The sequence below is a fragment of the Notechis scutatus genome, chromosome 16, assembly GCF_049901735.1.
Source record: "Notechis scutatus isolate UNSWTSFEM ecotype Mainland chromosome 16, rNotScu1.2, whole genome shotgun sequence".
NCBI lineage: Eukaryota > Metazoa > Chordata > Lepidosauria > Squamata > Elapidae > Notechis > Notechis scutatus.
In genome coordinates this window covers 6,068,201-6,187,452 of record NC_142024.1, presented here as the reverse complement: position 1 = coordinate 6,187,452, position 119,252 = coordinate 6,068,201, and the positions used below count along the sequence as shown (strand labels likewise).

The 119,252-nt window shown below is 47.3% G+C and overlaps 6 protein-coding genes and 1 long non-coding RNA gene across 15 annotated transcripts; 4 read left to right on the top strand and 3 right to left on the bottom strand.

Annotated features, from left to right (window-relative positions):
• Positions 1–8,300: 8,300 nt before the first annotated feature.
• UBIAD1 (UbiA prenyltransferase domain containing 1) lies at positions 8,301–15,977 on the bottom strand. 6 transcript variants are annotated; one of them, XM_087944693.1, is made up of 5 exons: positions 15,080–15,196; positions 12,803–13,000; positions 12,109–12,234; positions 10,498–11,037; positions 8,301–9,115 (listed from the first exon to the last, which is right to left on the bottom strand). In XM_087944693.1, the coding sequence occupies exons 4-5, from the start codon at positions 10,994–10,996 to the stop codon at positions 8,628–8,630; spliced, it is 987 nt and encodes a 328-aa protein (XP_087800819.1). In that variant the 5' UTR covers positions 10,997–11,037; positions 12,109–12,234; positions 12,803–13,000; positions 15,080–15,196; the 3' UTR covers positions 8,301–8,627. The 6 variants fall into 6 exon arrangements, with proteins under 6 accessions (XP_087800819.1, XP_087800818.1, XP_087800820.1 ...); XM_087944692.1 differs by having other exon boundaries at positions 14,544–15,166; XM_087944694.1 differs by lacking the exon at positions 15,080–15,196 and adding an exon at positions 14,392–14,442.
• A 32-nt stretch (positions 15,978–16,009) lies between these two features.
• LOC113423137 (F-box only protein 44-like) lies at positions 16,010–22,705 on the top strand. Its single transcript, XM_026684403.2, has 6 exons — positions 16,010–16,175; positions 17,426–17,697; positions 19,012–19,192; positions 20,456–20,554; positions 21,310–21,442; positions 21,686–22,705. Exons 1-6 carry the CDS (start codon positions 16,102–16,104, stop codon positions 21,803–21,805), a joined length of 879 nt encoding a protein of 292 aa, XP_026540188.1. The 5' UTR covers positions 16,010–16,101; the 3' UTR covers positions 21,806–22,705.
• A 4,914-nt stretch (positions 22,706–27,619) lies between these two features.
• LOC113423135 (F-box only protein 44-like) lies at positions 27,620–32,612 on the top strand. 3 transcript variants are annotated; one of them, XM_087944752.1, is made up of 6 exons: positions 27,620–27,871; positions 28,298–28,600; positions 29,662–29,839; positions 30,345–30,440; positions 31,411–31,543; positions 31,667–32,612. In XM_087944752.1, the coding sequence occupies exons 2-6, from the start codon at positions 28,363–28,365 to the stop codon at positions 31,985–31,987; spliced, it is 966 nt and encodes a 321-aa protein (XP_087800878.1). In that variant the 5' UTR covers positions 27,620–27,871; positions 28,298–28,362; the 3' UTR covers positions 31,988–32,612. The 3 variants fall into 3 exon arrangements, with proteins under 3 accessions (XP_087800878.1, XP_026540186.1, XP_087800879.1); XM_026684401.2 differs by having other exon boundaries at positions 27,713–27,871; positions 28,345–28,600; XM_087944753.1 differs by having other exon boundaries at positions 27,781–27,871; positions 28,277–28,600.
• Positions 32,212–97,706, bottom strand: MTOR (mechanistic target of rapamycin kinase). Of its 2 annotated transcripts, XM_087944749.1 has the most exons (59): positions 97,605–97,706; positions 96,405–96,596; positions 95,162–95,270; positions 94,402–94,634; positions 93,959–94,159; positions 93,639–93,773; positions 92,457–92,732; positions 91,915–92,023; positions 90,700–90,886; positions 90,181–90,309; positions 88,904–89,148; positions 88,590–88,805; positions 87,475–87,680; positions 85,942–86,064; positions 85,175–85,264; positions 84,949–85,041; positions 84,018–84,152; positions 83,624–83,753; positions 82,560–82,810; positions 81,205–81,246; positions 80,454–80,540; positions 79,635–79,802; positions 78,248–78,360; positions 77,902–78,064; positions 77,092–77,184; positions 76,517–76,663; positions 75,006–75,148; positions 73,929–74,091; positions 72,098–72,243; positions 61,522–61,597; positions 60,493–60,632; positions 59,641–59,741; positions 58,818–58,933; positions 55,744–55,821; positions 55,208–55,315; positions 52,980–53,105; positions 52,679–52,810; positions 51,164–51,279; positions 49,799–49,916; positions 48,645–48,851; positions 48,433–48,533; positions 48,193–48,289; positions 47,732–47,830; positions 47,520–47,642; positions 45,403–45,585; positions 44,285–44,419; positions 43,998–44,172; positions 42,707–42,842; positions 42,103–42,250; positions 40,964–41,086; positions 40,633–40,715; positions 40,253–40,325; positions 39,432–39,506; positions 38,173–38,308; positions 36,877–36,942; positions 36,355–36,435; positions 35,342–35,422; positions 34,722–34,827; positions 32,212–33,048 (listed from the first exon to the last, which is right to left on the bottom strand). In XM_087944749.1, the coding sequence occupies exons 2-59, from the start codon at positions 96,522–96,524 to the stop codon at positions 33,033–33,035; spliced, it is 7,608 nt and encodes a 2,535-aa protein (XP_087800875.1). In that variant the 5' UTR covers positions 96,525–96,596; positions 97,605–97,706; the 3' UTR covers positions 32,212–33,032. The 2 variants fall into 2 exon arrangements, with proteins under 2 accessions (XP_087800875.1, XP_087800876.1); XM_087944750.1 differs by lacking the exon at positions 81,205–81,246.
• On the top strand, positions 65,646–70,955 carry ANGPTL7 (angiopoietin like 7). The gene is made up of 5 exons (XM_026684399.2): positions 65,646–66,238; positions 66,936–67,039; positions 67,428–67,622; positions 68,519–68,717; positions 70,291–70,955. Exons 1-5 carry the CDS (start codon positions 65,875–65,877, stop codon positions 70,458–70,460), a joined length of 1,032 nt encoding a protein of 343 aa, XP_026540184.1. The 5' UTR covers positions 65,646–65,874; the 3' UTR covers positions 70,461–70,955.
• An 872-nt stretch (positions 97,707–98,578) lies between the features above and the next one.
• EXOSC10 (exosome component 10) lies at positions 98,579–118,386 on the top strand. The gene is made up of 26 exons (XM_087944748.1): positions 98,579–99,152; positions 99,402–99,538; positions 100,489–100,612; positions 100,749–100,853; positions 102,038–102,206; positions 102,371–102,482; positions 103,141–103,216; positions 103,478–103,588; positions 104,891–105,034; positions 106,282–106,472; positions 107,894–108,050; positions 108,562–108,587; positions 108,644–108,766; positions 110,545–110,595; positions 110,723–110,834; positions 111,293–111,343; positions 112,192–112,270; positions 112,634–112,749; positions 113,558–113,650; positions 113,984–114,058; positions 114,215–114,299; positions 115,129–115,211; positions 115,887–116,052; positions 116,248–116,309; positions 117,262–117,338; positions 118,213–118,386. The coding sequence occupies exons 1-26, from the start codon at positions 99,036–99,038 to the stop codon at positions 118,241–118,243; spliced, it is 2,673 nt and encodes an 890-aa protein (XP_087800874.1). The 5' UTR covers positions 98,579–99,035; the 3' UTR covers positions 118,244–118,386.
• LOC113423149 (uncharacterized) lies at positions 103,465–105,007 on the bottom strand. Its single transcript, XR_003372342.2, has 2 exons — positions 104,873–105,007; positions 103,465–103,631 (listed from the first exon to the last, which is right to left on the bottom strand). It is a non-coding gene; the product is annotated as an uncharacterized LOC113423149 (long non-coding RNA).
• Positions 118,387–119,252: the final 866 nt, after the last annotated feature.

The following is a 119,252-nucleotide window of genomic DNA, read 5'->3' as shown; positions in this document are numbered from 1 at the left end:
AAAAAAAAAAACGGGGAAAGTAGCCTTATTTTTTATTTTTTTTACAGATGCTAATCCTCTCCCTCTATCCCAGACACACACCAACAGCTGTTTCATTTCATCCCTCTGCGAGATCGGGATGGAGGAGAGAATCTGCAAGAGGGAACCGTATCGGGCGGTGGTTGCCAGGGAAACAGATGCAGCCTGCTTGTTACTTGCGATGCTTTTCCTTGTTCCAACAAGATTTCCCAGTGCTTGACATGGTTAGGTTCCCGGGAGACTCGGGCCACGGACAGGGCAGCTACGTGAGGGCACAACAGATGGATCAGCAATGGAAACCTGGCTGGACCAAAACAAAACCAAAAAAAAAAAGGCCACCCTTAATTTTGCTTTCTTGTGCTTGCTTTTCGAACTGGTGACAGATGGGCTTAAAACTCCAAGTGGCGACTTGATTGCTGTTTCCCTCTCTGCTGTAATAACCCAGAGTTGGATGGAGCCTCGTGAATTTTTTAGCACGGCTCGGAGCTATGGATTTTTTCAAAAGTGGGGAGGCAGGGGGGGAAAAAACACAGGTGGGTATTTCATTCAATGGAATGGAATGGAATGGAATGGAATGGAATGGAATGGAATAGAATAGAATAGAATAGAATAGAATAAACCTTTATTGACATTGCATTCCACAAATACAATGAAATTTGAAAGCTACTCCAGCACAGTGCCCCAAACACCACATCACAATCATACGACAAGTATTTAATAATTAAAATAATAATAATAATTAAAAACCTAGTCTAAAACCTATCTAAAACATTTAGTAAGTTAAATAGTTAAAAATGCCACTACATACATAGGACTACCCCGTTTCTCCAACAATACGGCCTCCCCCAATAGGAAGTCCCAGCATGTTTTATAGGCATGAAATGAAATTAAGCCCCTCCCCCCCAAAAAATTAAGGCCTATATTAAAACATGCGAAATGGGGGGGAAATGGCGGGGGGCTTGCCGTTAGGAAGTACTTTTGTTGCACGCCCGGATATGGTGCTGCCTGTGTTGACCCCGATACGAAGTGCCCCACCAACGCCGAGGTCAACATCCAAGCCGTCGCTGCCCGCCCACCCGAAGATGCAAGGGGGGGGGGAATTAAGTCACCCCCGAAAAGACGGCCTAGCCATTTTTTCGGGGCTCAAAAAAAATAAATAAGACCCGGCCTTATTATATGAGAAACACGGTAGATCACAGATGCGCCGTTTGATTCAAGACAATTACTGCCTTGGAAAAGAAACTGTTTCTCAATCTATTAGTCCTCAGTTTAAGACACCTGTAACACCTATATTAAGAGAAAAACAACTTTCTGAAAAGCTGGGAAAGCAATTCATCCCTTAAGCAGGCCATTCGGGGCAGGGGGGAAATCAGGGGGTTAATTTAAAAAAAAAAAAATGATCTGAGGGCTTCCCTAAAAAAGCATGTTAGGAAGAGAAAAAAAGATGGTTCATTTCGGTTTTCATCCTCCTTTCATTCTGTTCTCAGCCTCCGAAGCTCCATTTCCCAGCAATGGATGGCACTGTTGCTTTGAACATTTTATTAGGTTGTAAGATAAGAGACAAAATACTAAAGTAAATAAGAAAGCAGTGGAGAGGAAAGAGAAGTGAGGAAGCAGCAACTGATGGACTGAAATGTCTGGGAGGGCCCAGGTAGTCCATGACTTACAACAGTTCGTTTAGTGACAATTCAAACGGCACCAGAAAAAAGTGACTTATGACTATTCTTCATACTTATGACCAGGGGTGGGATTCTACCTGGTTGGACCAGTTCTATAGAACCGGTTGTTATGATTCTGCCCAGTTCAGAGAACCGGAGAACTGCTTTTCTTAAAAAACAAATGGCAGTGCTAGTACAGAGAGAGGTTTTGCCAGCAAAACTACAGACAATTAAAAGAGACCACTAAGGACCACCACCTCCTCCTTCTCTTCCTCTTCCCCCTCTTCCTCCTCTTCTTCCTTCCCTTCCCCCTCTTCCTCCTCCTTCTCCTCCTCCTTCCTCCTCCTCTTCTTCCTTCCCTTCCCTCCTCTTCCTTCTCCTCCTCCTCTCTTCCTTCCTCTTCCTCTTCTTCCTCCTGCTCCTTTCCCCCTCTTCCTCCTCCTTCTCCTGCTGCTTCTCTTCCTCTTCCTCCTCTTCCTTCCCTTCCTCTGCTTCCTCCACCTCTTCCTTCTCCTCCTCCTCTTCCTCCTGCTCCTCCTTCTCTTCCTCCTCCTCCTCCTCCTCCTCCAGAAGTCCCCAAAGGATGGACATTTTCATCTCTGGATGTTCCTCTCCCCATCACCTTGCACAGGTGAGCGGCCAAGGTGTGGCCGAGGCCTTTTTGCTCACGGCATCACCATCATCCAACAGGGACGTTGCGGCAATGAAGATAACTCTAGAACCGGCCTGGTTACCTCCTGGAGCTGCCTGTCCTCCTCGTTCCTCCCATGGCCGACGGCCGGGCGGATGAGTTCTGCCAAGCACAACGGACAGACACCGCCGCTTCCCATTTCCAGGGCCCGCCCAATTGGCTTTTTAACGAGGGGAAGATAAAAGAGAACGAAATGAAACTAAAACTGAAATGAAGAGCTCGGAGACGTCGAGAACTGGGCTTCGAGCCAAATCGGCCCTTCCTGGAATTACCTCTGAACGCAACACCCCAACTTCCCCTCTTCTTCCCGAAATGACACAGGGCATCCTAATTATTACTGGAGTTTTCAAATTGCCTTAAAGACCTTTGGGTTTCATTGGATTTTATTAATTGCAGTGCTTTAAATTAGTTTAGACTATTCTGGCTCCAGGCTGTTTGTGTGTGTGTGTGTGTGTGTGTGTGTTTAAGTGAATGGCTTGATGTTATTACTCTTTCTCTTAGCACCTCGACATTCTTAACTGGGGTTCCCCCGGAGATTTAGAAATCTTTTGCAGCTACTCCTCGACTTACAACAGTTCATTTAGTGACCGAATCTTTTACAGGTAGTCCTCGACTTACGACAGTTCATTTAAAGACCGTTCGGCAGTGGGGGGGAAAAGAATTATGACTGTTTTTCACACTTACGGCCGTTGCCGCATCTCCAAGGTTCATGTGATCAGAATCTGACCGCTTGGCAACTGGCTTATAATTTGCGACGGTCGTTCCACTCCGGAGTCAGGTCATCGTCTGGTGTCGCCTTCTGACAAGCAAGTCAGAGAAAAGCCTGATTCACTTAACAGACGGGTTTCCTAACTTAAAACGACTGTGGGGATTCGCTTAACAACTGTGGCAAGGAAGGCTTGACTCAACCTTCCATGTCAAGGTATTGAGATTTAATAGCTGGTCCAGCTGCTGTAAGGCTGATGCAATGAGGATGAATCAGCGTGGTTATTGCCGCTTTAAGACTAAGGATGGGTCCACAGGGTTTTACCACTTTAAGAAGCTGTATATATAAATGAGACCATGAGAGGGCATATCTCTCTCTACTTGTGTTCTGTCTTCATTGTGGTTCTCCATGCAGAGTAAAGAAGATTGATTGCTTGCCAGGTATTTGCCTATCAGGTATATGTATGTATATGGCTGTCTTGTATATAATCCACTGTTAAATGATAAAGCCTCTGTGTGCTGTATTTTGCTCCTGGGTTGTCTCACAACAGTAGTCATGCTGCAAACACTGACATTCCATACTTCCAAGGTGGGTAAAATGAGGACCCAGATTGTTGGGGGGCAAGATGGCTGACTGTCAACTGCTGAGAGAAGGCTGTAAAAGCACTGGGAAGCAGTATATAAGTCTAAGTGCTAGTGTGTTATTGCTATGTAAGAGCCGTGGTGGTGCAGTGGTTAGAAAGGGGTATTGCAGGCAAACTCTACCCACTGCCAGCAGTTCGATCCTGACCGGCTCGAGGCTGACTCAGCTTTCCGTCCTTCCAAGTTGGGTAAAATGAAGACCCAGATTGTTGGGGACAAGAGGCTGACTCTGTAAACTGCTTAGAGAGGGGGCTGTGAAGCACCGTGAAGCGGTATATAAGTGTAAGGGCTGTTGCTATCGCTACTGATCCAGGATGCTCTTCATCTGGATGAAGAGAACACAGGCAGAAAAATTGACAAGGCCAACGATTGTGAAGGATTGTGAACCTCCTGCCTGAATCTCCTTTCAGATCTGGAATAATGTAAATGGTGATTAATACACAGAGCTCGCCATCACAAGACATGCGGACAGACAGCCTGCGGGCTTTCTTGCGTCAGAAGGCAGCTTCAAAAAGGAGCTCCTTTCTTATGATGAAGCATGAAAAGATCCTGTCCCAAAGGTGCTTTTTCAAAAGGACTTTGTTTTTCTTTGAAGACATTTCATTTCTCATCCAAAAAGCTTCTTCAGCTCTTTTTCAAGAGGCAGCTAGCTAGACTTTCTGGTATGTCTTTTGAAGACGTTTCACTTCTCATCCAAGAAGTTTGGCTTTTGGGGAGGCTGCAGCCCATTGCTGATATTTAAGTGATTTATCCACTAGAACTTCAAGATCCCTCTGGCAGTTACTGATATTGAGCCAAGTTTCACCAAATATGTACCTGTACATTTGGTTTTTCCTGCCTAACCTGTACCTATAATTCAGTTTTTCTTTCCTAATCCATATCTCTGATTCTGTTTTTCTTGTTTAATCCATACCTGTAATTCAGTTTTTCCTGCCTAATCCATACCTGCACATTTGGTTTTTCTTGCCTAATCCATACCTGTAATTTGGTTTTTCTTGCCTAATCCATGCCTGCACATTTGGTTTTTCTTGCCTAATCCATACCTGTAATTTAGTTTTTCTTGCCTAATCTGTACTTGCACATTTGAATTTCCTTGCCTTCCTCACCATTGACTTTCCTTTTGTGAAATAGGACCCAGTATTCAAGTTTGTCAATATCCACCTGGATCTTTTATAAAGATTTTAAAGAGTACTGGGCATAAAACTGAACCTTGGGGCTGGTGGGTCTGTAGTTTTTTGGATCTGGTTTTTTTTTTGGGGGGGATCTCCTTTTTTGAGAATGGGAACCACATCTGCTCTTTTCCAGTCCTCTGATAGGATCTTGATCCAGGATCTTGAAAGATATGGTTCAATGGTTCCAAGATGACATCTGCCAGCTCCTTTAGAACTCAAGAATGTAACCTGTTAGATCCCGGTGATGTGAACTAGAGCAGACAGGTATATTAAAACTACTCCGATTTGCTGGCTTTCTGTTCTGAGCCATATAGCTCTGCCAACTTTGTGGAGCCTTCTTGGAAAGAGGGCTCAAAGAGGTCATCTATGTCAAAATTGAACATCCCTCCCTCAACAGAGAAGGAGGGATATGACATCATCTATCTCCAGTCTACAACACAGCTCCTTTCAGCAGTTCCAAGGAGGCTCCGCACCCATTCGCACTACTGAGGTGACCTTGAGGACACAGATAAACCTCCAAGTGGCCTCAACGACCTTCTAAAAGGATGCCAATGACCAGCTGCCTGCAAGGAATGTAAATCCTTTAATTCCCCACCATCCAAGTCAGAGCTGAAGGAGCTTCTTGGGTGAGAAGTGAAACGTCTTCAAAAGAAAACCCAGAAAGTCCAGTTGCCTCTTGGAAAAAAAAAAAAAAAAAAAAGCACCTCTGGGACATCCAGGACATGCACAGACATGAAAAGATGCTTCATTCCAACGAAAGACTGCGGTCTAGTAAACAGCTACTATTTGGTAGTGCCCTACTTGGAGATGCTGCTCCGTGCGGCCTCAGGGCGTAGGTGATCATCTATACAATTTTGAATATTTTATATTCAACCTGTGTTTGCCGTCCTTATTAGCACGAGTGGCAAAATGCTGCCCTCCTCAGGATGCAGAAAATCAGAGCTGGGTTGTTTGAGAGGGGTGTGTGTGTGTGTGTGCTCTGCAGAAACAGGTAAAAGCCACTCGGGGTTGGAAAGATGGAAACTTAAAATTGGAGCAGGAGGTATCTGACAGTGGGATCAAAGCCAGCTCGTTCTTCATGTCCCGCGACTGGAAGCAAGCACCGATGCTTCAGATGTTCCTGGCACGGTCCTTGCTGCTCAGGGCCACGGTGAACACAAGTGGAAGACACACAAAAGCGTTGTTTCTCAAATCCAAGCAAGCAATGAAAAGGAAAGACAAGTTAATCAGGATTTGCCTTCTGATATATATATATATATATATATATATATATATATATATATATATATATATATATATATATATATATATATATATATATATGTGTGTGTGTGTGTGTGTGTGTGTGTGTGTAGGCTGCCCCAAATTTAAAACTGGAACAGCTGTGAAAGCCTGACTCACAGACGAACACAATACAGAAGCCTGATGATGGCAGATGAGATTCTGCCGAAACGTTGCTACAACTTTAAAAGCACAACTATAATGACGTGGGAAAATACCCGAACAAAGCTGAATACCACACATACATACATACATATTATTATTATTGAAAATGATGGAGGTGTCAATAAAAGCAAACAGCGCCGGAGCTGGAGTCCCAAATGTTCTTTTTTAAATCTTTGTGTGGCGTTAAGTCCTTCGGCCAGATAAGGCCCCAGAGATCCGGCGAAGCTTAGTGTTTGCCAAGCCAGCTTTATTCTTCTGCCAGCAACTCTGTGGGGCAGCCGAGCAGAAGCAGAGATATTTTGACATATCAAAACCAGCTGCGGCAAACAGAGTCTAAGAAGAACTCCAGGCAGCAGAGAGAGAAAAGCAGGGCACAAAACGAATCAAGAGCAAATTTACCCAAAGAGAATGTGAGCCTGAAAAACAGCTTTGTTTCTTTCTGTTTTTTATTTCCTTTCTTTTTTCTTTTTCTCTCCCTCCCCCTTTCTTCTTTCTATTTTCTTTCTTTCTTTTCCTTCCTTCCTTTTCTTTCTCACATCCTGCAACAGGACTGTATTTTTTTCCGCTGTCTGTAAAATATACGTTGGTGGCCAACGGGCAGCCGACAGTCTGAGGTCGGTGCCTGACAGTGACAACCCAACAAGCACCTAGTTCTCTTAAGATCTTCAGAATGCATACTCAATTCTCATAAAACTGCCTCGCCTTGCACACACACACACACCCGCACCCCTGAGTTGGAAAGGAAGACCTAGAGGCTGGGTGGTGAGGGCTTGGTGGGATGGAAAGCTGACTCGGAACCCCGAAATGGGAGGCAATCCTTGTGTGAAATCACAGGTGTGAGGGCGGGTGAACAAGCCCAGCATGAAGAGGGAAGCAGGGACACCCGGGGTAGCTTGAAAAACGCAGCAAACAAGGCTCCCGTTCCGGGTGCCCAGCTGGAAGCGTCAAAAGAATCCCCTTCAAATGCCGGTGTGCTTTTCATCCTGCAGGGTGCCAAGCCTCTGTATGGATTAATAGTATCCCAACATCCATCAGGGGAGCCATGGATTGCTCTCCCCTTATACTCTTGGAGAGGGACCATCCAAAACCATCGTAAACCAGCAGCACCTCTTCAATGCTCATCAAAACACCTGCGTGAACAGGATGGAGTCATCTCTGCTCGCTTCGGGAATAACCATGTTACATCTTATCTCCGGCCCGAAGCATTACGAAGCTCCATCCACGTAAGCACCGCTGTTCTCGTCGTAAGAGGCAAAGAGAAAGGCAAAGAAATCTGGTTTGATTTGGTGTCAATCCGGGGCCCGTCTCCCTCCCCACAAAAATTGTGATTCCTGTTGTTCAAAATTATCACGGCATGGGACATTTGGGCTCCTTCAGCTTCTCCTTCAGGCCCACTGGTGTTCTGAGCAAGGGAAAACTATGCTTGGCAGATCTTATCTGACTCTTCTCAAAGACTCTGCGGCCAGCAACTTTATGAAGGGTGGCAGAGGGAACATGCAAATCGATGCTGCAATCTAACATGGACAGCGATGTTCGGAGAAAATGGGAACGACTGCACTCCGTGGAGTGTTCTATTAGTAAGGTGAGGCATTGCTTATTCAAAGAAGATGGAGAACGTCGGCACTTGAACTCTAAAGGAGATCCGGTACCGGGTTCTGAGAGCAGCTGGGAAATGACCCAAAGTCATTTTTTCCTAGAATACCACAAGAAATCGCTTAGAGCTCCCTCCAATAGAAACTTTAAGACTGGAAAGTAGACGTTGGGGGAACAAAATGCATTAGATGCGGTGATTAACTTGCTTTAAGCGCTTTTGATTTTTTTTTTATTCCCTTGCCAGTGAGGTTTTCCCTTCCCCCCCCCCTATGAAAAAAATCTATTTTAAAAGGGATTTTTATTACGTGGCCCGGAGCGCAAACCTTTTGATGTATGAAATGCAGAGAAAGGAAGAAACAACGGCCAAAAGCAAACTCAAGAGGACCGAGAACTTTTTATAAAGATGATTTCTCCCTTCGCGAAAAGGAAACATTTCAGGAAATGTGACATTCACAGATCAGGAAAAAAAGAAAACCTTGTGTAGTTTGGTGAAGATTATAAATTATACACACGCATATATATATATATATATATATATATATATATATATATATATATATATATATATATATATATATATATACATACATATATACACACACACACACGTGTGTGTGTGTGTGTGTGTGTGTGTTTGTGTATTCTGTGAAAGCTTTTTGAGAAGAATTGTTTTCAGGAAACCTTCTGTTCCCGTATGTCTCCCTAGAGTTTGGGGAGGGAGCCAGGGGGAGCCAGAAGGATGCCGAAGACGTAAAAAAGTCCCAACAGAAGGTTGAGCTTGGCTGTCCTTTGCGGGATTTTGAGGAAACTTTGGCTCCGGAACTGCCGTTCCAGGGAAAACGCCATGGGCAGGGTGAGGAGAGGCAGAGCCATACTGACGGTGTAGCGGGTAGCCAGGACGCAGAAGATGAGGTAGGGCAGGAAGAGCAAGCTGTTGTAGAGGACGTAAGAGAGCGTGGGGCCGATGAGGATGGCCAGCGTGACAATGCCCGCCTGCCGGTCGGACTCCATGTCCCGGGTGTTGTTGCTGTGCAGGATGGCCTCCGTGCTGAGGGCCAAGGGCACGGCGTAGAGCAAGGGCGAGATGGACAGGTAGCCCACCTGGAGGGCGTAGGCGAACATCACAGCCAGGGGCCCAAAGGTGATTAGGATGACCACGTCACCCAGCGCAACGTACTTAAATCCGATGCCTGCAACAACGACAAGGAGGGGAAGTTAAATACCTCCAGCAGAGGAGATCTGGGCTTCTCCTGAGGCAGAAGGTTCCACGGACAAGGGCCGAGGACGCCACGGCCAACTCACCACGGGACAAGTCAATGGTGCATTCATCACTTCATTCGGTTTACTTTTATTAGTGGCAACCCACGTTTTCGTCCAAATTAACTCTTGTATTTCTGGATTGACTTTATTTTATCATTATTGGCCACGGTTCCCGTTGAAATTCATTTAACTTTCATTTGTTGAATTGTCCTGTGGCGAATTGTCTCATTCCATACTAACAAACAGCAGTTAAGAATCCCCTAATATTATATCAAAAACAGCTCTACAAGATTAGGGTCCTGGGATAACTAAGAACATGCTTGCTGGATCTGCTCCTGAGCCGACCCCCACCCCAAATCTTCCCTTCCCCGGGGCCTTTCCACGGAGGAAAATTCAATTCGCTGCCATAGAGGTGCCGTGGTGGCGCGGTGGTTAGAATGTAGTATTGCAGGCTGACTCTGCCTACTGCCAGCAGTTCGATGCTGACCGGTTCAAGATTGATTCAGCCTTCCATCCTTCCAAGGTCGGTAAAAGGAGGACCCAGATTGTTCGGGGAAACAGGCTGATTCTGTAAACCACTTAGAGAGATGGGTGTAAAGCACTGTGAAGTGGTATATAAGTCTAAGTGCTATTGGGCATGCTTTCCCTGCAGAAGATCCCAGATTAATGGCTCCTGCAGTTTAAAGATGAGCCTCTGTGGCACAGTGGTTAGAGTGCAGTACCGCAAGCTACTTCTGAAGCCAGCTGCCTACAATTTGGCAGTTCAAATCCCACCAGGCTCAAGGTTGATTCAGCCTTCCATCCTTGCGAGGTGGGTAAAAGGAGGACCCAGATTGTTGGGGGCCAGAGGCTGACTCTGTAAACCGCTTACGAAGGGCTATAACGCACTATAAAGCGGTATATAAGCTTTAGTGCTATTGCTATTAAAGCATTTCCAGGAAGAGGTGATGGGAAGGATCTCTCTGCTACTAGACTTGAGTGTAGAAGAACAGCCCTTAATGCTAAAGAGCTTCCTAGCAACTATTAAAGTCCTATCTGTATTCACAAAAACACAGAGAGAGCTCTGTGAAACACCAGCCTTCTAACCTGACTGTCATTTGTCCCTTTATTCATGGAAGCAGGATAAAATCAAGAGTAAGTCAATGTTGGTTCTTTTCCAACTTTGATTCGGACATACAGGCCATATAACTCAATTTCTGAGCCTGGTCTAAAATTTAAACTGGCAGCATTTAATGGGATGCAGATTCCCCGCCCCCCTTTCTCCTGTGTTCCACAGTGTGGAAGGGAGACCACACAGAAAAGCCCTGCTTACCTCCAGTATAGAGAAAAGAGCTGGAGAGCCCTCCGAAGTAAATCAAGGCCAGGTGTTCCAATTTGAGGGTGGAGAAACAATAGAGGCATGCTGCTGAAATGCAACCCAAAGTGTATAGGAAGACCCCAAATCGGACCACATCCTGAGGCTCCAAGATCTGATCCACCAGAGTCCGGTCATCGCTCTTCTTGTGGTCGATGCCCTTGGAAAAATCATAGTAGGTGTTCACGAGGTTGCCGGCTCCATGGACTGCCAGGACGGTGACGGCGCTGCCAACCAGAAGCCCCAGGTTGAGGGTGCCCTGGGAGCGGTAAGCCAGGGCACTCCCCAGGGCCACCGGGGTGAGAGAAGCACTGAAGCTCCAGGGACGCAGAGCCAGGACATAGGAGGTACATTTGTGTGGCCAGCTGTGGAATGGAGCTCTTTCGTCGGCTGTCTCGCTGTTCGGGAGGCTTTCGGTCCCAATGTTGATCTTCTCCGTCTCGTCTTCCATCTCCATGGCTGAGCACGCTCCTTTAAGGACAGGTGCTCACAGGTGACCTGAGGAAGGAAAGAAAGAAAAGTTTATGCAATGGCTAGTTTTTTTTAATGGTTTCCTCTTTCTTTTTCCTGGAAGATGCTTCCGGAGAGGAAAGAGACACTTAGTTGGCAAGGAAAAATTGGGCAAACCGGGTGAAAAAGAAAAGAGGAATGAGACTCTCCCCAGGTGAGGATTTGCTTTTCAAAGTCCAGGGACTGATCTGAAAGAGCTAAGAGGGGAAAAAAACCAAAGGGAGCAAGTGGAAAAAATTAAGACAACTAAACTATTTAAAAAAAATGTTCAATTTCTATGCCGCCCATCCCAGTCAATGACTCTAGACAGGCATAGAAATAGAGATAGCTAACTAAATACCCAATTTAGCTAAAGAATTGCTGTAATATGTCTGAAACTGCAAATCCACAATGCAACTGATAGTAAGCCCTTAGCTGCTAAATGACTGTGTTAAATGATCAGTTTGGCAAGAGAGACAGTGAGAGAAAGAGAGAAAGAGAGAGAGAAAGAAAGGGAAGGAGAGAAAGAAAAAGGAGGGGGGAAAGAGAGGGAGGGAGGGAAACAGAGAAAGAGAGAAAAGAGAAAGAAAGAGGGAGAGAAAAAGAGGGAGGGTGGGAGAGCGAGAGAGAAATGGAGAGAGAAAAGGAGAGAGAAAGAGAGAAGAGAGAGAGAGAAGATGGAGAGAGAAGAAAGAGAGGAGAAAGAGAGAAGAGAGAGAGAGGAGAGAGAGAGAGAGAGAGAAGAAGAAAGAAGAGAGAAGAGATAGAGAGAAAGAGAGAAGAAGAGAAGAGAAGAGAAGAGAGAAGGAAGGGGGAAGGGAAAAGAGAGAGGAGAGGGGGGAGAGAAAAGGAAGAGAGAGAGAGTAGGGGAGAAAGAGAGAGGAGAGGGGGGAGACAAAGAAGAGAGAAGGAAGAGAGAGAAGGGGAGAGAAAAAAGAGAGAATTGTTTTCCTTCATTGACCCTCAGGGGGAGAGAAGTAGCTGCCTTGTTCATCTAGAAGTCTGATTTCACCCCCTTTAAGAGATGACCCAAAATAGGCTCCCTTCATGAAGTCTCCCTCACGCTCATAAAGCTCTCACTTTGTTCGAGGCCAAGAAAGTCGACTCAAGGGCACCACAATCTCTTTCGCCCTGAGTGCCGCTCTCAAATGCCATGCCGGCAGCGCAAAGCTGCTGCAGGGCTCCTGCCTGCTCCAAGAATTCCAACTGGAGGGAAGAAAAAGAAAAAAGAAACGTGGATGGTTCTGAGCCCTCCTTTCCTGCGAGGAATTTCAAAGAAACTGAGGTCATCGTATCTTTTTTTAAAAATAGGAAGTGGTAGGACTCCAATTCCCAGCAGCCACTCAGCACACCTAATGGGGAGGGGTAATTCCATAGTAACACGAAAGCTATCAATTATTATTTTTTTTCCTGTTGAAACTCCAACGATGGATTCAACCAACTTGATTCCGTGCAAAGAATTTCCTGAGCAAAAATGCTTTTAATCAAAGATGGGGCCATATAAAAAGTACAACTTTCCTTTTTTAAAAAACAAAAACAAAAAACACAAAACAAAAACCTTCTACCTGCCAAATCGTTTGGTGCTGAGACAGGCAATCTGATCCTCCCTCTCTAATTGCTGGGGACAACTTCATCCCTCTGTCACCTCTGGCCGTGCTCCCTGGGAGGATGGGAGTTGAAGGATGGGACCGAAACACCGAAGGGCCACTACTGCAGTCTCCCAAACCAGAAGCACCGCTCCCAAATCCCCAACTGGAGCCCTAAGCAGCCTTACCTGGATGTGGTCCGATCTATTCTGCACAGATCAGGCGTTTTCTCCAGAATAGCAGAGGCGTGGGGGAAAAAACCCTCAGCAGGTTGAAGTTAGCAGCGCTGGGTTATGCAGACCAACAGGCTTTATATATCAAGAAGCCAGGCATTTTCCAAGTAGTACAACTGGATCACGTAATCAGGAGAGTTCTTAACTCGAAATCTGGGAGAAACACAGGGAGGCAGAACCGGATAGATTAGTGGCAAGACATGAAGGATCCAAGTGGATGGACTAATTCCCGGTGTCATCTGAGGCTGGCTGAGTTGGAGTTAAGGCACCCTCCCAGTAAGAAGTCAGATTGTGGTTTCCAACACACACACCCCAACCTCCACTGGCATGCTGTTGTTTTAATGGCTTTATTCTTTGGGCTAGTTAAATATAAATAAACCCCTTGCAAAGGCAAAATCTTTCAAAAAGTGGTGCAAAAAAAATAATAATCAACCATTAAAAAAAAAAAAAAACTACATACCAAACTGTGTGTTTATGCATGGAAGGGGCACCTCATGAAATAAAACCGCTAACTTTTAAGCATGTTTGATCTGTTTTAGTGCAAAACCCTGCACTTGGCATTTACTCTAGAGTTCTGCAGAGTAAATATTGAGTCAGTTGTACTTCCGGAACTGTCCGGTTTGGTACAGCAAAGACAGGTAGTCAACAACTGCTCATTTAGCGACCATTCAAAGTTACGTCATCAATGGAAATGGTGACTTTTAAGTGGTTTTCACACTTAACACCATCGCAACACCCTTATGGTCACGTGATCAAAATCCAGACGATCGGCAACTGGTTCATATTTATGACCGCTGCAGTGTCCAGGAGTAACATAATCCCCTTTTTGCGACCAATGGGGAACCCTGTTTCACTTAAAAACCGTGTTAACTAATTTACCAACTGCAGCGACTCACTTAACGACTGTGGCAAGCAAAGTCACAAAATGGGGCAAAACTCACTTAACAAACTTTCTCACTTAGCCACCTAAATTCTGGGCCTCAATCGTGGTCGGGAAGTCGAGGACTACAGGTAGTCCACGGCTTACCACACAGTTCATTTAGTGACCATTCAAAGTTACAACGGCACTGGGGGAAGTGACTTAGGACCATTTTTCACCATTACAACCATCGCAGCTTCGCCACGGTCTCATGTTCAAGATTCAAGTGCTTGGCAACTGACTCATAGTTATGACGGTTGCAATGTCCCAGAGTCACGCCATCCCCTTTTTTTGAGACCTTCTGACAAGCAAAGTCAATGGGGAAGCCAGATTCCCTTAACGACCATGACACTCGCTTAACAACTGCTTAACTCGCAACTGCTTAACTCGCTTAACAACTGCTTAACTCACTTAACAACTGCAAGGATTCACTTGAACTGTGGAAAAGAAAGGTTGTTAAAGCGGGGCAAAATTCACTGAATAAATGTTTCCCTCAGCAACTGAAAAATTGGGCTCAATTGTGGTCGTAAAACGAGGACTACCTGTAACAAGCCCCCCCCCCCCAGCATTTAAAACAGTTTTTGTCGCCCCTCTCCCCCCACCAGGGGCCTCGGTGGCGAATTACCAGGCCTCAGAAACCCGGAGGGACCCCAAGGCCCAAAAGGCGCGGCCTGGGCCCTGGAAGGCCTGCCCTGTTTCCCCCTCAGAGGCGTCCCAGGCCCGCAGTGGACCACGGGTCTCGGGGTCCGAGGCCGGGAGCGTCTCCTCAGGACTCACCAGGCGGGACGGGGCGGCGCTTTGCCCGGGAACCTTCTCCCTGCCGCCTCCGCCCCTGACCGGGGGAGGGAAGGAGGGAAGGAGGGAGGGCTGTGACGGGCCTCCCAAAGGCTCCAGGCCGGAATCCGGGCCCCGCAGCCCGTGGTTTCCGCCTCTCCTCAAGGGCAACCCGCTTGATTCCCTTCCCGAACTTCCCGGAATAATTTAAAAAAAAAAAGGAGGAGGCCCCCAAACGCCAGAGAAACAGCTTAGCACCGAATTAGGAAAAATAAAATGCATTTTCTGAAGGGAAGGGAGAGGGGACCATAAAGTACGGCGGCGTCTATTCTATGAAATACGGTAGCGTGGCTCAATAATTCACTACTGGAACAAAATGGGCGACAATCGTATTTCCTGGGCAGTCATTGACGCCTATGAAGGGATTTTTTTTAAAAAAGTGCACGCCTATTCTGGGTATTACGGTAGAGGGGCGCCTCCATGACCTTCACACCCGCGAGACGTTGGATTCTAAGGGGGGAAACTTTTCAGCAACGTACGTTAACCATAGAGATGGGGTCGCAGGCCGCTTAGACACTTGCACATGCGCTATCTCGCGTTGCCTTTCAAGAGGGAGGGAGGGGGACAGAACTCTTCCCTTACTATTGATATCGGAGAGCCCCGCCTTTTTTGTGGGCGGGGCCGGGAGTGGCAAAGGCGGGGCCAAGGTTCAAGCGCTTTTGCCGTTGCTTATTGGCTGAACGCCGTGGCTATCTGCTCGGTTCAAGGAAGCCGATTGGGCTGACTGGCTACGAAGGCGGGAGAAAAAAAGGCAACCCCAGCCTCAAAAGCAAAACAAGAACAAACTTTTTGTGCAATCGAGTGAAATCTTCACCTTTATACTGAATTATCCTGGGCTACTGAGCACGCCTCCGTTTCTAATTTTAAACTATGTCCACACACCTCCCTCCACACGCCAAAAACTAACCTTTCGTTGCAACCCTCTTGCTAAAACTCAAGATTTGCACCATCCAGAATTTTCAAAAATATCTCCCCACCCACCCCGCCTTGGATCAAGGGGTGACACCACCACCACCACCCCGATCCAAATACTTACATTGCCTTGAGGGGGAATCAAAGACCAGAAAACGTCCCTTTCCCTCCCGAAACGCGGAAATCCTGAGGTTTTGCGGCTCCCGGGCACTCTGCACGTGCTCAGAGGCTCGGCAAACCAAGCCTCCTTAGTAGCTTTGCAAAAAAAGAGGCGGCAATCGCCTCCACCCCCCTCCCCCAGTCCTGGTTGCTTTCTATGCGGAAAGACTGGGGCGGCAGGGGATGATGGGATCTGGAGTCCAATCTCTGGGGTGCACACACACACACACCCCGTCCAGGGTATGGGGCCCCGTTTCCACTGATTCTCCGCCGCGGAGCTCAGCCTGCCATGGGACCCGCCTTCCTGGCTGCTTGCCCCGCCCCTCCGCCGGCCACGCCCCTCCGCCGGCCACGCCCACCCTGACATCAGCTGGGCTTGCCTGGCATTAAGGCGAAGAGACCCATTTCCTTGACCGCCGCCGAGCGACCCATGTCCCCCCTGGTCACCGCCGCCTGCTGCTGCTGCCCCCGCCGCCGCCCGTCGCCGCCTTCTTCCCGGGCCAGGTAGGGACTAGCGGGCGGGGAGGGAGCAGCCCAGCCCGACAGGAAGGGAGGCCAAGCTGAGTCTCGCCGGCTTTTGCATCTCCGCCCACCACCCCAAAAGCCCGTAGGATGAGAGGCAGCCAAGCCAAATGCCCCTCCTTCCCGAAGACCCTGGCAAGAAAGAGCAAAAGGAGCAAGAGGGCCTCTGAGCATGTCCAGAGTTGGAGCAGAAGGAGAGCAAGAATGCCCCTCTGAGCATGTCCAGAGTTGGAGCAAAAGGAGCAAGAATGCCCCTCTGAGCATGTCCAGAGTTGGAGCAGAAGGAGCAAGAATGCCCCTCTGAGCATGTCCAGAGTTGGAGCAGGAGGAGCAAGAATGCCCTCTGAGCATGTCAGAGTGGAGAGAGGAGCAGAGTGCCTCTGAGCATGTCCAGAGTTGGAGCAAAGGAGCAAGAATGCCTCTGTTTTTAATTCATTTTTTTAAAAAAATTTGAATAGTGTATTGTCAGGGCACATCGTTTACAGAAAAGCAAAGAAAGAACAAAAAGGAATATTGACATATATACTAACAACAATAGTAATAGTGTAACAGGACAGTTTTAACTGGATTTCTCTTTATTTTAGCTTATTTGTAGTTCTGTTGGTTATACTGGCATATTTATAATTATAATCCATCTTTATATTTCATTCATACATAGCAATAATCTTCATTTCATTCCTACCTCTTATCTCTAACCACTGGTAACATCTATTCCATGTTAAGGAAACATTCTGTGTCTTCTTTGTCCTTTATTTTTAATGTCAATCTATCCACCTCTGCACAATCGAATATTTTTTCCGAATTACATCCTCATCTGATGGAGCGTCCTAATTTTCCCAGTATTGTGCAAATACGATCCTTGCTGCTGTCAGTACATGCAAAACTAGATCTATATCAGCCCTCCGCCATTTATACCCAACAAAACTATTTCTGGTTTCAGATCTATAGGTTGCTTGATCATCTTTTCCAATCGTGTGATGTATTTTCATCCAATATTTTCTTGCTTTCATACAAGTCCACTACATATTATGATAATAAGTACCTGGGTTCTGATTGCACTTCCAGCATGTCCAGCAAAAGGGGCAAGAGTTCACCTGAGCATGTCCAGAGTTGCACCAGGGAGCTTTAGGAACCAGGTGGCTTTTTTTTTTGCCCACTTCCTGCTTGCAACCGTTCTGTGTCCTTGGGATTTGAGGGCGCTAGTCCTCATGATGTTTGTCGAACCCTCTCAGCTCTCTCCAGAGGAAGGAACTGACCCTGCAGGACTTACCGGAGGACCTCTTCCTGGACGTGCTCTCTAGGGTTCCCAAGCAGGACCTGATCCACAACTGCCGGCTGGTCTGCAAACGGTGGCGTTACCTAGTAGACCTCCCCGTGGTCTGGAAGAGGAAATGCGAGCAACTGGGCTTCCGCCTGGAGCAGCTGGAAGGCAGCCTTCCCGACTGGAGGGCCTTCTTCTTCAGTTTGAGCGCCAGGAATCTCCTAAGGAACGTTTGCGGAAGAGGTTGGTCCTTGCTTTGAAAGGCTCTTCGGAGCCGGGTGGCGATTCCCGGAGCCTTGCCAAAAGACAGAGCCACCCCCACCCACCCCACAAAAAGATCCATGCGGTTAACTGACACACGCAGGAGCACGGCCCTTTAGGAACAGGGAATTTGCACGCACGGCTTTGTGTGCAAGAATGCCAGTGAGAACAGCCATAGCAATAGCCCTTAGACTTATATACCGCTTTACAGGGCTTTCCAGCCCTCTCTAAGCGGTTTACAGTGTCGGCCTCTTTGCCCCCAACAATCTGGGTCCTCGTTGGACCCACCTCGGAAGGACGGAAGGCTGAGTCAACCTGGAGCCTGGTGGGATTCGAACTGCCAAAGTCAGCAGAAGGAGCCTGCAGTACTGCACGCTAACCACAGCGCCAAGGGTTTCTCCCTCCCCGCCCCCTAAAAAAAGCTAGCTTTCAGCATGCAGGGAGTGCTTCAAGTCTAGCAAAGGAAGCCATGAGAGGGAAAGCAGAGACCCAGATGAGAACTGGCAAACCGGGTGGACCAATAGGGTTTCCTGCCTAAGCTGGGGTTGGAATAGAAGACCTCCAAGGTCCCTTCCAACTCTGTTATTCTGTTCTAATTCCAACACCCGGTCATTTCTTGTTAATTTGTCTTCTTCTTCTTCTTCTTCTTCTTCTTCTTCTTCTTCTTCTTCTTCTTCTTCTTCTTCTTCTTCTTCTTCTTCCTCTTCCTCTCCTCTTCCTCCTCTTCCTCTTCCTTTTCTTCTTTCTTCTTTCTCTTCCTCCTCCTCCTCCTCCTCCTCCTCTTCTTTCTTCTTTCTCCTCCTCCTCCTCTTCTTCTTCTTCTTCTTCTTCTTCTTCTTCTTCTTCTTCTTCTTCTTCTTCTTCTTCTTCCTCCTCCTCCTCCTCCTCCTCTCCTCCTCCTCCTCTTCTTCCCTCTTCTCTTCCTCTTCTTCTTCCTTCCTCTTCCTCCTCTTCCTCTTCATCATCCTCTTCCTCCTCCTCATCCTCCTCCTCTTCCTCTTCCTCCTCTTCCTCTCTCCTCCTTCCTCTTCCTCTTCCTCCTCCTCCTCCTCTTCTTCCTTCTTCTTCTCCTTCTCCTCCTTCTTCTCCTTCTTCTTCTTCTTCCTCTTCTTCTCCTTCTCCTCCTTCTCCTTCTTCCTCTCCTTCTTCCTCTTCCTTCTTCTCCTTCTCCTTCTTCATCTTCCTCCTCCTCCTCCATCATCTCTGTCTTCGTCTCTCCTCCTCCTCTCCTTTTTTTTTTTTTTTTCTTTATCTTCTTCTCCTTTTTCTCCTTCTTCTCCTCCTCCATTCCTGCAGCGGGGCTGAGATATTGGGAACTGCGTTCTGCGGACTGGATGGCAGACTGGATGCCCGAGGATATCCCCAGAGGGTTCAAGAGGCATTTCCCCAAGATATTTAGGAAAAAACGCAAATCTCCTCTTCCAGACACTGTTTGGACGTGCTTTGTCCCAACATGGCATCAAAATGGCGGCCTGAGGTATTTTAAATTTTGATAACAGGGTTACATCCGGGGCTTTGTCTTCCCAGGAATTGGGAAGGAGTGATGCCCCCCCACCAACCCCAGGTCCAACCAGGCCTGTGCAAAGAGTCTGAGATTGTACAGGTAGTCCTTGACTTACGACCGCAATTGAACTCAACATTTGTATTGCTAAGTGAGAAATTTGTTAAGTGACTAGTGCTCCATTTTGCGATTTTTCTTGCCATGTTGGTTCAGTGTATCTGTCAACTTGTAAAACATTTCTATGGTCTTTTTTTAGAGTTGCCAACAGAAAGAGCATGGGGGGGGGGGGGGGGTTTGAAAGAGCAGTGCGGCAGCTCGGAAATCAAAAGCGCATTCCATAGTTTTTCAAAGATAGTTTCTAGGTGACTGAAGTTTCTACTGAGCTAAATTCTAACTGGAGAGCGTGATTGATGATTCTTGACTATGGATGTGTCCCATTGGAGATAGGATACACCCAGGGGTGGAGGAAAATATTTCTATGGTCTTTATAGAGTTGCCAACAGAAAGGGAAGGGGAAAGGGATTTGAAAGAGCAGTGCGGCAGCTTGGAAATCAAAAGTGCATTCCATACATAGTTTTTCAAGATAGTAACTAGGTGACTGAAGTTTCTGCCGTGCAAAATTCTAACTGGAGAGCATGATTGATGACTCTGGGCTATGGATGTATCCCATTGGAGGATATGAATTAGGATACACCCAGGGGTGGGGTGGGAAACCAGGGTCAAGGGTGACCATGAATGGTGCGTCTCAGAGTCGGCTACACCCAGGCAGTGCCGGCATGTTCACTCCCAATAAATCCTTTTGAAGTTTTGGAAGTTTGGTTCAAGACTCATGATTTAAATGGGGGGAACTGCCAGAATCTTGACAGTATCGCTGCGGTTGTTAAAAATTAGCAACATCGTTGTTAAGTGAATCTGGCTTGGCTTGTCAGAAGGTCGCAAATGGAGGATCTTGCATGACTCCAGGACATTGCGACCATCATCGATGTGGGTCAGTGAAGCGTCCGAATGTAAATCGTGTGACCGTGGGGATTCCACAATGGTCGTTAAGTGTGAAAAATGGTCCCAGGTCACCTTTTTTCAGGGCTGTTGTGACTTCAAAACGGTCAGCTAGGTGAACTGTCATAAGTCGAGGGCCGTACAGCCTGCAGAAGGGGGATTTCGTTCAGGGGCTTCTGACTTCTGACCCTCTCTGGCTCCTCCACTGCCTTCTCCAGGCGAGGAATGTTACCTCTCTTTTAGGTTTTTTGTGAAGAAGGCACAACGGGTCACCTTGAAGGATAAAGGGATCCCAAACTGGGTAATGGATGAAATGAAGCCCCAAATCATGGTGAAGGATTGGTGAGTGCTGTAGAATGCAAAAAAAAAAGGGGGGGATGGGAGTGAATTGTATGATGATGAATGGGTTCTCTTTCTTCAAAGCGTCCCAAATATTCTCTTGAGAAGAAAACTCGGCTTCCCCAAATGTTGTATTTCACTTAAGAAGGGGGAGAACAATCAAGTTTCTAGTCCTTACTGCCTGCCAAATGTGCTTGGGGTTAGGGCTGGGTTCTTCATGCCCAGCTGTGGTGGGATTCAATTTTTTTTATTATTTTTATTACTTGGTGGGCGTGGCAGGGGAAGGATACTAGACCCACCTCCGATGCCCAGAACTCAAGAGAGCAAAGATAGCTGGTTAAAATGAGATCGACCGTTTTATCATTCTAGAACCGGGGTCTTCAACCTTGGCCACTTGAAGACTTGTGGACATGGCTGGCTGGGGAATTCTGGGAGTTGAAGTCTGCAATTCTTCAAGTGGCCAAGGTTGAAGACCCCTGATTTAGAGGATATAAGTTAAGCTGGAGGGAAAGGTGGTGGTTGTTTTTTCCTTCCAACATTAGGCTGTCCAAAGAGATGGTTTTTACTTTGCCTCCTACAATACCTTCTACATCAGGGGTCCCCAAATTTGCCAACTTGAAGACTTGTGGTCTACAAGTCTTCAAGTTGCCAAGTTTTGAGACCTCTGCTCTACGTTATTTCAGACCCAAAATGGCCTTTGGAAGCAGCCAGCTGATGCTTGCTGCTTTCTGTCCTCTTTTTCTCCTCTGGAAAAACAGGTATTTTAATGTGGACAATTCCCACTACCAGCTGACGGTGAAGCTGCTCTCTGCCGATTGCCAAGTCCTCCAAGATTACTGCAAGATGTTTGAAGTCCGAGAACGAGTGCCTACGGTGGAAGAATGGCGGGAGGTAAAACAAAACATTGGACATCCCTTTGTCCGAAACGGTGTAGAGTTGACTCTCCCGCTCAAGCAGGGGGTGGGGCTAGATGACCTACAAGGTCCCTTCCAACGCTGCCGTGTTCTAGGAATTAAAACAAACCCCTAGCAACCAAAGGTAGATTTTGCATTTTATAGCAATTTCCACCCCCAACCCCCTTCCTATTCCCTCCTTCTCCAGACCCAACTGTTCATGTGTTTTTCTCCTCTGTAGGTTTCGTACATCTTTGACAATTATCCGTCTGGAGTGCGCTATATCGATTTTGAGCACCGAGTGGGTTGGCGGTCCGCAGTGAAAGTAACCAACAGTAGCATCGCAGTTGATTTAGTATGATGAGGGGGGTGGCTTAGCCCAGGGCTCTTTATTTAGCACTTTTATGCTTTGATATTGTTTTAGAAGGGAGGGATTTTCTCTGTTTCTATGTATTTTCTGAAAGCTGTATGTTTACACTTGCACACCAACCATAAATGCTGCTGATCATTGCACGGGACAATGGCAATATTTTCAGATCTTGGGGAGGTGCGGGGAATAGCAAGGAGGACAGATTATGGAGGTAATTCCCATGTTTATTGTTAAAAGTTCAGGTGAGACAGCACAGAAGGCTCTTTTGCACGCATGTTCTGTGACCGAGACACGGACTTCACAAGCAATGTTGGGACAAGCGAGAACAAATATGAAGCCAGAACACATGCGGGCAACAGGGAAATTTGATTTTTTTTTTTAATGTGTTAAATGCCTCGATTGTGACTTGCTAATTATCGATATTCACTATAATTTGCTTTCTCCCACACTGTTTCTTTTAGGCAGTTTTGATCTGAAATATATTTAAACAGTAAGACCTCTGAAGTTCCAGGCCAAATTGTCAAAGGTTATTTTAGTTGTCTGAACACGAGTACAGGATGTAGTTAAACATGGTGTTTAAAAAAAGAAAGGTGGGGATAAACCATCTTTTCTTTGGAATCTGCTTGCTAGGAATGTCTGCTCAGGCTCCCTTCTAACTCTCAGTTTTCCATGGTCGAACACTCTTTGTAAATGTCTCGTATCTCTTGCTGTCATCGGATGCTTTTGAATTATTTTGTAAAATTAAAGTCACTTGGGATTTTTTTGTTAAACTGTGTTCCAGGATGCTTTGAAGTCCATAAAAATGGGTATAAAATTAAAGAAAGGAAAAAAAAAACCCTCCTTTTTCTAGGTGAAAAAATGGCAATATTTGGATAAATCAGGAACACTGTGAGACACCGTTTATTTCTGCGCCTTATCTGTCTGTGACTAAAACACACGAGTTGCACTTTGAGGCCTTTATCAAAAAGAGGAAACAGTTCAAAATTGACTCCACCATTGGCCGCAGAAGGAAGTAATTTAGATCCCTTTCTAGAAGAGAGATAATTTCTCATCAGGAGATCATGAACTTTAGCAGACTGTCTAATCTTCAGTACTCAACTTATTTAGTGACCGTTGAAAGTCACAACGGCACTGAAAAGAAAGACTTATGACCATTTTTCCTACTTACAACCAACCTTGTTAGCATCCCCAGGATTGCGAGATCAAAAGTCAACTGACTCACACTTATGACCGTTGCTGCGTCACAAGGTCATGTGATTTTCCCCCTTGGCAACCTCTTAGACGAGTGAAATCAATTGGGGAAGCCAGGTTCCCTAACTTAATAGCGGTGGTGATTCACTTATCAACGGTGGCAAGAAAGGTCGTAACATGGGGAAAAACTCACTTAGCAACAGAAATTTTGGGGCACAGTTGTGGTTGTAAGGTCGAGGACAACCTGTACTGTATGTGCGTCCTCTAAGGGCTGAAAGCCATGCAGCAGATAAGTTCTAAATTTTCATTCCTAGCAAGCAAGCTGTCTTTTCGAGGGAAGATAGCACTCTGCATACGTTTGAAAGAACACTAGCCTGCAAACCAAGTTTTAACGCTCAGGGAAAGTGGCTAATGCTTCTTAAAACTTGGAAGCAGAAGGTCTCTTCTTCCTCTTGGGGGCTGCTATTTAGAAGCTTGCTCCCTCGTTGCAGCTGTCCCTATGAAGTCTTTTATAAATTCATGGAAGAGCCACAAGCTGCCCGTATCAGAGTTCAAAATGCAAAATAAATCCAAAGTCCATCAAAGTGGCTTGTTTAGCTCTTGAGTTCTCCAGAGGGTGCCAACCTCCAGGAACCAAACAAACAGCTCCGTTGTTGGTCCAAGAGTTCACATGACATCAAACCACCTGCGTCATTCTATGCAAATGAATCAGGAATTCCCTCCTCCTCCTCCTCCTCCTCCTCCTCCTCCTCCTTGGCCAGACAGACTTCGGAGAACTGGCTTGAGGGCACCAACATCTCCAATGCTTTGTGTCTTTTTTTTTTTTTTTTTTTGCATCTTTCTACTTTTGCACAGGGAAGTGTCAGAAACGGGGGGCTTGTGGAGTTTTGGAAGAGATTTGCAATCAGAGAAGGAGCCGGCGTAAAGATGGCCAGGGTCTCCCTGAAAATTTGCAAAATTAGAGCTACTTGATCAGGAAGCACGGGTCCAAGAAGAAAAGATCTGCCTTGCCCACTGGTGGTTGCCTGAATGTTTACACTCCAGAATGGGAAGTCCTAGGCTAGCAATAAGCTGCCCCCAGCTCCCTGCTTCCTGGTTATGTGCTTTGGGATCTCTGTGGGCTGCGTTTTCCCCACTGGGGCATCAGCAACGGAATCTGGACCTCAAGGCAGAGACGTGAAAGCTAAGCCAGGTTTTCTCCACCGAGAACTCTTGATTTTGTTGTCAAACCTCCTTCCCCCAATCTTGTACCCTTCAGAGGTCCTGGATTCTGACACTCGTCCACCATACATGCCTTAGAACAGGGGTCCCCCACAACCCCAGCATCAGGCCATAGCATGCTGGAAACCAGGCCACACAAACTAAGTGAAGCCCCATCTGTGGGATGCAAGTTGCACACGAAACCATGCCTCCTCCGGTCCCTGGAAATCTCTCCACGGGAGGGATCGCCAACCTTTTGGACCTCAGGGAACCACCAAACTCATCATTTTAAATCCCACGGACCAGAGACCCTGGGAAAATCCCAAAAAAAGTCTGCAGGAAAATTCCCCACCCCGTTTTCCTACCAATCAATCATTCTTTATTGGGGATTGCAGGATACCGTCTTCAGCTCTGTTCTCAGGGGGGGGGGAGACTTTTGGCTTCATGCAAGGAAAGCAGCAGAAGCCGCAGAAGTCTTTCTTTCTCTCCCCCAAAGTCCGCCAGAAATGAGTCTTTGTGAGAGTAGTCACACCGGCGCAGCCTCTTGAAGCAGGATGCCTTGCAGGGTCCCAAAGACTCATTTCTGGCGGAGTTTGGGGGAGAGAAAGAAAAACTTCTGCTGCTTTCCTTGCATGCAGCCAAAAGCAGAAGAAGAAAGAAGCGGAAAGCAGCAGCCCGGTGGCCAGGCCAGGCACGTGGGGCAAGTGGGGCAAGTTCCCCCCCCCTCCACCCTTTCCCCCCTCCCCTCACTACCTCGTGTTTTTGCAATGCAAGCAACAAAAGCCTTGTGTTCCCGTGCAGCTGGATTGCTTTGGGGGGGGGGGGGTGATTTGGCGGGGACATTTCCCTGCGGACCACCAACATTTTCTTGCGGACCACCAGTGGTCCCCAGCCCACTGGTTGGAGACCACTGCTCCATGGAACCAGCCCCTGGTACCCAAAACGTTGTGGGGCGCTGCCTTAGAAGGCCCCTGGGATGGTGGAAAGCAGACTCAAAACGTTTTCTCAGCCAACCCCGCCACCATGAAGATAAACTCACTGTGGTAGCATCTCCTGGCTCCATCATTCTCCTTTCTATCCTTGCCGACAGATGCAGCAGCTTCCGGAGAGCCACGGTGACTCCCTTTGCTGGACTTCCAGAGCCGATCCGAAACCGTGGGGCGCTTTTCAGGCTGGGGAGATGCCTGGGGTGTGAAATTGCTGCCTGCTTGACTTTGAGTCATGGAAGAATTTTGTCCATGAAACGCCTAGGAAAGTGATAGGGAAACTCAATGTGGGGATGAGGTCCGGCCGGGGCAGCAGAAGAGAAATACTCTGGATATGTCCATCTGATTTTCCCAGGCTCAGATTAAAACCACAAGCTTTTTTTTCAGTCTTAACAGGTGGGTTTTTCCTTCTAGCTTTCCCGTACCTTCCACTTAAATCCTGGCCACCTACTTTTTCAACCATGGGAGTCTCTACGCAGCCCCTGGGAATGGATGCAGCCAAAAGCCGGCTAGGAAAAGTGGCGGTGCTGATGCAAGGGGTTATTGCTAGCATCAATTAAGGTGGATGGACCCTTTGGTGGCTCTTAAGATACCCCTTCCCATTAAACTAGACGTCGTACCCAATTCCAGCAAACATTCTTGGTGTGTTTCAGCCTCCAGGCCTCTAATCATCTTTGTTGCTCCGTCCTGCCCATTATGACTACAGATATAGATTAACAAGAGTTGGAAGGGACCTTGTAGGTCATCTAGTCCAACCCCCCCCCCCAAGCAGGAGACTCTACACCATCCCCAACAAATGGGAGTCTTGAAAGCCTCCAGTGATGAAGCTCCCACAACTTCCAAAGACAACTTCCGTTCCATGGGTTGATTGCTTTCCCTGTCAGAAAACCATTTCTTATTTCTAGGTTGAATCTCTTCTGGGGGTGAGCGGGAGGACTATGTGGCAGGCTGAAATTCAACTGGGGGAGCTTTTCCCACCACAGATCGCATCCCCCCACTCCCTCCGCTGCAGAAGTGGGATATCTCCCTCCTTGCTCTGGAAAGGAGGGGAGATCTCATCTATTATTGGTTATACCGTGCGGTTGGGCGTGTCTGTTTAAGGAGAGGGTGAAGCCATGCTGGGAACGATGGGGGCTGTAGTTGTCTGGGTCTGGAAAGCATCCAGGAAGTTTATAGATACCTGAAAAACAGTTAGGGAGCAGGGTGGAGGGCTGGCTGATTTCAACCCTTGGGGGGAAATTTTCTTCCTGAACTCCAGCCAAGTAAGACACACCCAGATTTTTTGGGGGGGGGAGGGGACCCCCCAAGGAAGGGGTGTCTTAAAGCCACCAAAAGAGTGTGGGGGGGGGCACTCCGCTTAATTTGTGACAACGGCGACTCCCTTGAATCAGCACTGCAAACCTTTCCCACCCTGCCTTCCCCTCCCCCCACATTGACTGGGGAGGGGGAGGGAGAAGCTGATGCCAGATGACCATACAGATGTGGAGAAAGGGCTACTGCATCCAGCTGCTCCCTCCACCCATGCTCCACAGCCACCCTTCTCTTTCCATGCCTATTTTCACAGCTGGTTAGGAGAAAGCTTGGGATGGGTTGGAGTGGGTTCGAACTATTTTCCCGGGCTCCCTTGCTTTGCCCCACTCTCATCCCGCTGCGTGGCTGCAAGAGGGGATCAAGAGGCAGGGAAGAAGGGAGCGTCCCTTGGCAACCTCCCTCCGTCTCTTTCTCCCTCTTTCTCTCCCTCTCCCTCTTTCTTTTGCCCTCTCTCCATCTCCCTCCCTCCCTCTCTTTCTCTCCCTTTCTCCCTCTCCTTCTCTCCCTCCTTCTCCCTCTTTCTTTCGCTTTCTCCCTCTCTCCATCTCCCTCCCTCCCTCTTTCTCTCCCTCTTTCTCTCCCTTTCTCCCTCTCCTTCTCTCCCTCCCTCCCCCTCTTCTTTCGCTCTTTCTCTCCCTTTCTCCCTCCTCTCTCTCCATCTCCTCCCTCCCTCTCCTTTCTCTCTCCCTCTTTCTCTCCCTCTCCTCTTTCTCCCTCCCTCTTTCTCTCCCTCTCCTTTCTTTCCCCTCTCTCCATCTCCCTCCCTCCCTCTTTCTCTCCCTTTCTCCCTCTCCTTCTCTCCCTCCCTCTCCCTCTTCTCGCTCTTTCTCTCCTTTCTCCCTCTTCTCTCCATCTTCCTCCCTCCCTCTCTCCTTTCTCTCTCCCTCCCTCCCTCTCCCTCTTTCTCCCTCTCTCTTTCTCTCTCCCTCCCTCCTCTCTCTCTCTTTCTTTCTCCCTCTCCTTCCCTCCCTCCTCTCTCTGACGCTTTCCACTTTTACGATCTGGCTCTGCTCCCAAGCTGAGACGTTAAACATCTGGAAGGATGCCCCGCTGGGAGCGAGCGGCGGTCACCGCCTAGTAAATTTCCACAGCATCCGGGAAGCTTTTGGACCAGGACGGGAGACGGGCATGCGTCACTTGAGCGAGCAGGAGCCTCGCCTGACAGGCTCGAGCCCCTACCACTCCACTCCACTCCCACCCACCGCCCCCACTGTGGTCCCACCCATCCAGCCTCTCACACAGCAAAGCAGAGCGGAGCCTTTCCTCTCCTCCGCATCTTTGCAAAGTTACACTTTAGTTGCGACACCCTGTTGCTGAGACGGGCCCGGAGGGGCACCACTTCCTTTCCTGCCTCTTCCTTGCGAGCCAGGTAAACCCCCACCCCAACCCCCACCAGATTCCCCCACCAGGCAAGCCAAGCGGGAGGGCCTTCTTAATCCAGAACTTGGATCTCCAAGAGTGAAGAGCTCAGGCTCCACCCCGGGGAGATAAATCCCTTTGAAGCTTTTCCTCCTTTGCAGACAAGAGCTCAGCTTTCAGGATCGGGCCCCTAGAAGAGATGGGAAGGGTCAACCTCTTCTCCAAAAAGTCCTGAAGAAACAATGGGTGGGAATTAGTTAAGGAGAGAAGAAATAAGGAGCTTTGGGGGAGGCTAAAGGAAAGGTGCGGGGAAGGATGGGAGGGGGAGAGAGACCAGATCAAGGGGACTGGTTGAAAGGGCCGAGAAGGAACCGCAAGAAACTTCTGTCTGGTTGGGATTGTTTATTACGTCTAGGTGTGGTTCTGCTCTCTCCAGGCCCAACTCAAGGGTTTCCTTGCCTCCCGCGTCCATCCCTCTCTTAGTCCTCCTTGGCAAAAAACATGGCAAGCATTCAAGATCTCCCCGACGACGTTTTGCTGGCGGTGTTACGCCTGCTCCCGATCAATGAGCTGATCTGGAATTGCCAGCTGGTTTGCTCGCGGTGGCGAGATATCATGCACAGCCCTTTCCTGTGGAAGCACAAGTACCAAGAGGAGGACGCCGACCTGAAGATGCCGAAGACCTTCTACATTTTTTGCCACTTGGAGAAGAACTTAATCAAGAACCCTTGTGGCGAAGGTGAGTTGTCCCCCCTGCAACTAGGGGCTTTTGCAACCACCCATGCTGGGGTCTCAGGTGTCTTGCGAAGACCAAGGGGATGACAGGTGCGCTCTAGCAAAAGGCCAAAGGCCACCCAGGTGGGCGAAAAGTCCGAGGAACTGTCTTTTCTTCTCCCCAAGGTGCTTTTTTCAAGAGGCCACTGGGCTTCCTTGTTTTTCTTTGAAGATTTATATTCCTTGCAGACAGCTGGTCATTTGCATCCTTTTTCAGAGGGTCGTTGAGACCACTTGGAGGTTGATCGGTGTCCTCAGGGTCACCCGAGTGGTGCAAATGGATGTGGAGCCTTCTTGGAGCTGCTGACTGTGTTGTAGACAGGAGAAAGAGGATGTTGTAATCCTCCCCGTCTCATGACCAGCTGTCTGCAAGGAGTATAAATCCTTCCCCACCATCATCCAGTCAGAGCTGAAGGAGCTTCTTGGATAAGAAGGGAAACGTCTTCAAAGAAAAACCAAGTCTCGTTGCCTCTTAAAAATGCACCTTTGGGACAGCCATGACCTGGAGGACTGAGAATCTCCAGTCATGTCTTTCCTTCTTTCTCTCTCTTTCTACAGCTTGGCGGTTGAGCGGCCACGAAGCCTCTAGGGTCCACATAGGGCTGGGGGGAAATTCAATTTTAAATAAAAGCAATGGCCATGCTCATAAATGATATATATATTTTTACCACCGAGGATAGGCCTTTTACATTTTGACTGGGGTCTTTTATCGCCCTGGGGACTAATACGAATCAAGAGGCCCTTGTGTAAATCATAAGCATAATATTCATTCTGTCCAGTAATTCCCCAAGAGCCGACTAACCGCTGTATCGTTGTGTCTGTTCACTCTTGTTTGATTCTTCTCCATATGGTTCGGATTTAATGGAAGGGGTGGACACACATGGTGTGCTTTGTAAACACAACCTCAATGTTTTTGAGGCTCATTCAGGGAAGCAGCAGCATTAAGAAAGTCCGACTTAGAGAGAAATAAACGTGTGAATGGGGGGACCAATGCTTCTCCTTTGACTTCCTGTGGCTTTTTCACAGAGGGATTAGAGTTCTGGGATACGGCAACACCCTCCAACGGGCAGTGGAAAGTTAAAGATGTTTTTGAAAAAGACTCAGCAAAGCTGCAGGCCTGGGACTTCCTTCAGAGGAATATTTATATAAAAGACGAGTGGATACCCTATCAAGAAGTCGAAAAATGTTTTGCTGCGTACAATGGGTAAGGATTATAGCGATGTTTATCCCGACATTTGACGGGGAAGGGAAATAACCGTGGGAATTTGTGGCATTCTGCCGGCAAGCTTGGCTTCCTTCTCTCAAAATGGCACAAAGGACTGGAGTCTCTCACTTTATATTGATTAATTCCGTCTAGCCAGAATGTTGATTTGAAGATTATTCAAACAAAAATCTTTTTCTGAGCCAAAGGAGGACGGTCCCATTTAATTTAATTTAAAACCAGGCCAGCGTGAATTCTGCTCTATCCCAAACGGCTTGTCTGCTTTCTTCCGGTTTTTTTCCGTTCGTTAAACGCTCCAGTTGAAAATACATCCATGTCTCTTTTACTCCTGTTCGGTGCTTAGGAACTTTACAAAGACCTGTCTCGCCCAATTAGACCCCAGTTCCCCTCTGCTCCAATGTATTCAAGGTATCTCATAAGTCTCTCCAACTTCCAGGAGTGCAGTTTCTTTGTGTTTCTGAATTGTGGTTAATTTCTTCTCCGGTAGGCTCTGCACAAAGTCTCAGCTCATCACGTTGAAGGATGAAGGTTATTGGGATCAGCTGATGGATGATGGGAGACCCACAATTGTGGTGAAGGATTGGTAAGGGCCAGAACGTCAGCTCCTGGCTTGAGGGAGCAGGAAACGTATGCAACCAGACGTTAAGTCTTGAGAGAGATAAAAATATGGGTTTGAGGTAGCTTCCCTGCTTAGATGTGGGCTGCGAGGCCAGCTCTGCAAAGCTTTACCTTCCTAAGGCAACAAACTGCTCGATCCAGGTTGAGCTTTAAATAACCCAAGCCCTCTCTGGCTGCTAATTGCACAGGTGCAGGGTTGCTTGAACCTCTAGCGATCTGGTGGCTTTTAAAGATTCATATCTAGAAGTCAACCTGTAGAAAGTTAGCGCCCACCCTTCTCCTAAAAGAGTGGAATATTTTGAGAAATACTTTAAAAAGGCAGAATATTATATTGCCGTGGATGAGAAATGGGAGAAACATGCTCTTGGAAAGCAGCCCCCGCTTTCCTTAATAGCCCCTTAAGCAGAGGTCAGCACTTAAGAGATAAAGAGAGAGAGAGAGCTCTATTCATAAGCAAATTGCCTGCACCAAGATCTGAACAGAGGTGGGCTGCAACCGGTTTAACAACCGGTTCTGCGAGCGCGCGCTTGAGGACTACATATATTGCAAACCGACTCTGCCAACAGCCAGGAGTTCAATCCTAACCGGCTCCAGGTTGACTCAGCCTTCCATCCTTCCGAGGTGGGTAAAATGAGGACCCAGATTGTTGGGGGCAAGAGGCTGACTCTGTAAACCACTTAGAGAGGGCTGCAAAGCACTGTGAAGCCGTATATAAGTGTAACGGTTATTGCTATTCCATAATCAAGTCAAATGGTTGGAGGGGTTGGAGACTAGGAAGGGTGGTCAGAATTGGCACAGGAACTCTTCTCCATTGTATTGTTCGGTCTCCAAGCTGCTTCTCCTCCAGAAAAGCTCTTGGCCATGGCTTGTCCGGCCATCCCGAGACAAGGACGTGCTGGATTCAAACCTTTTCTCTCTGCTTTCCTCCACCACAGGTTTTTTAGCAGCTTCAACAGCCATTACAAGTTGTGTGTGAAGCTGTTGTCCGAGGATTTCCAGGTCATCCGGGAATATGACTCTGGGGATAAATACAAATACGACTCAGAGTACAACGACGAATGGCGCCAGGTAAGAAAGAGGAGGGGAATGGCTGTCCTCTTCCCCAACCCAGGGCCGAGGTTCGTCTCCAAGCCAACTCCCCTGGGCTCCCCTGCCTTCTCTCTCTCTCTCTCTCCTTTCTCTTTGGGGCAGGCCTCGCACGCTTTTCACAACGTCCCTCCGGGAATCCGTCACATCTTCTTCCAGCACCAAGGCCAGCATTTCAACTGGCAGCAATCGAGCTGTGGCACCAAACTCATGAAGTGCTTGAAGATGGCCAAAGAGAGGGGCAAGTCCCAAAGGATGAGGATTACCAAAACGAGCGTCACCATCGGACCGTTTTCCCTAGACAAAACCATGCACCACAGACACGGTCGAGACATTAGACACTGTCACTTCGGCCAATGCCCCTGCCGGGGGAACTACGTCCATTGGTCGCTTGCGCCAAAGTGCAAATTGGGTGCTTACCACTGACCAGGGTTCAAACAGCCCCTGCTCTTCTGAAGGCGCCTACGACAGAGCAGGCCCAGAGGTGGGTTCTTGCAAACCTTTTCCTCTCCCCACCCCCAAGAAAAATTAAAAGTGAAGTAGGGGTACCGGAAACAGGGTGAAGTGGCCCAGAGGTAGCTATTTCCTTCACCTTCCCTCTGCAATAAAGGACATTTTTTAAAAGAAAGCACGCCCAGAATCCAGACCGTACGACAGGATGGACTTTATTGGGCGCCAATATATATATATAATAATATATATAATAATATATATTAATATATATATATTAGACTATCACAAGGCATCGAAACACAGAAACAATTTGTGCAGTTGGCTTGCAATGTCTACCGTCGGGAAAACTACTGTCTCCAAAGCTTTCGAGCGCTTCACCGTTACGTTTCGCTCTCCCCCACCCCCAAGGGCACAAGGAGTAAGAACACAAGCAAAAATAGTGGGGAACGGGTGGAACGAATTCTTTTTTTTCCCCTCCAAAAGGGTCTGTTTTCCTTCCACCGTCTCTGCAAAAATGTTGTTAACGTTCTGTGTTAAGTACTTTTATTGTCCTTGCTATGTTATGACAACGGCCTGGATAATAAAACCTTCTGCAAGGCCCCTTATTCGTGCCGGCTCGTGGCTGCTACAACAATTGCCATTCCATGCAATCTTGAAAACATGCTCCAGTTGTGGCTTCACCGACTTCAACTGCAGCCTGGCTTGGCCTACTGTATTGGCCAGTCAGGGGGAATTAATGGCTGATTTGTAGGCATTCTTCCACTTTCCCATACCAAAAAACAAGGTGATTTGGGGCCCAGAAATGGCTGGACTGCATTACCTAGCCGTGTTTTGGAGGTTGTGTCTTGTAAAAGACGACGTCCTTTTTTGGCCCCCCTTCCTCCACAACTCCCAAACTTTGAGGAAAAAAAAAACTGTTTTCCTTTCACCCTCAAGCCGGCGTCCGTCTTTCCTCCCCACCGCTTCCAGGAAAGAGTCCCGTGGGGAGCCAGGAAAAGGGTTGGACGCGGGTCTTCGGTTACCAGAAAGGGCACCTGGAGGAGGAGAGGAGAGCATCGTCAAACAACCTGGCAGGGAGCTCCGACACAACTGGGGCAGCTTTGCTTTGGAAGTCCAACTGAGCTTTCTCTGGGGATTTGGGAGGAAGGTTTATGGCATAAGTGGGAAAAGGAAAGGAAAGAAGGAAGGGAAGGGGAAAGGGAGGGGAAGGAGAAAGGGAGGGGGAAAGGGGAGGAGAGGAAAGGGAAGGGAAAGGAAAGGAGAGGAAGGAAAGGGAAGGGAAAGGAAAGGAAAGAAGGAAGGAAGGGAGGGAAGGGAGGGGAAAGGGAGGAGAGGGAGAAAGGGAAGGAAAGGCAAAAGGGAAGGGAAAGGAGGGGAGGAAAGGAAGGGAAAGGGGAGAGGAAAGGAAGGGAAAGGGGGATGGGAGGAGAGGAGAGGGAAGGAGATGGGGAAAGGAAGGAAGAAGGGGAAGGGAACGGGAAAGGGAGGGGAAGGAGAAAGGAAAGGGGAAAGGGGAGGGAAAAGGGGAGGGGAGGGGAGGGAAAGGAAGGGGGAAAGGGGAGGGTAAAAGAGAGCGAAGGGGAGGAGAAGGAAGGGGGTGGGGAAGGGGAAAGGGGAAAGGAAAGGAGTCAATCATCCCACTCTCAGCTCATGAAGCTTGGATAGGAGAGATACAGCCGTGAAGGAAGGAAAGAGACAGAGGATAGGGAAGGAAGGAAGGAGGGAAGGAAGGAGGAGGAGGGAAGGAAGGAAGGAAGGCAGAGTCTAGAAGGCTACACGAGAGGAGGAAAAGAATATTTTTAAAATCCCAAGGGTTTTTTGGCACTCAAAATGCTTTCGGATCTCCCACAGTGGAAAAAGAAGTGAAACATCTTCCCCTTGGGCCACAGGTCAGGAACCATGGGATTTGTTATGACATGACCGATGACAGTGACCGAGAGGTGGCTTGAAGAGGGGCTCGTGGGCAGGATACAAGCCTTCCTCGGCAAGGCTTGCCACCTACAGACGAGCAAACTCAAGGGGGGGAGCCGGATTCACTTAACAGCCAGGCTGCCAAGTGAGCTGCAGCGGTTCACTTAACAACGGTGGCCAGAAAGGTAGCAAAAGGGGTCCAAGCTCACTGGAACCCATGTCTTACTTAGCCACAGGACTTTCGGGCTCAAATTCATAAGGACTACCTGTAAACAGAGTATCAGAGTTGGAGTCCTCTAGCCCAGCTTGAGCAGGTGAACTTATAGCAGGGGTGTCAAACTCAAGGCCCGGGGGGCCAGATCTGGCCCGCGGGGGGGGGATTAGATCTGCGGGCCACCCTAGAAACGGCGAAAGACTGGCCTGCGGTGCCTCTGCCAGCCAAAACAGAACTCGGTGGGCTGCACACAGCCCTCTTGAGGTCTGTTTTCATTGGCAGAGGGTTACTCACAGGAGGCCGTTGCAGCCGAAAACGGAGCTCCGGGGCCTGTTTTGTCTGGCCGAGGGCTCGGGGCACCCCTGACACGAGGGATGTCGAGCTGACCCCACCCCCTCTGGCCACGCCCACTCTGGCCCTCCGAGGTAAAATACAATCCCGGTGCGGCCTTCCATGAAATCGAGTTGGACACCCCTGTCTTATGGTATACCACCCGTAGCAGTTGCCAATTCGATCGTCTTCAGTGGGCCAGCCACAGGGTGGGCTGAAAAGCTCCCCCACACACACACACCCCACACTCACCATCCGATGTAGCACTGGCAAAGGTTCTCGTGGGACGTGGCCTGCTTAATGAGCAGCTCCACCTGGGTGGGCACATCCAGGGTTTCGTCATGGGAGAAGTCGCGTCCTTGGCAAGGGAAGAACAAGAGGGGTGGGGTGGTTTAGAGCAGAGGTCTCCAACCTTGGCAACTTTAAGACTTGTGGACTTCAACTCCCAGAATTCTCCAGCCAGCTCTGCTGGCTGGAGAATTCTGGGAGTTGAAGTCCACAAGTCTTAAAGTTGCCAAGGTTGGAGACCTCTGGTTTAGAGAACATGGGCCTTTCCCAGCAAGACAAGGCAACCAACACAAAGACTAACCAGTGGAACTATTCCATCTTCCTCTTCTGGATGAAGGATTTTTATTTTTATTTTTTGCACTTGCTGGATGGGAGTGCTTAGAATTCAACCTCTGCCCATCAAGTCTTGACAGACTCCCTCATTTTCTCTTCTGATCTTCACATCATCTAAGTGCAACTATTTATGGCTTCTCTGCTCACACACACACCCCTTTTCACTATCATCTCCCCCCCCCCATAGCTAAAGACTGCAAATTCTTTGTGACAGGGTCCACTACAAGTGAGGCACAGGTGACTTAACTCACCTGTGAGTTTATCCCGGACTCTGTTGATAATCTGAATGGCCTTCTTGTTTAGGGCTTCTGGTTTCACAAGGCCGTCCCCAACTGAAAAGAAAAGGCGAGCCACGGTTAAATTGGAAGATTCTGAGCAATCCAACCGCAGCTATTTGTTTGCATCCTGGCTAGACTCCTTAAAAGTCAGTTTTTTGGAGTCTGATTAAAGTGGGAAATGATCCTATCCATAACAGGCTCATTGGTCCGAACATCTGAACATCCCAACCTTGTATATTAACAAAGCAAAGAGGAATTAGAGAATTATCTTTGAAAGGAAAGGTTGGGGATCCTCGAGGCTTTTAAATTGCGGGCCAAAGTGGATCAAGGGAAGGTTGTGATTGTGACTACAATAACACAGTTTCTTCTTATAACATTAATTTACTCGAAGGATATCAGAGCGCACACAGAGTGTGACTAGGTGATATAACCCAGGAGCAAATGCAAGTACACAGATTTGTATTTACATAGTGTGGTTTTATCCATCCATCCATCCATCCATACAAGTACTTTGATACAGGCCTTGAACAATCAATAATCAGCTACACCACGGAAGCACACATGGAGAGAGAGATATGCCCTCACAGGGTCTCACTTATATTACAGCCTCTTAAAGTGGTAGTAGTCAAATAAACCTGCTGACTCATTGCTACCATTGCATCATCATTACAACGTTACAGTATTGCAACACTACAGCAACTGGTCAGCTGTTAAATCATCATTACAAAGGAACTACAACAGTAAATGGAGGACAGAATAAGATACTTTTCCATGCAAGATGGAATGAGGAACCTGCCACCATGAAACGTTCTGCCCTTAACGCAGAACAACTTTATAAAGGGGTAATTGAACCCCTCATGAATGGGACCACTCATCTTATTATTAATAAGTTGTTTTGTGTTGCGCATTTTGAAGCAGAACGTCAATTTTAGAGACATGAAGCTATTAAAAAAAATGTCTGGAGCTCGGACAGGAAACTAACTTACTGAAGGAATGGATGGATTCAGGGACTGTTGTTCCAGCTTTCTTGTGGGCTGTTTCACCCAGTTCCACACTGTCCAGCATTTCTTTAAAAAGGAGGAAAGTGGTTAGAGAAAGACAAAATATCCTGCTCTTCTTGTGCTACATTAAGATGGATTCAAGCAGGCAAAGAGAGATAGGCTGCTTGGGGGAAGAGAGAGAATGTAGGTACTAGACACTGTTCCAAGGTGGTAAAGCAGAGGTTGTTTAGGGGGAATAATGAGGTGTGGTCTAGCCCCCTGTTCACCTGCAACTGAGAAAGCCTCCATGGGGCTCTGGAGGGGCTGCCCTCCCTTCCCCTTCAACAGAGATTAAAAGGTCAAGGGGTCAAAAGAAGAGCTTTGCAAAGAAATCTTGGCTCCTTTGTTCGTGCGTGCTTTCCTCTGGCTGCAGCTTAATCCAAATTAGAGGAAGGAGAGCGAACTCAAATATTGTGCCCATTCAACACAACGTAGAGAAAAACAGAGGACGCCTTGGTCCCTGCTCACCGACTGACTGGCCAGCAGAGTACGAATCTGTCCGGGTCCGAGATCGCTTATTACCTTTGGTGTTTGCTGCAAAGAAAGGAAGTGGAGTCATTCCAGGTTGCCTTCCCCCACGTCCGTCCCACCTCAATATGACAGGAGCGTGTCAAAGCAACCTCTCTTATTGGAAGAGCCAACTAGTTCTGGAGAGAAGCATTGATGTAAATCAGGGGTCCCCCAAACTTGGCCACTTTTGGAGACTTGTGGACTTCAACTCCCAGAATTCCCCAGCCAGCAGAGCTTGCTCTCTGGTAATCCCTTCCTCTCGCAATCTCTCTCCACTTTAGGAGGTTAAGAGAGAAAAGAAACAGACACGGCTGGCTGGGGAATTCTGCGAGTTGAAGTCCACAAGTCTTAAAAGTGGCCAAGTTTGGGGACCTCTGATGTAAATCCTAAGCAGCTTTTGTTTCTTTTACCTAAATACCCCGTATACAGGTAGTCCTCAACTCACAACAAAGTTACAACGTTCACTTCAAAGTTACAAGTTACAAGTTCACTTCAAAGTTACAACGACACTGAAAAGAGTGACTTATGACCATTTTTCACACTTATGGCCTTATAGTCACGTGATTTACATTTGGATGCTTGACAGCTGACTCACATTTACGACGGTCGCAGTGTCCGGAGTCACGTGATCCCCTTTTTGCAACCTTCTGACAAAGCCAAGTCAATGGGGGAAGCCAGATTCACTTAACAACTGGGTTGCTATCTTAACAACCGCAATGGTTCCCTTAACAAATGTGACAAGAAAGATCCCAAAAAATGGGGCAAAACTCATTTAACAAATGTCTCATTTAACAACATAATTTTTTTTTTGGGGGGGGAGGCTCAAGTGTGCTTGTAAGTTGAGGACTAGCTGTCATTAAACAACAGCCTAGAATATCAGATTCTTTACGTGAACTGGCATCGTAAGAAAGAGGGCCGTGTTAGTTCTACGCTAGCCAATTCAGGAATCAGGCAACCAACCCCCCTTTTCCAATCAACAGAATTGATTAGGAGGACCCAGATTGTTTGGGGGCCACAGGCTGACTCTGTAAGCAGCTTAGAGGGGGCTGTGAAAGCACTGTGAAGTGGCATATAAGTCTAAAGGCCCATTGCTATTAGAAAGCAGGAGCTCACAAAAGCTTATGCCTTTTTAAAAACTGGGCGAGTCAAGTAACTTAGATTTTTAGACTAATCTGTATTCTGTCATCTGATTTGGGGGAGAGAGAGGCGGTTCAGGTGTGCAGCCACAGTCTTTTCCATTTCCGGCCAACCTACTGTCCATCAGCCTCCAGTTGAGCAAGGGGTCGTATACGAAGGCTTCTAATACGGCCATGACGCTGTCTTTGTGCTCTCGTAAGACTTCCATCACGGTGTGGCAGGTGATCCGGTAGTTTCCATCTAAGCCAGTGACCTAGGTGGGGAAAGGAAAATGGGGTGGGGGTGGGGGAATGTCAGCGGAGGTTCTCAAGTCATCCAGGTCATGGTTGTTCCCAAGATGCTTTTCAGTCTTTCGCTTCTCACCCAAAAAACTGAAACTTTGGAGCTGAAGAAGCTTCTTGGATGAGAAACGAAACGCCTTCAAAGAAAACCCAAGAAAGTCCAGTGGCCTTTTGAAACCAAAAGCACCTTTGGGAAAAGGGGGGAAGAGTCAAGGGTCAAAAAACCCTCCAAGATATAGAGTTCAAGGTTTGGAAAGGCCAAGGAGGCTTTGTTGGCATCCAGGTGGGCTTTTCCAAAAGCTATGCAGGGCCTGGTTTGATGCAGGTGGGACGGCCTTCCTCTGACTGGCCAAACTTGAGACACCAACCAGGTATGTAAATAGGACTTTCTGGTCCGTTACTAAAGGTGGTGTTAAGGTGGCGTTAAGTCCTAGCAACAGCTTCCTGGAGGGTGTCAGGATTCTGTCCGTGGCCCTAATTACATCATGAGCTTTGAGCCAAGCTTCAAAAATTCCAGAGGATTTATGAGAAGCTAACATGTTGGTATGACCTGTGTGTTGTCGATTCTGAGACACATAAGTCATTGTCACCCTTGACCCTGGTTTCCCTCCACCCCTCGGGATGTATCATAATTCTTATTCTCCAAACGAAACACGTCCATAGCCAAGAGTCATCAATCATGTTCTCCAATTAGAGATTTGCCGCTTAGTTATCATCTTTGCAAGATATGAATGGCATGCACTTTCGATTCCAAACTGCTGCACTGCTCTTTGCAAACTCCTTCTCCCCACTTTCTGTTGGCAACTATAAAACGGGCGTAGACATGTTTTATGAGTTGACACAGAGAGTGTCCAGTATGCCTTATGATGTGGTGGGAGCAGAAAGGCGACCCCATCAAATAGGGGCATGGAAAACAGTTGGAGCCTCTAGTTTCAAAAATATTTTCAGGGTAGGATGGTTTTATGAGATGCCGGGTCAGTTCACAGGGAGCAGCGGCCGAGGAAGGGAAGGACAAGAGGTGAGGGGGAGGGGAGGCAAAGTAGCACCTGGTCTCCTCCTAGGAAACGGTTTCGAACGTTGCAGGATCTGGCTTACCTCCATGGCGTTGGTCAACATCCGGGTTAGCCTGAAGGGAATCTTCTCAGGGAATTTCTCTCGGGTCATCGCCACCTAAAATCCAGGCCAAGAAAGGAAGAGAAACTTCAAAGTAGGGAATGGTGAGTGGTGAAAGGTATCAAAGCAGGGAAGGGTTGTGGTTCGGGTTCCTGAGGTTTTAACTTAAGTTTTCCCAAACTGATTTCAGGACCATGGGAGTCGGGAGCAAAACGATGGCAGAACAATTGCTGGAATTGGGGATGTCTAGGTTGATGAGAAGAAGGGCCGGGGGCGACATGATGGCAGTGTCCCAATATCTCAGGGGCTGCCCCGAAGAAGAGGGAGTCAATCTGAAGGCTGGAGAAGAAGCAACGGATGGAAAATAACCAAGGAGCAAAGCAACTCCTGACAGGGAGAACAATTAATCAGAGGAACAACTTGCCTCCAGAAGTTGCAAATGCTCCAACACTGGAGGTTTTTAAGAAGAAATTGGGTAACCATTTGTCTGAAGTGGTGTAGGGTGGGGCTGGACTAGAAGACCTTGAAAGTCCCTTCCAACTCTGTTATTCTGTTCTGTTCCGCCCAATCTTCTATCCAATGTCTTTCCTGATCTTCATTCCGTTTTGGTTTCAGCTGCTACTTTCCCACAACTGAAAACCCTAAAGGATCCATGTTTAAGTTAATGCTAAAAGGGAGTTCGTGTCTCTCTCTGTGTCTTGTTGCTTGGGCCTTGAGGGGACATGAAATAAGAAGGGACCCTTCTTTGTCTTTATCTTAACTGAGTGCTTCGTTTTCTAAAAAGCAAATCCCATCAAGCTTACCTCAAAGCAATCTCCAAAGTCGATGTGCAGGATTTTGCCATTCAGTCGGTCCAGCATAAGGTTGGAGGGATGCCTGTTCGAAGGAACAACATTATTTACTGAACAATTTGTGGCAGGAACTCAGAATGTCACATCCTATAATTAAAAAACCCCCAAACTATTAAATGAAGCAAAATTCTGCTCAGCTCGGTTCTTCGGTTCCCTTCTCTTTCCAAAGTTTAGTTTGTATTTATCTATGGGCACTGCATACAATTCAACAAATTGGCTTGCGTCGCTATTATTAATTATGATTTATTAACAGCTGATGTCTGTCAACAGAGCGGGAATCCTGAATGCCTTTTTTTTTTATTCTGTAGGGAAATAAGTTTAGCTTCACTTGCCTGTCGCCAAGACCCAAAATGTAGCCAACCATCGACATCACAGCTAATGAACGAGTGTAATTCGTTCTTCGGTCAAACCACACCTAGGGAGAAAAGGTGTATCAAAAAGTGGGTGATTTATGCCCAATTGGGACTAATTTTCTTTTTTCTTATTTTTAAGACAAGAATGTTGGAACAGTAGCTACTCCAGCTCTTAACACACGTATTTGAAAATGAGAAGTAAGCACGGAGTGGATCGTTTTATCCGCGTGATTTGCTCTAATCTTGACTAGTAGACGAGAGGCCTTTTTCAGGGTTCGTAAGAAGGACCAGGAATGGCCCTTAGCTGTACCTCTGAGCTGGGACTCTTCAGCCACAGAAGTTTGGCCAGGTCATCTCCAGCTGTATTGTTGACCGCGTGTTCAAACACTTCCACCTTTTGCATTAGAGTGAGATGGTCGTAATCAGGAGCCATCTGTGAATAGAATAATTAGATTAACAACATCCACTAGTCAATAATATTCTTTTTCATGGAAAAGAAAAAAAAACTTTGAACAGGTAGGAAAGAAATGCAGGAACCATTCTGATACTCAAGTGTGGCCGATGCTCCACAGAGCAAAACGAATGGCATATGTCTAGGGAGATTCTCCAGTCCTCCAAGTCATGGTTGTCCCAAAGGTGCTTTTTTCAAAAGGCCACTGGACTTTCTGGTTTTTCTTTGAAGACGTTTTGCTTCTCACCCAAGAAGCTTCTTCAGCTCTGACGGGATGGAGGGGAATAAGGGAAGGATTTATATTCCTTGAAGACAGCTGGTCATTTGGAGAAACAAAACAACCACTTCATAAACGCAGGGCTCAACACTGGAGAACAAACCATCAAGACTAGATTCAGCAGCCCAGGTGCATTCAAAAGACAAAAACCACTCTTCTGAAGACAGCAAACTCCACATTGAACAGCCCTCTTTCAACAGAGAGGGAGGGATACGGCATCCTCTACCTCCGGTCTTCAAGTCCTTCCAGCAGTTCCAAGGAGCTCCGCACTCATTTGCACCACTTAGGTGACCCTGAGGACACAGATAGTGGCCTCAATGACCTTCTAAACGGACACAAATGACCAACTGTAAATCCTTCCATTCCCCACCATCTAGTCAGAGCTGAAGAAGCTGCTTGGATGGGAAGCGAAAACGTCTTCAAAGAAAAACAAAGGAAGCCCAATGGTCTCTTGAAAAAAGCACCTTTTTTTTTATAATATTGTCAAATGTATTGAGCATGGAAAATACTGTCATATTTGTTTTAAAACGTAAGACATCCAGGTGTCACACTGTTCACACGATATGTTTGTAGATAAGAAATAAATAAATAAATAAAAAACTTGTATTAAAAGAAAAAGCACCTTTGGGAGATCGACTGCATAGGGCTACCAAGCTGAGATTCAGGGACAGAATAAATGAGTTGAAAAACTCTCAGGATTGAGCAGGTAGCAGGAGCTCACCCTCAGCATGATGCGGTGCTCAATGTTGAGCAGAATCTTCTTCTTCTCCCGGTAGTCTCGAATGAGAGCGTGAAGAGTGTCGCAGTGAGGCACCCAGCCTATAAGCCCAGAGTTGGTGGAGAGAGGGATCACCGCATAGCGCTGGATGCTAGAAAGGAGGAGGAGAATCTGCGTTGAAAAGGCTGGGATTTGTGCTCAACAGACAAATGGGATTAAAAAAATATGCTCACAGACACATGGAAGCCCGAAGTACACGCTGTCCTAAGGACCTTGCACCATCTGTTGGCTTAGCTGGAGCAGCCTGTAATCATGGCCAAGTTGGGCCTCATACAAAGACCCTGCCGGCATTGGCAACTTCACGCTCCTTCCTCCCATCCTTCAAATGGGATTACTAACTACTGCAGCATTCAAGAAAGTGTCTAGGGAAGTTAGGGCAAGGTCTCTTATCTCTCTTACACCTCTAGAGTTTCTGCTCCTATATTCCGTTGCTCCCTCCAAAGTGACGCATTTCTAGCGTCTCCCTTGTGTGCCGAAAGGAGACCTTGCCCCACCAGCTTTTCTAACAGGCCACCTACGCTGGCTGGGATGAAGGAAGAGGAGGCACCTGAGGTTTTTACGAAGGGACGTGGGGTCGTTCGCGAGGAGAGTGTTCACGAGGCCGAAGAGCTGCATCACTCTTTCGTCCTGGCGGAGATCTTCGTGTCCTTTCAGAAGGAAGACAAACTCGTGCCCGTTGCTTCCTGCGGAAGAGGGAAAGATCTACTGAGGTAGGTGAAACCGGGGAAGCCAAGAAAGGACTTGTATCCAAGACAGATTCGAAGGTGTGTAGTATTATGTTGCTTTAGTGGCACAGTGGTTAGAATGCAGTATTGCAGGCTACTTCTGCTGACTGCCAGCAGTTCAATCCTTATTGTCTCATGGTGGACTCAGCCTTCCGTCCTCCCGAGGTGAATAAAAGGAGGACCCAGATTGTTTGGGGGGCAAGAGGCTGACTCTGTAAACCGCTTAGAGGGGGCTGTAAAAGCACTGTGAAGTGGTATATAAGTCTAATGCTATTGCTATTGGTTAAGTTCCTACAGTCAAATAATAAGCACTCATTGCCCTTGTTAAGCTAATTATGGACAGGGCAAAATAATGCTAGAATAAAACAAAATCCTGTAGGCCAAATGTTCGCTGATCCTTCCGAAGCTTCTTCAAATGTCGCTACACCCACCAAGTTAAGACTTCTACTGGGGACTGGAGGCTAAAACATACAATGAACGGTTGCAGGAACTGGGCTTGGCTAGTCTAGTGAAGAGAAGGACCAGGGGAGACAGGATAGCAGCCTTCCAGTATTTGAGGGGCTGCCCCAGAGAGGAGGAAGGGGTCAAGCTATTTTCCAAGGCACCTGAAGGCCATTCAAGGAATAATGGATGGAAACTGACCAAGGAGAGATTCAACTTGGAAATAAAGAGAAACTTTCTGACAGTGAGAACAATCAACCCATGGAACAGAAGTTGCCCTCGGAAGTTGTGGGAGCTTCATCACTTGAGGCTTTCAAGAAGAGACTGGACTGCCATTTGTCAGAAATGGTGTAGGGTCTCCCGCTTGGGTGGGGGGGTTGGACTAGATGACCTACAAGGTCCCTTCCAACTCTGATTATCTGTTATTTGTTACTTTCTTAGCCTGGATGCATTTTATTGCTGGACTGACTGGCCTCCTTAAAGCATCTGCTCATGAAATGGACACCTACGAGAAATGGATTTGTTCTGTATCCTGAGGTACGTGAATGAGATATGGCTGCCCAAGGAACTATTGCCATTGGCTTGCTCTTCCAAACACGACGTCCTTTTAATTGGATGCCGTTCTGCACGAGAGAACCGGCAATTGGTACATCTGGAAATCGGGCAACTCACCCATTAAGGTCAACTTCCTTGGCCTCTGTTTGGAGGTGATGACTTGCAGGGAGGGCGCGATGGACTGAATGCGGATGACCTGCTGGTTCGGGTCGTACGTCCCCGGGACGGCCAGCTCCAAATCGCGGCACATCAGGAGTTTGGGGGAAACGTACTGGAGCTCCAAGGAAGTCAGCTGTTGTTGGCCAAGGTGGGAAAGCAAACGAACAAAGCAGCTTAGGATGTGTTCCAAAGGACAGATGGGGAGAATAATCCCCGCGGGGAACGAAGATCCTCCCTCCACAAACCTGAGGCAGCTGCTTGGAGATGCGCCGGAAGACGTGGTAGTACAGATCCCAAGCTTGAGTGAGATCCTTGACGTTTCCTGATTTCATATATTTCCGGCACCATTCCTGGGCCTCCATCAGATCTCTGCCATAAGCCTGAGGGAAAGAAAGGACAGAGTTGCTCTGGGCTTATGGGCAGATGAAAGGCAGATGGGTGGATCAGCCACCTGCGAATTGTTGTGGTCCACCGGCGGCCTGCGGAGCTGGCAGACGAGTCGGGCAGTGGCGGGGGAACAGGGGCCAGTCCTGGAGTCTGGGGAGGGCTCGGACGAAGGATCTGCGTCCGACACAGAGATGGGGCTAGGACCGTCTGAGAGTTGACTCCGGAGCCTCCAGAATCTGACATCAGTGAGGCAGAGGAACAGGGGGAGCCTGTTCCCAGTGTGCGCATGCACAGAGCTGCCAGAAGGCAAGAACAGTTAAGACAAAAGGGGCGACTCGGGAGTAAGGCTTGGAGTTGATTGGCCCCTCCCATAAGACCTAAGGGAGGAGCAAAGGGACAGGAGCCTTTGCAGGAAGCAACTTTATTCGTTCTGATCGGTTTAAACTCTAAAGCTCCATGTTGACTTTGTGCTCCGTTTGGCCTTGTACAGCTAACGGGCAATTTAGCCGTTGGTAGCATTTCAAGGGAGATAAAGGTGGGTGCTTATCAGCCTTATCCCGAAAAGACTGCGGCAGAATTTCTGTTGGACTATTCACAAACTGTTTGGGACTCATTACGGGCTGTGAATGAATATAATTCACAGCCGTTGAAATAAAAAGAGGGTTTTGGGGACTAAGCGTGTGATTGTTACTGTCTCAGGGAGCCTTGGTCAGAACACAAATGCCTCCCCCATTGGAAAAGCAATTTCAAATAGCAATCATTTGGGCTTTGTCTTCCCTGATCCTCAACCCGAGCTATTGTCCGTGGCTTCTGGCTGACCCACTAAGAGGCCCCTGATGTGGCATTTCGTAATTCACGATGCCAGGCGGAGAATGTTCCTTGAGGCCAGTATGTTCCTATATCCACCTCAAATGCTTGGGGTTTCTTTTCTATGGGCTGCCTGGAAGGTGTTTTTCTCTCTCTCTTTCGTTGCTACCTGATTGAAGGAGGTTTCCTTGAGGGTCTGGGGACCACGCTCCATCATGGCATGCAGCGGCTCGAGCACTTCGAACATCCCCTTCACGTTCCTCTCCCCGAAATAGAGGCGGGACGCTTCCTCCAGACCTTCGTGCCACATCTCGTGCCACAGGATGGCCACGCGGATCAGTTCTTCGCTCACCTGGTGGCAGAGGAAAGGAAGGCCCCCGGGAGAGGTTAAAAGGCAAAAGGTGTGTGTGTGTGTCTGTCTGTCTGTCTGTCTGTGTGTGTGTGTGTGTGATGGCATTCAACTTCATGAGAGGCTCCGTCTCTTCGCTGAAGCTTCCCTATATTCTCCACCCCAGCCTGCTGGATTGAACAAGGCCTGGTTGAAGAAAAAAACTACCCTCTCAGCGGTGGAAGTTTGGTGTCTCGAACCTGCATCAATTGAGAAAATATATCCTCTTGCTGGCATTGCCCCACCTAAGATCAGGAGACGGGTAGCAGTAGATGCAGAGAGAATTAAGCAAGAAAATAACCCTTGGTATCCGCTCTGCCCCCTCCCCCCCCCCAAGCCCACAGACTCAGATCTAGGAACAGCTTTATGGCAAGAACCAAACATCCATGGTGGCGCAGTGGTTAGGTGGTGCAGTACTGCAGGGTTGACTCACTGCTCACTCTAGGAGTTCAATTCTGAGCAGCTCAAGGTTGACTCAGCCTTCCAGCCTTCCAAGTTTGGTAAAATGAGGAGCCAGATTACAGAGCCTGACTGTGTAAGCGGCTTAGAGAGAGAGCTGGAAAGCACTGTGGAGTGGCATATAAGTCCAAGGGCTTATTGCTATTCCTGAGAGTATGTAAGAACATCAAATTAAAAGAAAGAGGAAGGAGACCGCCGAGCATGGAATAACATTAAAGGAGGATACAACTGAAGGATCTGACCTCCCATATACTACATAGGAGGACTCTGAATGGGTTGAGAGTCTGAAAATAAACCAGTATGCTTAAGTGGAGGCTCTTGGCGGGTAACAACATGCTATGTGAACGTGGAGAGACCGAGAGACTGGCCCATCTGCTGGTCGGTCGGCTACGACCAGAAATATGTACTAATAATGACATTTTTGGCCAACAGCAAAGTTTGACCTAGACACAGAATAAAAACAAGTGGAAGAGGCCCAGGCAAAACTAGGAGAAATTTCAGGCACACTTATTGTATCTAACAGCTAAAGGCCCACTTGCTGGGGGGCATCTGGGCTGGTTTGTTGTAGAGATTAGAATAGGCCTTCCTATTTTCCTGACTAGCACCTGACAGCCAGACAGAGGGGCGTTCAATAGAGACTGAGCTTTCTGCCTAGAGTTTGTATAGAAACAGCTATAGCCACAGCATCAGAGATCTAACCCAGACTGACTGCTAGAGGGAGTTATACAATTGTTCTCAAGGGATGCATAAAGCTGCTTCTTACACAATTCCAGCGTCAGTAACAAAAGAGATCCTTTGTGGCCTTTAGCAAGCTCCCTTTCCCATGTTTTGGTCTTAGCAACAGCAGAGAGTATGCACAGAGGCGAGAGAGTTTCAACAAATTGGCAGTTTCCCCAGATTTTGGGAAAGGATCTCATTTCCTGCCCAAGCTTGTTTGAAGTGGAGTTTAGGGAACCGGTTATATAGTAGTTACGGTTCTGAGGAAGGGCAACAGCTTGAAAGAGATTATCCAAATAAGGATTATAAAAGTTAATAAGCCAGAGCAGTACCATGTGTACCAGAAATAGACAGATTGGTGGAGAAACAAGGTTGTTTTTTAAAAAAATATAAAACTTTTTAAAAATCCACTCTTTCAGAGCCCTAATCAAATTCTTTTAAACGGTGTGTACTATAAATATGCATGCACAAAAATTAATAAATAAGCATCTGTGTGTTGCAAAACTGAATAAAAAGAATAAAAGGGAAGAGCATTTCTACAAAGGCAAAGCTGGTAACTGGGACTGAACTGGGAAGGCTAAGTTAATTGAAATGATGTAAATTGACAAAGATCAAGGAGAGGGTATAAAAGAATGAACTGGCTTGTTCCCTGTGGTTTTGCATGTGGGAAAAGGATGGCGGGGAGACACAGAGTGGAGCATGCACATGTCTATATTACCCACCATCATGGCTTGTTGGACGAGCGTGTTGCTGTGTTCGCACATATTTTTCAAGATCTTGTTAGCAGCATTGTGCCGGGCTGTCGTTGTTGACTTTGAGGCAACCGTCAGTGGATAGATCAGAGCCTATAGGAGGGGCCAGAAAAAGGAGCAATTCATCAAAACTTGGATGGTTTGGAGTCTGAAAGGTGTGTCTGTGTGTAGGGTGGTCTCACCTGAGGATGGTACCTTCCAATGTCAGTCAGCAGCTGGTAAATGAGCCGTCCCACCAAAGGCCGAGGTGTGTCGATTCTTGCAATCAGCTGTGGTATCACCTGATTTTTTTTTCCAGGAGGAGCAGGAGGAGGAGAGATAAGGAGAGGGGGAATTAGTCTGTCCTTTCTTAAAGCTGTATAACCAGGCAGCTGCCACTCAACAGATTCTACTATCCCCTGGGGGAGGCAGAGCATCCTATCTCAAAATCCAGAGCTCCATGTGAGAACCAGGCTGTTAGCAGGAGAACAGCCCCCGCCGGAGAAATGACCAAACTACGTAAGTAGGAGAAAGAATATTTTGCTGACATCACATGTCAGGAAATGGAAGGGGGGCATGCTGGCTGGAGAATTCTGGGAGTTGAAGTCCACCCAAGTTGAGAAGCCCTCACTTAAGAGTGAGACAGGGGGTTCGTACCCCTTACCTGGAGCCAGGTGTCTATCTGGATGGCCTTGACCCCTTCCACCAAGGCTTCATTGACTTCTGGCCAGTGGCCATAGTCAAACCACAACGTAAGGACCCTGGAGAAAGACGAATTCCATGAGCTCCAGTTTTGTTCCTTAGGGAAACATCACAAGGGGGAGGCACGGCTTCGCCCCTGGGCCTACCCTCCCGCTACCCCAGCCCAAAACCTGACAATTAAAGGTTTCAAATCCCAAAGCACCTGAGCGTATCCTGAAGGTTGTTTCCCCGGGACAAAGAGATGGATCGGAAGAAGCCCTGAACGGCCGGCACGGTGTACATCAGGAGGGTTTTGGATAAGTCCTGTCGGGAAGAGAGAAGGAGGGATGAGTCTCCCCGCCACCCCCAGGTAAGGGGGAGTCGAGGATTTCTTGGGAGGAGGAGGAGGCTCTGACCCCGTGGGAGCAGCCTGACCTCAGTAACCTTCTTCTGCACGGGAGAAGGGGCGGGGCTGTTCTCAGGGCTCTCGGCCTCGCTTTCGCTGTTGCTGCCTTCCGTGTTGGCGCTGGTGACGCTGGTCCCGCTGGCGTGGCGCAGCTTCTTCTTCTCGTCCCGGGCCTGGTTCTGGAGCTTGTAGTGCAGGACTGCCTCAAAGTTCATCACTGCCCAGGCATGCCAGGCCTGGAAAGAGAAGAGGCACCGCTGGCATGATCTAGCTCTCCATGGAGGGCAGTGACTGAGGCGCCAGTTCAGACCTAGAGTCATTTCTTCCCCTTTTAGGTTCCGCTGCCCCTCAGGAGCAAAACTTAACGGATTTCTCTCCTCCCTTCTCCAATTTTCTTTTAACTCTCTCAAGGGCAACGATGCAATCTGGTTTCTCCTGATCAACCCCCTCCCTCCCTTTTTTTCCCCTCCCACTTTGCTTTTCTCTCAAAACCTACAGTTGTTCACTTTAAAATTTAAACTACGCAGGCCACACCTGCTTTCCTAAACGTCGTGTACCGCTTAGCCAGGATCCAATCTGGGTCGGTTTTGTTTGTCTTCCGAGCTTTCGGACCCATGGTGGAGGCCCATCTTCAGGGACCCTGTCTCTAGCTCAGCAGACAAAACCTCTGGACCCTGATTGGATCCTGCAACATTATCCTGGGACACGTATCATCGCCTTCGCTGTTTACGTAGGGCGCGTCGAATTTTTCCACTTTCCACTTCCAAACATTAGGGGTGCTCAAATGTTGTGGCATGCCTTGGGGATTGTAAAGGTATTTTGGTTACTTTAATATAATTTAGATGTGCTTGGTAAGTAACTACAGAAGTAATCGTAACTTTTGAACATTTCGGCCAACGGGTCGTCATCCAAAGCCAATCCCAGTCGCACCATTAGCAATCCAAATGGAAACGGGGATATCGTTTCCTCATTTCAGAATCTCCATCTCGCTCCAAAGGCTGGGGAGCCCTTGACTCACTTCCTTTGGCGCTGCCACCGTTTTCCCTCCAGAGTTTCAGGCCGGAGTGAGTCCTTCTCGGTGAGGCAACCTGGTTCCTGGTATCTTAACGCCAGTGGCAAAAACGCATGCCCACACCAAGGCCACTGAGGGACCTGCCTGACCTGGCCTCTCCCTTTAACTTACTTTGTACCAGTTGCGGTCATGCTCCGTGGAGGCGCTGTAGTACTGCAGGACTTTGGGGATGGTGCTCTCGTTGATGCCTTGCAGGTTCAGCTGCCACTCTCCCAGTTTCAGGAAACACCTGAGAACAGGACAAAGAAATATGGGCTACTTGACATGAGGATGAGGAGGAGGAGGAGGAGGAGGAGGAGGAGGAGGAGGAGGAGGAGGAGGAGGCTATCCATTAAGTCAAATCCGACTCTTGGAGAGTCTACGGGCCAAGTTTCTCCACATCTTCTGATCGTGCGCTGTTTCTTTAATTTCTTCTATGCTGTGTCCGGTGTCAGCTTTCATAGTGTCCAGCCACCATGTTCTTTGACAGTCTGGTTTCCTTTCACCACTAACTCATTCCAAACCTAAGTGCTTCTTTCTCCAGTGAATTCCCCCGAATCCTCCTCCTCTTTTAACGACCCCATAATCCCTTGCGGAGTGGAGTCTGGCCAACTGAATGGAGCTGAGGGTTTACTGGCCGGATGCCCTTCCTGTCACCAATGCAGAGTTGTTGTTTTTTTCCTTTCAGCAGATATATTCTCAGTGTGGCCAGAGAGTGAAATATCTGCCTCTGCCTAGGATCAGAACTCATAGCCTCCTGATTGTGAAGCAAGAACTCCACTTCTAGACCACCGGACCACTCGAATGAATTTCCCCGAACGACATGGCCTAATAAGCGAGAGGCAGTTTCGTGATTGGGCCTGCCAGCGACATGTCTGGTGTTATGCACTCCAGTACCTGCTTGTTGGGTCCCCTTTGTTGTCCAAGGAACTAACGTGACACCTCGGTTAATGATTTCCCAATCCTGGCTCTGGATCCTGAATGATCAGCCAGAACGAGGCCACTGTCCACCTCTGCGGCTAAAACCGCATCAGGGCCCCAGGAAGGGAACTCACAAAGCGTAAATGTTCCCTTAGGGGGTCTTTAGTACATTTTGCACTACTGACCCTCTGTTTCTAGAGAGGTCCCTGGTGCAAACTCAGATAGCAACCTAAAGAAATATTTACAATACTCCTTGCAACGATCTTATTCTGGCTTATTGGAACCAGATATCGGTACCTGTATACCAAAGATATGAGCAGATGAACTTTGAATCTTGTAAAAGTAAGAAATAAGATTCTTCCCTTTCAGGTGGGGTCCATGAACTGGCACTGGGCTGCGGCCTGCCAGAAACTGGGCCGCCCAAACAAGCAAAGCTCCATCCCCAGGATGCAGGCAGCACACAAAACCACACACCCCTCCCAGTCTGCGGAAAAAACCTCTCTCCGTGGTGCCCCCCAATTTTGGGGGCCGCTGCCTTAGGGTGCCGTTTCTGGGTTCGGCAAGGCGGTCGCTCACCGGGCCATGAGCTTGTGCAGCTCCTGTCGGTGCTGCTGGTCCTCGGTGGCGATGGCATGCTGGGCTTGCTGCTGCATCATCTGGACAAAATGCTGCATGTGCTGGAAGGCTTCGATCTGCAAGACAGGAAGCGAAGCAAAGATGCTGCCATGCATCACCCCTGGGGTTGCTAAGGTGACTGCCTCCCTCCTCCTCCTCCTCCTCCTCGGGGACCACGCGGGGCATCCTCTCCTTTGCTCCGAAAAGCCTTTGGCCCAACGTGCCGTTCTAAGTACAGGGGGAGCAAAAGTTTGTTCAATGACCATTTGAAGTTACGACGGTCCTGGGGAAAAAAAGGGACCGTTTTTCACACTTACGACCATTGCAACATCCCCGTGGTGGCGTGATCAAAATTTGGGCGCTTGGCAGCTGACTCGTATTTATGACGGCCGCGGTGTCCCAGGGTTGTGTGATCTCTTTTTTTGCAACAACAGGGAAGCCAAATTCACGTAACAGCCTGTAGTTGACTTAACAGCTTGCAGTGATTCACGTAAGCAAGAATGGTCGTTAACACAGGGCAAACCTCAGTGAACAAAGGTCTCGCTCAGCAATCAAATTTTTGGGCTCCATGGCGGTCATGCGCAGAGGACCACCTGTATTTGGTGCTGGGCATTAAGTGCTGCAAGGAATTGTGGTGTATGTCAGCTAAAAAGATACCCCTTTGGTCTTTTTAGCTGCCAGAAAAAAGGGAGTGGGGGAAAACAAGGCATTCTTGAAATGCCTAGATATCAACTCAGCAGTTGTTGAGTTGTTGGAGCGTAAGAAGGTGATTGGAGAGCATGATGGATGACTCTTGGAGAGGGAAGTGTCCTATTGGAGAAGTCACATCCAGGGGGTGGAGGAAAGACCAGGGTCAAGGGGAAAATGGATGATGTGACTTAGTACCGGCTGCACGCAGCCACGCACCAACATGGCTCATTGACGGTTCGCTTCAGGGTTGTGTTTGACCTCAAGGGGGCCGGAGTGGGTGTGACCAGAGCGGGCATGGCTTGCTTGATGTCACTTATGCCAGGGCACCCATGACAGCCCAAGTACTCTGCCGGCAAAAACAGGCTCCCGAGCTCCGTTTTCACTGGCAGAGCATTGCAGAAGGCTGTTGCAGCTGGAAACGGAGCTCGGGAGCCCGTTTTTGCTGACAGAGGCACCACAGGCCGGTTTTTCACTGCTTTCAGGGTGGCCCCATGGGCCAGATCTAAGCCTCTCACAGGCCAAATTGGTTTATTATTTCTAATAAACCCAATTACTTTTTCTGAGATGCGGCTAGAGGCTTTTGCGTTGAATGAGGGTGGATTTGTTGGAGCCCTGACAGCCAGCCGGCGCTGACCTCTGACGAACTCTGAACTCTGGTTCAAAGTTCTTGCACAAAAGGTTCCTTGCCTCACCATCCAGATACAGTGGGAAAACAAAGGAAACGCAGCGGGTTCAAGAGAGAGAGAGCGTTCTACAAGAAAGGGAAGAGAGTAGGACCAGCCTTACCTTGTGGGCGCTTTTCCACATGTGCTTCATGTATGCGTAGGTCACTTGAGGGTGAAGAGTGGGCAAGGGATGGTCCAGCTGTCGGGATGGGTCGACCCCCAGGAGCAACACCAAGGTTTTCTGGGCTAAAGCCTTCGGCGAGGAAGAAGAGGAGAGACAAATAAACGGCGAGCTCACATCCCAGGCCTTTTCCTCAGCAAGCTGGCTGGGGGACTTCTGGGAGTTGAAGTCCGCACTTCTGAGAAGCTACGGCGGGAGGTGGAGCAACCGTTCAGGCTGAATGGAGGCTGGAGTTACTCACCAGCCTGCCGCTCTTGCCACACAAGCTGGCGTACTTGAGCCACATTCTCATGTCCTCGTGGGGGTTGAGCACTAGCGAACGCACCATGAGAATCCGCTGCCAGTCCTCTACGATCCGCTGGCAACCCTGGGAAGAGAGGGATTTCTCAAAAGACTCTGGGAAGAGTGCAGAGAAGAGCAACAAAGAGGATCAGGGGACTGGAGGCTAAAACATACGATGCAGGAACTGGGTATCTCTAATGTAAGGAAAAGGAGGACGGGGGGGGGGGAGACATGTTAGAATGTTCCAATAGCTCAGGGGTTGCAACCCCCAAAGAAGAGGGAGTCAAGCCACTCTCCAAAGCACCTGAAGGCAGGACAAGAAGCAACAGGTGGAAACTCATCAAGGAGAGAAGCAACTTAGAATTAAGGAGGAATTTCCTGACAGTTAGAACAATTAACCAGTGGAACAAATGGCCTCCAGAAGTTGTAAATACTCCAACACTTGAAGTTTTAAAGAAGAGATTGGACAACAGCTTGTCTGAAATGGTATAGGGTTTCCTGCCTGAGTGGGGGCTTGGACTAGAAGACCTCAAAGGTCCCTTCCAACTCTGCTATTCTATTCTATTCTATTCTATTCTATTCTATTCTATTCTATTCTATTTTATTTTATTCTATTCTATTTATTCTACTCTACTCTACTCTACTCTATTCTATTCTATTCTATTCTATTCTATTCTATTCTATTCTATTCTATTCTATTCTATTCTATTCTATTCTATTCTATTCTACTCTACTCTACTCTACTCTACTCTACTCTACTCTACTCTACTCTACTCTACTCTCTTCTATTGTATTCTATTCCTATTCCAATTCCTATTCCTATTCCTATTGTAATTCTATTTGCCTTCTCTTTTTTTTGGCATGCCCGATTTCCTGGAATTGAAAAAGGCATCGGGAACGGCGCCTGATGTTGGGAGAACCCCCTACCCACAGCTCCAACTAGTAAATACGAGAGTTGGCATTTCTATGGATCTGGGAGGTGTCTCCTTTTGGGCATGTTCCCTTTTGTGTGTGGAATCTGTATTTTCACGTCAGAAAAAGTGGGTTTCCTTTGGGCACAGTACTACATGCAGTCACTGGCCAGAGATGTATAGATTCAACTGCAAATAATTTTTAGCTATTTAGCCATCTAGGAAGGACCCGGAAGCTGCCTGTAGAGTTTTCTGTGCCTTCTTCAAATAATTTTATTTTTCCCTAAAAGCTTGGGAGATCAACTGTTGGAATGGGCTGTCTAGATCACCGAGGATCACTTGGGGCAACTTTTCCACCGATCTAAAATTAGAGAGGAAATAAGCTGCCTGAAGCTTTTTTTGAAACTGAATTTCCACTAAGCAATCCAGAAGAATGTGATGAGTAAGAGCCAGAAGTATGTGTCCTTTCTTTGCCCTGTTTTCTCTCTTTTTTGGGGGGTGATAAACAGCTCCATCTGCAGTCTTTCCCCATCGCCTTTTCCTCACTGATGGAATGTTCTCTGACCTCTTCCAGACAGGAATGCAGCTCTGGAGGCAAAATGCTCCCCAGATGACACACAGGAAAAAAAGAAGAAGGCTGGGCGGACCCAGGCAGGGACACAACAGGAAGGAAGGGAGGGAGGGAGGGAGGAAGATGGGGATGGGATGAGAAGGGAAGGAAACAAAGGGAGAGAGGGAGGAAGGAAGATGGAGATGGGAAGGAAGGGAGGAAGGCTGGAAGGAAAGGGAGGAAGGAGATGGGGATGGAGGAAGGGAGGGAAGAAAGGAAGGAGATGGGAATGGGAAAGGAAGGCAGGAAGGCAGGCAGGAAGGGAGATGGGAATAGGAAGGGAGGGAGGAAGGAATACTAAGCTGGAATCCTGCACTCCGCTTTTGAGGCTGGATGGGGCAGAAATCAAACTTCAGATAAGCCCTGGATACAGGTGATAAAACTGGGCAGGCCGGCAGGACGAATGGTGTCAGTGGCAAAACGTCCTGCAGAATTCTAGTTTGGTAATTTTCCAATCAAAGTATTAGGTGTTGAGAACCCTTCGAAATTAAAAGCTTCTAACGGTTGAGGTGTGGGCTCCAGAAACCGCTCCAGGGGAATGCTGGGAATTGGAGTTCCAGTCTAAAGAGCCTGAGCCATGCTGTTCTCGGAGTTCCTAAACCGATTCTGAATATCAGGAGACCTGCTTCTTCAGAGCTGCTGCTGCTACTTCCAGGGTAGCCTTACCTGCAGCCTCTCCCACCAAATCTGGCGGAGGATCTCTCGCCGTTCCGGCACAAGCTTGTACTGGATCACTTCTTCCAGCTCGGATAACATCTGGCAGGAAACCATCGCCTGCAAAAAAAAAAAGGGGGTTGGCACCATCCTCACAACCCTGGTAGTCCTCAACTTACAACCACGATGGAGCCCCAAATTTATGTTCATGGAGACGTGTGTTAATTTGAGTTTTGCTCCATTTTACGACTTTTCTTGCCACATTCGTTAAGCGAATCGTTTGCCGTTGTCAAATTCGTAACCTTGGTCATGAAGTGAATCTGTTTTCCCCACGGATTGGACTTGTCAGAAGGTCACCAAAGGGGGAATCTCGCGACCCTGGGGATGCTGACAGGGTCGTCATGGTGAATAACGGTCGTAAGTCACATTTTTTTTTAGAGCCGTTGTAACTTCAAAGTTTCACTAAGTGACCTGTCGTAAGTCAAGAACTACCTGCAGATCCCCAAGGAAGGATTTGTAAGTGCTGGGTGAGGAGATGAGATACTCACCCCATAAGCTCGGCTGTAACTCTCTCCTGCCATGGCGGTCAGCTCTGCATCCAGGAGATCTCGGGCTTTGTCAATGCACTTGGGGGAGAAAAGATGAGGCAAAATGAACACCTCCACCAGGGAAAAGCTCCCTGAAACGAATCCGGGGATAAAATAAGCTTTTTGCTTTTTTCCCAGGAGGCTGAATTCTTATTTTTTGCCTCTGGAATCCCAGCGATTTGGTTTGCTATTCTTGTCGTTAAGAATGTAACTGAAGGAGCTAAGCCAGTCTATAAAAAGAGGTGATAGATTTAAAAAAAAATGTCCTGTAAAAGGAAAATAAGAGATCTGGTAATAAGAAATTTTGTGAACCAGAGAGAGAGAGAGAGAGAGAGAGAGAGAGAGAGAGAGAGAGAGAGAGAGAGAGAGAGAGAAAGAGAGAGAGAAAGAGAGAGAGAGAGAGAGAGAGAGAGAGAGAGAGAGAGAGAGAGAGAGAGAAAGAGAGAGAGAGAGAGAAAGAGAGAGAGAAAGAGAGAGAAAGAAAGAGAGAAAGAGAGAGAGAGAGAGAGAGGAGAGGGAGAGAGAGAACGCAGATAGACAAGATAGTTATAGCTGAGAAAAAAAACATTTGAGATCCAAATAAGTTGGTACAGGAAATGTAGACTCTGAATGCCATGACAAGATCGAAAGGAGAAGGAAAAAGTTGAGGGAAACACAAAGAAATCCAACCATCAGTGCGATCTAAAACTTCAAGAACTTATGAAGATCCTTTAATTCCTGGCTCCTCCCTCTGCAGGCCTTGGGCTAGGTCAGGGGTCTGCAACCTAGGGCTCTGGAGCCACATGCGGCTCAGGAGGTGACTGGCTGGGAGTGAGTGACCTCGAGTTGGCCACCCACCACCCAGTCACACCGGTTGTTCAATGATTGGCTCCCGGTGTATTCTTTTCTGTGGGAAAGGGGTCCAAATGGCTCTTTTGAGTGTTTTAAGGTTGCAGATTCTTAGACAAGGTAGAGTAGTGGGCCCGGGTAGGAAAGATGTATGCCTGAGATGGTTTTATTTCACCCAGATGGCTCTCGTTCTCTGTTTTGTTTGTTTGTTTGTTTTCCCCATTGTGGCTGTAAGTTTGTTTTCAGTGATTTTAAGTCAGGCGGTCTTTACAAACCGGATAAATAAATATTCCAAGACAGTAACTGCTCAGACCTTGGGAATGTCCTGCCAGGCCAAGCCTCCCCAGACGCCGACTTCCTAAAACCCCAGCTGGGCTCCCCTACAACAGAAGCCCCCCAAAAGAATTTCCCCTGAAGGGGACGTGGCTTCCTACTTGCAGCAGGAGAAGCCAAACGTGTTCTTCAGGGTTATGCAACCAACCCTTTGGTGTGGAATTTGAATTGGTCCTCGTCCAGCTCAACCATAATCCAAAGCTGAAATAACAACAGTGGCAGGATGGTGCTTTACATAACCTTTCTTTCTTTTCTATTTCAAGAGGTTAAAAAAGGTCACGTCCAAGAAAATGTCCTTCTAGCACCTCAGGGTGTGTTGTCTTGTTTGCATGGCTAACAGCGGAAGGATTTTGTCTGGGTCACTTTGGATCATCTTGGTTTATTTATTTATTTTTTGAAGAGGTTTCTATCGGCCTCAAATTTTGGAGGGGACCCCAGAACGGGCTTCTTTTGAAAGATAAGCAACAATCATTCCTGGGGTATAAGGCCTTGGTAAAACCACCCCTGGAATGCTGCATCCAGTTTTGGAATGGAATGGAATGGAATGGAATGGAATGGAGTGGAGTGGAGTGGAATGGAATGGAATGGAATGGAATAGAATAGAATAGAATAGAATAGAATAGAATAGAATAGAATAGAATAGAATAGAATAGAATAGAATAGAATAGAATTCTTTATTGGCCAAGTGTGGTTGGACTCACAAGGAATTTGTCTCGGTGCAAATGCTCTCAATGTAAATAATAGAATAGAATAGAATAGAATGGAATGGAATGGAATGGAATGGAATGGAATGGAATGGAATGGAATAGAATGGAATAGAATAGAATAGAATAGAATAGAATAGAATAGAATAGAATTCTTTATTGGCCAAGTGTGGTTGGACTCACAAGGAATTTGTCTCGGTGCAAGTGCTCTCTCAGTATATATAAAAGAAAAGATACACTAGTCAAGAATCATAAAGTACAACACTTCATGATAGTCATAGGGTACAAAAAGCCATCAAATCATACTAGGAAACAGTCAATATAAATCGTAAGGATACAAGCGAGGAAGTTACAGGCATACGTTTTGGTCACCGCATTATCAAAAAATAATAATAATGTTGAGACTCTGGAAAGAGCGCAGAGAAGAACAACAAAGAGGATTAGGGGGCTGCAGGCTAAAACATACAAAGAATGATTGCTGGAATTGGGTTTGTCTAGTCTAGAGAAAAGAAGGACTAGTGGTGACATGATAGCAGTGTGCTGATATCTGAGGAGCTGCCCCAAACAAGAGGGAGTCCAGCTATTCTCCAAAGCACCTGAAGGCAGTTAAAAGAAGCAACGGATGGAAACTAATCAAGGAGAGAAGCAACCTGGAACTAAGGAGGAATTTCCTGACTGTTAGAACAATTAATCAGTGGAATGAGTTTCTTCCAGAAATTGTGAATGCTCCAACACTGGAGGCTTTTAAGAAGAGACAGGACAGGCATTTGTCTAAAATAGCATAGGATCTCCTGGTTGAGCAGGGGGTTGGGCTAGAAGACCTCCAAGATCCCTTCCAACTCCGTTATTTTGTTAATCATATGGATGGATAGATGGATGGTCTGCCTCGGCAAAATACAAGAGAGCATCCAAATGGTAAGTGACAGATGAACACTCCAGTTCTCTAAAGTTTCTTTAGGGCTATAGTGCTCAATGATCTGTATCTCTGGATAAGTAGGCCATTATGATCTTGGTACTCATTATACTGATATAAAGTAGGTGGCTAGCAAAGAAAAAACAACACCAAACCAATTGCAGGTTGCCAAGTACAGACACATGACAGGTTACGCAAGGTTCAAAAGAAGGAAGGTCCCTGAATCCCAAACAGGGCTGGCAAAGTTTAGGAAATACCTGTTGGGCCAGAGAGAAGAGGTCTTGATGGAGAGCCAGCACAGCCCGGTAGAAGGCGCCATCATGGGTGTCCCTTGGGATCATGCAGGTGTACTCTTCCATGCTGTCCCACTGCCCTGTAGATAGATGATAGATAGATAGATAGATAGATAGATAGATAGATAGATAGATAGATAGATAGATAGAAAGAAGAAAGAAAGAAAGAAAGAAAGAAAGAAAGAAAGAAAGAAAGAAAGAAAGAAAGAAAGAAAGAAAGAAAGAAAGAAAGAAAGAAAGAAAGAAAGAAAGAAAGAAAGAAAGAAGGAAGGGAAGGAAGGGAAGGGAAGGGAAGGGAAGGGAAGGGAAGGAAGGAAAGGAAAGGAAAGGAAAGGAAAGGAAAGGAAAGGAAAGGAAACAAAAGAACAGCTTGAACCAACAGGAAGATCTCGTAGCAAGGAGCCGGGTCAAAATCTTGCAGCGGTATATTTATGCCGCATCCTAAGCTTGGTTCATGCTGACATTGGTTTGTTCAGACTTGGTTGCCTTTTCACCTTTTGCCTGCAAGATTTAGGACCACTGATTCTGGAAGGCTTTGTTTGCAAAACGGTGCCAAGTAGGGGATGCATGTGGATGCAGAGGTGAAAAAAACGACCATTTTATGCCAGCTGAAGAGGCAACCTGGGATACCGTTTGATTTTGCGGCTCTGCAAGCAGAACATCTGAAGTCTGAGACAGCCCCTTTCCCACAGCCAAATGGGGGGCCGCCTCTGCAAGGAGCCCTTGGTCAAACGTGAACCCCAGGGATTCCTCCCCCAAAGACCTTCGAAGAGCAAAGGACGGTCACCTAAGCCCCAAGCTGCTGCCGCTGCCATCCTTGCCATTTTGGCTTGCGTTTCGTCATTCACCAAGGTCCATTTCTCACAGCATTGCTGGTGCAGCTGTCCCCTAGGACACAAGAGCAGAGTGTTACACAGGAGAAAACCACCACCCACCCACAAATTTTGTTATTAAATTTACATTTCTCTCTGTCCAAAGTGATCCTGGGGAGTTGAAATCTGCACATCTTAAAGTTGGCAAGGGTGAGGAACAGTGCTTTGATGTGTGAAATAAAAAAGAACTTCCAAGGAGAGGCAGAATAATAGTGCTGAAAAGGACCCTGGAGGTCTTCTAGTCCAACCCCCTGCTCAAGGGAGGAGGCCCTATATAATTCGAGACAAATGCCTGTCCAATCTGTTCTTGAAAGCCTCCAGTGAAGGAGCACCCACAATCTCTGAAAGCAAGCCATTCCACTGGTTGATTGTTCTCACTGTCATGAAATTTCTCCTTATTTCTAGATGGCTTCTCTCCTTGATTAGTTCCCATCCATTGCTTCTTGTCCTGCCTTCCAAATGCTTTGGAAAATAATTTGCCCCCCTCCCTTCTTTGTCGAAGCCCCTTCAAATATTGGAAGACCGCTGTCATGTCACTTCTAGTCCTTCTTTTCATTAAACTAGACATCCCCATTTCCTGCAATTGTTGTTCTTCGTATGGTTTAGTCTCCAGTCCCCTAAATCATTTTGGTCTCTCTTCTCTGCACTCTTTCCAGAATCTCAACATCCTTTTTTTACACTGTGGTGACCAAAACTGGATGCAGCATTCCAAGGGTGGCCTCACACCAGAAACTCCCGAGAGAAAAACACATCGTTGGGAGTCTTACCATTCCCCCAAGGCTTCCAGGCAGCGCATGCGGCCGAGCATCAGCTCCGGATCATCCTTATTGGTGTCCATCTTTTTGTCATAGGCCACAAGGGCATCTTCCCACTCGTGCAGCTTCTCGTACCAGGTGGCTTGGATTTCCTGGAAGGAGAGCCCAGGAAATTGGGGAGAAAACTCAATTGGCACACAGCAACCATTGGCAGTTGGGCAGCCCAACTATAACGAACCCTATTGAAAATCTTTCGGACGCTAAAGCGGTGTTGAACATCGCAGCTAAAGAGGTCTCTGCCCCTTTGTTTAACTGGGTGGGCTTCAACATGGCTGGGGAATTCTGGCAGTTGAAGTCCAGGCAGCTTAAAGTTGCTAAGTTGCTGAGGGCGAGAAACTGTGTTCTCATCTCGGAAAAAGTTTCCTTTTAGAAATGGATTGTAGTTCAACTTTAAGACAAGACTTTTCACAAAAGAAGTCCCAAATTCTCCCCTTTTGGAATTGAAAAAAAAAACACCTTCCTACCTCCTTATTCTATTTTAAGAAGGCATCTAATTTTTGGGAAAAGGGTCCCTGGATTGCCTCCAATAGTTAGATGGAGCCCATCAGCACAATACATTGGTTTTAAGTTTTTCCGAGCTGCACCATCAAACACAACAATTAAGCACTACATTCGTAACGCATAAAAATAAAACGATAAGACTCTGGTCAGCAATGTTTACAATGTGTGAGTTTGAAAAAAAATGCTGCCTGACTCCTCCTGTTTTTGCTAATTTCACTTCTAATAAAAGGAATAAGAATACAAAAGCTTTTTCTTTTCTTTTTTTCCCCCCTTTTTGGACTTTTGTGTCCTTGCCTCCCATGTGGGCTCCAGGGTTTTTTTAGATTTAGCTCTTTGGCAGTTTGTGATGTGACATTTGCCAAGCCGTGGTTTCCTTCCCAGCCTGCAGGCAGGATCAAGCAGCACACGCTGCCCCTCCACGTGAGGCAGGGAGGCTTCCAAGCTTGCAAGGCGATGGGCAAAAACAGAGGGGTTCCTTACCAGCTCCCCAAAATGCTTCATGGCATATTCCAGCACCCCAGATGCGGCCTCCGGTTGCTGCAGTTTATTGTTTATGCTGCAAAGAGGGGGAAGAAAAAAACCACAAAAGGATTGGTGCGGTTTCCGTTATAAAACTTATAAATATTTAAGATTGGGAGACGCGGCTGAGTTAGTTGCTTGGATTCTTGTAATGTTTGGTTTTATTTAATGGGACTCATTCTTCAACATATTCTCATGTTAGGAAACAATTATGGAAAGCAAGGTGTTATTCAGCAACAGTGGAGCAAAGCAAAAAGAAAAGAAAATTAACAGTTGTTTCACGGTGTTCCTCATAGGTACAATTCTAAAGGCATAGGAAAAAACAATGGGGTGTGAAAAGCCACCCCCCCCCCCAAATTACTGGGGTGCCACCACTGAGAAGGCCCTGTCTGCTGTCCATTACAAAAACACCAGTGAAAAGTGTGGGAGCCTCATTAGATTTTTCTCAGCAAAAGATTTAGAAGTTCAATCTAATACTACAGGTAGTCTTCGACTTACAACAGTTCATGTAGTGACAACTTGAAGTTACAGCAGCACTGAAGAAACGGACTTACGACCTTCTTTCACACGGCCGTTGCAGATCAAAATTCAGGTGCTTGGGAGAGTTCCGGTTTGCAGCACTTCGGCGGCAGGCAGGAATCCGCGATCGTGCACAGTTTTTGCCTGGGCTCGCCGCTGGAGTGCCCCGAGCCAGCCGGCTTCGGGGCTAAGCCACCCCGTAGAGGTGGTGAAGATAGGAGAGATCCCGGCAGGGTCGAGGGGAGCCGCACCCCTCCTCCTCAGCTGGCTAAACTCCCTTTTCCAAAGGCGGTAAGAGCGGCGGTCAGAAATGGCCGCCTCAAAGAAGCACTCATCCAGAAAAGAAAGTGCAGGAGGAAGTTAAGAAGTGAAAGTTTTGGCTGACCAGGATAAGAAGCAACAACTAAGGTATCCTGGAATTTAAACTTTAAAAAAGATACATCGCTCCCAAAGAAGATTCGGAAGCAGCGAATGAAAGTGAAAAGGGAAAGTTTTTTTTTCTCACTCTCCTTCCTTACGTTGACAGCAGATGAATGAGAAATTGGAAAAACCCGCTTTGGCAGCAGCAGGTAGTTAAACTGGAAATTTAAATGCCAAGGGGACAATAAAGATTTCTGAACACTTAAAAAACTTTTTTTTTGCTGTAAGTGGGAAGGGAGAGGAAAAGAATAAGAGCAAGATTTGGCTGGAGGAGGCTGCTTGGAATTTGAAAGAATCGAAAGTTAAATTGTAACAAGACTTCTAAAAGATACATTCTAACTGGAACTTTGTAACTAAACTGTAACCCCAGGAAGAGAAAGTGAATAATGTCAGAAAGCAACAGAAAAAGGGAACACAGAAGAGGGAAATAGAGGTGAAGAGACAAGGGGGTAAAAAGGGCAGAGTGAAGAAGCAAGGGAGGAAGGAAGGGAAGAGAAGCTACAAAGGTTTGGAACAAGATGTAAAGAAACAGGACTTATTTAGAGATAATGGGTAAAAATATAACTGAAAAAGAGATTCTGCAAAGGTACATAAGATTGTATTGTTATACTTGTATTAGAAATAATGTTAGAAAATTGGAACAACATATGACTATAAAATGGGATAAAATACTCAGTGTAATTCAGTGAAACTTTTTTGAATAAAATAAATGAAATGAAATAAATGAGAGAATTGAATTAGGAAGGAATGGGAACATTTTAATTACACAATGTTTTAAAATATAAAGTGAAATGGGAGGGAAGTTACTACGCAAAATTTATAAGTGTTCCCATAGAAGCATGATACCTATTTGAAAAGTAATGTGTAAAATGTTTAAGATTTAAATGAATATTAATTTTAAGGATAGAGTTCAATTGGTATGGATTGTTTTAATTATATTATATATTTATAATTTCTTCTTTTCTTAAAATATAGTGTGTAGCTTTAGAATGTACCAAGCAGAATCCGAATTAAAGTTATGTATTATATTAAGTGTTATAAATTTAGGGGAAAGATATAAAGGCGTCATACTCCAATCAGTGATTACAGGAGAAATTTTGTGTTAATGAGAAAAGATAATAGACAGCTGAAACAGAACAAAGGATATAAGTATAATGATTTAAATTGAGATGAAATAAATAAAATAGAATTAAGAGAGTTAAAAGAGGGGAGAAGCTATATAGAAAATGTAGAATGGTAATAAGATGTGGAATGGTATATAAAAGCGAGCATGAATTTGAATTTATGTCTGTACGAAGAGATGTAACCCAGGATCAAGCTGCTTTCAAAAAATATGTTTTATGTTATCATGTTTTCTGTTTTGTTTGTTTGTGTGGTTGTTTTTTAAAAATCAATAAAATTTTTGGAAAAAAAAAATTCAGGCGCTTGGCCACGGGCTCATGTTTCTGACGGTTGCAGCGTCCTGGAGGGGTCATGGGATCCCCTTTTGCGACCTTCCGACAAAGTCAACAGGGAAGCGGGATTCACTTAACAACCGGGTTACTAACTTAACTGTGGCAAGTGAAGTTGTAAGGGGGTGGGGGGAAATAGGCTAAACAGCTGTCTTGTTTAGCAACAGAAATCTTGTGCTCAATGGTGGTCATAAGTTAAGGACTACCTGTTTTGAGCCAGTGTGTGTTTCAGCTGCAACTATATAACCTCCTAAATTAAGTTATCTGTCCTGGAAGTAAACAGCAGAGGGGTAAAAATGGCGTCTCATTGCTCCCTTGTTTCCACCTACTCTTCTCTTTCCTCCTTCTGAACCCCACCAAGTTCCTCTTTTGTCTGAAGCGTCTTGTCACTCATATTGGGAGGTAATCCATCCAGCCCTCAGCTCGGAGGATCCAAGATTTTGTCTCTTGTGTTTTGCTAGCCAGGTTCTGTTATTAGGAGTGCCTGGATCCACAAACTCAGATGATGAGCCTTTGTAGAGAAGGGTCAGCATGAAAATGACAAGATCTCAGTTATCCGTCCCCATTCGAAAGGCTGTTTTTGGTGGGGGGGTTTTGGTAGTTCCTCAGCTGTCTTTTAGTGACTTGTTTATTGATGAAACAGCAAGTTGTGTTTGTTCTGCCTGAAATATGGCTATGGGCGATAAACCCCCGTGGTTCCTTGGGAGTGAGTAAAGAAGCTTTCGTTCTTGAGAAGGAGAATCAACAACCTGCTATAAAAGTGATGAATAGCTGTCACATTCGGCCTGACAGCTAGGAGCATCTCAGCTCTGCCTGTTGGGCGATTCATTACCTCCGACTTTCTCTCTCTCTTTTCAACGCCTTCTGACAAATAGGCCATTATCCTTCCTCCCCCCCCAAAAAAATAATATATATATATATATCCTTTTCTTTAGAATTATTGCTGCTCCCTGCCCTCGGCTGGCTGGCTGTGGAACATGCCTTTTCATTTTGTAACTTGTCAAAAGGAGGAGGGGGAGGAGTGGAAATGCTTTATATACTTCAAACTTGACTGAGCTCAAGTGATTTTACTCTGAAATTCCAGGGAAAGGAGCAGCGGAAGAGAGAGAAAAGCAAGACGTTGCCATTTCTACCATCCTTTTTTTGGTGCTCTCTAGTTTTAGTCGATGTTGTGTGGAAATCATTGTCATCTCCGTAATGTTTTGCTTTGCAAAAAAAACGGACAGATGTTGAGGAAAACTTGAGCTGCGCGCTCATGGGCGTTTTTTTTTCCAAGAGAGTGCATGGAACAATCTAGTCCTTTTTCTTCCCAGCTTGGTGGTCTGTATCCATCAAGAACACATTATCCCCACAAAGGACCTCATAAAATTGCTCAATAAGATCGCCAGAGATGCGATTGATGGAAGAGGGACGTTACAGACTATTGCTAAACCATGACATTTGCTGGACTTCTTTCATTTACGGGACATAACATCCTGTTATGGTCTTCAATAGGCCAGAGATTAATCGTTGGGAAGGCAGCAACCCAACAGGGCATTTTTCCTGGAAACAATTGTGGTTTCCCCCCCCCCCCTCAAATCCTTTCCTCCCACCTGAGAAAATAACCCAACTAAGAAGGCGAGTTTCAAGTTCAGGGTCCCTTCGTAACAAAAACAAAAATATCCCGCCCTCTCGGCTTCTTTGGTTTCGCCCACAATGGGCAGAATGAAAAGGGAGGGCTCTGGGTAGCTGCAAGGGGGTGGAGATAGCCACAAATATTTAAAATGGGGGTAAGGAGGAAGCACATACAAGATACGGCCTCTTTTAGCAAGCACAGACTCCTAGGCAACTGAATTAAGGGAGAGGGGCTTAGAATTTTTTAGGAGTTATTGGGAACTAGAGAGGAGAGAGAGAAAGAGAGAGAGAGAAAGTGTACGTCGCAATCATGCAAGCCACCTTCAGCTCCCAACTGGCTTGGTTATGTGCCCTAACCTTCTCTTTCACTATCTATCCAGCATGGCTGCAGACCCTTCCAAAGAACCCCGTGGCGGGCAAGAGCCCCGGATGTTGCGAAGAGCTAAAAACGCTGAAGGTCCAAGTGGCCAATCTCTCCTCCTTGTTAGAGGAGGTGAGCAAGAAGCAAGACGATGTCCTGGGGCAGGCTGTCACGCAGGTGATGGCCCTGGAAGGGACCGTCCAGCTGATGGACGCCCGCCTCGGCGACGTGGAAGGGAAGTACTCGGAGATGAATTCCCAGCTCGGCATCGTGCAGCTTCAGGCGGCTCAGACGGTCACCCAACCGTCCACAGGTAAGGAGAAGCTCCCCCTTCCCTGGAGGGATTGCTTGCTACTCCGGGGAATATATAAAATATAACTGGGAGGAGGGTGGGTGCGGGGGAAGGACCGAGATACTTATTTTTATTTATTTATTTGTCAAGCATGCATTAGATAACAGGTATAATTAGAACATGATTACGATTACATGACATGGGTACGAATAAAAGGAGACATCAGGACAGGGACGGTAGGCACGTTGGTGCGCTTAGGCACGCCCCTTACAGACCTCTTTATAGCTCAGGGTTGAAATGAGGGGTCCTTGGTCCTCTCTGAGCAGGCCAACCATCAAGTAAGCAATACCCCAGTCAAGAAACTGCCAAAGAGCCATCAGTAAACAGCCCAAGCAAAGAATTTCTAAAAACCATCTCCACCAACATGGACAGGGCAAGCCACCAGAATATAAACTGTGAAAAACGGCCCTAAGTCCCTTTTTTCAGGGCCGTTGCAACTTTGATGGTCACTCAGCAAACTGTTGCACGTCAAGGGCTGCCCAGCTGGGTTTTGCTTTTAATTTGCTGAAATGGCAACACAGCAAGTCGAAGGGATAGATGCACGTGGCAACCACATGTCGTATCCATTTTCTGGAGGCAAAGAAGGAAGTGGTGCGCCCTAGGTTTTCCTGACAGGTGGGAACTATTCAACCCACTGCGCTTTTGTTCTCTCGTTCAGACGCCGCCGTGTACGACTGCTCCTCCCTCTATCAGAGAAATTACAGATCTTCTGGAGTCTACAAACTTCTCCCCGATGAATTTCTGGGAAGTCCAGAATTGCAGGTGAGACCTTTCCACACACAGCTTGGGAAGAGAGGAAAGGCAGGAAGCCATGCAAGGTTTAGGATTCCTACAGACATAGAAACGGTGTCTGTCTTAAGAGGACTCCCCGGTTGTGTGCAAAACAGGAGCAGCTCTACAGGATGGAAGTAGGCTTAAGCCACTTCAATTTGCTATTTGCACCTTTGCCAAAGTGGCATGCAACTTTTCGGTGCGTTCCCATTCCAGGCAAGGTATTTTTGCTCCACCAGAGAGGTAGGTGGGTTGGTTGAACATATGCTTGAAACATGTAGTTACGCTGATATTCACTGTCCCGGTAAATTACTGCCATGCCAGAGTGGTTCTTAACCTTTCTGGATGTCTGAGCTCGCCCTTCTTTTCATTTTCCCAGGTATACTGTGACATGGAGACAGATGGAGGAGGCTGGACCGTCATCCAAAGGCGGAAAATTGGCTTGATCTCTTTCAGCCAAAATTGGAAGAAGTACAAGGAAGGGTTTGGAAGCCTGCAGGGAGATTTCTGGCTGGGAAATGAGCACATCCATCGGCTTTCCAGGAGGCCGTCCATGTTGCGTGTGGAGCTGGAGGCAAGTACAGTGGCTTCTCCTGCTCAGCAGACCTTCCGCTGACTGCTCGGTTAGAAGCTGTGGGATGTGGCAATGTTCAAGAGAAAAGGCACTTGAAAACAATGAGAAACACTTGAATGTCAAGGTAGCTAGGAAAGGTTGCCAAAGGTGGTCTAATAATCCCAGTTTAGTCATGGCATGTGTCTTATCAAACTCAGGCAGTGTAGACCATGATTAGGCTGCGTTAACTATTTTCCTTGGGCATCACCGGCTAACTGGAGGCAGTGCATGAAAAGAATGGGCTCCATTGCATATTACTGCATGTATTAAATCCAGAAAGCATGATCTAATCTAAGGCCTAAGGCCTGCACAACGTGATGGTTAGTTTCAGGTGAGTAGATCAAATTCATTTGTGGCTGGTGCGTAAAAGAAATGTAAAACGTCAATTAAACAAAGAAGTCATTTCCTCACCTGAGAGCTTAGGGAAACACCAATAATTTAGATAAATATTTCCCTGAATCAAATCAGCCAACTCGCTGCGGGACAATTTAACAATTCCATTTAATTATTATTTAAAATAAATAAATAAATAATTTTTTAGTTTTGTCATTCACATTACATTCTGTCCCTTCTTTTGCATCCTTTCTTTAATGTTTCTATCTCCCCTTCCATCCTTCCGAGGTGGGTAAAATGAGGACCCAGATTGTTATGAGAAACAGGCTGACTCTGTGAACCACTTAAGAGAGGGCTGCAAAGCACGGTGAAGCGGTATATAAGTCTAAGTCCTATTGGTATTTCTTTCACATTAGTGTAACTCTTGTCCATGGCAGGTTCTTCCCCGGCGAGTTGGCTGTGGCAAATTGTGATAAGACGGTAAATAAAGGGTGTCTCCTGTTGATTTTCCTCTTGGCCTGCAGGACTGGGATGGCAACAGCGTGTTTGCTCAATACAGTCGTTTCCAAGTGGGCAATGAGTTGAGCAATTACCAACTCTTCCTGGCCAACTTCAGTGGCAGCGCCCCACGCGACTCCATGCGGTACCATAACAACACGGCCTTCAGCACCATGGACAAGGACAACGACAAGTGCATTGATCACTGTGCGCAGTTACGCAAAGGTCAGCTGTGGGCCAAAAACACCTCCTCTTCCTGTTATCAATGTTCGTTAAGCGGGACCACTGTCCACCTTTGTACCCCCAAATTCTATGTAGGAACAGCCATCCGTCCCTTAGCCCAATTCCACCTGGTTCTTCAGATTGACGTCTCTTGCCCAGATCCCAGAAGGGCAATTCTTCCTAAGGGTTGATTGCTCTGTTCTTTGAATCTCCCCATTTCTCTTGTAGTCCTTGACTTACAACCACAATTGAGCGTAAAATTTCTGTTCCTGAGTGAGACATTCGTTACGTGAGTTTTGTCCCAGGTTACGATTTTTCTTGCCACCTTGGCAAAGTGAATCACTGCAGTTCTTCAATCACTAGCGAATCTGGCTCCGCCATTGATTTTGCAAAAGGGGATCATGTGACCCCCACAACACTGTAACCGTTATAAATGTGAGTCAGTTGCCAAGTGTCTGAATTTTGATCTCATGACACGATCCTGCAATGGAGGCAAACGTGAAAAATGATCACGTTACATTTTTCCGTGATGTTGCAACTTCGAACACCCACTAGATGAACTGTAAGCTGAGGACTATCTACATAGCATTTTGAGTCGTCTTCCTGCTCCATCAGCTAATTAGCAGTAGCAGGAAAAAAATACCTCCTCCACGCAGGATGAGTTGAGTGGTGTCATTTTCAATACAGTAGTTCTCGACGTACGACCACAATGGAGCCCAGAATTTATTTGTGCCAAATGAGACATTTGTTAAGTGAGTTTTGCCGCACATTTTACGACTTTTCTTGCCACAAGTTGTTAAGTTAGTCACACGGTGGTTAAGCGTAATCTGGCTTCCCCGTGGACTTTGCTTGTCAGAAGGTCGCAAAAGGGGAATCAGGCGACCCTGGGAGACTGTGATCGTCATAACTATGAACCAGTGGATCACGTGGTGAGGATGCAATGGTCGTAAGTGTGAAAAACGGCCCCGAGTCATTTTTTTTCAGTGCCTTTGTAACTTTGAACAGTCCCTAAATGAACTGTTATAAGTCGAGGGCAACGGCCTGTCAGCTTTGGAAGCCATATTAGCACCAGAAGCTTCCACATTCTTGAGCCTGGGAAGATGGGAGGGGGGAATTTCATGGAGCGTATGTAGTTAAGACATAATAGCATTCTTCTTCTCAGTCAAGGTCATGTTATTTCTGCACCTGGGTGAGGGGAAGTCTCAAGTTGGGACGGATGGCGATTCAGGCATGGGATGGAATGATGAGCGCAGGGGGTTGGATTTGTCATTTTTTATTTATTGGAGAAAAACCCGGAACTTTCAGATTCGGGTTTTCCCAGATGTGGTTTTTCCCAGTATACCTACTCTAATAAAAGGAAGCTTTGAGAAAATGCCTGTCTCGGAGTTTTTAATTGGAGTTGGGTTTTTCTGGAACCCTGGCACGGCCATCTCCCCGACGCTGTGCAATTCGTTGGCCTTCGCCCAGGGGCCAGCGCAGAGATCCGCTGACGATGAGGCCCTTTTCTAGAATAATCACTATATTAAAAGCGTTAAAAGGGTTTCATAAACCTCCCAACTTCCTCTTTTCTCAACAGGCGGCTACTGGTACAACTGCTGCACAGACTCCAACCTGAACGGGGTTTACTATCGTAAGGATGAACATAACAAGAGCACCGATGGCATCACCTGGTACAGCTGGCGTGGGAAACTCTATTCCCTCAAGAGGGTAGAGATGAAAATCCGGTCAACGGACTTCAAGGCCTAGAGGGACCCCCAATAGAGTCGAGTAAGGAGATGGCCTCACCTCTAAAGCAGGGGCCACGGGGGGGGGGCTGGGGAGGGGGAGATAGGGAGGAGGAAGTACCACCATTGATGTCAAGAATGAGCTTCCATGTGGAGAAGGACCTTCATCAGTAGCAAGGCAGGTGCCCGCCTCGTTCAGCCTCTACCTGAATCTCTCTGGATTTTTCTGACTGCAATGTTCTCTATCGAGATGCTCACGTATTCCCCCTAATTAACGTAGATTTCGCCTTTGTTTATTTCCCTGGTGGACTGGAATCTCGGGGAGGGGGGGGGAGGGGAGAGAAGCTACACCAGATTTTTGCCAAAGATACTGCATAGTGGATTGCTCCACATCGGAAGCTTATGGAAATCGGATGCTTAGGAATTATTATTTTTGCAGTTGTAAACCAAATAGCGCTCACTGTCCAAACACCTCCTTCCCATCCAACAGTATAATAAAATCCTCTTGATTTTAAAACTGAGTTTGAGGCCAAGTATATAGTCCTCAGGACAAAAATATTTCCAGTCAAGGAGAATTTCTGGAAATGTAAACCAACGTTTGTGTGTGTGTGTGTGTGTGTGTGTGTGTGGCTAATCTGGTGTCAACGCTGTGAAGAATCTGAGGTTGCAAAAGGATCACTTGGCTACTGGTAGAGGAGAGCTATAAACCTCTATCTATCTATCTATCTATCTATCTATCTATCTATCTATCTATCTATCTATCTATCTATCTATCTATCTATCTATCTATCATCTAATTATCTATATCTATCTATCTATCTATCTATCTATCTATCTATCTATCTATCTATCTATCTATCTATCTATCTATCTATCTATCTATCCATCCATCCATCCATCCATCCATCCATCTACTTTATCTATCTATGGTATCTATCTATGGTATCTATCTATCTACCTACCTACCTACCCACCTACCTACGGTATCTATCTACCTACCTACCTACCTACGGTATCTATCTACCTATCTACCTATCTATCTACGGTATCTATCTATCTATCATCTATCTATCTATCTATCTATCTATCTATCTATCTATCTATCTATCTATCTATCTATCTATCTATCTATCTACCTACCTACCTACCTACCTATCTAATCTATCTATCTATCTATCTATCTATCTATCTATCTATCTATCTATCTATCTATCTATCTATCTATCTATCTATCTATCTATCATCTATCTACCTATCTACCTATCTACCTATCTACCTACCTAATTATCTATCTATCTATCTATCTATCTATCTATCTATCTATCTATCTATCTATCTATCTATCTATCTATCAGGAGGATATTGGTGCTGAGGTTTTTGGCTCTGTTTACTTACTATGCAAAGGGAAGGACAGAATTTAACATGAATATTTTTCACAAGATATTGTGTTTCCTGTCTAAAAAAAGAAATTTCCACCTTCTTCCTTAACTCTAGACCAATTTCCCCAAGCGAGAACCAGGTATTGCCATGCCTAGAGATACCTCTAATCCTCGCTCTGGAATTGTCTGGTTAAAAGGGCAATGTCCAGAGAAACACCGAGCTGCCTCCTCTGTCCCATGGGCTTACCGACTGAGAGAGAGCAAAGGGGAAAGAGCCCACCTGATGAGAGACTCAAGGATGGCTGGCGTGGGTCCCTTCTGAAATTCCAGCTCTTTGTAATGTAGCGCCTTGGCATAGGCTCGGCACTTGGCAGCCCGTTCTCCCAGTAAGACGATGCCGTTGTCGTCTCCCAACGGCAGCGGGCCCTGGGAGGAGGAAGCCGGACAAAGCGTCAGGACTGTGATGGGAGTGCAAACCCCCAAGGCCATGTAGAGCAAGGGTCCCCGGCCTTGACTGGGCCGCAGGAGTCGCTGGCCAACGCACACACACACGCGGGCATGCACAGCCCCGCTCCCGAGTCGTCGCAAGCATCGTGGGCACTCACTGCCCCACCTGCACGAGCCATGATCGTTCATGCGTGCATGCGCACTCGCGTGGGCCTTCCCCCTCCCACGAAACCATCCCCTCTCTTCCCCGACCTCCAGCCGCCAACTCTCTGATCTAGGGAATTTCATGCAAGCTATTAAATGGAAGCTTATTCGTGAGCTCTGGAGGCACAGTGGCCATTACCACTATTGGCGTATGGCATTGTTCATTACCCACGAGACCACAATGCTACCGCGGAGTTGTACTGTTGTGGCCTGTCGGCTGCTGGCCCCTCCAGCAGCCGAATCAGAGGAAGAGGTGGTGGCGTGGGAGTCAGGGTCAGCACCAGGGCAACCTGGGAGCTCCGAGGGAATGGAGCTGGCAGAGAGAGGGACAGGTGCAGAGCCTAGGCCGTCCGTCGGCCCTCAGAGGGAGAATCAACAGCCCCCAGGTCTGGAGGTGGCTGATGAGGAAGAGAAGGAACAGCCAGGTCCAGTGCCTGACTGCGGATGCACAGAAGGCAGTGGAGAGGAGAGGAGAGCAGTGGAAATCTATGAGCCGGTCCTTGGGAAGGAATAGCTACCGCCACTAGCGAAGCCCCACCCTAGCTCTGGGGATAAAAAGGCAGTGGGCAGAGATGAATAAGTGTGGCAGACAACTATTCATCTTCCGTCTGGACGGACTTGTTAGCCTGCAAGAGAAACCTTTTTGCCAGGGCTGCCGGCGTTCCTAATAAAGGAATTTTGTAAATTCCTGTCAGAGGGTTTGTTGTGTTTGGGGAGCTGGGTCAGAACATGTACTTTGGCTTGCCAAGGTACCAATCCTGTTATAGGAAACGCTGGCGTGCTTCCCAAGGTGCACCGCAGGAGGGCTGGCTGTGCACCAGAGAGATAGACAAGTGGCTCTTCCTACGGTGTCACCTAAGGCTCCCTTTCCTTCCCGGAGCGGCCTTGCAAACAGGCACTGCAATCGGAAAGGTCCAGAGCTACCCCCGAATCTGACTGCCTGCACAAAGCATCAGCTCATCTCCCCCACCAAAGTGGTACCTAGATGTCTACGTGCACAGAACAGAGTTTCAAACAGTCAGGATAGACGCTGAGGCAAGTGACGGGAGCTCACCCTGCCATGCAGTGCTAGAGCTCGGACTGCTGACGCCGAGACCATCCCTCGTGTCATTAAGGCACTGAGCCACCGCGCCACTTGGCCCCGTGGTTAGAATGCAATATGGCAGCCTTACTCTGCCCACGGCCCACAGTTCAATCCCGAGCAGCTCAAAGTTTGACTCAGCCATCCATCCTTCCGAGGTTGGTAAAACCAGGAGCCAGATTGTTGGGGGGTAAGAGGATGACTCTGTAAAATGCTTAGAGAGGGCTGTGAAGCACCACGAAGCAGTTTGTAAGTCTAAGCACTATTGCGATTTCTGCAATTATCAGCAAAGTCGCCGGTCTCTTTGTGAGATCAGAGCAAAGAGTTGTTAAAAAAGAAAGGGAAAACGAGAAAAAGCTTCCACCCCAAGGTGCTCTACCTTGTCGCTGTGCTCCATGAACTCCGCCAAATTGAGCAGGGTCTGGGTGACCTCAGCGATATCCTGAGACGTCAGCGCCAGCTCGATGCTGCGGATCAGCTCGTCCTGCTGGTCTTCGTTCAGCTCAGACCAGCATGAAACAAAGGCCGCGTTAAACAGATCTCTGGGGTAGTGGAAGCAGAAAGAGGAGGTGGGAAAATGGAGCAATAAGCCAACATTGAACGTACCACTTCAGTGATCCATACTGAACCCAGACCCACATCTCATGACAGCCCATAACTGCACAGGGGAGAATTTTTAACAGAGACAACTGTCAGACCTGGGAACTGACCAGCAACTAGAAAACCTTCCTTCCCAAACTACCCCTTAATATTCCTTCAGCAAACCATTTTTTTTCTATCCAATTTGCCATCCTCGGCGAACGTTTTACTGATGTACGTCACCTAGTCCGTCTAGCTTTCAAGCAATGATGCGCCACTCACTATCCTTCAGTCCGTTTACCCCATCAAGCACAAGTCTTGGATATGTTAATCTTCAAATGCACAGCATGCAGTCGATTTAACCTTTGCTGCAAAACATTCAGATGCTCAATCAAACACCCAGGACCATCGGCCTCCGAAAGTTCACACACCCAATGTCTATGGGGATTCTCAGTCACCCAAGTCAGGGTTGTCCCAAAGGTGCTTTTATTCCAAGAGACAACTGGACTTTCTTGGTCTCATCCAGGTCTAGTTTTAGTTTCCAAACTTTGCAGATGAAGTCCTGTGAATTGTTGATGGGGTGGGTGGCGTTGCCAGCGAGAAGAGCTAACCAAGTGGTGAGAGGTTTCGCAACGCTGTAGGTGAACAGAGTTGATGCGGCTGACAATTGGTCTGAGTGAAGTTCCTTCTTTATGGGTTTTGGGGAGCCCACAAGAAAAGTCCAGTTGACTCTTGCAAAAGCACCTTTCAAATCACACAAACCAAAACGCTCAACTATCACACACAGAGTTAAACTTTTTTTTTTTTTTAACACTTGCATTAAACAACCAAGGGAAGACTTTTTCTTCTTCTCCCTGGATTGATGTTGGATTTCTACCTGGCCATGGGGTTGTAGGCCTGAGCCAAGGCCCAGCATGAGCGCAGCGAGGGTGATGAGGAGTCTTTCAACAGCTCCAGGCTCAGCCGCCTCAACCACTCCAACCAATCATCCTTGGAAACTCTGCGAGCTGCTCCCCAGGCCTAGAATACCAAGCACAATTTGAGTCGCTGACAGCATGGGGACCACGGGGCCCTAACTCCACTTCGGCAGCCCTGAAACACCCCCTCCCCAATCATGTGGCTGAATCTTCTGCCATTTAATGGGCTGCTTTGTGAAGGCAAGAAGAGTTGGAAGATGGTGACACAACTGTAGGTATGGATGGGGTTCTCAAGCTCGGCCACTTTGAAGGCGTACGGACTTCAAATTCCCAGAATTCCCCAGCCAGCTCTCAGTCCCATCCAGCCAAGCGTTCTGGTTCTCATATTGAATAACTAGATGAATTTCAATTTTGCAAGCTTCACTCTCATTTGATGCCGCTTCCCAACCATTTGAGGTTTTAATGCTACCTGAGGTTTAAAAGAATATCATAACTTTCTACACTTATTAGTCCCTATCGATGGCCCGATCCTTCATGAATCTGTCTGCACAGGGACAGATTCCTCCAGTTGTCTAGAAGCTTTATTTTTTTAAGTTCTCTGAATGTGGGGGAAACCTGTCTGACAAATACTGCCTCTGTTTTGAAAGGGACATGAAGTTTTCTAGATCAGGGGTGTCAAACTCAAGGCCCACAGGTTAGATCTGGCCCATGAGGCCACCATGGAGACAGCGAAAAGACCGTTCCGCGCTGCCTCTGCCAGCCAAAACGGAGTCCGGGAGGGCTGTGTGCACTCCCCCTTCCCTGGGGTCTCTTTTTCGGCCGTGATGACCTCCTGCAGCCCTCTGGTAGCCAAAACGATCTCCGTTTTGGCTGGCAGAGGGCTGCAGGAGGCCATGGTAGCCGAAAACAGGGCCTGGGGGAGCGCACGCAGCCCCCCCGGGCTCCATTTTCACTAGCAAAACAAACTAAAAACAAAACAAAATGAGAAATATTTCCCCTTTTGTATTTGAGCATGCAAGAAGGGACCGAAAGGGAGAAAGAGGAAAGGCAAAGAAAAAGAAGGGAAGATGGGAAGCGAGCAAGGAAGGAAAAATAAAGAGGGGAAGGAAGAAGAAAGGAGAATGAAGAGGAAAGGAAAAAGAAGAAAAGGAAGGAAGGAAGGAAGGAAGGAAGGAAGGAAGGAAGGAAGGAAGGAAGGAAGGAAGGAAGGAAGGAAGGAAGGCAGGCAGGCAGCGAGGAAGGGTCGGAAGGAAGTCCTGCCTTAGCACTTGGCCACCAAAGGTGCCCCCGACAGGAGTGACGACAAGCTGGCCATGCTCACCCTGTGCCCCCAAGGTCAAGGACAACCCTGATGCGGCCCTCAATGAAATAGGGTTTGACACCCTTGTGCTAGATCACCGCAAACTGGTCCTGGGCAATTTTGATGCCACAAAAAGCATCAGAAACTCTGTTGCTGAAATGGCTGGTTTACCTTCTGTAAGTTGATGGTGCTGACGTGCAGCTTCTTCATGGGCCCCGTTTCGACCGGGCCGCTGGCGAGGGCCTCTCCTTGGCTGCTCCTCTGCATGCGGTGCTGGTATATCAGGGGGTCGTCTTCTTCATCGGCAAGAGTGTAGCCCTAACGCAGAGCAGAGCAGAGCAATTCATCAAAACCAAACCTCGCTTTATAGTTGGGTTTGCACTGCTGTGGTTTGTACTCGTGGCCGAACGGAAGTGTCCAGGATGAAACATCGGCATCTACGGGTCTCATCGTTTCAACTTGTCATGAGAGGAAGGACCGGGGGCAGGGGGGGGGAGAAAGGCATTTGTTATGGGAGGGTTAACCAGAGAAAACGAAACTTCTGCAGCTCCACTGAAGTTTGTGAGAAACTGGAAACTTTCAAGGACGATTTGGCAGGTGTGCAAGTGAGAGACATGGTCCCCATAACAATGGGAACTTTACTTGGTCTATGTGGAAACCTGGGAGGTCGGGCTGGGGAAATCCTTGATTCATATGTACCTTCATAAACCAGTGAATAAAATGGCTTCTTGAGGAGTCTCACTGACCTTCACAATCCTGCAGATGAGGACGTCGTATCGTTGGTGGTTTATCCTGTGACGCACCAATACTTTGTTCACCATCGGGATAAAGATCTGATACTGCAGGGGCGAGAAGAAGAGTTAGGCCCCAGGAAGGCTTCCTTTTCGTTGGCAAGGATAATGACAGTGAGAAGAGAATAGCAGCAGCTCAGAACCAACGCCAAGGAGTGTAATTTTTAAAAACTGGATCTGCACGGGGGGTGCAGTCCTGAGATGTGTCACGTACGATATGCTCTTTCAGAAACAGCTTGAGGAAAATCATTAAAAAAATTTTAAAAAATAGATGGTTACATTTAATGGAATTTGTCTATCAGCTGTGGAATATTTTACAGCGCCTTGTTATTGTGTTAGTTTTGGGGCCCACGCAACCTTCTAAATTTTCAAGCGCCACTGATCCATTTAAAGAGGTCGTTTCATGTTTTGCAATAAAAAAAAAACCCTAGAGGATATAGCCAACATTTCATTTAAACCTATACCATCTAATGTCTCGTTAAAAGTTCAAACTTACAGTGTCCCTTCCCCAGCCACCTAAGGAACAATTTACAGAATACTGAATAACAGAGTTGGGAGGGACCTTGGAGGTCTTCTAGTCCATCCCTCTGCTCAGGCAGGAAACCCTACACCGTTCCAGACAAACGGTTGCCCAATCTCTTCTTAAAAACTTTACTTAAAAATGTACCCCATTCCATCGACCGTTCTTTTATGTTTTAAAGGAAAGGATTTAAATTCGGCGGAGTCAGGATCTCTCCCCTTGGAAAAAAATAATCCCCATTTTACCTTTTTCCCCAGCTGGAAGACGAGGGAGGAGAGCGTGTCCATGGCCGTTGTGCGAAGCTCTGGGCTCTGGTCGAGAGTTCGCACGATGGGATGGATAATCCGCGAAGCGTAATCCGTGAAATCAAGGGACTCGGTTAATCGGTCCACAGTTTCCAAGGCAGCTCTGGAAGGAGAGAGAACGCAAAGCAATTGCAAACACACACTGGACACAGATAAACCCAAAAGAAGGACAGGTGTGTGGGTGTCTTTTTGAGAAAAGTTTTAAGTATTTGGAAGGACTGGCGGCGTCTTCTATTAAAAGCCTGTAAAACAGGGATGATGCCATGGGGACAACCTCCATTCTTACTTGCGAGCAGACAGGGGGGCGTCAGGTGCATCAAAAAGCTTCACAATGGGAGGCAGTAATAAGTGCAGGTAATCGTCCAGGTTGGCTCCAAACAACTGGATGGCATTCAGCAGCTGGAAAGGACGGAAAGCAAACTCAATAGGAATCAAGGGCAAGATTCGAAACAGACATACATATATTATTTATACATTTTTCTTTAATATACATAAGTGCTTAGTAAACGGTGTATGTTATCTGGGTCAATGTACTTATACATAATCGTAATTTCCAATTTCTACCTCTATTATCTAACCATAGGTAAAACACACCCTACGTTCAAAAGTATTCTGTATCTTTTTTTATCCTTTATCTTTAACGTCAACCTATCCATTTCTGCACAATATAGCATTTTTTAAAAATTATATTCTCTTCTGTAGGTGTTTCCTCATCCAGTGTTGTGCAAATACGCACAATACAATTCTCACTGCTGTCAAGACACGTGGTATTAAATATATGTCCCCTTCATATTTGTCAAAAATATTTCGGGCTTTAAATCTGTACGTTGCTTTAACATCTTCTCTAAACGTGTGTGTATTTTCATCCAAAATTTTCTTTTCAACATGTCCACCACATATGGTAGTAAGAGACCAGCGTCTGATTGCATTTCCAACATTTGGTGGACATGTTTTTAAACATCTTTGCTAGCCTTGCCAGTGGCAAATACCACCTGTAAAACATCTAAGTATAGTATATAAAATCATACATTGCAATGTCCTACCTGTCAATGAATACTTCAGCTTCAACCATAACAACACAAGAGCAAACAATAGATACAAACTCAAGGTTAATCGCACCAAACTTGATTGCAGGAAATACGACTTCAGCAACAGAGCGGTCAATGTCTGGAATACTCTACCTGACTCTGTGGTTTCTTCCCCAAACCCCAAAAACTTTAACCTCAGACTGTCTACTATTGACCTCACCCCTTTCCTAAGAGGCCTGTAGGGGGCGTGCATAAGCGCAACAATATGCCTACCGTCCCTGTCCTATTGTTTCTTTTGTTTTTCTTATATGTATCCATGTATTCATAACTATGTTTTTACTTTATACCTATTATCTTGTAAGCAATTGACAAACCAAATAAAATAAAAATAAATAAATTTTATACAGGTTTCCTGGTATCTTCTAATCATAATTTATTTGAGTGATTCTTAAAGCAGTTGGGACAGGCACTTCCATGTTTCTATCAGAACTGAAACAAATGATGTTAGGTCTTCCTGGGAACGAAAATCATATATCCAAGATGATTAACTTGTCCCGGCCTGCAGCAGGCCAGGATTCTGAGGGCTGATTGTAGTTTGAATCAGACCAGGATGTGGGAAGCAACCACCTGTGTCCCCCGGCTCACCTTGGTGGAAACGCTGCGGGTGCTGCTGCTGTCGTGCATGAAGACACGAAGCATGTGCGGGATGAGCTGGGGAAGGTAGAGCTTGAACTCCCCACCGAGGGCCACCACTATCTGCTCGATGAGGAGGATAATCGTGCTCTGGATGGAGTTATTTACCACCCAGAAATCCTGGAGAAGGGGGAAAAGGAAGCAACATTAGGACAGAAAGCCAGAAAGCATGAAAAAGAACGGATTCTTATTACAGTCCTACAGGGTTAAAATGGTTCGAAGGTTAAATTCCACCATCAGAAGCTCCAATTCCATCTCGGAAAGATGGAAATTCGCTTTATGTTCAAAATCTTACGGTGGACCAAGCCAAATCTCTGCAGACATTTGAGACTGGATTTTATCCCCTTACAGTTTAGAATAAAAATATATATCTTTTACAGAAGCTTCTACCTTTTTTAAATAAAAAAAAAACCTCTTCTTTAAATGCTTTAAAATGCTTCCCTTTTCCTGCCTTTCCTGAACATCCTTCTTGAGTACGTTTTCCAGCAAGGCGGGTATGAATGTGTCAAAAAGCTGGAATGGTTATCCCAACAGGAAAGCCAGGGAAACATTGCAAAACAGCTGAACGCATTCTGTTCCTGATTCCGCATTTATGATCAACGAACCCCAGCGTATGCATTGCGCCACTGGCCTTTTTCATTGGCCTTTCATAAGGACTAGCCTTCTCTTCCGTTGCTGCTCAGTGTCGAAGGAAATTCAGTCACACGTCACTTTTAAAACATGTCCTCCGAATTGGGATTTCCTTGCCAAATGTCCAAGGGTGGTACTCACCCTCATGAGGGTAACGATTTCATCCATGTAAGGTCGAATATGGCTTCTCACAAAGGACACCAGCATTCCCAGCTGCTGGAAGAGGAACTAGAAAGGGGAGAAAGAGCAAAACGGCCAGGTGCGCTTTGAGGGGCTTTCAATCCTCACCCCGCCTCCCCTTTCACGTATTTGTTTGCTTCTGTGTCATGCTGTCTCCTCAAGTACGCAGTTAATGTCAGCGGCTCACAACCATGGCTTGGCCAACACTGCTGTGTGCGTTTAGGCAAGCGCAGAAGTTTCAGGCATGCAAATAGTTATAAACACCAGAAACGAAGAGTTTCCCAGCTCTGCTTTCCAAGCCTGTCCCTGCCTTTTCTCAGCTCCTTCAAACGCACACAACTTTTCCCTGACACCCCTAAACTGTCCCTCTCTGCATGTCCAGCACCCTCCTTGGGAAAAAGAGACAGCAGGAAACCGAGGCGGCTTGCAGAAAGAGAAGGCGGTTAAGTTTCAGGCTGAGAATCCAGTGATCAAGAGAGATTTTATGGGGCTGGTGCAAATCAGGATCCACTTGATTATCCACCTTTATCCAATGCAAAAGAGAGCAGAGAGCAGAGAGAGAGAGAGAAAAGGACCAGTTGGGGGGGAATTTGTGAGAGAGTGCTGTGAAAAAGAAGTAGCAAAAAGCGCATCTTTGATTAGGAATTTGAGAAGCTTTGTAGCTAACTCAGGAAGTGCCTTTGGGGGGCACTTAAATGCCAAGCGTACCCACCTCGGCTCTTCTCCCCAGCACACTATCACCATCTTCTTTTACCTGCAAATTTTTAAAGACAGGAGGCAAAGGGCATCAAAGGCAGGCCAGGTCCGGTCACGCAACCAGGGCCGGGTTACCACAAACAGGGGCTTCCATTCAGTGGTTCCATACGGGGAGAAGGTGGGTCTACAAAAGTCCCTTTAGAATGGCTCCCACCCAAAGCACTGTAGGGATTTCCATGGTTCCCAACTATGACGTTATTCAGGACTCCAGTAGATGTTGAAGCTGAGTCCAGACGGATTCTGCTTGGACTTCCTTCCTTCCTCCCTCCCTCCCTCCTTCTCCTCTTCCCTTCCTCCTTTCCTCTCTATTGCCTTCCTTTCTCCCTCTTCCTTTCTTATCTCCTTCCCTCCCTCTTCCTTCTGTCTCCTCTTCCCCCCCTTCCCCTTGTCTCTCTCCTCCCTCCCTCTCTCCTTCCCTCTCCCTTCTCTTCCATCCCTCCTTCCTTTTTTTCTGTCTTTCTTTCCCTGGACTGCATCCTGTCTCTTGCAGTCACAGTCAAAGTTTGATCCAAGAGATAAACCGAGACATGGGTTTATCAGTATCAGCCTTGTGGCTGGCCAGGAACGAGGTGTTCTCTCTCTTTGCCCCACAGCTCTCCACCTGCAGTTACAACCACGTCACTGTCGAACAGTGTTTCTCCACCTGGGCTGTTTTGAAGATGTGTGGACATCAAACTGCCAGGGGATTCTGGGAGTTGAGGTCCATACCCTTTCAAACAACCAAAGATGAGAAGCGATGTAGACCTTTGCAGGGGATGATGGCTTCTTGAAGAGTTGCATCAAGGTCTCGTTGACTGTGGCCTGGGGCAACACAGAATGCGTGGACCTCAGGCAAAATAAAGGCTAGCAGATGAGCAACGGTGGCCAAGGAGCTGGGAGAACTTAGCCAGTAGGGACGGGCCACATTCTCCCCTTCTGAAGAGGACAACGCAAAACGTGTGAGTGGTTACAGAGACTTGAGAACAACAACTGGGCCAAAGCACACCAAGAACAGCAGGACTAAGCTAAAAAAAGGCTCCATTTCTCTGGGCAGGAGAATGATTCCACCTGGGAGTATTTGCCATGAAAAAGGAAGTCCCAGGGCAGCCAGGTTTAGCTTGAAGGAGAGAAGAATGGTTGGCATCGTGTCACGTTCCAAGAGGAACAACCAAAAAAAAACCCCAGGGAATGGAAATGATCATTCGCTTCTTTAGCCCACTGGCAGCACAGATAACTCGGCCGGCCTCTGCCCCCCTCCCTTCTCAAAAGAGCCATGTTTCCATTATTTTTCCCCTCTTTGAAGCGATTTCTGCTTCCTGGGGGCGCACTCACCTCCCTGATGGCCCCATCGCAAACCCGAATGACGCTGAGGAAAGTGGGCATCACTTGAGGCAGGAACTGCACGCACTTGAGGCCAAGGGACTTGAAAATAAAGGTGATGGCTTGGACCACCATGGTGTGGTGGTGGGACAAGGACTGGTCCCGGAAGATCCTCATGAGGGCCACCATGGAGACGGCGGGGTAGAACTCGTCCAGCGGGAGGTTCCCCATGTTAACCAGCATCTCGCTGGTGCTGTAGTCAGCTGGAAAGGAGCAGAGTCTCCATTCAATGTCTGCAGAACGCAACAGGCGACCAACATCCAAAGCAAGCTGAGACTAGACTGTTTGCAATGACTTTATGGATCTGAGATGGAAGAACCTTAAGGAGGAGGGAGCTGGTCTTCAAATGCACTGGGTGCCCTGAATGGGTCTTGGTTTTTAATTTTGATTCCGATCATCCCATTTAAAAATAAAAATGGCTTTGTTTTGAAGCATCCACGGCCACATGAAGAGCCGGTGGTTAGAATGGAGTATTGCAGGCTAATTCTGCCCAATGCAAGGAGTTCGGTCCTGACCAGTTCAAGGTTGAACTCAGCCTTCCATCCTTCCGAGGTGGGTAAAATGAGGACCCAGATTGTTGAGGGGCAAAGAGGCTGACTCTGTAAACCGCTTAGAGGAGGCTGTAAGGCACTGTGAAGCGGTATATAAGTGCTGTTGCTATTTTCCTTCCTTCCCTCCCTCCCTGTGGTTAGAATAGGGTATTGCAGGCAAACTCTGCCCACTGCCAGCAGTTCGATCCTGATCGGCTCAAGGTCGACTCAGCCTCCCATCCTTCCGAGGTGGGTAAAATGAGGACCCAGATTGTTGGGGGCAAAGAGGCTGACTCTGTAAACCGCTTAGAGAGGGCTGTGAAGCACTGTAAAGCGGTATATAAGTCTAAGGGCTATTGCGATTACCATCCAAGCTCAAGTGAGCTAATTTCTGATTTTTTTAAAAGTGAACTACTAAATAACAAGACTGCTTTTTTCTTTTTGGACAGAGGTTGACTCAGAACGTTTGTTCCTCAGTTCACTTACAAGAATCTTGGCTGGATTTAGACTCCGAGAGGCTCACCGCCGAAGCATCCCTGGACTGGTCTATCATACCAATGTTCACCTTGTGTTTATATGGATCCAGAGCTCCCAGGAGGCCAAGGACGCGAATAGCCTGACAGTGAAAATGGAAGAGGGGAGGGGGAAAAAAAACACACACACACACACAAGGTGAAGGCCCAAATTTCACAATTGGGTTTCCCGGGGCACAATTTCTCCCGATAAAAGGATCATGTGGCCCTTCTTTTCTTGCAGGCGTGAAAAGATGGGATGAAGCGAAAGCACGTTCATTTTCCTCTGACGCATTTGAGAAAACTTTCCAAAAGCCCGTCCTCCTCCCTTCTCAGGCCTGCCGAGCCGAGAGACCGAAGAGGCCTACCTCTCTTCGAGTACCCTGGTTCTGCTCCGTTTTCAAGAAGTTCAGCAGCACCTCGAGGAGAGTTGGGTACTTCCTATAGGGTTCCACCACGTAGCCAGTGCTGGCTACCAGCTGCCCCAGGGTCCATAAAGCCACCTGGGAAAGATCCACCACAGGAGAAGACAGAAATTACAGCCCCGTCTAAATAGTTTGCCAAGTGTTTCGCTGCATTGACTAAAGGGCCGGGAGAGAAGTAAACAGCTTGTCAGCTTCTATCACAGGCACCAATTTTATTTCTTCTTTTTTTTAAAAAAAAAGCAAACAACAACGTAAACAGAAACCATTTAAGAACTTTCAGAACAGGTAAGTAGAAATATTGCCCATTTCAAGAGGGAAACAATATGGCTGAAACATAGGAAAAACGGTTGCAGGAATTGGGTATGTCTAATCGGATGAAAAGAAGGACCAGGGGTGATGTGATCGCAGTCTCCCAATATCTCAGGGGCTGTCCTGAAGAAGAGGGAGTCAAGCTATTCTCCAAAGCACCTGAGAAGGCAGGAGAAGAAGCAACGTGTGGAAACTAATCAAGGACAGAAGCAACTTAGAACTACGGAGACATTTCCTGACAGGGAGAAGAATTAACCTGTGGAATGACTTGTCTCAAGAAGTTGTGGGTGCTCCAACCCTGGAAGTTTCTGACAGGAGATTGGATAATCATCTGTCTGAAATGGTATAGGTCTTCTGCTTGACCAGGGAGGTGGGCTAGAAGACCTCCAAGGTCCCTTCCAACTCTGTTATTCAGCCCAAGGGGAGAGAATCGGCCTTGGACGGCCCATCACAAGGGGGCTCATAAGCAGAGGGCAGCATCCTTGACATCAAAAGTGTGTGGGGGGAGGGCAATTTCTCAGGCCCAAGGAGGTGGACCAGGCCATCACCTCTGCAGGCCACTCACCTGTCTTTTGGCGAGCAAGGAGGAGTCCTGGAGCATGTCCATGATGATGATGAAAAGCTCATCCACCCACTTTCGCATCTCCAGCCCACTCACCTATTTGGGGGGGGAATCCAGATGTGAAAAACAGGAACGCAAAAGGGCAGAATAATGATGGAACGATGCTGCGGTGGGAAGGAAGGGACTCACTGCTTTCAGCGGCTGCTGAAGAAGGACTGGCATAACTTACCTGGGCCAGTTCACCAATGGTGGCCAAGACATTATTGATCACACCGGGGTTTGGATCAGGATCTGGGTCTTTCAGTTTCACGATCAATGCCTGTCCAGTGGCACACAGAACAAAAGCAAAAGGGATAAGAAACAAAGGATCTCATAAAATACAGGTGGTCCTTCAGACTTAAGACCCCCAATGGAGCCCCAAAAGTTCTGTTGTTAAGGGTGTTAAAGCGAGTTTTGCCCCAGTTTACATCCTTTCTTGCCTCCGTTGTTAAATGAATCATTGCAGGGATAAGTTAGCGACCTGGTTTGTTAAGTGAATCTGGCTTCCCCATTGACTGGGCTCATCGGAGGGTCGCCAAAGGGGATGACATGACCTCGGGACACTGTGACCGTCCTAAATATGTTGACAGTTGCCAAGCACCTGAATTTTGATCATGTGACCGTGAGGATGGTGCAAATGGTCGTAATGGCAAAAAATGATCATAAATCACGTTTTTCAGTGGCGTTGGTAACTTTGGACAGTCACGAAATGAAATGTTGTAAGTCGAGGGTTACCTATACCCATTTCTTTCCCATCCTATTGAGGAAAGGACATTTTAAGCTCTCTCCTCAGGAGGAGAGAGATGGATGCAACCATTAAATCCATCTTTTTTTTCAACATAGTGGCTGGAGGAAGAGACCACCTGGAGGCGTTTGACTCTGGAGGACAAAGGGAAGGACCTTGGCAGCCACGAAGGGGATTCAAAAAGTCGCCCCCATACACCACGGCCGCCTTACCTTGAGGATGGGTTCCATATAGGGGCGAATGAGCCGGGGGGCATTGGAGACCAAGTGGCCCAACATCCTGGCACTCTGCTCTTTGATTCTGCCCACGCCACTGTGCTCCAGCTCGGTCAGTATCTGGAAGGGAGAAGGAGATGGTTCAGGGTTAAGAGCAAGAGAAAGGAGGAAAGAATTCCAGCTGAGAAGCAAAAAGCTGATTTGTGTGAATGTGATGTCCTTATTCTTCAAAGGGCCAAAAAATGCTCCTCTGAATTTTCTCTACCTGTTACTTATCACTACTGGTGTACCCACATTAGCGGTGGCCTTTAGACTTATCAATCGCTTCAGTGCTTTACAACCCCGTCTAAGCGGTTTACAAAGTCAGCCTATCACCCCCAACAATCTGGGTCCTCATTTTACCAACCTCGGAAGGACGGAAGGCTGAGTCAATCTCGAGCCAGTCAGGATCGAACAGCCTAATGACTCTAATGATTAGAGTCTACTAATAATCCATCGTTAGTGAATACTAATGAAAATAACTCAGAATTGCCTCCCATTTTCTATAATTTCTGCTTTGGGGCAGAAAGTATCTCCAAGGGAGATGGGCAGTTAAGAAATATGAAATAAATGAAAATGGGGAGAATTTCTGAAAATCCATCACTGTATGTATAACAACGGAGCTGATTGTCAGGGTCTATTCATGAACTGGAATAGAGCTTGATAACAAGGTCAGCCAATGAATAGGCATAGCAACTAAGTCAGCCAATGAGGACTGTTTGGAAACTGAAACTAAAAGTAGCCTAGGCGTGGCTCTATATTAAGCTCTGCAACTCTGCAGCTATGTTGAGCTCTGAGTCTATTAAAGATTAAACTAACTTGTTTGCTCTGCTCTGAACTTGCAACATGTTTCTGTTTTGAGTTTGCTCCACGTTGGAGAAATCTACAACTGGTTTGTAAAATCTAGTTATGTTTATAAAGATGTTAAAAAAAGCATCAGCCATCTGTGTTTTTTTTTTTTCCTGGCGCTGAATTATCACTGCAAAACTCTCATTACTAGGGATGGGATCCGACCGGTATAACTACTGGTTCTGTTGCTCTGCGTCGTGCGCGCGAGTCGCGTGAGTGCAATTTACGACCCGCTGAGCTGCCCGGACAGCTGAGCAGCGCTGTGTGCAAGTGCGCAGCGGTTGAAAAAAAGGACTTTTTTCCTGCTTTTTTCAACCGCAGCTGTGTCGCGCAAAGCAGCTGCGGTTGAAAACGCAGGAAATAAAGATCAGGTAATAGCCCGGGCGGGCGGGCGGGCGGGCCAAAACAGCAGTAGACATAGAAACCGGTTCTATGTAAGCTCTCTGTTTCCTGCTTTTCTACAGAATTGGACAGAACCGGTAGAATCCCACCCCTGATCAATGCTGATGGCCTGTTTACAAAGACAAAAAAAATAAAAACCAAAACGATCCCTTTCACCTCTGAGCTACAACGAAGTGACCTTTGGGGGCACTGCCAGGGCAGAGAGAGGGTTTGGCTCGATACCTCCTCCCACACCGTTACCTGAATTAGCATTTTCCGGAGGAATGGCATGACGAAGGCCGGGTTCATGCTGCTCAGCCGGCCCACGGTGCAGATGGCCAGCTCGCGGATTTCAAACACCTGGTCGTTCAGAGCAACGAAAAGGGCCTGCAAGTTCTCTGCCTGGGCCAGGTGGGCATCGAAGCGCTCGTCCAAGGACGCCAGGACGCAGTAGCGTATGTCGGGGTCTGGAGAGGGCAGAGTCGTACAGCAGATGGTTGGGGGGGAGGACAACGCAAGCAGGAAACCAGAGGATCAAGTCCGCTGAACCTGGGCTTGATCCAGCGCCGTCGGCATGGACTCTACAGGTAGTCCTCAACTTACGGCCACAATGGAGCCACAATATTTCTGTGGCTAAGCAAAGACAAGAGTTTTGCCCCGTTTTTACGATCTTCCTTGCCACGGTTGTTAAGTGGATTGCTGCAGTTGTTAAATTAGGTTGCACCGTTGTTAAGTGAATCTGGCTTCCCCGCTGTCGGAAAGTCGCAAATCTGGTCACATGACCCCGGGACATCGCAACCATCATAAAATACGAGTCAGTTGTCAAGCGGTTGAATTTTGATCATGTGACCAATGGGGTAGCAACAGCACTGAGATTTATATACCGCTTCACAGTGCTTCCCAGCCCTCTCTAAGTGGTTTACAGAGTCAGCCTCTTGACCCCAACACTCTGGGTCCTCACTGGACCCACCTCGGAAGGACGGAAGGCTGAGTCGACCTTCCGTCCGGTGAGATTCAAATTGCCAAATTGCAGGCAGCCGGCTGTCGGCAGAAGTAACCTGCAGTACTGCACTCTCACCACTGCGCCACCACGGCTCATGGGATGCTGTAAGCATGACCCTAAGTCGCTTTTTCAGTGCTGTGGTCACTAAGCTAACAGGTGTTAAGTTGAGGACTACCTATATCAGATGATCTTCAGGAAGCTGGAGGTATTTCTCACCATCATCTGCCAAGTTATTTCCATTGCAGGTGGCAAGAAATAAAGTTTGGACCCCCTGTTATGTAAATTCTCCTACGAAAGGTATCCCCTTCCCCAGGAAGACACCACCGAGCGGTCACACCCAGAAGCACCCTCTTCCCTAACTCCTGAGACTTACCGGGGTCTGTGATCCCAACCACCAAGAGTTTGCTGAGGACGTCAGCCACCACCTGGACGGCGGTCTGGCTGACCACATGGGCATGGCCGCTGATCAGGTGAATGGAAGGCGTGAGTAAGCGGGAACAGGTCCGGGCCGCTTCCATGCGCACTTCCTTGTGCTCGCTGTTGAGGAAGTGATCCGCACAGTGCCGGACGAACTGAGTCAATGAATGCCCTAACAAAAGCGGGGGGACAGACAGAAACGGGGCGGTTTGGCCAGCTCTCTTACCCAGGTTGGATTCCCGCTTGCCTCCTCCTCTCCTGCGTGCTCACCTTCAAACTCGAAGCTGCCCAGGGTGCGGAGGGCGAGAGTGATGCTGGCCACGTCGTTGGCCTCGGGAATGTTGGTGAGGCTGGGAGAAGCCAGCTGGTGGGCGAGCCCTTTCGGCATGCCTGGGTGACGCAGCGGGCGATGCATTAGCACAAGGGAGAGCATCTTCAGCAACCCATCCTGGATCTCTTTCTTCAGCTGTGGGATCTGGCGACTCAGGTCGTACAAGACAGCTGTCAGGGCAGGGCTGAGGACAAGATAGAGAGGCCCATGGGTAAACTGTTAGTTGGGGCTTGCCAGACCCTTGCCTAGACATTATATTATTGTTGTATTACTGTATTACATGTATTACTGTTTCGAGTGGGAAGGCTGTACACAGAGTGGTGAGGATGGCTGAAAAGGTATTGGATGTTCATTTCCTTCTATTCAGATCATGGCATATAAGCGATGCTTGACCAAGATTCACAGTATTGTCATGGACACTACACAACTTCTCCATGATTGGTTTTCCTTGTCAAGGTCTGGAAGGATCCGAAGCAGAACATCCAGTTTTTATAATAGCTTCGTACCTTCAAGTATCAACCTAGTTAACTCTCAAGACTCTTTTTTCGCTATGTGTTCAAAATGGACAGCGTGTGTGCATTTTATATATATATATATAGTAATAGCACTTAGACCTCTATACCGCTTTCACAGTGCTTCACAGCCCTCTCTAAACGTTTCACATAGTCAGCCTATTGCCCCCAACCATCTGGGTCCTCATTTTACCCACCTCGGAAGGATGGAAGGTTGAGTCAACTTTGAGCCGGCTAGGATCGAACTACTGAACTGCTGGCAATCGGCAGTCAGCAGAATTAGCCTGCAATACTGCATTTTAACCACTGTGCTCCTATACGTGTGTGTGTGTGCATGCATGTGTATATGCGGGCATCAGAATTTCATTTTTAACGCATGCCAGCGCATTCACAGAAAAAAAGTGACAATAAAGATCATCGTATATTTCAGCAGGAGAGTATATGCAGCGGATTTTGGTCCAAGGCTTGTGAAGAAACCCAATGCTCAGGCAAGAAAGTGCTTCGAATCTCAAGTGCTTTCTAGGCACTAAAGCAAACCCCCAAGAAAAAGGAAATTCAGCAGCTGCTCACATGTTTGTTACACAACTGAACATGAGGCTGTTTTCAACTTTCATGAAAGTATAACAACGCCTGGTGATTAAGAGAGAGAAATGCAGGCCCAAAGCAGAAGACAAGGAGGCTGCTGGAGTGAATGCAAGACCTACCTCAGCCCCACAGCCAGCATGGGCTCCAGAAGTTCTTTGATGTCTTGCTGAATAGAGGGACCCATTGCTCGTGCCACCATGCTGATGCAAGTGAAAACAGTGGCGTCCACCTGCACGGTTTTCTGTCTCCTAAGGAGGCAGGGATGACATTTCTTTAAGCAAGCCAAATCTTTCATACACAACGGCAACTTAGCCATATAGCCATTATCACCCCACCTGACAAGAAGTTTACAGGTGACAGAGGTGGAAAAAGTAGCTGTGACTGTGACCTCAACACCCAAAGGCCTGATGTGGGAAGTAGCTGTTTGGGGCAATGAGCTCTGGGATTAAAGCTCTTACGGAATCTCTTTTTGATGACTTTCAACTATGCCCAAAATGAGAGTGAACATTCATTTGTGTTAATTAACCATCAACGCTCAAGAGTTCGGAATTGTTTCAACTGTTAGAGGGCTGTCATTCCCACTAAAAATGGGATGCACAGCCCTGGATATCTCGCAATCATTGGAAACCCCCACTTACTTGTGGGTAAAGTCCTTCAACGGAAGGGCCCCCTTGATAATTTCAAGAACCTTGGGCAGGTAAACCTGGAACTCTGATCGCACAGCCACAGAGAGCAAACCCAGGGCTTGGAAAGCAGCCGTCCGCTCCTTTTCCTTCTTCACGCAGCTCAAGACGTGGCTCATGGTATCAGGAAGGTAGTGGTCAGCTGGTCACCCAACAGCAGTGGAGGAGAAAGAGTAAAAACCACACACTTTCATTAAGAAAACACAGGTTGTTAATTCAGAGGAATCAAACATGCTCCCAAAAAAAAAAAAAAAAATGCAGAGTACCAACAAGGTAATCAAGGATGAACGGGACACAGTGCACATGTTTCCAAGAAGTCATTCCTCTAAGACTGTAAAAATCTGGAGGAGGAGGTATTTAATGGCTTCCCGAATTAAACTAGAAATACAAATAGCACTTAAGACTTATATGCCACTTCGCAGTGCTTCACAGCCCTAAGTGGTTTACAGAGTCAGTCTTTTGCCCCCAACAATCTGGGTCTTCATTTGGCCCACCTTGGAAGGATGAAAAGCTGAGTCAACCTTTGAGCCAGTGAAAATCAGACTAAGGGCTGTGGGCAGAATTAGCCTGCAGTACTGTATTCTAACCACCGTGCCATCACGGCTCTTGGGCGCTGGCACAGTGGATCCTCAAAATCTTTCAACTGCTTAGGGACCTGCCATTCAGTTGAATGTACTTCATTTCCCTCTATGCCAGGGGTTCCCAACCTGGGGTGCTCGCACCCTGGGGTGCGAGACGATATTCCAGGGGTGCGAGAAAAGTCCAGGTAAATAATAGGATATTGGCTATATGTTGGCATTTTTATTTATTATTTATTTCAGGGGTGCGAGGTTCGAGTGAAATTTCTTTAGGGGTGCGGGTAAAAAAGGTTGGGAACCACTGCTCTATGCTCTATGCCAGGGGTCTCAACCTCGGCAACTTTAAGACCTGTGGACTTCAACTCCCAGAGCAGAGCTGGCTGAGGAATTCTGGGAGTTGAATTCCACAAGTCTTAAAGTTGCCAAGGTTGGAGACCCCTGCTCTACACAGAGGAAAAAAGACCAATCTGTAGTAGAGGCACATATTGTTCTATACTTCTATATATCCTCCACAGAAAAGAAACGACCAAGAAAGAAACACAATCTTTCTGGTGTCATTCCCAAGTACCAACTTCAAATCCCTCCTCTTTACCTGTGAAAGCGGAAGGGCGGAAAGCAGCTAGCCGGGGCAATAAGCTGAGGACAGTCATTTGAATCAAAGTATTTTTGCTGCTTCGGCACTTCAGGACCCAGTAGCACACCTGAAAAGTGAAAGAGGTTCCATTAATAGCTTGAGCAGCGCCCCCAAAACAACAAGGAAACCGCTTCAAATGTCAGCTGGGGACAGATAGGAAAGCTAGAAAGCAGGCAGGGAGACAAAGGAGAAGCTTTCTCAAGCATTTTCTCTTTTAAAATAACAAATGAAGCGTCTTTTTACCGAAGATACTAGAAAGATACCCAAGAGGATTGTTAAATCTGCAGTATTAGATAAATACAGTTCTGGTGTAATTCTTTTTATAAGGCAGAATTCTGCCATCGGTAACATCTCATCCAAATGCAAGAAGGCACTTTTGTTTGCTTTTTATGCCCCAGCAAGAGATAGTTCTCAGGACTTTCTGAATGCTCTTCAAAAGCACATTTGCAATTGGGAAAGGGAAGCAGAACGAAAACAGGGAGCGCCCCACCCAAGTTCACCTGGTCAAACTTCTCCTCCATCAGCTCTCGGCAGCATCGGCTTTCTACCAAGGTCGACTTGGCTGGGACCGGTAACGCCCCAAATCCCAGGATTCCTGAGTGGGGGCTGAAGCCCAGAAGTCCGATCAAGGCGTTGCACTGTTGGGGCTGTATCGACTGGAAGCTGGAGAAGGGGGTGACGTGACGGGGCTTAGTGCCGAAGCCCAAAAGATCCTTGCAGTATTTGTCATGCACCAACTGCTGCTGGGTGATTTCTTCCATCTCTTCCCTGAGACGCTAAATGGAAAGAAGAACAGAGGGTTAAAATTGCCCCCCCACTCCCGGGGTGGGATTCTACAGGTTCAAACATATTCGCTAGAACTGGCAGTTAACATTCTGAGCAGTTCGGAGAACCGGTTGTTAGAAGAAATTACTGGGCTAACCCTGTAAGGAAGGCAGGAAGGAAACATTCTGGTGTTGCTTGCAGAAACTGCCTCTCCGTTAACCCTTATTACATTCTTGGCAGGACTAGACTTCCTGTCTCAGGAACGTCTCTGGAGTTTTTTTCCCCTCCTTTGCTGGTGCTTTGCTTGTGTGGAGTGACCATTCAAAGTTACAACGGCACTGAAAAAAGGGACTTATGACCATTTTTCACACTTACGACTATTGCAGCATCCCCACAGTCATGAGAGGCCAGGCGAGGAGATGTGTGCCTCGATGCGAGTGATGTTGAGTTGGCCACGCCCAGCCAGTCACACTACCATCAAGCCACGCCCACCAACTAAGCCACACCCACAGAACCAGTTGTTAAAAACATTGAATCCCCCCAAAAAAAAAAAAAAAAGGAGCAGCAGGGCAGGCTAGTGCCTCAGGATTGGAAATAGAGAAGGGCAGCCTTGTGGAGTCAAAGCAACTCCTTATCACATCCACTTGTAGCCTTTAACGGCAGCAACCATTCAATTGTTCCAATTCTGTTGGGTAAAATTTTATTTTAGCATATAGGAACAATGATGGTGTAGAAGCACACATATCTAATCACGTATCTTTCTGCAGCTCATGAGATTATGCTCTGAAAAACTCAGTCCCAACTGGCCCCATTCATCAGGCTGTCCAATGACTATTTATTTCAAGGTTTTTTAATCCACGCTGAAGGACAGGAATGTCTTAAAGTAACATGTCCCCTTCCCCAACGGAGGGACTCACCTCTCCTTCCATGCTGCTAATCCGCACCAGTTCATTGAGGATCAGTAAGGCACCATGGATTCGGTCGTCCCGATTCACACCCTTTTCTTTCGCCACGGACTCATCAAAGCCCTTCTCAGCTTCCTCATAGGTTTGCTGAAACAACACAGACCATTGCTTAGAACTGAATATTAACCTCTCAAAATAGTTGTGCCTGATAGGATCTATGGCAATTTCACATATCTTGCCTCAAAATCAGATTCTAATCCTTCCCACAACTTCAACCGGCCTAATGGGTTTATGGCTTCGGAAAGGAAACCCCAAATGCCCCCCCTTCTTACTCGGTACCACTGCGGCTTCTGCATCTCTTTGGACTCGCGTTGAGTGGTCAAGATAAGACAAGCTCGTAAAGCCGAAACGGCTCCTTCCCGGATAGCCTGCTTTGGATCCCACACAGCGACAAAGATGTTGTCGAAAAATGGCTGGACTTGCTGGAAGAAGAACGTGGGAACACTGATGGCCAACTCTCGCAAAACCAAGACCTGGGTAAAGAAAACGAGACCCACCAAGAACAGCAGTTTTATACATCAGCATTACACACGATATACAAAAGCATTAACATTGAATCAAAAGGGTTGCTGGCACGTGTCTCTGAAAAAACATCCATTTGTGACTTCATGATGGACGTGGGAGGAATTAAAAGGAATAAAGTCAGTGTATTTCTCAGACATAAGCCCCCGGGGGCCAAAATATCATAGGCAGCTTGAATCATAGCTATTCTTACCGCTGCATGCCTCCGTCCTTCGTTCCTGTCGGCGCCAAGCCACTCCAGAGCCCGCTTCACTTCAAATTCCACGTATTCTGCCGTGAAGGTATCGCCGGCCATCGCAAGACGCCCAATGGCTTTGGAGGCCATCTCCATGACAACAGGGTCATTGGATGGAAGAAGGTTCCTTAGGTAGTTGGCGAACCTGCCAATGCGTGTAGCGTTGCCTCCCTCAACACCAATGAGGCTCGCTGTGGAAGAGAACACACCAGTGTCGGAGCTGCTAAAGGACCAATATGGGTAATTCACTGGATACAGGTACTCCTCGATTTATGGCCATAATTGAGCCCAGAATTTCTGTTGCTAAGCGAGAAATTTGCTAAGTGAATTTTGTTCCGTTTTATGAGTTTCCTTGCCACGTTTGCTAAGTGAATCATGGCAGTTGTTAAATTAGTAACATGGTTGTTAAGTGAATCTGGTTTCCCCATTGATTTTGTCAGAAGGTCGCAAAAGACACTATAACCGTCATAAATATGAACCACTCGTCAAGCATTTGAATGTAAACCATGTGAACACGGGGGTGCTACAATAGTCATAAGTGTGAAAAATGGCCATAAGTCACTTTTTTTCAGTTGCATTATCTTTGAACGGTCATTAAATGAACTGTTTTAAGTCCAGGACTATCTGTATTCCTGCTACTTTTTGGGGACACACATCACGAACAGGTTTTACAGAGCTCTCAACCAGTATTCTTCAGGCAATCTATCTGGCTACTCACCTATAGCCAAAATGCCTCCTTTCCTTTCATTTGCATCTGAACTCGAGACCAACTCAAAGATGTGATGGTTCAGCTGATCGTAAAAACGTGTGGATTCTTCCTGGCTCATCTGTGCAGGAGGGGGAAAAAAAGTGGGTGCGAATTACCCAAAACCTTTCATCAAACCTTAACGGAAAAGGATGAAACAAAACACGAAAGAAATATGTCTGATCTTAACTCAGAAAGAGAGAGGGGAAAAAGGGTTTCTTGTTTGCTTCCGTTGAAGAAAGCAAAGTTCAGAGCAGGAAAATGGGCTTCATGGTTCAGGCACAGATCACTTCTCCATCCCACAGTCACACTACGAAGGGTTTAATAAAGGAGAATATTTGTAGATCGGGGTTGACATGAGGGACTCTAGGTGTTCTCAGAGCCTGGTGGTTTTCTTGCAGACGTTTCATGACCCAAGCTAGGTTCTACAGAGGAATGACTGAGTCTGTCATCTGCATCTCTATAACTGTCTGGTTTGGTTCAGCAACCCAACAGGACAGACACAGACTACAGAGGATAATTAGGACTGCAGAAAAAAACAATTACTACCCACCTGCCTTCCATTTGAAGAGCTGTATACTGCACGAGTCAAAAAAGAGGGCTGTGAAAATATTTACAGACCCCTCACATCCTGGACATAAACTGTTACCCTCAAAATGACGCTATAGAGCACTGCACACCAGAACAACTAGACACAAGGACAGTTTTTCCCCAAACGCCATCACTCTGCTAAACAAATAATTCCCTCAACACTGTCCAACTATTTACAAAGTCTGCACTACTATTACTATTAATCTTCTCATCCCTCCTTATCACCCATTCCCTCCCACTGGTGACTGCATGACTATAACTTTGTCGCTTGTATCCAAACGATTTTTATTGACTGTTTCCTAGTATGATTTGATTGCTTATTGTACCCTACGACTATTATTAAGTGTTCTACCTTATGGTTCTTGATGAATGTATCTTTTCTTTTATGTACACTGGGAGCCTATGCACCAAAGACAAATTCCTTGTGTGTCCAATCACACTTGGCCAATAAAGAATTCTATCTATTCTATTCTGTTCTGTTCTATTCTATTTATTCTATCTATCTATTTATTCTATTTATTCTATTTATTCTATCTATCTATCTATCTATCTATCTATCTATCTATCTATCTATCTATCTATCTATCTATCTACATTAGTGCTATGAAGAGTCTTCCCAACTCACCTCTCGGAGCTCCATGGTGACATAATGCTGCAAATCCTTTGCTGCCTTCGCCCGGGTCTCTTCATTACGGCTCTTGAGGCCACCAGCAAATTGCTGGAGGATAATGACCGTCCCAGACATGGTGGCATTGAATCTTCCTGGTTTTTCCGTTGGGGGAGAAGCGGCCGCAGCTAAAACTTACCCGGAAGCAACCTGGGAAGGAGAGAGAAGAGAAACATTCAAGTCAACCCATCTTCTCCACAGTATTGGTATCCATTGACTTGTCACCACAATCGAGCCTAAAATTTCTCTGTGTTAAATGAAATATTTGTTAAATGAGTTTTGCCCTATTTTACGCCCTTTCTTGCCACGGTTGTTAAGTGAATTGCTGCAGTGGATAAGTTAGTAACCCAGTTGTTAAGTGAATCTGCCTTCCCTAGCTTTTGTCGGAAGGTCGCAAAAGGGGGATCACATCATGACCTCGGGACACAGCAACGGTCATAAATATGAATCAGTTGCCAAGCATCCGGATTTTGATCATGGGGACGCCACAAAGGTCATTAACTGTGAAAACTGTCACATTTTTGCGCTGCTGTGACCCTGAACGGTCACTAAATGAGCTGTAGTAAGTGGAGGACCACCTGCGTCAGAGGAAATGAGTTATCAGCCTTGAGCAAGGTCCACAGTGGAATAATCTTCCATAGGAACCTGCAAACTCCAGGTGTGGCTATTCTCAGCATGCCCCCACATCGGCCAGCTGCTGAAAGGCCTTCAACATCTGGCATTGCCTCCCCACGCCCCACCAGTGCCCCCCAAAGCGGGGTTGCTTTGTGGCCCCTGCAAACCTACTTCCTCAGGGAGGACTAGAAACTTGAGCAGGTGAGCTGGCTAGGAATGACCCAGAGCTGGGAAATCTTGGGGGGGCAGCTGGGAGGAGCCCCACGACTGAGGGGTGCCGTTCACACTGGAAGGGGGGCGCCTAATAAGTGGGAGGGGCCTATCAAGAGAGACGAGGGGGTCAAGAACCAGAGGGCGGGGCCTAGGGAGTGGGCGGGGCAACTGTCTGAGGGGAGAAGCGGAGAGGTCATCGCGCTAAAAAAAAAAAAAAAGCTGCAAAGCGGCGTTTTTCGAAGCCCTCAAATCTGGAGGCCGAAGCTCGGCGAAGGCAGCAAAACGGGGAAAGGACGGGCAGGCGCTGAGGGGGATTTCCCCGACACTCACGACGAGGCCTATCCTCCACCGGCTCCTCCGCCTCACTCCTCCATCTTCCTCCCCCTTGGCGGCCCGCTCGACTCCGCCATCCCTTTTCTCGCCTCCACTTTTTTTTTTACATCCGCCCTTTCTGGATCGCCAGCCAATCACCTTGCCGGCAGTCCAAGATGGACAAAGGGCCCAGCCAATAGAAAGCCGGGGGAGGGAAATGACAGGAAGTTATTCCCACTCTCCCGGTCTTTCTCCTACGGTGCGACCGCGGAAGGAGGGGAGAGGGCGTAAAGATTGGCCCAATCAGGAAAGAGGACGGCAAGATTGATACGGAAGCGGGCCAACAAGAGCGGGAGAAAAAAAAGCGTTGGACACCGAGTGAGGACACGCCGCCAATGCTTCCGCCCAATTGACAGTCGGGGCTAGGATGGCGCATGCGCGAGGAGCCTCGAGCGCCGCTTCTTACCGTAATTATCAGATTGACGCGCGCGCCAATAATTTGTCCCCAAACACATTCATTTCTTCAGTTAAATGTAAGGAGGTTGCATCACTAGTAAATCCTCCCTTCTCGTCGGATTGTGGTTGGATGGAAAAAAAAAAATTCAGGAGAAAAGCAATCCTGGAATGAAAGAGAAACTTCCTACCACTTAACACTTCCTAACATTTAACCAGTGGAATGACTTGCCTTCAAAAGTTGTGGGTGCTCCATCACTGGAGGTTTTTAAGAGAGTCTGGCCTGGACAGTCACTTCTCTGAAATGGTATAGGATCTCCTGCTTTAACAGGGGGTTGGAAGTCACTAGAAGACCTCCAAGGTCTTCCTTCCAGCTCTATTCTGATTGATTGGTTGATCTCATTGATTGATTGCCAGTGAGAATAGAATAGAATTCTTTATTGGTCAAGTGTGATTGGACACACAAGGAATTTGTCTTGGTGCAAATACTCTCAGTGTACATAAAAGATACATTCATTGAGAATCAAGAATCATAGCGTACAATATTTAATTATAGTCATAGGGCACAATCAGCAATCAAATCATACTAGGAAACAGTCCATATAAATTGTAAGGATACAAGCGACAAAGTTGCAGTCTATAGAATAGAAATAGAAATAGAATATGCTAGCTGAGGAATTCTGGGAGTTGAAGTCCAAGTTGCTAAGTTTGGAGACCTCTGGTTAAAGGGATGCTTCTAACAACGCTGTTAAAGAAGGCGAGGGAAATACAACCGACGGAAACAAAGACTGTGCAAAACTCGGCTTTCCCAAAGCTTCGCCCTGCGCTCTGAACGTTTTGGATCGCGCAGGGACGACGTCTCGCGAGAGGAAGAGAGCGAGAGAACGCGAGATTTCGCCTGTGCGGGGAATCGCCGTGGTTCTGCTGCCCAGTATGGTGGCTGCTTGCACGGGGCGCCTGTGACGGGAGCGCGGTGGGCCTCGATCTTGGCGAGCCATGGCGGCGGCGGAGAGCGGCCCGGGCTTGGGAAGCTCCTCCGAGGCGCCGGCGATGGAAAGCAACGGCGCGGCGATGGTGCTCCCGGGGTTTAGAGACGCAGATTCCTTCGTGAAGGTATTCGGGGAGGGAAGTGCGCATGCGCTTTGGCTTTCTGGGCATGCCGGGAGTTGTAGTTTCAAGGCTGCTGCCCGTTCTGACGTACGGTACAATACAAACCTAACTTTCCCAAAGTGCCAAATTAAATTATGTTAAAATCTCGCGCAAAGTGTGTGTGTGTATAGTGCATGCGTGTAAGTACCATGCATGTAAATAAGGTATATATAATGTGTGTGTCATCGTCATCAGCATCTCATTCTTCTCCAGCATGCCCTTGGCACGGTGGTCTCGGCTACCAAGGCTTCGTCTGGCCTCCCTCAGCCTGGAGATGAGTACGATTTCTACCGCAGCTTCCCGGGGTTCCAGGCCTACTGCGAAATGCAAGGGCAAAGGCTGCTGCAGTGGTGAGTAGCCCTACCAGTGGCTTCCAGCGCCAGACGCGGGGCAGGGGCCGGGAGGGAGCTCTGCCTGCAGGGGTGGGTGGGTGGGGGTGGGGGTTTGGTCTGCCGTCCAGATTGAGAAACATCATGGAACCCAGAAAGGAAGACACACTGCCTTGCACAGAGCATCCTTTCCTGCTAACAAGTGATTAATGGCCTTCTAAATTCTGTCCCTCTCTCCCTCTTTCTCCTTTCTCTCTCTCCTTTTCTTTCTTTCTCTCTCCCTCTCTTTCTTTCCTTTCTCTCCCTCCCTCTCCTTTCTCTCTTTTTCCTTTCTCTCTCCCTCTCTCCTTTCTTTCTTCCTTCCTTCCTTCCTTCCTTCCTTTCCTTTCCTTTCCTTTCCTTTCCTTTCTTTCTCCCCTCTCTCCCTCTTTCTCTCCTCTTTCTCTCCTTTCTCCTCCTTTTTCCTTCCTTCCTTCCTTCCTTCCTCCTCTCTCTTCCTTTTTTCTTTTCTCTTCTTTCTTTCTTTCCTTTCTCTCTCTCTCTCTCCCTCCCTCCCTCTCCCTCTTCCTCTCTCTCTCTCTCTCTCCTCTTTCTTTCTCTCTCTCCCTCCTCTTTTCTTTCTTCTCTCTCTCTCCCCTTCTCTCTCTCCCTCTTTCTTTCTCTCTCTCTCTCTCTCTCCCCTTTCTCTCTCTCCCCCTCTTTCTTTCTTTCTCTCCCCCTCTCTCTCTTTCCCTCTCTTCCTTTCTCTCTCTCCCCTTTCTTTCTTTCTCTCTTACCCTTTTCCTTTCTCTCTCTCTCCCTCCCTCTTTCTTCCTTTCTTTCTCATTCCCTCTCCCTTTCTTTCTTTCTTTCTTTCTTTCTTTCTTTCTTTCTTTCTTTCTTTCTTCTCTTTTCTTTACTTTCTCTCCCTCTCTCTCTTTCTCTCCCCCTCTCTTTCTCTCCGTCTCTCCCTCTCTTCCCCCTCTCCTTAGCATGAGTAAGGTGATGCAGTACCATGGGTGTCGGAGCCACCTTCAAGACCACAGCAAAGTCACAGAGCTGGAGGACAAATTTGACCTGCTGGTTGACGCCAATGATGTCATCTTAGAACGAGTGGTGAGCGTAGCAGCAGCAGCCCCCTTCCGGGAAGTCTCCCCAGGGATTACTCTCTCTGTCTCTCTCTCCCCCTCTCTCCCTTTTTGTTCTTGCGATCCGCCCGACAGGCCCACAACTTCCTTCTCTGAAATTTCAGGGCATGTTATTGGACGAAGCTGCCGGAGTAAACAAGAACCAGCAGCCGGTCCTTCCCACAGGCCTGCAGCCCCCCAAGACAATCATCTCTAGCTGGAATCGCAAGGTGAGGCTCGTTTTTTTTGGCTTGGTGTATTGAAGTGCAGGGTCTGCGTCTAGGCCAGGGCTGTCAAACTCAAGGCCTGGGGGGCCAGACCCAGCCTGCAGGGTGCTTAGATCTGGTCCCTGGAGCTGCCCTGGAAACAGCGAAGGATTGGCCCACGGTTGCAGCCCTCCCGAGCTCCGTTGAGTTGAGTTTATTGTTATTGCCCCTCGTGCCATGAAATTAAATACCATCTTCAGGGTACAATTTACGACTATGAAAATAAACAAAACACACATCCTCCACGTTCTGTACATTGAATTGAAAACCCCTGATGTTGGATAACCATTTGTCTGAAGTGGTATAGGGTTTCCTGCTTGGGCAGGGGATGGACTAGAAGACCTCCAAGGTCCTTTCCAACTCTGTTATTCTAGTCCAAAGCCACGTATTTTTAAATCTGAGCTAGGATGGGGGGGGGGGAAACAATTAGGTTTTTACCAGCTGGGAGTTTGTCCAAGAGCATCTAAATCTTCAAACTTGACAGATTTAAGACTTCTGGACTTCAACTCCCAGAATTCCTCCTCCAGTCCATGTTAGCTGAGGAATTCTGGGAGTCGAAGTCCACAAGTCTTAAACTTGCCAAGTTTGAAGACCCTTGGATTAGATAGATAGATAGATAGATAGATAGATAGATAGATAGACAGACAGACAGACAGACAGACAGACAGACAGACAGACAGACAGACAGACAGACAGTAGACAGGTAGGTAGGTAGGTAGGTAGAGATGGAGATAGAAGATAGATACTGTAGATCAGGGGTCTTCAAACTTGACAGCTTTAAACTTCTGGACTTCAATTCCCAGAATTCCTCCACTAGTCATGTTAGCTCAGGAATCCTGGGAGTTGAAGTCCACAAGTCTTAAACTTGCCAAGTTTGAAGACCCTTGGATTAGATCGACAGACAGACAGACAAGGTAGGTAGGTAGGTAGAGATGGAGATAGAAGATAGATACTGTAGATCAGAGGTCTTCAAACTTGACAGATTTAAGACTTCTGGACTTCAACTCTCAGAATTCCTCCTCCAGTCATGTTAGCTCAGGAATTCTGGGAGCTGAAGTCCCAAGTTTGCCAAGTTTGAAGACCTTTGATCTAACTGGATGAAAGTCTCATCCTGTCCCCACCCCCTACCCCAATTTCCCTTTCCTCAGCAAAACCAAGACCCCAGCACGAGGTCGAACCTGGAGACGTTCCGCCTCCTCCACGCGAAGAACATTGTCCGTCCTCAGCTCAAGTTCCGTGAGAAGGTGGACAACTCCAACACCCCATTTGTGGCCAAGCTCTTCGTCAAGCCCAACGCTCTGAGGCCCTTGCCCAAAGGTGCGAGGGAAGAGGGGAGGAATGTGAGGTTGGACAGACAGATCTACCGTGTGGCTGGCTGCTCCTTCCAGCGGCAACAGGCTGGGGAATAACCAGCCACCCTGAGAGCACTGGTGTGTGTGCGGGGTGGCTGGGTCTTAGCGCTTGGTTTCCCCTCTCTCCAGCACTCCTGAAGAGCCGTCAAGAGCGGAAGGAGCGTCCGGAAGATCTGGATGTCCCCGCGGCCCTGGCTGACTTCCTCCACCAGCAGAGAACCCAGCAGACGGAGCAGGACATGTAAGGACAAGGAAGTTTAATTGTATTTAATCGGGTAGCGCCGGGGTGGCGCAGTGGTCCGAATGCTGCATTGCAGGGAAAACTCTGCCCACTGCCAGCAGTTCGATCCTGACCGGCTCAAGATTGACTCAGCCTTCTGTCCTTCCGAGGTGGGTAAAATGAGGACCCGGATTGTTGGGGGCAAGAGGCCAACTCTAAACCGTTTAGAGAGGGCTGTTATTGCCATGGCTAGATGTGTTATGGCCGCCATTAATTTAATCTATTAAATTGGTTAAGACTTTGGGCAGCTTACAGAATTTTTAAAAAAACGATTAAAACAGTGGAAACCCACCTCAACAGACAGTGTTTCTTGTAGCATTCCTTCGCATCTGCATCTCCCATAAAACCTGCAACAAATTCAGAGAAGCCTTCCCTTTGGAATTCTGGGAGATTCTTTAAATTATGTAGCCATAAATCTCCCATAGCTTGACTCCGGGCAGCTGTATACCTCAAACAAATAGGTTTTAGTCCCAAGACATCCAAATATAGAAAGTTTGAGACTCAACCTACCAACTTGGTTGTCTTCATTTATTCCTGGTACTGCCGTTTGCTGGTTTCTTCATGAGTTAAGAATCACAACCTTAGTTCCTGATTGTACTTTTCTTCCGGATTCTTGTAGGTTTGCTCATCCTTATCGGTATGAGCTGGAACATTTTTCAGTGCCAGCAGAATGTCTCGAAAAGCCTCAGGTCCAGGTGAGCGTTGGGCCAAATCTTCCATCTTCCTCCAGGTCCTTCTGGGCTCTACAGTTGAAATTACAATGTCTTTTTCTTTCTTTCTTTCTTTCTTTCTTTCTTTCTTTCTTTCTTTCTTTCTTTCTTTCTTTCTTTCTTTCTTTCTTTCTTTCTTTCTTTCTTTCCTTCCTTCCTTCCTTCCTTCCTTCCTTCCTTCCTTCCTTCCTTCCTTCCTTCCTTCCTTCCTTCCTTCCTTCCTTCCTCTTTCCTTTTTACGACCAGATGTTCAGACCATTGGCGGAGACTCCCTGCCATTTCATTTCCACCTTGGAGGACTTGGTCGACCTGAACGAGAAGTTGGTGGGCTGCAAAGAGTTTGCTTTGGATTTGGAGGTGAGCCTTTTTTTTTTTTGGTGTGGCTTCTTTTTCTTTTACGCTGGCAAAATAAAATAAAAATAAAAATGAGAGGCTGTGAGTTGGACTCTCAGAAATCAAGAAACGCTGGTGGGACTTTAAACTGAGGAAGTGTTTTCAAAAATTCTCCGTTTGTCATTAATTATTTTTTCCCTTTTGCGGAGAAGATCCCTGCTTTGGGAAAGGTGTGAGTCTAAAAAGCAGGATACGTATGTGTCAACGTCCGGCTTGAGTATCCCAATAAAAAGTCCAGGACCATTTTGTTTCTGAAAACCTTATAGTGTTTATTGAATACGTGGCATAGTGATGTCAAGGTAAAACTAACACTGAGATCCTCAGGCCCCAATTCATCGAATTAAACAATGATTTTCCCAGCCAAACCCTCAAATTCTCTTTGTTATGGGAACTATCAAGTGGTGGGATACCGCTGGTTTAACAACCGGTTCAGTGAGCTTAAGGCACTTGTGTGCAGCACTGAAAATGGAGCATTTAGAAACTCAGCTGTTTACTTTCCATGTCAGCAACAGTAAGTAGAATAGCCAGGGGGGGGAAATAAGCTGTGCCACGTGATTGAGATGAGCTACAAAGCAGGAAATAAAGGACAGGATAGGGCGTGGGTGGGGCCAGCTGATCGTCAGAACTACCGGCTCACCTGAACCAGTCCAAACCGGCAGCATCCCACCACTGGAACTATCTGCCTTCTTCTTCACACCTGCTAAGACATCCTTGAAAGGTTTCCAGATTCACCCAAGCTTCAATGGAGCTATAGAAGTTTCATTTCTCTAGTTCAGGGGTTGCCAACCTTTTGGACCTCAGGGACCCCCCAAACTTATCCTTTTAAATCCTGCGGAGCAGAGACCCTGGGAAAATCCCCCAAAAAGTCTGCAGGAAAATTGCCCACCCCGTTTTCCTACCTATCGATCATTCTTTATTTGGGATCGCAGGATACTGTCTCCAGCTCTGTTCTCGGGGAAAGAGAGAGAGAAACTTTTGACTTCATGCAAGGAAAGCAGCAGAAGCAGCGGAAGTCTTTCTTTCTCTTCCTCAAACTCCGCCAGAAATGAGTCTTTATGAGACTTGTCGTGCCGGTGCAGCCTCTTGGAGCAGGAGGCCTTGCAGGGTCCCAAAGACTCATTTCTGGCAGAGTTTGGGGGAGAGAAAGAAAGACTGCCCAAGTTTCACTCTTGACAGTATAGTATCTTCCTACCTGCTTTGCCCAACATATGTACATTATCTTATTATCTACTTTGACTTATTACCTACTTGGTTTCTCTCCCGTAGCACCATTCCTATCGGAGTTTCTTGGGGCTGACTTGCCTGATGCAAATTTCTACCCGGACAGAGGACTTCATCATCGACCCGTTAGAGCTACGCAGCGACTTGTACATCTTGAACGAAACTTTCACCGACCCTGCAATTGTCAAGGTGAAAGGAGAAGACGGTTAGGGATGAGAACGAGGCAGATATCTTGATGCAGACAGCCAGTTGCCCTTCTGGGGTTAGTCAAGCCTTCCTGGGTTTCACCTGGGAGGGGTGGGCTGCACTGAGCCCACTGAGGTTTTCCCAAAGGTGGCTAAAGGTCAGGAATACAGAGATGGAGAACTCATGAGGGGAGGGGGAAAGAGAGAGATTGGAATGTAAGGAAGAACGGGGGGGAGGGGGGATGGAAGCCCAGTTGAACCTTGTGAGAAGCTACAGCCAACCCACGAAGGAGATTCAGAGCTGCGAACCTGTTTCCTAAACAATATACAAGCACCTGATTGGACATTTGCAAACAACCAGGGTGTGTCTGCGTGTCTGTTGTTTGCATGGAAAAACCTCATTCAGCTTATACTACTGTAACCATTTAAGAGGCGCAGTGGTTAGAATGCAGTGTTGGCAGGCTAGTTCTGCCAACTGCCAGCAATTCGATCCTCACCAGCTCAAGGTTGACTCAGCCTTCCCTCCTTCCAAGGTGGGTCAAATGAGGAGCCAGATTGTTGGGGGCAAGAGGCTGACTCTGTAAACCACTTAGAGTGAAGCACTATAAAGCAGTATATAAGTCTACTGCTATTGCTATTAAGCTTCAGTAAAGTAACGTCAACCATCTCATTGGTGCATACAGGAAAAGAAACTCCTGAGACATTATTTTACCAAGAGTAAAACTTTACTGGTAATTCCACATAGGCACAGAAGTAGCAACGCCAGTTCTGAAGTTTTCACGCGAAAACCAGCATAGCTAAAATCCCCCTTTTCCCCCTGAACCTCCCCACGGTTCACTGTCCACCCATCAATTGCTTTCATTTTGTTTTGGGAACATTCCTGAGCATCTTGGAGTTCTCCCAGCGTTTGACCTTGGGGTGTCGGGACTGTCCCAGGCTCCGTGGGCTCACTTGCCTCCCTCAATTCCCTCCTAACCCTCCCTTACATTCCAATACTTTGGTTGCGAGCACGGGCACGTCTCAGGTCAGCCACGACAAGTATATTCTTGGCAAAATCAAATCTTCCTTTGCTAGATGACCCAGTGGGATGGTTGAGAGCTGCTCTCTGAACCAGGTAGTGGCTGAAGGCTGGGGAACCAATCGGGCCCCATCAGCCCCCCATTTCTGGTGCTGCTGGGTTGAGGAGGAGCCCTTTGCCAGAATCTAGAGCGGTCAGTGGCTCAATTGTGTTCTCTTGATGGCGTTTTGCAGGTCCTTCACGGTGCTGATTCGGACGTGGAGTGGCTTCAGAGGGACTTCGGCCTCTATTTGGTGAACGTCTTCGACACTCACCAGGCAGCTCGGCTGCTCAACCTTGGACGCCACTCTCTGCATCATCTGTTGAAACTCTACTGCGACGTGGATGCCAAGAAGCAGTATCAGCTGGCGGACTGGCGGATCCGGTAAGATTTGTCCCCGTGGTCCGTGGGAAGAGCCTTTCCGGTGCAGGGTTTCCTCTTAATTCATTCGGTCACTTGGCTGCTTTTAGCTTAGAAAAAAGATGGTGGAGACTTTGGGAAAAAGTGCAGAGAAGATTAGGGGACTGGAGGCTAAAACGTACGACGAACGGTTGCAGGAACTGGGCTTGACTAGTCTAGTAAAGAGAAGGACCAGGGGAGACAGAATAGCGGCCTTCCAATATTTGAGGGGCTGCCCCAGAGAGGAGGAGGGGGTCAAGCTATTTTCGAAAGCTCCTGTAGGCCAGACAAGGAATAATGGATGGAAACTGAACAAGGAGAGAGATTCAACCTGGAAACAAGGAGGAATTTTCTAACGGTGAGAACAATCAACCCATGGAACAGAAGTTGCCTTCGGAAGTTGTGGGAGCTTCATCACTTGAGACCTTCAAGAAGAGATTGGACTGCCATCTGTCAGGAAAGGTGCAGGGTCTCCTGCTTGGGCAGGGGGTTGGACTAGATGACCTACAAGGTCCCTTCCAACTCTGATTATCTGTTATCTGTTAAGGATCCTACTTTTGGATGGATCGTGATTGGGCCATGTGATGTGATGGGGGGGGGGATGGATTTGTAGTTTGAAAAATTGTGGAAAGCCGAAAAAGCTTTTAGATTTGGGATTCCACAGATTTGCCAGGTGCTATTCTAATAAAGGTACTTTTGAGATATGTTTGTCTTGGAGTTACTGATTGGAATGGAGGTTTGCTGGAACGCTGGCCTCTCCTGCTTGAGCAGGGGGTGGAATAGAAAGCCTCCAAGGTCCCTTCCAGTTCTGTGTTCTGATTAAAACATCTTATGACATCATTCCCCCCGAGGAAAGAAGGAGAAAACGAAGATGCTCTAATCGAAATTTATCTGGGAAAATAGAAATGTGAATCTTGACTGAAAACCATTTGGGTCTCTATTTCCCTTAGCTATATAGATTGTCCTTGAGTTCGTTTAGTGTTGATTCAAAGTCACAACGGCGCTGATAAAAGTGGCATTTGACCATTTTTTCCATACTGAAAACCACTGCAGCCTCGCTGTGGTCATTCAGCCGTTTGGCAGCTGACTCACACTTATGACGGTTGCAGTGTCCCGGGGTCATGAGATCTTTTGCAACCCTCCCAACAAGCAAAATCAAAGGGAAGTCAGATTCACTTAACAACCGTGTTCCTAACTTAACAGTTGTGGTGATTCACTTAACAACTGCAGCAAGAACGGTTGTAAAATGGGACAACGTTCGCTTAACTGTCTTGCTTGGCCACAGCTTGGTCAATAGGCTCAATGGTGACTTGAGTATTTCAGGAAGAGGGCAGGGAGCGGAAATATTTGAGAATTCGTGTACGATTCTCGGGGCAACCCTGTTTTCCTCTGGTCTTGCTTTCTAGTCCGCTGCCGGAGGAAATGGTCTTTTACGCCCGCGAGGATACCCACTACTTGCTGTACATCTACGACAGAGTGAGAGAGGCCCTCTGGGAAACGGCCAACGAGCAGCCCACTCAGCTCCAAGTGGTTTGGCAGCGAAGCCGGAGCATCTGCTTAAAGGTGAGGGTGGAAGACGCAGAACTATCCTTGGGCTCAAGCGGAGAAGAGAAGCTGTTGCATTAGAGCGGGGGGTCAAGCTCAAGGCCCGTGGGTTGGATCTGGCCCACAGGGGTGCTTAGATATGGCCCACAGGGCTACCCTGGAAACAGCGAAGGAGCGGCCTGCGATGCCTCTGCCAGCGAAAACTGAGGTTGGGAAGGGCCGTGAGCTCCGTTTTCGCTGGCAGATGATTTCAGGAGGCCATCGTGGCCGAAAACAGAGCTCGGGAGCCTGTTTTCGCTGGCAGATGATTTCAGGAGGCCATCGTAGCCGAAAACAGAGCTCGGGAGCCTGTTTTGGCTGGTAGATGATTGCAGGAGGCCATCGTAGCCGAAAACAGAGCTCGGGAGCCTGTTTTCGCTGGCAGATGATTTCAGGAGGCCATCGTAGCCGAAAACAGAGCTCGGGAGCCTGTTTTGGCTGGCAGATGATTGCAGGAGGCCATCGTATGTGTTCATCTCTTCATAATTAGAAATATACCAAGCCCATCTTCACAGAGCTCGGACCTGTTTTGGCTGGTAGATGATGGAACTTTAGCGAAACAGAGCTCGGAGCCTGTTTTGGCTGGTGATTGAAGCCACGATGTGTTCTGAAATATACACCCAGCAACTCACAGCTTTTCGGCTGCTCTTCGCCTGGAGGGACAAGATGGCGCGTCAAGAGGATGAGAGCACAGGGTGAGGAGAACGGCCGCTCGGCGCCTCTCTTGGGTTCTACCAAACCAACAGTTTTGCTTGGACTTTAGAGTTACGTGAGAGAAAGATTCTTGGTGAGGTCCAGGGGGAGTTGGGGACCCCTCGCTCCTTGACTTACAACAGTTCGTTTACTGACCACTCAATGTTACAATGGGACCGTTGGTCCCTTGAACCGCTTTGCTTCTTTCAAACCTTCTCGCTCTTCAGTGTCAGGTTTCCAAGTGATGAAATCCATTTTAAAAGAAAAGTACAAAATCCACCTTCCAAAAAGATTTCTTTTCTTTAGGAAAGCATCAAATTGTCAAAGTCCATGGTAATTCCAGATCTGACACAACCCACAAATACCCCACAATATTACAAGTTAGAAACAGCACCCCAAAGTCACATTGTCCAATAGAAGTAATTCAATGTTGCTCGATGTCCTAAATCTCCACCTCAAAGCTCGTTTCCCATGGGAAGAAAGATCACCTAGCCAAAACAACTCTCTTTATCTCCACTCCTCCCCACTTAGGAATGTGTCAAGCCCAAAACCCTTCCCCCCATGACGACCACAGAGAAAGTAAGAAGAAGAACCTATACTAAGACTAACAAAAATGGCTACACTTATGTCAATTTCAATTTATGTCAGACATTCAGTTTGCCAATGAACTGGGGGGGGAGGGAGTGCTGGGAATGTGTGCGTGGATCGTGAGAGCCTGGAAACCCATCAAGGTCATGACTGCAGGTGCTTGAGGAGGAGGAGGCCTGTTCCCATAACAAAAGGACATCTCAGAATTGGACAATGTGATCATCCGGAGAGAGAGGGAAGCCATTTTTAACTAGGCAAGCCTTTGCCTGCGAAAACCAGAGCTGGTTTTGATTCTTCAGTACCAAAACGGTGTATCCAATAAAGTTTTAGCTTTGGGAATTTGAAGTTGGACAGACCATCTTAAAAGAGGTTTGCTCTAGCTATGGTGGATCAGATATGGACTCTTGACAAAGACCTTAGCAGGCACCCGAGACAAGCAACTAACTCTTATTTATTGTTGGACTTGGACTAGATGACCTAGAACAGGGGTTGTCAACCTTTTGGACCTCAGGGATCACCAAACTCATAATTTTAATTCCCGCGGACCAGAGACCCTGGAAAACTCCCCAAAAAAGTCTGCAGGAAAACTCCCCACCCCGTTTTCCTACCGATCTATCATTCTTTATTTGGGATCGCGGATACCATCTTCAGTTCCATTCTCAGGGGGAGAGAGACTTCGGGCTTCATGCAAGGAAAGCAGCAGAAGTCTTTCTTTCTCTCCCCCAAACTCCGCCAGAAATGAGTCTTTGTGAGACTTGTCACGCCGGTGCAGCCTTTTGGAGCAGGATTACTCATTTCTGGTGGAGTTTGGGGGAGAGAAAGAAAGACTTCTGCTGCTTTCCTTGCATGCAGCCAAAAGCAGAAGAAGAAAGAAGCAGCCCGGTGGCCAGGCCAAACGCGTTGGGTGAGTGGGGCAAATTCCCCCCTCCACCCTTTCCCCCCTCTCCTCACTACCTTGTGTTGTTCACAATGCAAGCAACACAAGCCTTGTGTTCCCGCGGGCCATGTGGGTGGCGCAGCCTTGTGTTCCCACGCAGCCTGGATTAATTGCTTTGGGGGGTGACATTTCTCTGCGGACCACCAAATTTTTCTCGTGGACCACCAGTGGTCCCCAGCCCATTGGTCGGTGACCACCGACCTAGAGGGTCCCTTCCAACTCTGTTAATCTGAATTGTCTTGTCTTCTTCTGCAGATACATCCTTCCCAACCACATGTTGTTAAAGATAGCCGAGGAGCTGCCCAAGTAAGTCTTACAAGCAGCCATCTTGAATGAGATGAGGTGGTTCAAGACGGATGTCCTTCCCTTTGTAAGCAAAACAAAATGGCTCCTTCACCCAGACCTGCTCTTCCTCCTTGTCCGCCACCTTTAGAGAGCCCCAGGGAATCATCGCCTGCTGTAACCCAGTTCCACCTCTGGTCCGCCAGCAGCTGAACGAAATGCATCTCCTCATCTGCCAGGCCCGGGAGATGCCACTGTTAAAGGTAAGGGGGGAACCTCCCAGGTGTGACTTTGAAGTAACGGAGCGGAGGGTGCTGGCCAAAAGAAAGAAAGAAAAATGTTTGGAAACCCTGCGCTTAAAATCTTATCAGAGGTCCCCAGCCCTCAATCCGTGGACCGGCCACCGGTCCGTGGCATGCCAGAAACTGGTCCATGCAAAGAAGTGAAGCCCCATCTGAGGGATGCAGGCAGCACGCAAAACCGCCTCTCCCTCCGGTCCACGGGAAAATCTCTCCCCACGGAACCGGTCCCCGGTGCCCCAAAATGTTGGGGACCGCTGATTATAGATGATTCTTTTCATGCCCAGTTCCTCTAAGCAGTGTTGATGGATGTTCTACTGGGGAGAAGGAGGGGGCGTAGGTCATTGTTATTTTTTCCTTGAATTCTTTTCCAGGTGAGTTTCATTATTATTATTATTATTATTATTTTTGTCTCTTCTTAGTCAGAATGTGCGGTTGGCGTCCGAAGGAAAGAACCTGTTCAGAATCCAGAGGTATGCAATCTTTGATCTCCGTTGCCCATTTTCCATTCATGGTGCACCTGAAGGACATTTCAGATTAAATTTCGGGGTTGCTTCTGGCTCTCTCCTTCGTCAAGGTTCCAGGTTGCCTTCTTTCCCCATTATTCCATCACTTGATTTGGGGCTCCTCACAAACATCCAGACAATTGGGAAACTCTGGTGTTGACCCCCATTTAAGCTCGTTTTGAACTTAGATTCCGTTGGTTGCAGAGAGACTGAAGTTTTGGGTCATTTTAATGGGGGCCCTGCCTCTTCCCTTGAAGGGTTTTGCTCCAGGAGGACAACAAAATTAAAACAGTCCACAGAAGCCTGTTTTTTTTTTTTAAAAAAATTTTTTTTGCTATTGCTAGAATTGCCTTTTCTAAAAATCTGAGTTTGGAGAATTCCAGCTCCCAGAATCTCTTAACTACATTTTTTTCAAAACTTATCGTTCCTTTGTTTCTATGGGAGAGCTATTGTGTACGCCCAAGCTAGTGAAAATAAGGACTAGGGGTGATATGATAGCGGTGTTCCAATATTTGAGGGGCTGCTATCAAGAGGGGGTCGACTTATTTATCCAAAGCACCTGAAGGCAGGACAAGAAGCAATGGGTGGAAACTAATTTAAGGAGAGAACCAATCTAGAAATAAGGAGAAATTCTCTGACAGTGAGAACAATAAACCAATGGAACGCCTTGCCTTCGGTTGTGGGCGCGCCATCACCGGAGGCCTTTAAGAAGAGACTGGGCAACCATTTGGGGTCTCTTGCCCGGGGGCGGGGGGGTGGACTAGAAGACCTCCAAGGTCCCTTCCAACTGTTATTCTGTCTTTTGGTTTTGTCAGAAGCCAGAGAAACTTTTGTTCGGCCCTCACGACGGCTCCCACGGTGCGCAGGATGAGAAACTCAACTATTCGGATCACGGTAAATACTGGAAAGGGGGAGGAAGCGTCTTTCGCCCACGAAGGGGAGGTCAGATCCTGACCACGTACGGATGCAAAACTTCTGGTGGGCAGGGCAGAAACCCAAACGGTGGAGGGCGCCTCCTATTTTCTTCACCTTTCTTTGTCTCCCTCCTCTCTCAAAATTAGCCGATTGTATCATCTTCCCCAAAACTCTGATCGAAAGTGTGGTCATTTAAGAAAAGGTGGGGTGGGGAATCGTGGACAGCGTCCAAAGATTCTTGGGAGAACAAAAAGATGGTATTTTTTTAAAAAATATGTTTTTTTAAAAAATGAATTATTATTATTATTATTATGGTCTAATTTCTTTTCTTCTTTCCTGAAGGCCCTGGACCGCCTTTGGAGCACGCAAGGCTCTTTTCGGAAGTGGAGCCTCAGTCAAAGCAGACGGGCCGGTCCCCGCTGTGTCTCCGGTTAAGAGCTAGCATCAGTGTTTTTAATGTGAGTTTGGGCAAGCGGAGAAGCGTTTGTCTGCGGGGAAAGAGGAGAGGGAAGGGGCCAGATTGAATCATCCAGGATAAGCAATAGCCCTTAGACTTATAGACCGCTTCGCTGTGCTTTTTCAGCCCTCTCTAAGCGGTTTACAGAGTCAGCCTTTTGCCCCCATTGGAAGGATGGAAGGCTGAGTCGAACCTTGAGCCAGCTGGTCAGGATTGAACTGCTGGCAGTGGGCGGAGTCAGCCTGCAAAGGTGCATTCTAACTACTAGAAAAGAAGAAGGAAGGAAGATAGCAATAGGCTTTAGACTTATATACAGCTCCACAGTGCTTTATAGCCCCCTCTAAGCGGTTTACAGAGTCAGCCTCTTGCCCCCAACAATCTGGGTCCTTGTTTTACTGACCTCAGAAGGATGGAAGACTGAGTCGACCTTGAGCCAGTTGGTCAGGATTGAACTGCTGGCAATGGGCAGAGTCAGCCTGCAATACTGTATTCTAACTACAAGGAAGGAAGGGAGGGAGGAAGGAAGGAATAGCCCTTAGACATATACAGCTCCACAGTGCTTCACAGCCCTCTCTAAGCGGTTTACAGAGTCAGCCTCTGGCCCCCAACAATCTGGGTCCTCATTTTACCCACCTCGGAAGAACGGAAGGCTGAATTCAACCTTGAGCCCGGGGAGATTCGAACTGCCAAATTGCAGGCAGCCGGCAGTCAGCAGAAGTAGCCCTGCAGTACTTCACTCTGACCACTGCGCCACCACGGCCCATAAAACAAGCTAGGGCTGATGGCAGCTTTTCCCTGTGTTCCCGCAGGAGCCCGAAGAGAATGAAAAAGGCAAGAACTTAACCGTGGCCCAACAGAAAGCTCAGCATATCATGGAGTCCTTCGAGAACCCGTTTCGAATGGTAAAAATCACACACGCACACACACACACACAGGCTGTTACTATTTGGCATTTAAAGAAGACGCAAACAGATACCTTAATCCAAGGGTCCCCAACCCTCCCCAGTCCGTGAACTGGTACCAGGCTGCGCAAGCAAGCAAAGCCCCATCCGTGGGATGCAGGCAGCAGGCAAAACCACGTCTCCCTCCGGTCCATGGAAAAACCACTCTCCATGGAGCCGGTCCCTGGTGCCCAAAAGATTGGGAGCTGCCAGCCCAGCCCTTAGGTGTGTCCACACACTCTTGCCTTAACTAAGGCGTCCCTGGCTGTTGTTGTTTTTTTTTACTCCCCTTAGTATTTGCCAGCAGAGCTCAGCCCGGTTCACATCTCCCAGGCTGCCAAATCAGACCCGTCCTCAAAAATCTATGAGGTAAGAACATTTCCATAAACCAGCGGCCAGTTTGTTGCAACGGGAGGCTCTCTGGACCTTGCAGTGGCCTCCTGTCCCTTCTCTGCCCTAAGAGAAAGCCACGGCTGATCTGGCCACCGGGAGATACTTTCTCAAAGGCAGCACCGTGTCTTTCAGATCAGTAACCGGTGGAAGCTCCTAAGCCAGGCCCAGCTTCAGGCCGGGGCAAAGAAAGTACCTGCAAAGCAGAAACTTCAGGCAGGTGAGGCTGGTGACGGTTCATAAAAACGTGAACCCAAAGCATCTTTGGTCCTTCTTGTGATGCAGGATCTCCCTGAGAGGGAGGACAGAAGTTCTACTTCATAGGGGTAACCATCTAGAATAGCGGTCCCCGTCCTTTGCGGCTTGGCAGCCCGGCTGGGATGGGGAGAGAGGGGAACTGGGCTGTGCAAATGGCTGATCGGAGCACACGCAGCTCGACTCGCATGAGTGGCAAGCCGGTGCACATGCATGGGAGTGCCCACCGGCCACCGCCCCGTGTGTTTGGGACCCCTATAGAAGTGAGCATCCATGCTCATCTTCCTTGAAGAGAAAAATGCTGCAGTGAAACCAAGCGATAGGCCGTTGCTTACTGTGGGGAGGGGAGAATAGTGAGGGGAGGCTTCGTGTCAACCTGAAACTTTCACTTTTTAATGAGGTGGAAAACGCGGGAAATCTCAGAGCTGGTTTTCCACCAGTCTGTGCCAAGATGATATCTCAAAATAAAACTGTTCTTTGAGGAATCAAACTGCCTTGGATTTCTGTTTGCAAGTAATGGGTGTGTGAACCCTTACACTTTGTGTTTGTAATTCGTTCCCACCAAAAGCCAAGTGAGATGATCGTGAGTGGCGATCCAGCAAAGCTCTCCGTGTATTCAAGAGAAAAGTTCTCTCTTCCCTCAACACGGAGAGCAAGTTTGTCCAGATGTTTGAGTCTCTCTGTCCTTTCCTTCCTTCCTTCCTTCCTTCCTTCCTTCCTTCCTTCCTTCCTTCCTTCCTTCCTTCCTTCCTTCCTTCCTTCCTTCCTTCCTTCCTTCCTTCTCTCCCTCACAGCCTCCACTCCTCAGGCAGCCCCAAAGGATGCGGAGCCCAGGATCAAAGACACGGAGACCGCCTCTGTTCGCCAGTTAGCTGCGGTGAGTGTCAACATTGGGGACATCTAGGAAAGTATCTGAAACTTGTTAATCCTTTCTGGGAAGACTCTTTCCCAGCATTGTTCATTAATGCTGGATTAAAGTTGGCCTAAGTCCCCACTGCCCAATTTAGACTTCATATGTTACAGTTGAAGTAGCTGCAGTTCTAGTTTCTGTATGGCACAGGAGGACAAAAATTTTTGCCCTGCCTCCTTGGAAACCATGCAGAGATCTTCATGGCAACTCGTAAATCATTCCTATGCCTGTTTCCGAGTTGTCATAAGGAGGTGGGAGAGGAAAAGCCTGAGGGAGCAGTGTGGCAGATGAAGGCCAGAAGCACATTCCATGCTTATCTTGTGGAGACTGTAGCCTAGGCTACCGGATCTTCTGCCTGTGAAATTCCTTCGTTGGAGAGCGTGATTGATGACACCCAGCCTGTGAACGTGTTTGGAGAATCTGATATATGACACACCCAGGGGGATTGGGTGGTGGGGGAAACAGGGTCATAGGTGATAGTAAATCACGTGTCTCAGAGTTGGCTTCATACAATTAGTGCCAGACATGTTGCTCCTAATAAATCTTTCGAATTCTTTTGAAGCTTGGTTTGAGGCTCATGATGTAATTCGGGCAATCTTCGGAACCCTGACACTTTTACTCCTTCCTTGGTTGTGTTTCCAGCAAGAACACACCACTCCAAAGCGGGAGGCAGAAGACCAGAATCCTGCAATGGTGGCCTCCAAGAGGAAAAAGGCCAAACCTGAAACTCCCCAGCCTGCGGCAACCGCTGCCGCCAGTCGCTTCACACCCTTCGACTACAGCAAATCGGATTTCCGAGTCTTTGCCGGTAAAAAAAAAAAAAAAATCACCCTTCCTTTGCTTCTTCAGCTAACCACCCAATTGCTGGGTGTGCCTTTGGTTGCTGAACACCAAGCCACTTTGGTGTTTGTTTTCTTGTTTTCTGTCACTTTTTGGACTTGGTACTTTTGCACTGACATTCCTTCCTAGGAGTATCCCTTTTGGTTTTTCCTTTCTTTTTCAGGGAGCAGCAAATCCAAGCCTCCACGGCAATTTAACCCCGCCATCCAGGCCTCTGGCAACAAGGTATGCATTTATTGCTCCACCTTTTTATTATTTTTACAAATTCCCAAGAGGTCTGTAAGGGGCGTGCATAAGTGCCATGCCTACCGTCCCTGTCCTTTTACCCCCATTTATTCATACCTACTTACTCATGTTTATACTTAGACCTATTATCTTGTAAGCGATTGACAAATCAAATCAAATAACTCAAGGCAGCAAATGAACATTCATCTTCCTGCCTTCCAATTTTCCCCAAAACAACAGAGATTGGGTGGGGGGTGGAGGGGGTGAAAGAAAGGGAACAGCCCAAGCGGAACTAGAACTCATCACCTACTGGTGTTTGGCCAGGTGCCTTAATTGCTAGACCCAGCTGGCTCATTTCCTTGACTCATTTACTGCTTCAGAAAAAATTAGCACAAACAATGAATGAATGAATGAGAAAGAAAGAAGGAAGGAAGGAAGGAAGGAGGAAGGAGGAAGGAAGGAAGGAAGGAAGGAAGGAAGGAAGGAAGGAAGGAAGGAAGGAAAGAAAGAAAGAAAGAAAGAAAGAAAGAAAGAAAGAAAGAAAGAAAGAAAGAAAGAAAGAAAGAAAGAAATTTTATTTGCCACCCATGTGGTATCCGATGACTCTGGGCGGCCTTTCCAAGCCCTTCTCCTCAGCCCAGCCTATAGATCACAAAAACCAGGCTGCTTGTGGGTGTTGTGCGTTGTGTTCTCTTGTGGCCCTTTCAGATATGGGGAAAAGATATGAGGGGTGCTGTGATGGGTGGTTCTCTCGGGTGGGAAGGGGGCGATACTTGGCCAATGTATTGTAAGTTGGAGATGGGTTTCTCATCATTATTGTTATGGAAGGAAAAAGAGAAGCGTCAAAAGTTTCAACCAGATCATTTGTCCTTTTTTCCCCGCTGTTCTCTTTTCTCCTCCCCCCCATCCCCCCACCCCACAAAAAAAAAACAACAACAACCCCAACCTACAGAAATTTTCAGGAGCCAGCAAATCACAGCAGCCAGCAGGAACAAAAAGCATGTCTTTCACAGCTGGAAAATCCAACAGGTTGGTAGAGTTTAAAAACAAAGGTTTTTTGTTTAAACAGCTGGAATATTGGAACTATGGATAGTCCTGAGTCCAGCTTCCCCGCTGACTTCGTTAGAAGGCCGCAAAAGGGGATCGTATGGCCCCCGGGACACTGCAACTGCCATAAATACACGCCAGTTGCCAAGCGTCCGAATTCTGATCATGTGACCTACAACGGTTGTACATGTGAAAAATGGTCCTGCTACTTTTTCAGTGCTCTTGTAATTTTGCGTAGTTGCTAAATGAAACGGCTGTTAAGTCAAAGAACTGTCTGTACTTTGCAAAGAAGATTTACAAGGGTTCTTCTAGTCCATAATATGTCATGCCACTATTTGGTGATCATTTGCCCTCCTGGGGTGAAGTTGGAAATGAAGTAAATAGCTGGGCAATTCCTGACGCTTAAATTGTTGGTCCTTTTAAACCTAAATCAGTTCAGTTCTCTTCTTACTGTCAGGATTCCGGCAGTTGCCCCCAAATAACTCATGGAGCAAAACTTCCAAAGGATTTATTGGGAGTTAACATATCCGGCACTGCCTGGGTGTAGCCGACTCTAAGACGCACAATTCACTGTCACCCTTGAGCCTGGTTTTCCCTCCACCCCTCTGGGTGTATCGTAATTCATATTCTCCAATGGGACACATCCATAGCCCAGAGTCATCAATCAGGCTCTCCAGTCAGAATTTTGCAAGGCAGAAACTTCGATCACCTAGTTACTCTCTTTGAAAACATTTATGGAATGCAGTTTCGGTTTGCAAGCAGCTGCACTGCTCCCTCCCTTTCTGTTGGCAACTCTAAAAAGACCGTAGAAATATTTTATGAGTTGACACTTACCTTTCTATCCATCCTGACACAGGGGTTTCCGGCACAACTGGCCAAAAAGATAACACAGTTCACGGAAGTTCTTGGAAGACACGAGAACTGAGAAAATCCTGCCACTTTTTGTATGGATATCTGTTTTCGATTTTTTTTTTCTTTTTAAACAAATAAAGTGCTTTTCTTTCCCCTGAAAAGGAAAGAAGGCAAGTTTAAATTAAGTGATAATTCATTTGCTTTGCTTCTATTATTTATGCATTCCACTGTTATTATGGCTTAAATTAGTTTTATTTACATTAACGTTCAAGTCAGTTTACTTAACAGTGAGGGGAACGGGAAATTAAACATATAAACTGATTGAGATTGTTCCAGGGTTTCTGAGCAGATGCAGAGTGCAACTCTCTCTCTCTTGAATAATGGTAGAAATGCTCCCCAACAGCCAGCTGCCCCAAAAGAGTCAGTATTGAACTAACTGGCATTCCTCACTGACCTCCAATAGGTAATGGGTAGAGGCCTGGCTAGCTATGAATGGGATACCACCAGGAGATCTCATGGCTGTAGACTGAGAAGCCAGCAAACATCTCAGAAGGCAAGTTAGTAACCTGGTTGTTGTGAATCTGACCTGCCCATTGACTTTGCTTTTTTAAATCAGTTTATAATATAAACTAGAACAACACAAAAGAAAATAATAGGAGAGAGATGGGAGGAAACAGGAAAGGGAAAACTGTAGGAAAATGAAAGAAAAGATGTTGAATTCCAACTGTAGAAAAAGATAACATGAAACCTCAGCTTTTTACTTTTATGTAATAGCATAAACTAGCCATTTCTATAACAACAAGCCTATCTAATCAGTTAAACCCAAAGTCAAACTTTCATTTTTGTTTTCCCCCCTCAAGCACAAAGTCCAGAAACGGTTTCCAAGTAGAAACAAAAGTCATTGTATTTTTTTTTTTCCCCTTTAACCCAAGCGGTCAGTTTAGCCCTCTCTGTTTAACCCCCATCGACTTCTGCAGCCGATTCATCCGTGGCGGGAATCAAACCACCCTTCCAATTTTTGCGCGTAAAAAGTAGCCTGGCTGC

Bases quoted from the DNA above. Each gene is read 5' to 3' on its own strand.
- UBIAD1 (XM_087944696.1), bottom strand. From the start codon at position 10,996: ATGGAGATGGAAGACGAGACGGAGAAGATCAACATTGGGACCGAAAGC. The intron at 9,116-10,497 runs GTAAGCAGGGCT...TCGTTGTTGCAG, and splicing joins CTCTTTTCTCTATACTGGAG to GCATCGGATTTAAGTACGTT.
- LOC113423137 (XM_026684403.2), top strand. From the start codon at position 16,102: ATGTCCCCCCTGGTCACCGCCGCCTGCTGCTGCTGCCCCCGCCGCCGC. The intron at 16,176-17,425 runs GTAGGGACTAGC...GAACCCTCTCAG, and splicing joins CCGCCTTCTTCCCGGGCCAG to CTCTCTCCAGAGGAAGGAAC. The intron at 19,193-20,455 runs GTATTTTAAATT...CCTCTCTTTTAG, and splicing joins CATCAAAATGGCGGCCTGAG to GTTTTTTGTGAAGAAGGCAC.
- LOC113423135 (XM_087944752.1), top strand. From the start codon at position 28,363: ATGGCAAGCATTCAAGATCTCCCCGACGACGTTTTGCTGGCGGTGTTA. The intron at 29,840-30,344 runs GTAAGGATTATA...CTTCTCCGGTAG, and splicing joins TGTTTTGCTGCGTACAATGG to GCTCTGCACAAAGTCTCAGC. The intron at 31,544-31,666 runs GTAAGAAAGAGG...TCTTTGGGGCAG, and splicing joins ACAACGACGAATGGCGCCAG to GCCTCGCACGCTTTTCACAA.
- ANGPTL7 (XM_026684399.2), top strand. From the start codon at position 65,875: ATGCAAGCCACCTTCAGCTCCCAACTGGCTTGGTTATGTGCCCTAACC. The intron at 67,040-67,427 runs GTGAGACCTTTC...TCATTTTCCCAG, and splicing joins TGGGAAGTCCAGAATTGCAG to GTATACTGTGACATGGAGAC. The intron at 68,718-70,290 runs GTCAGCTGTGGG...TTTTCTCAACAG, and splicing joins CTGTGCGCAGTTACGCAAAG to GCGGCTACTGGTACAACTGC.
- MTOR (XM_087944749.1), bottom strand. From the start codon at position 96,524: ATGTCTGGGACGGTCATTATCCTCCAGCAATTTGCTGGTGGCCTCAAG. The intron at 94,160-94,401 runs GTAAGAATAGCT...TTCTTTACCCAG, and splicing joins AAGGACGGAGGCATGCAGCG to GTCTTGGTTTTGCGAGAGTT. The intron at 52,811-52,979 runs GTGAGTAACTCC...TCCTCGCCGAAG, and splicing joins GTGGCAAGAGCGGCAGGCTG to GCTTTAGCCCAGAAAACCTT.
- EXOSC10 (XM_087944748.1), top strand. From the start codon at position 99,036: ATGGCGGCGGCGGAGAGCGGCCCGGGCTTGGGAAGCTCCTCCGAGGCG. The intron at 106,473-107,893 runs GTAAGATTTGTC...CTTGCTTTCTAG, and splicing joins CTGGCGGACTGGCGGATCCG to TCCGCTGCCGGAGGAAATGG. The intron at 111,344-112,191 runs GTATGCAATCTT...TGGTTTTGTCAG, and splicing joins AACCTGTTCAGAATCCAGAG to AAGCCAGAGAAACTTTTGTT.